The 140,411-nt window shown below is 50.9% G+C and overlaps 2 protein-coding genes across 3 annotated transcripts; both read left to right on the top strand.

Moving 5' to 3' along the window:
- The first annotated feature begins 53,390 nt into the window (after window positions 1-53,390).
- Window positions 53,391-59,288, top strand: ARSI (arylsulfatase family member I). The gene is made up of 2 exons (XM_054488260.2): window positions 53,391-54,232; window positions 57,684-59,288. Exons 1-2 carry the CDS (start codon window positions 53,922-53,924, stop codon window positions 59,080-59,082), a joined length of 1,710 nt encoding a protein of 569 aa, XP_054344235.1. The 5' UTR covers window positions 53,391-53,921; the 3' UTR covers window positions 59,083-59,288.
- Window positions 59,289-66,391: 7,103 nt separating this feature from the next.
- CAMK2A (calcium/calmodulin dependent protein kinase II alpha) lies at window positions 66,392-137,664 on the top strand. Of its 2 annotated transcripts, XM_054488261.2 has the most exons (19): window positions 66,392-66,759; window positions 83,155-83,249; window positions 91,505-91,564; window positions 98,973-99,027; window positions 99,758-99,823; window positions 99,944-100,016; window positions 103,042-103,144; window positions 104,522-104,605; window positions 104,741-104,835; window positions 105,792-105,914; window positions 106,293-106,376; window positions 109,038-109,080; window positions 111,663-111,703; window positions 117,484-117,516; window positions 118,476-118,524; window positions 125,844-125,919; window positions 128,921-129,015; window positions 133,944-134,172; window positions 134,451-137,664. In XM_054488261.2, the coding sequence occupies exons 1-19, from the start codon at window positions 66,698-66,700 to the stop codon at window positions 134,452-134,454; spliced, it is 1,470 nt and encodes a 489-aa protein (XP_054344236.1). In that variant the 5' UTR covers window positions 66,392-66,697; the 3' UTR covers window positions 134,455-137,664. The 2 variants fall into 2 exon arrangements, with proteins under 2 accessions (XP_054344236.1, XP_054344237.1); XM_054488262.2 differs by lacking the exon at window positions 117,484-117,516 and having other exon boundaries at window positions 66,397-66,759.
- The last annotated feature ends 2,747 nt before the right edge of the window (window positions 137,665-140,411 follow it).

The raw sequence follows: 140,411 nt of genomic DNA, 5'->3' as shown, positions 1-140,411 counted from the left end.
GGAATCAGGCCCTTTTCGCCTGGCTCAGCTGTGTGACCTTGGGCCAGTCTCTTGCCCTCTCTGGCCCTCAGCATTACCTTCTGTTAAATGAAGCTGTTGAACAAAGACCCTGCCAGTAGTGGAACTCTTAAGAGAACGGCCCATCTGGGAAGGGTGCCCTTCCCAGTAGCTCCCTTCATCCATTGTAACAACAGGTTTTCCCTGGGCCAAGTCATTTTGGCCAGTAGATTTCCCAAGGCTTCCTTCCCTTTCGTGAAATGACAATTTGTCTCTTTAATCTCACAGGAGCTTTTAAAGGTTTACAAGTTGTTACTGAAGTAACAAGTTAAACAATTCAGAGATATATTAAGACAAAGTCCATCATTTTCCCCTCCCTCTTAGCCGTTCCCAGCCCACTTCTCCACACTAGAGCCTCTTCCTTTCCCAATCAGAAAGGAGCCTGGTATTCAATCCCTTCACATCCTTTCTCTGCCCAGACAAACACAGACATCCTTCATAGGGTTTAGTCCCACTTCTCCTTTTCCTTTTTCATTTCTCTTTACTTCTTTTCTTTTTTCTTTTTCTTTTCTTTCTTTTTTTTTTTTTTTGAAACAGAGTCTCGCTCTGTTGCCCAGGCTGGAGTGCAGTGACATGATCTCGGTTCACTGCAACCTCTGCCTTCTGGGTTCGAACGATTCTCCTGCCTCGGCCTCCCCAGCAGCTGGGACTACAGGCATGCACCACCTTGCCCAGCTAATTTTTGTATTTTTAGTAGAGACGGGTTTCACCATGTTGGCCAAGCTGGTCTTGAACTCCCGGTCTCAGATGATCCACCCGCCTCAGCCCCCCAAAGTGCTGGGATTACAGGCGTGAGCCACTGCGCCTAGCTTCTTTGCTTCTTTTCTTACAAAAGGGAATCATACTAAACACTCAACTCTGCAACTCTCTTTTTTCACCTAATAACAATACAGCAGAGCTATTTCTCCAGGTGCTGGGATCTGCCACACTCTTTTGAGTAATAGTAACAGCGATCATTTGTTGAGTGTGTGCAGTGAGCTGGAGCTGTGCTTCCAGGCTCCAACACTAACCGATCAAAACCTCACAACATCCTATAAAGCATGTCAAATGGTTGTAGATGAGGCAACTGAGGCTCAAGACAGGCTCCAGCTGCCAGAGGGCTCATAACCAGTCCCCCGGTAGGGCCATCAACAGACAGAGATGGGAGATGATGTGACACAGGTTATTCGCCTCTAGTTTTTTGGCTAATAAAGTAGTGTTGCTCTAAACATCCTAGTAAATACATCCTTGCAGACTGGAGCTTTAATTCTGTATGATGTAATTGCAGGTGGACCAGAGGGGATGCATGTGTTTTATTTTAATAGCTAAAGCCCAATTAACTGCCAAAAGGGTTGTAGCAATTCATAGCCTCATCAGCATAATGTCTTATTTTTGTGGTTTTATTTCTCAGAGCTAGAAGGGTCCTTGGAGAGCATCTAGCCCAGCTCGCTCCTCTTGCTGATAAGGAAACAGGCCCAGTGACAGGAAGTGACTCGACAAGGACCCCAGCAGGTTAGAGGCAGAGGGAAGTACCTGTCTACCTTTCCCTGGGCCATTGCCATATCCTCTTCCCTCCGCGCTGACCCTGCCTTGTCCTCTCCTGTCCACTCTCCACACTGCACTTGGCATCACATCACTTCCCTGCTCATTAAACCTCCCCTAATAGCTTAACCACTGACCACAGGCTCAAGTCACGGCTTCTTCTTAGGCATTCAAAGCCCATCCTAGTCTGTTCCTTGCTGTGTCTCCTATCATCCAAACCAGCAGCTAAATCTTGAGTACTCTCTGTCCTCAGAACATCTCACTCCCTTCACACCATTTGGACAGAACTGCCTTTTTGCTCTTTGAAGTTTGACTGTTTCCTATTTATCTTTCAAAGCCAAGTGCAAAGGCCGCCTCTGCAATGGTGCCTTCCCCGACTGCCCAGCCTTCCATCCCTGGGCAGTCAGTCATCTGTGTTCTGCAACAAGGTAGCCCCGCCTCCACCCCTGGCTGCTTCCTCCCGGAGGTCATGTGTTGCAGAAGAACCAGCCAGGAGGGGGCAGTGCACAACTAAAGAAAGGTCTCTCAAAAGGTCAAGGTCACCAGAGTGCCTGGGGCCTGCCCAGTGTGGCCACCTGTGGATATCAGGTTCCACCCCAGTGGCGGGCCCTTTGGCGAGCTCCACCCCTCCGTGGGCCTCAGTTTGCATCTGTGTGCAACGGCAGGGTTGGACTAGCTCAGTGTTTCTGAAAGTGTGGTGATGCACAAAGTGACTTCAAGAGATAAAAAGATGGACATTTTAAAATGGAAATCATTACGTATTTATTTTAATGTGTATTAGACAAAAAATAACTAGCACATCAAACCTGTTATTTCGCAGATATTATTGCTTAGAATGGGGCTAAAGTAGGCATTCAAGTAAAAAACAGTGAGTCAATGTAAAAGAAAGTACCAATTAAATAATATACAGGTGGTAAGACAGCAGTGAATGGCTGCAATCGGGAAAACATTAGTCTGCTTTTGATGTTCTAGAATGCTGTGATTTGCAGACTCCTGCCTTTGGTAGGGGTGGAGACAGGGAGAAGGAGCTGCCCCGGGGCTGGGAGGCTGGGCCTTGGGCAGAGGGTCAGGAACTCAGCAGATGGGCCATGTGCCCCTGTCCCCCAGACCCTCCTCAACCTGTGGAGGGTACGAGGGCTGGCTCCCCCTCCCGCCTTCTTTCTCAGCTTCTCTGCGGTTACTAAGGAGTGGGAGGCTGAAAGGGGCCTCATTCTGGAAGCTCATCTGCTCCCTCATTCTCACCCAGCACCCTGCTTGGCATAAACTATTCAGGGTGTTGATGATTAACAAGGATGCAGGAAGGCACTGGGGGTGGGGAGAGAAAATAGGCGATGTGGACAGAGTTTGCACATATACCTGAATGTCCAACCTGCCACGATTGTCTAATGATTCCTAAGCTTAGCTGTGCAGTGGAATCACCCGGCTAGTCAATGGAAATACAATTCCAAGGCCTCACATCAAGCAACTCCCATTTTGGGACCCCCACATCTAGGCTTTTAAAATCTCTCTAGTAGATTCTGAGGCTTCAAGGTTTCAAAGTGCACACCTCCCTCAGTGTACCTGTCGAGATTCAGAGAGGTTGTGTCACTTACTCAAAGTCACCCAGCAAATCAAGAGCAGTTGTCCTGACTCCCAGCTCAGTTCTTCCCACTGAGTGTCCATTGTTGAGCCTAGTCCATGGTTAGCAAAGACAACTCCACTGAAAAAGTGGTGGGGTTTCTTTGAGCCTCCCTCTGGGCTTGTCAAGGACTTTCTACAGAAGAAAACAGGCTGTATGAGCTACCATCTGCTGAGAAGGCCAGAGGGGTGGTGAGGGATGGTGGTGGGAGAGGGTGGAGGGAGATGCCAATGGAGGGGGTGGCTGGGAGACGCGGCCTCCTCTCACAGTTGCCAGCCTGCACAGTCAGCCTGCTGAGGGCAGGAGCTAGTCCGCATGCACGGCACTAGCCATTGGATTTTCACATGGGATCCTTAAGGAAGAGAATTAGGGCCAATGAATGGGAAGTTAATTCCAGATGAAACTCTCAAACAGTAATCAGTGACCTGGAAGACAATTGACTTTAGGGCAACTGTCCAGCTCCCTGATTTTTAATATCTAAGATATTTGGCATGTGAAAAATGCAGGGACACATACATACAGTTCCATGTTCCCATGATCTAGATTTCTTTCTTTCTTTTTTGAGACAGAGTCTTGCTCTGTTGCCCAGGCTGGAGTATAGTGGCACGATCTTGGCTTACTGCAAACTCTGCCTCCCAGGTTCAAGCGATTCTCCTGCCTCAGCCTCCCAAGTAGCTGGGGTTACAAGCATGCGCCACCATGTCCAGCTAATTTTGTATTTTTAGTAGAGATGGGGTTTCACCATGTCAGCCAGGCCAGTCTCGAACTCCTGACCTCAGGTAATCCAAATGCCTCAGGCTCCTAAAGTGCTGCGATTAAAGGTGTAAGCCACCATGCCCAGCGTAGATTTCTTTTCTTTCCTTTTTTTTTTTTTTAGAGACAAGTGTCTTGCTCTGTCACCCAGATTGGAGTGAGATGGTGATCATAGCTCACTGCAGCTTGAAATTCCTGGGCTCAAGCGATCCTCCTGTTTCTTCCTCCAGAGTAACTGGGACTACAGGCACACACCACCATGCCCAGATAATTTTTAGAAACTTTTTGTAGAGACAGGATCTTGCTTTGTTGCCCAGGCTGGTCTCAATCTTCTGGCTTCCAGTGATCCTCCTTCTGCTTTGGCCTCCTAAAGTGCTGGGATAAGAGGTGTGAGCCGCAGCAGCTGGCCTAGATTGTGAAAAAAGACATTTCAAATACATAAGAGCATCTCAGTTCATTTCCCTTCCCTTTGCCCAGAGATAGTCACCAGCCCATTCCCAGAAGTTGGCATGAGTTGTTCCTGCACATGTTTATGTATACATACTATACATGTATTCATTCATAAAACATAGAAAGTGTTGCTTTGTAGCTTTAAACTTTTTGTAAGTGACATAATATTGTGCATAGCCTTCTGCAACTTGCTTGTTTTCATTCAACATTGTGTTTGAAATTTATCCACATTTGATGTGCAGAGCACCAGTATACATATATCCACTATTCAATCAATTTCATTGTAGGGGCATGTACTGCAGTTTATCAATCCATTCTCCTGTTGATGGGCATTTGAATGATGTCCAGTTTTCCATAATAAAAACCGCACTGCCGTGACCATCCTCATGTGTGTCTTGCATGTGCCTGGGGAAGAATGGCCGGGTGTGTGAGCATCTTGGGGCTCCCTGCCATTGCCTGACTGTATCTGAAAGGGTGAGTTTCTGTGGCTCCACATCCAGACTTGACCTGGCAATAGTCAGACTTTGGAATGTTTATCACTCTGATGGGGGCCAAATGTCTCTCGTTCTTGTTTTTAAGTTCTATTTCTCTGAAGAGTGGAGTTAAACCGTTTTCATAATTGTGCTGGTGGTTTGGATTTCCTCTTCTGTGGATCACCTCTTGTACCTCCTGTCCGTGTTTCCATGGTGCTGTTTGTGTCTTTCTTATTGATTTGCAGGAGTTCTAATCTTGTGGTCTGCGTGACTATCTTTTGTTAGTCTGTGAATTATTTTTTCACTTTATTTATGCAGTCTTGCGATGCACAAAGGCTTTAGGTTTGAATGTAATGAACTGTGTCAATGTCTTCCTCTATTGTTTGGGGTTCTACAATCCGCAGCAAGCTGAGGCCATTTCTTGGCGTGGCACCCTCCTCAGGAGGCTTTAACCTCAGGTGGAATGTTAGGAGCACGGGCTTTAGAGCAGGGCCCACTTGGGTTGAAATTCAGGCTGAGTGATTTATAGGCTGGTGAACTTGGGGATAAGTCGTTTTACCTCTGGGTTTCAGCTTCTTTACTTGTAAAATAGGGAAGAGAACTGTCTTGAGCTCTCAGGGGTGCTATGAGGCTGGAGGAAGCAGGCCAAGGCACAGTGGGAAGTCTTGAAATCCCCCAGGGAGAGGGAGGACTCACTGAGAAAAGCCTCAGAAGACGCTGCTTCCTGAGAGCCATCCAGTGTGAATGTCCTAATCTTGCCTGGCCCCAAGGGCTCAACACAGTCTCTTCAAATCTAACTTTGCGTCTGCAAGTGTTGCTAAGTCTCTGGAAGAGATGGGACATGCGAGACATGAGACACCAGTCTCCCTCCTTTTCCCTCCCACCCATGGCCCTGGGTTCTGAGCTGTTCCTGGGGCCATGCTTGGTGACTCCGGAGGCAGGAACTTATGGAAGTGGTATACGTGATGTCTCAAGAAAACCGGAAGAGGACAGAGGATGTATCCCATGGCCTCCATACACCACGGCAAATCAAAGCTGCCCAGTCACCCTGGCAGCAGGATAGGGAGGGCATCTGAGGACTCCAAGAAAATATTTGTCTGGGGAAAGAAAAGGACACACGTGCCTGGTCACTTTCACTCATATGTGACCACATGCCAGCCCACACAAGCAGGTCTCTTGAGGCCATGGCAGGGGGCTACCCCATCACCTCTGAGCAGTTCAATCCTGGGCACAGCATACACAGGAACAGGTTTGGAGGGGAGGTGGGCAGAGGCCTCTGGGGCCAGCAGCCTCTTGGACAAGGCCACAGAACCCATGGCAAATAGGTCTGGATGATGCCTCCTTCTTCGTCCCACTTACTGACCGTGAGTCACCCCACCATCACCACCTCTGAAAGGTCAGCCTGCTCACACGACCAGAGCACTGGATTCCAGTGGAGAATGTAGTTCAAAAACTGAAGCCTATTTTTGGAGAAGATGATGTACACACATGATGCAAACATGTAAAGGTATGCAAAGGGTACCAAGAGAAGTAAATCTCCTGGGCTCCCACCCTCTGTTCCCCAGCTTCTTGGTTCTCTTCCCAGGAGGACACAATATTACCAGGGCTTAGATATGAATGCGCACACACACACACACACACATACACACACACACACACACACACACACACAGGCACACAATATTGATAGTAGTACATTACATACACGAAGGTAAACCTTGCTTATTTTTTCACCCCATCTTCTCTCCCACAAATTTAGGACCTGGAATGTAACAGGCGAGAGTGAATGCAGAACGGATGCATTAGTGGATGAGGTGGTGGAAGGATGAACAATGTCCATCCAGGTGCAGGCTTCTTCTACTCTGTGTTTTGAGACTCATCCTGTCCCTGGGAGGATCCCTCTCCTTTGGCACATCGCTGCAGGTGGGTAAATTCAGGCCTTCTTGACCCTGGCACAGAGCCATAATGGGGGAACTAAGTGAACCAGGCAGCTGAACAGCTTAATTGTCATTTCCACCAGCAGATGGTTACCAGGGAAACTCAAAGAATGTTAGAACGGGGAGTGGGGGGTTTTCAGGCAATGTGGAGGCAGCCTGACAGAATCTCAGAATGGGAAGGGGGACGGTTCCGACAAGTTCTTCAAGAGTTTAATTTTTAATTTTCATTTCAGTTTTAATCTAAAATAATTAAAAATTTTAACCGGGTATGGTGGCTCATGCCTGTAATCCTAGCACTTTGGGAGGCCGAGGTGGGTGGATTGCCTGAGCTCAGGAGTTTGAGACCAGCCTGGCAACCTGGTGAAACCCTGTCTCTACTAAAATACAAAATATTAGCTGGTGTGGCAGCACGCGTCTGTAATCCCAGCTGCTCGGGAGGCTGAGGCAGGAGAATTGCTTGAACCCAGGAGGCGGAGGTTGCAGTGAGCCAAGATTGCACCACTGCACTCCAGCCTGGGAGACAGAGCAAGACTCGATCTCTAAAAAAAAAAAAAAAAAGAAAGACAAAGTTTAGGCCAGGCACAGTGGCTCACGCCTATAATTCCAGCACTTTGGGAGGCTGAGGCAGGTGGATCACCTGAGGTCAGGAGTCCAAGACCAGCCTGACCAACATGGTGAAACCTGCCTCTACTAAAAATACAAAATTAGCTGGGTGTGGCGGCAGCACCTGTAATCCCAGCTACTTGGGAGGCTGAGGCAGGAGAATCGCTCAAACCCAGGGGGTGGAGGTTGCAGTGAGCTGAGATCGCGCCACTGCACTCCAGCCTGAGCAACAAGAACGAAACTCCGTCTCAAAAAAAAAAAAATTATATTTTCAGATAATTTGAACATCTGCCTTATAACATTGTAGGGACAAGTGATTTCAATGCTGTGTTGATGTTTGCCTTTGTGATCACATTGGCACTGGGATAATCAATGACTTTACAGCCACCTGAATAAACCAAGATTTTGCTGTAAATCAAACTTAGAAGGTTCTTAAATTTGTGTCTGCAGACTCCTAAGATTTCTGGGCATATTCTTGGGCCAGTGAGAATTGTTTTGGAGGCATCTGTATATTACTCAAGTATGAGAAACCCTGGTGAGGACAAAAGGACCCCAGGCAAGAGTTGGAAGCTTGGATTCAGCTCCTGTCTCTGCCTCTTCTTATCAATTGGGTCACTTGGACTCTTCTGTCTCTTCTGCTTTAATTTCTCCACCAGTAAAATAGGATCAAAATGCCTTCTTCACAGCATATTAAGAACACAAAATGAGGTAGTGAATGTGAAAGTTCTGACTTTGTAAGCATCAAGCATTTCATCTTATAAAGGAGGGAAACGACTTGAAGAGGTGAAACGACTTTTCCGTTATCAAACCATCATCGGCAGAGCTGGGCTGGGAGCTTGGGCTTCTAACCCTCAGTTGCCCTGGGCACGTTGGCCACTAGCAGTAATGGTGTGACTAATTCTGGAAAGCGTAATAACATCTCAGGTGGGGCCTTTTGCTATTTGGGCAAACATGCTATCTTTATTTTTATTTGTTGAGGAGATTAAATTAGGGAAGCCAAACAAATAAATAAGCACATTGAATTTCCCACAGCTATACCTCTCTTTCTGGAGCAAAAACAAACTCTTTCCTCAGGCAGAAGGTCAGACAGGAGGCATGTGGGGACAAAACACCTAGGTACTTCAGTGTCAGCCTCCTGGATTTGCTGTTTTGCTGGGTTGAAGGGCCACTGAGCCAGGCGTGTGGGCTTCATGTCAGCACCCAGCTGCTCTGAGGAATGTGTTTCAAGGTTGGGGGCACCCAGGGCAGGCTGAGAGTTCCAGAAAGCAGGGACTTTGTCTGGCTACTGCTGTTTCTCCCAAGCTCAGCTCAGTGCCTTGCACATATGGGTGTGCAATCAATATTTAAAGAATAAGGCCGGATGCGGTGGCTCATGCCTGTAATCTTAACACTTTGGGAAGCCGAGGCGAGTGGATTGCCTGAGCTCAGGAGTTCGAGACAAGCCTGGGCAACATGGCGAAACCCAATCTCTACTAAAAATACAAAAAATTAGCCGGGTGTGGTGGCACACGCCCATAATCCCAGCTACTCGGGAGGCTGAGATAGGAGAATCACTTGAACCCGGGAGGTGAAGGTTGCAATGAGCCAAGATCGTGCTGTTGCACTCCAACCTGGGGGGACAGAGAGAGACTCCGTCTCAAAAAAAAAAAAAAAAAAAACAAAAAAAACAAAAACATAGGAATAATGGAAGGAAGGAATGAATGACTAGAGTCACAGTCTTTGTGTTTAAATATTTGGAGTGGTCTCAGAGAAGATGTATCTTGCAAGTCCAGGTTCAAAATCAGGAGATCAGGAAACAAGGGATCTCAGGACAAAATGGTCTTCTGGCCTGGATTTCAGGAATCAGGGAGATAAGTAGGAAGTGAGGTCCAGTGCAGAGGCTGAAGTCAGTCACAGTGGATCGCTTGACTGCTTTGCTATATCACAGTCTGTTCACTGAGCATCTTCCTCTGTGTCAGGCTCTGTGCCAGTTGCTGGGGATCCCGAGTGAAAAAGGCCCACATGCCAAGAACTCCCACCTATGGTAATGTGCCCCTAGTAGTGAAGAAGAGTTTGGACTTTGAAATCACAAAGACATGGGCTCAAACCCTAGCTCTACGATGTATGACGTTGGGCAAGTTATATTACTTCTCTACGTTTCAGTTTCCTTACCTGTAAAATGGGATTAAGAATGCTAACAGCTATCTTGGATGGTAAATAAGATACAACCCTAAGGCACAGAGTGAGCATGACCATCTGCCTGGGTCTGGATCCCACTAGAAAATAAGCCTATCTCAGGTCATGAGGTCAGGAGTTCGAGATCAGCCTGGCCAACATAGTGAAACCCCGTCTCTACTAAAAATACAAAAATTAGCCAGATGTGGTGGCACACATCTGTAGTCCCAGCTCCTCGGGAGGCTGAGGCAGGAGAATCGCTGAACCCAGGAGGTGGAGGCTGCAGTGAGCGGAGACCTCGCCATTGCACTCTGGCCTGGGCAGCAGAGCAAGACTCCTTCTCAAAAAAAAAAAAAAAATGAGCCCATCTCTTCTGTCTGCCCTGAACCCTGCAGGAGCTTCTTTGAGCTGACAGAAGGAAATGGCTTAGATGGGCATCTCCCTTGCATGGACCTGAGGTTATTTATAGTTGTTTGGTTATTGTGGTTGTTGTGGTTATCGTTGTTTCTATTAAGAAGATTGATTCTACGAATAACCTTGTGCATTTCTCTTGGTGCATGTGAGCAAGGGTTTCTCTAGGGTGGACACAATAACAATAAACAACTGGAGAGGTGAGGGCACTGAGCAATCAGAATGGATGCTGTGGAGCTGGAATGTGGTCCTGGGGGTAGTCTATGGGGTATTAACATTTTAGTTGTTGGATCATGGGGAGTTTGGATGGATACCTAAAGGAAAGGCTGGGGGCAGCTGGATCACAGGCGGTCACAGGTAAATGGGTGGGAGAGACTTGGAATAGTAGCTATTTACCAACTGGCATGGAAGAATTTCAAGATTCTATCAACCAGTGTGTTCACAATGGTAAGCACGGGTGTGTATGTGCTTGGGAGTATATGTTGCCTAGGAGGGGAACTGTGAGACTGCAGGGAAAGTGATCGATCAGCTTTACAAGATCATACTGGAATGATTTTCCAAGTCACTTATTCCCATAGACATTCCTCCCAGCAGTGTATAAGCATCTGGTTGATCCACATCCTTGCCAACACTTGGTATTGTCAGGCTCCTTAATTCCTTGCCAATCCAGTGGGTGTAAAAGGATGTCATAATTGTCTCAATTTGCATCTCTCTGAATTCTAATAAGGTTGAATATCTTTTCATATGTTTATGGGCCTAGAGCTGTTTGCTTGAAAGTCCTGGGTCCTATATATATTAAATATGTGCAGTTTTTGTTTATCAACTACACCTTAATAAATAAAGCCATTAAAACACACACACACACACACCACAAAGGCCTGTAATTTTATCCCTAATACAATGGCTAACAGTTAATAGGTGCTCAATAATATTGAATTTAAAAAAAGGAGAGCCTGGTTCCCTCACACCACAGTGAACATTCCACTAAATGCCTTGGACAGCAGCCAGGTAGAGCGGTAAGAGCACAGGACAGGGAGCGAAGATACCTGGGTTCCAGCCTCAGGATGACCACACCGTAACTCTGTGGCCTTAGGCAAGGCGCATTGTGTTTTCTGACCTTCACATTTAGAATTGGCCAAGTTGAGGAGAGGCTTAGTCTGCTCACAGGGAGGACAGTTAAGGAATCAAGTGAGATTATGAAAATCGATGTGTTTTGGGGACTGAAAAGTCCTGCACCAGTCAGGGATTAGTGTTCCCTCTCTGAAGACAATTTAAGAAGGCTCTGGAGCCCAAGGGAGCAGCAGCAGCTAGCCAACCTCCAGCAGGCAGAGAGCATCCACACCAAGGCTTAAATGCACATCTTCTTCCTTTACCCAGCCCTCACCTCCAGGCACCCATCAAGCAGAGAAGGAGCAAAACTCCATTAACTCCTGACCTAACCATGCCTTAGGCTACCCTAAGGGTCCATGGGAACCAAAACTTGTGCCAGCCTGCTCTAATGTGAAGCCAGTGGCTCCCTGGTACCTGGTCCTTTCCTGGGAGACCTGACACTGCAGGCTGTTGGACCCACAGGCAGCCACAAGCTTAGCTCCTTAGGCCGAGATGCAGTGATGTGGCCAAGCCATCAGGTCTAATATGTAGGCTCATGGCTCTGTCCTGTGTTCCTTCTGGCCCCACGTGCCTCACTTGTTCAATGGCACGACTGTTAGCTACACAGGCATTTCTGAAAGCGTGTGCTGTGTGACATTCACCACTGTGGATGATGGTTAAATGGGGGTGGAGGAGGCATGGATAGGGGAAGTTTCTGTGGTCAGGTTGAAACATTGAGTAAAATTATTTATGCAGCTAACATTTACTGATTGTGACAGATGCTGGGCTAGGCATTTTATAAGCATTGCCTCTTGACGGTTTTTTTTTTTTTTTTTTTGAGATGGAGTTTTGCTCTGTTGCCCAGGCTGGAGTTCAGTGACGCAATCTCAGCTCATTGCAACTTCTGCCTCCTGGGTTCAAGCAATTCTCCTGCTTCAGCCTCCTGAGTAGCCGGGATTACAGGAGCATGCCACCACACCCGGCCAATTTTTTTATTTTTAGTAAAGATGAGGTTTCACCATATTGGCCAGACTGATCTTGAGCTCCTGACGTCAAGTGATCCACCCTCCTCGGCCTCCCAAAGTGCTGGGATTACAGGCATGAAGCACTGCGCCCAGCCATCCCTTGACTTCTTACAATAACCTTAGGAAGCAGGAACTATGATTGGCTCCATTTTACAGGTAAGGAAACAGGCTTTGCAAGGTTAATGACTTACTCAAGCATCCCTCAACTCATAAGTGGCAGAGCCATGATTCAAACCCAGGCAACCTATTTCCAGATCTCTCGTTCTTCACCAGGTTGAATGAACAGGACTTGCTGACTGGTCAGAGTGTGGGACTTCGGGAAGGAGATGGAAGCATTCATGTATCTTTCTTTGATTCAGCTCAGTGTCAGTGTCCTGGGAGCTGGTAGAGGAAAGTAAGAGAAGAAAAAGGCCACACCTCTACGCTCCCAGAAAGAACTTCTGGTAAGGAAGTAAGTTCAGCAGAGGATGGAGGCACACCGAGGTCGATTTTGGGAGACAAGCCTTCCTAGTGTGGTCTCTTCCAAGCCATGACTTAAGGGACCATCAATCACATGAAGATCTGGGGAAATGGAGCATCGGGCAGAGAAAATGGCATGTGCAAAGGCCAGGAGCTAAGGGAGAGAATGTCAAGTCACATACTCAGCTGATTGAGGGGGTGGGGCATGGGAGGTGAGGCCAGGTGTCAGAAAAGGCCTTAACTTTTTTTTTTTTTGAGACACGGTCTCACTCTGTTGCCCAGGCAGGAATGCAGTGGCAGGATCATGGCTCGCTGCAGCCTCAAACTCCCAGGCTCAGGTGATTCTCCTACCTCAGCCTCCCAAGTAGCTGGAACTACAGGCGCACCCACCACACCCAGCTAACTTTTGTATTTTTGTAGAGATGGGGTCTTGTCATGTGGCCCAGGCTGGTCTCAAATTCCTGGGTTCAAGTGATCCACCTGCCTTGGCCTTCCAAAGTGCTGAGATTACGGGCGTGAGCCACTACACTGGCCCAAGGCCTCAACTTCGAGGCTTCTAGATTGGGGTGGTACAAAGGAGAGATGAGAAAGTTGTGAAAGTACCAAGGAACAGTGGAGCTTCTGGCTAAAACTGGGAACATGAGCAGAGGAGTGAGTGAGGGGCTGAGGAGGTGGTGAGAATGAGCTTGGCTTTGGCCCTGATTTTCAAGGGGTTTCTGCTAAGGTCTGTCCTAGTGCTGATCTTCTCAATGTCCCTGGAAGGAAGGCACATCTCACTGTGGCCCCTCCACCCCCACATATTCTGGGCAGGAAGGAGCAGGATCTGTTTTGTCAACGCAGCTTGCAATAAAGACTCTCATTCAGAGAGGCAAACAGCTGCTTGACTATTAATAGGCAGGGCGGCAGCCACAGCCTGCTGGGAGGGCCTCCGCATGCAGTTCTGGAAAGGTGAATCGGTTCCTTCTGCCTGTCTGGGTTTTGCACCCCCGTGGTGGGACAATTGGCCAGGTGCATATTCCTCAGAAGGTCAGTTACCCCCAGTCGTTTCCTGGGGCAGCTTGGGAGCTGTGTGGGCTGGCCCGGCTGGGATGCTGACTCTCCCCCAGGCAGAGGGAGAGGGGGCCCAGAGGCCCCAAGCTGACCAGAGCAGTAGGCATCTAGGGTGACTGGGGTTGGGGGTGATGTTTGGATGGGGTCTCACAGCTGCTCCTGTGGAAGATCAGGCACCCACCCTTAAGGGGATCATGAAGAGACCAGGGTTGGGTGGCTGGAAGGGAAGGGTGTCAGTCTAGAAACAAGAGGACTGATGAGAGGAGCTGGGGATAGAGAGGGTGGAGGTAGAGCCTGGGATCAGGGAGAACCATGAGGCATCCCTGATCAGGAGCCAGACCAGGCCGAGGGGAGCCTGGAGTCCAGACATGAGAGGGTGAGGCTTAGGGAAGGCCGCAGTCTCCTTCCGGCCACCGCCATCATGACGCATGACCTCATTGTGGCCTGGCCAGCCAGATCGCCCATCTGAATGGGCCTGCAGAGAGGGTGGCTGGGAGTGAGCTAACAGCAACCCGACAGGCATCCTGGGCCCCACCGAGGCCAAGTCTTGCTGTGCTAGAGGCCCCATGGCTGCAGCCCAAGCGGGCGCAGGGCTCACAGGCCCTCGTTGTTATCCGCCACTCAGGTGGCTGCTTCAGGTGGTGGCCACTTCAAAGAAGCCCCATTTAAAGCAGGGCCTTGCCTCAAGTTTCCTAAGGGCCCTGTCCAGGCTAATGAGATCATTAAGAGGCTCCTTGTTAAATGGGTTTAAATAGAGTTTGCCTGTAAGGCCTCTGGCTGAGCCCTGTGCCATGGCTGCATTTTTTTTTTTTTTTTTTTTAATATATGTGTATTTGTTCCTGTGTGTGCACTTAACCACGTGCTGGAAAGTGTAGGCTCTGGCCTCAGACGGCAGGGAATCCTGGCCCTAGCACTTTCTGATAGTGTGACCTCTGACCAGTTACCTAACTCCTCCTTGGTGCCTCAGTTTCCCATCTGTAAAAGCAGACTAATAACTGGTGTTGAATTGTACTGCAGAACCTTCAGTGGCTCCCCATTGCCCTCGGGGAGGTGTCCAAGTTGGACACTTGGAATGGTTAGACTTCTGCGGCTTGCCCTTGGCCCCCTCAACAGGTCCATGTCTCACACCTCTCTCTGTGACCACATGGAGCAGTCCTCTCGGTCCAGCCTTTTGAAAGCTGTTCATTCATCTTGGAATGCTCCTTCCCTTCACCGTCCTTGGCCTCACCCTTCTTCTCCTTCAGGTCTCAGCTGAAGTGCTTTTCCTGGGAAGCCTCTGTTGATGGGCTGCACTGGTTTTGGTGTGTCTGCCATGACGGTGCCCACCACGCTATGCTGTCATGCCCTGCCATTGTTGGTTTTCTGTGCTTGATGGTAAACTCCATGAGGGCAGGGACTATGCGCCACTCCTCACTTCATCCCTAGGCCCCAGTGCTGCTTGTGAAAACTTCAATAAGTCTCTGTGGTTTGCTTCAGTTGATTTGAAGATTAAGGCTCTGAGTCTTCTTCCATTAGCTGTTCCTTGAAGTTGCTCCCTGCTCCTTCCCACCTTCTCACTGGCCTTGACTTACAGCCTCACTGTAGCCAAGTCTGTACCAGGAATGGGGCACAAGAGGGCCCAGACCTAGACGTCTACGCCCAGCCCACCTGAAAGCACACTATCTTTTCCTTATCAACACCATCCATGATCTCCAACCTCCTGATACTCAGCGTATTGAGAATTCCAATGGAATGCAGAGCATTCCAAGTCTTTGTGATTTTCTTCCAGAGCTCCATAGCAGGTGCCTAGATTGATCCATTTGTATTACACTGGTGGGCAGGAAGGTAGGGAGGCCTAGGGGGTGATACATAGCTTTGGTGGGAGGTCTACAGGCTGTCTAGCCAGCAGGAGTTTGGTTATAGTCATTACTGAGGGGGTACAGCATTTTTCAAGTCAAAGTGTAGGGAAAGGGTAAAAATGGGAGGGTAAAAACGTGAACAGAGTGAACCCGGCATCTAACTTGTGCTACACCTGGGCTAAATACACATCTCTCCACGAAACCAGGAGCTCCTCAAGGGGTGGGACCATATACTCTTCATCTCAGTGTCCCCTTTATTACAGAATGAATCAGAAATCCTTTCAGGAAGTTGGTACTTAACGGAAGAGTTCTCTCCCCGGGGTGCTTGAAATTGATGATACTATGCTACTGCTAATAAACATAGGTATCATTTGTTGAGCTCTTACCAGGTACCAGGCACTGTGCTAAATACTTTACATTCATCATCTCAAAGACCATCAGATCCCTGAGAGCAGGAACCGAGTCTGCTTTGTCTCACCATTGCATCCCCAGGGCCTAGCACAAGCCTGACACATAGAAGATGTTAATAGATATTTATTGAATAAACAAATAATCCTGCCTGTTATTCCTATTTTACAGATAAAGAGCTGAATCTCAAACAGGCTAAGTAACTAATATTATTCAGCCAGTGGGATAAGGAAGCCAAGATTTGAACTCAGGCCTATCTGACCCCAGAGTCCATGGATTTAGCTGTGCTCTGCTGTCACTGTCATTATCTTGACCTGGGAACCAGCATCATGGCATCACCTGGGCACTTGTTCATGCAGAATCTCAGCTGCATCCCAGTCCTATTGAATCAGAATCCAAATAGTAACAGGATGCTGGGTGACTCAGATATACATTAAAGTGGGAGAAGCTCTCACTCAGGAGTCATTCCACGCCCACAGTCACTCAGGGGGTCTGTGTCCTTGGCTCAATCAAACTACATTTTGCCATTGCGTCCTTTGTCCTTTGACACGAGACTGCTGAGTGTAATTGTAATGCTGGTGGTGTTGGCCACGGCCTTTAAAATGATTACCACTTCGGGATCAAAAGCATATTTTCACCTTTTAAATCTTGTTATATGTCCATCAGGTTTCTACCACCCCAAGGAACTCACTCATGAGAACATACGCAGGGTTTTCTAGCCAGTGGCCTTACCTCTGAATGGGACCATCTCTGATGAGGTCTCATCCCCACGGGGGCCCTTGTTGATTCCTTGCCTGTCTACATCTAATCATGGAGGTTGTGGATTCTCAGCCTGGTCTCTGTTTGTTATGAAGAGATGATTTAATTCATAAACAATTCCCCAGTGATTTAAGAGGCTCTGCTTGTTTATGTTTTGAAGCTTATGAGTTTAGCCTTCCGAAACAGCATAAAAAATTGCTTCGTCTAGCAGAAGAGACAGAGAAGGTGGCTCATGGCTTATTTCACCCAAGCTTCCCCGTGCCCCCTTCTCTCTGATCAAGACCTCTCAGGTCCTGGGGGCCATCGATCCCAAAGTGTCTCTAGACTCTCCTACAAGCTTGTATGGTGCCCTTGTTCAAGAATTCAAGTTAGGGATTTGCTCCAGACTTGCCTGACTTCTGCTTACAGGTTTATCTAAATCAATAGTTCTTAACCTTGATTAAGAACTGTGATGAGTTCTGTGAGATGAACTTGAAGGCCTGTGATCACCTGGCAATTGTATGTAAGATTTGGTGCATTTTGTATGGTAGGGGTGGGGGGAGGCCAATAATTGTCTCAATTTCTCAGTGGGGTCTATGGCTTCTAAGAGAACTTTCTTGCCTTTTACTGGTCTCTCCTGCCTCTGAACTTTCAGGACCCACATCTGTTTCTCTCATCGTATTCAAGTTGCTTGGGTTATATCTTTGCTAGGCTGTAAGCTCTGTCCAAGTCAGGATGATAGCCAGTGCCATTCACACCAGAGCTTCTGCCCTTTCAAGTGTGAGGCCCTTATGCAAAGTTCATTAACCTCCTCTCTCCAACACACACAAAAGGAATTGTAATTTTGTATATTGTTTACAGATAATGCTAGATGCATAGACTACTTCCCAGACCTCTTAAAAAAATTCTAGTCCCTCTGCTCTGGGAATCTGTAGCTCACAGGTTAAGATGTTGATCATAGATAATGAGAAAGGAAACATCCTTAGATATTAACAAGTCCAACACTCCATTTTGCAGATGAGGATGCTAAAGCCTAGAGGATAGAAGTGATTTGCCCAAGATCACACAGAGAGTTCGTATCAGAGCTGGGGCTGGAAACCAAGTATTTGGATTCCTCAAATTCCATGCCTGTCCTTCACACTCTTTGTAGCCCCAGCTACACAGATACTCTCAAGTAGAAAAGTTAACTCTTGGGTACTGAGCTTAATACCTGGGTGATGAAATAATCTCTACAACAAACTCCCGTGACACAAGTTTACCCATGTAACAAACAGTTACATGTATCCCCGAAACTAAAATAAAAGTTAAAAAAAAAGAAGTGTTTGTGGAATCAATGATTGAATACTAGGCAGGGTGAAAAGCTATTAAAAAGCCTGAATATGCCCATAGATTTGAAGTTTTTGGCTGGGTGCGATGGCTCATGCCTGTAATCCCAGCACTTTGGGAAGCCAAGGCAGGCAGATCACTTGAGGTCAGGAGTTCGAGAACAGCCTGGGCAAAATGGCAAAACCCCATCTCTACTAAAAATATAAAAATTAGCCAGGTTTGGTGGTGTGTGCTTGTAATCCCAGCTACTTGGGAGGCTAAGGCACGAGAATTGCTTGAACTCGGGAGGTGAAGATTGCAGTGAGCTGAGATTGTACCACTGCCCACCAGCCTGGGCAACAGAGTAAGACTCTGTCTCAAAAAAAAAAAAAAAAAAGTGAGTTTTCTTTAGATAACTAAAATAAGTTAATAGAGCCTTGTTCTCCTCTCTGCCCCCCACCCCAAGCTCAGGCTAATGCTGCAGTTTGAGCCTAGAGGAAAAGAAAGAGGGGGCTTCTCTCCTTGGAGCTTAAAATCAAGGAGCGTTAACTTGATTGCATTTGACTTCAACTTCAGTTTTCTAATAAGAATGCTTATCATACAGTTCAAGCATATGTATATTTATTTGATCATTATTTGTTGAGCAACTTTTATGCATTGAACACTCTGCAGATGCGAGGGTTAGTAAATCACACATGGCCTCTGTCCTCTGGTTGCCTACAGTTTATGGGATAAAGGCTATACACACAGGCCATGGAGCTGATTGTCCCCATTCTCCTGATTCCAAGTTTGACAGGGTCTTCATTGAGCAGTTGACTGTAAGCATCCAGGGTCATTTCCTTTTCGTGGTGGGCACTACTGCATCTGTCATTCCCAATGCTACGACTGGAAGGAGCTTGGAGGTCATGCAGTTCAATCCCTTTATTTTGTATGGGGAAACTGAGGCCCAGAGCAGCCAATCAGAGAATCTGGGGCCGAGCCAGGACTATTACTATTACCTGGGTTTTGGAGGTTGGTTCTGAGGGCTGGATCAGGCCATGGGGAGAGAGGAGGACGTCGTAGGGCAAGGCAAGAGCAAGAGCAATAGCAAAGGCCTGGAGGTGGGACTCTGCATGGGGTGAAGGGAGCAGGGGAAAGGCAGCCCTGGTTTTTCATATATTGTTCTGGAGTCAGACAAAGAAAGGCTGTCTTCAATGTGAGGCTGATGTCACTATCACAGAGAAGTCATCAGGCCAGCTTCAGAAACTGAGCCCAGGTCAAGGACTGATGCTGCCCTCAGGCACTAAGGCGCCTGGCAGGAAGGAAAAAGAAATATTGTTATCAAATATACGGAGTACTTCTGTGTATCAAAACGTTTCTATATGTTGCCGCTGTCAACGAGAAAATTGTTGCTCATCTCACCCTTTCTCAAAGAATCATGAAGACGACCAAATAATAATTATTGCTATAATGATAATAGCAGCAGCCATTTATTTGAGTGAAAACATGTGCTGAAGATAGAGTTGTGAGCCAGCGAGCATTCTTATACCCCTATTCCTTGCAGAGATAGTCAGAGCCAGTACGTGCGCCGATTGTACAGAGAGGATGTTGCCCTGCAGAGGAAAAGGGCCTCGCCCAAGGTCACACAGTGGGCCAGCAGCAGGTGGGATTAGAACCTGGGTCCTCCTGCCCATATGTCAAGCCTGGCCTGATACCACCCTGGCTCTGCAGCCAGCCCCAGAGAGGATGAGTCCAGCCTTGAACCTCCCGGGGTATGCTGAGCTCTTCCAACAGGCTCTTCCTGTAGACCCCCACTCCCGGCTCTGGAGGCCAGCACCCCCAGAGCTGTGTCTGCTCTCTCTGCCCCATAAGCAAAAGCATCACTTGCAGGCCCAGCTGTCACCAGACCTGCACTAAAGAAAGTGTATTTCTGTCCAGCTGAGTCCTGTCAGCAGCTCCAGAACCACTGACGTCTCTAACAATCTCCAGGTGATAGGCTTGTGGGGTTTATTCTGCCTCTTCTTATCCAGGGAAGACCATGAGAGGGAAGCCCCAGGCCTGAATCTGAGGGACTGCTTTTGCAATAATGCAAAGCTCTTCCTAGCTCAGAAGAGAAGAAACCAAATGGACTCTCTGGACAATGTTCGTGTGGCCTGAGAGGCGAGAGTTTAGGTTCCTTTACCATGTAGCAGAACAAGGAGTTTTACACTAGGTAAACCTAGTGAAGGGACATGCCCCACAGTGAAACTAGGTGATGCCCAGGTACAGCACTGAACAACATGGAACCACTTACTGAGAAAGAGATGAAAAGTTCAGTTATAGTTTCAATCCTTCTCATTATACCATTTCGATTCGATGCTAACGTGTCTTTAATACCTCTCTAAACCTTGCTAATATATATATATATACACGTATGTGTATTAAAACATTTTTTTAAAGAGCAAGCCTTGGGCTTGGAGCCTTTGGCAAGCAACAATATCTAGTTAGAATTTAATAGCATTGTTTTTATTGTATTTATTTTTACTTTTAGCTCCTATTTATGGCAGGTGAGACTGGTTTTCCACTTGCAATAGTGATATAAAGTTTCCATTTTAAAGACACTTATTTAAGTTAAAAAAAGCGTCTATTTAAAGAAAAAATACTAAATGAATAATAATACAGGTGGTATGCAGACGCAGTCTATGTGCTAAAGGTGGTATGGGAACAAGTGAAATCTGGGAAATTCTGATATATACAATCATGGAATGAAAAAGTCATATACTCTGAGAATCAAAGACCATTGAATTCAGAAGCTGATGCTTCTAGGATCCCAGAACACAGCATCTTAGCACCATAAACCCTGAAACGAACAATGTAATCTATGAGATGCCGTAAAACATAGTCTCTCACAAAATATTAGCATGTGGGAGAGAAAGCCTTGAAGCCATCTGTCAGTTCAATTCCCTCATTTTGATGTGAAGAAACTGAGGCCCCAAGAGATTCAGAACAGAATGAAATAACATATGTGAAAGAGCCTTGTGAAACCTAATGTGTTCTTCAAATATTAGGATATTTGTAAAGGGTCCCCCAAAGTCACAGGGCTTTCCAGCAGAGATCTGGGACTGAAATCAGCACTCTCGATGCCTTTCCCTGCAGATAGTACTTTCTTGGGCCCCCTCAGCTATGGCGAGGCTCAGGCCTGGCCTCTGCTGGAGCTGGGAGCAAATCTGTGGGGGGATGGCCTGCTGGGCCCCCTCCAGAGATGAGAGCAGAGGAAGGGGAGGCCATGTTCAGGGGTCCTGGGCAGAGGGAATGGTGCAATGCTGTGTGGAGGGGGTTGGGGACATACTTAGTCTCCTCTATTCTCAGAGCTGTACAGTTCTCACCTGCGAAACCAGTGTGTTGCCAGATGGCCTCCAAGGGAAAATCCATTCTATGACTTCAACTCAGCTTTTTTTCTGAGGCCTCAGTTTCTCCTTTTTTCTAATAGTCAGGCACCTAAGCACTCTTTTCCTGTCCCATAGGGCCGCAAGTGGATTTCTGGAGTCTTATCTGTAAAGAGAGTAGGGCCTCATTCCATGGGAGTCTTGGAGAGTCTCAATGGGGACCATGACAGTAAGTAAGGCAAGGTCTTGAGAACTGTTGATGTGATGAAGGGAAAAGAAATCTATCACCCAGCTGGGAAAGAACCCTATCTCCCTGCTTCTACAAGCATGGACTTCATTTCTTCATGTACCTGGAATTTATGGGCCTTCCTTGGCCTGGGGGCAGCTGCCCTGGAAACTGGGGCTTTAGGGTATGGTTCTAAGTTGGGCCATGTGTTGTGGTTAGGTCAGAGATGCTGTTCTGACTTGGTATTTCTGGGTATCCAGCTTTTAGAAATGCCCAGCTAGCCACAGGCACAAAGTGTGGTCCCATCGGGGTCCAGGCCTTCATCGCACCATGAGGAGGGGGTGGGGTCGTGGAGCTGCAGGGGGGCAACAATTTCCTCCAACCTCACAGCCAAGGGGCCCTTCCTCCTGACGATCAGATTGAAGGGAATTCCTTCAGTGAAGTCTCCAGGATGTACGAGACCACAGAATTGCCCCTTTCTTGTGGATAGCACTTCTTGTCTGCCAGGCCCAAATTTTCACAGTCACCTCTGAAGTGTGTTCTCTCTCCCTGTCCCCCAAGAACTGTTTCATGTGGCTGCTGGGAGGGGAAATACCAGGGGTAGTTGCTTCTCTAGAGCTGCCTGGCTGGGACTGCAGCAGCCCCCTCTTCCTGAGGTCACCCGCAGCCCACCTTCCGGGTGCCAGGGGCCCTGGTTGTTCAGTGATGTGGATTCCTGTGCAAGCTCCATGTGGCCCCGCAGCCGTCCCTACCAACACAACTGACCCTTCCCTGCCACCATTCTCCAGACAGGCGCCTGGGGAGGAGGGAAAAAAAGGACCACTTCTCTTCACCGGCCCTCAACAGCGTCTAAGCCATTCTCTCCACATTAATCATGGAAAAGACAGCGTGCCCCAGCCTGGGAGGGAGAAAGTGCCTTTTTCATCTGTCTGGCTACATGTGTCTCAACACAAAGTTCAGTCCTGGCTAGGTTCTCACTCCTGACAGCTGTCCCACCGTCTCTGACCCATCTCACCATCTTCCACCCACACCTTCAAAGGGTAACAAGATTAAGTCAATTTCATTTTTCTGAGAAGCCGATTGATAGCCTGTCTTGTCCACTGTGCCCAGCGGAGGCCAGCTCATGGCTGCTTGGCACCCATCTGTGGGCTCCCTGCCCTCTCTGGCCGTCACCCTGGGCTGGGCCTGTTAAGTATTTCCTCATTAAAGCTCTGGCAGCTCAGTTCAGGTCTGCAAGCCAACACCAATAGTTACGACCGCCCCGGAATGTTTGGACAGATTTCTGCAGTTACGAGTTTATGAAGTTGAAAGGTTTTATAGATGGGGGACCATGTTGGTGTTAAGGGAGACCATTTCTCCAGAGACCTGAATCTGCTGTCTTAAGATCTCAGCAGCAGGAAGAGGAGAGGAGAGGGCCAGAAGGAAAACCGGGGGGGTCAACCAAGGAGCAAGAATAATAGAGCCAGGTCCCTCCAGCTGAGGGGGTCTGCTGAGTTAGAGACAGGAGTGTAGGAGGGGGCACCAAGACATACTTTCAGCTCCAAATGAGGAAATATAAACTCCACAAAGACGGAGCACCAAGTCCTGAGCACCTTTTACAATCAATGGAACACCCATTTGATCTTTGTTGTCTTCTGTTCCCAGATCTGAAAACCTCAGAGCATGATCAGGGATTCTGGGGTAGGCTTCAAAGGGGGTGGGGACCTCACTGGGTGCACAATGTTATGTCTGTGCTTTCCTGAGCAGAAGATCCCTAAATTTCATTATATTTTAAAAGGCATCTGTGACCAGAATGATTGAATTCTCCTTACCCTCTAATTGTATTGCTAGGCACATTGAGGCCCATTCAATCATTCATTCATCAAATATTTATTGACTGTCTAAGCACTGAGGACAAAATGGGGAACCAGACAGTAGGTCACTGGCATGGTGTTCAGTGTCATGGGACTGGAAAGGTGGGGGACATGCAAAGATAATGAACATGAGAACATAGAAACAGGAAATGTTAGGTGACAATGTGTGCTGTGAAGATGCTGACATGGGCTCATGGGATAAAGAGCTGTGTAGCTAGGGAAACCTCTCTGAGAGTGACATTTTGGCTCAAAATCCAAAGAGGCAGTCAGGGGAAGGTCTGGGGAAGAGAGTTCCAGGCAGAGGGAACAGCCAGTGCAAAGGCCCTGTTAGGGGAATGAGCTTGACACAAAAGCAGGGAGGTCAGTGTGGCAGGTGGGGCATGAGCAAGAATCAGGAATGGGAGCAGACAAGGCTGGCAGAATGGATTGTGGAGGACCATGGTAAGGAGTTTGGGGTTTATTCCGGAGGCAATTGGAACCATAGAGAGTTTGAAGCAGAGAGGACAGGGGTCTCAAGAGGGGCAGATATTGCTCACTGAGTATTTCCAAATTAGACTTCCTCTTCCCACTATACCACACTGCCCTGCTCCAGATCATCCTGCTTCACTCCCTCTCTGCTGTTTGTGGAAAAGGAGGAAACTCAAGAAAAGGTCTTGGTGGCTGGAATTGCTTCATTGACTGTTGCAGTCATTGAGCTGTAGACCACACTGTGTTAAAGGGCCCCACTGTAACATTAGGCTCAGAGAGGGAAAGGGACTTGCTCAAGGCCACACAGCACATGTCTGGCAGAGCAGGGACTAGGCTCAGTTTCTCTCCCAGGGCCATGGTCTTTCCGCTGGCCCACATGTTCTGGTTGATCACAACACACTCTCGTCCTGGTCATCAGCCATTGATTAGAGCCAGGCTGGGGCCCCGAAGTGGAGTAGGCAGGGGTCCAGAGCCAGAGACATGATAGGCAGAGAGGAGCCAAGTGGTCCTGCGAGGGAAGCTGGGGGAATGGCCAGGAAACCCCATAATTCTTTCCTGTCCTACAGGTAAAACTACTAAAACACAGCAGAACACCTACTTCGTTTCTACTGTAAAGAAATTCATACTTATATTAAAAAGTAGCTATACAGAAAAGTAGAAAAATTCACCCGTGGTCTCACTCTCCAAACAGCCATTGATGAATAATTTGGTATGTTGTATATTATACCTGTCTCAATAGGGACATTGTAGATTTTTTTTTTTTTTTTTTTTTTAAATTTATGAAGTATTTATTGATCGTTCTTGGGTGTTTCTCGGAGAGGGGGATATGGGAGGGTCATAGGATAATAGTGGAGAGAAGGTCAGGAGATAAACACATGAACAAAGGTCTCTGGTTTTCCTAGGCAGAGGTCCCTGCGGCCTTCTGCAGTGTTTGTGCCCCTGGGTACTTGAGATTAGGGAGTGGTGATGACTCTTAAAGGGCATGCTGCCTTCAAGCATCTGTTTAACAAAGCACATCTTGCACCGCCCTTAATCCATTTAACCCTAAGTTGACACAGCATATGTTTCAGAGAGCATGGGGCTGGGGGAAAGGCCATAGATCAACAGCACCCCAAGGCAGAAGAATTTCTCCTAGTCAGAACAAAATGGAGTCTCCTATGCCCACCCCATTCTACACAGACACAGCAACAATCTGATCTCTCCTTCCTTTCCCCACACTTCCTCCCCTTCTCTTCAACAAAACCGCCATCGTCCTCATGGCCCGCTCCCGATGGTCGCTGTCTCTTTGGAGCTGTTGGGTACACCTCCCAGACAGGGCAGCCAGGCAGAGGCGCTCCTCACGTCCCAGACAGGGCGGCCGGGCAGAGGCGCTCCTCGCTTCCCAGACGGGGCCGCCCGGGCAGAGGCGCTCCTCTCCTCCCAGACGGGGCGGCCGGGCAGAGGCTCTCCTCACATCCCAGACGATGGGCAGCCGGGTAGAGGCGCTCCTCACATCCCAGACGGGGCGGCCGGGCAGAGGCGCTCCTCACTTCCCCGACGGGGCCGCCCGGGCAGAGGCGCTCCTCGCTTCCCAGAAGGGGCCGCCCGGGCAGAGGCGCTCCTCACTTCCCAGAGGGGGCGGCCGGGCAGAGGCGCTCCTCGCTTCCCAGACGGGGCTGCCCGGGCAGAGGTGCTCCTCACTTCCCAGACGGGGCCGCCCGGGCAGAGGCGCTTGTAGATTTTTACTGAATAGATAATTTTAGGTTTTGCTTCCTCTGTTTAACTTAACTCCACCATCTAATGGAAAGCAGCGGTGAACAACGGCAAGAGCTGGACTCTCAAGCCCAGAAGCAGGGTTGCTGTCATGGGTGTGTGACCTGAGCTGCTGCACAGGCCTGCACTTAGAAGGGCCCCATGATTGGTTGAACAGTCTGCTGTCCCCGTTTTAAAATTCTCAATAATTTATGAGTAAGGAGCTCCACATTTTCATTTTGTACTGACCTTGCAAATTAGGTAGCCAGTCTCATAGAGTGGCCTGGGTGAGAACCCCAGCTCTGCCCCTGATTGCTGCATGACCTTGAGCGTGACTTTAACCTTACCATGCCTCAGTTTCCTTAGATGTCCAATGGGAATAACTGGAGTACACTTATTGCAGGATTGTGAGGAGAAGTAGATGCGATCAGCGTCTGAGGGAGCCCTTAGACACTCAGGTGTCCTTAGAACAGGTTCTGCTGCCTCTTCCTTTCCTCTCCCTGGAGTTCCCCTTGGCTGTGGAGATGAGGTGGTACCTGCCTTCCACGGCCCAGGGATGCACTCCCCCTCTGAGAAGCCTTCCCCAGGGTTTGCATCTGCAGCAACTGCCCCTGAACCACACTCTGCACTTTGGCAGAGTCTTATGGGGCCCCAGTTTCTACTTCAGGGTGAGATAACATGTGTCCATCTTTTTCTTCCTCCTCAGCTGAAGAACTGAGATTTCCCTAACCAGGCCCATTCCAAAAGATTAAGAACTGGGAGACTGAGGTAGGATTGCCAACTATTTTCTTTTGCTGAAGACACTTTTAAATAACTTTTGTCTACCGTAGTCACAAATTCCTTAAAGAAAGGACTTTTGACATCAAACAAAGCAGGAAGGGCATAAACCCTGTAAAGATGATCCTTTCAACAGAGAGAATGGAGCTTTGGGAAAATCTCCCTTTTCTTACTGCCCCTTTGCCACAGAGTTATGAACACGACCCCTGGACCAGAATTTGGGGCTGTTCTTCATCACATTCAGCTTAAGCAGACCCTTGGCATGGCTCTGGATGATTTTTTTCCTCCAGACCCCAGCAGCTGTGATATGCAAGGGGTTATTTTTTTCACCTTGAAGGAGCAACAGGGTCCATGGATTCCAAAAACTGTTATTAATCCTTAAAAACTTCCAGATTCCAGCCGAAACATGGATATGCTTTTCAATGTTTGTAGTGCCTCCCTCTCCCTCTCAGCTTTCAAGAAGCGAGGACTTCAAAGGCCATTTCCTTGCTGAAATAAACACTGGGGCTGGAGGGAGGGGAGAGAAACATAGGCTTGTTGAGTAGAAAAGAAAACTGTATTTTTCTTCTGCAAGGGATCCAGACCCATCACTGTGTAAATGGCCGCTAGACTGGAGGACAAATGTTCAGAAGGTTGAGGACAGGGGCTTGGGGCATCTGTGGGATGTGACAACCCATCCCTTTGTCCCTGTGTGTTCCAATGCTTGGGTTGAAGGTAGCCTGGACAAAGTGCTATATTAGGGACTGCCTGAGAAATGCTTCAAAGGGAAGAGCTTGACTGCAGAGCCTGCTGGGTTCACTTGCAGCTCCAGCACTTAGTAGCTGTGTGGACGATTTTTCATGCTTCAATTTCCTCATCTGTAAAGTGGGGAGGATAGTTTTTGTGAGGACTGAGCCAGTGAGCGCACAGGCAATTGCTTAGAACAGTGCCTGGCCCAGAGTAAGCCCCAGGTGAATGTCAGCTCCTGCGATTATTAATATGTATGAGAATATCCAGAGGACAGGATCCCTATCTAATTCCCTTCTCCTAGGTCTTGCTCAAGCTTGGAAAGTTCTGTGATTTGAGTCCCCTCTCAACCTATCCCACCCCCTCATTAGAGGAAACAACTGGAGTCTCTGGAAAAGGAGCAGGCCCTGGGCAAGCCCCGCACAGTGTCGTGGAGTAGATGGGCTCTGAGGCCACTGCTCTTCTGGAGAGGCATGGAATGGAGGGGATGCACAGAAGCACAGAACCCCCTGGGTTGGAGCCCCTGCTCAACTACTTACTATGGTGAATGTCACAGGCTTTCATCTGTAAAATGGGACTAATGAGAGTCCTCATGAGGATGCATGAGATGACACATGTGGCACAGGGAAGCACTTTATTATTAAGTGGAACCCACCCGAAATTGGCTACCTTGGATGTCCTGCAATGTCACCTGGGGCTCACGTGGGGAAGAAATGCGAGGCTGCACCTGAGCTCCAGGGAAAGGGAAAAGGTGAGTAAGGCAGGAAAAAAGTGGAAGGATTCAGTGAGACGATGTCCTACAGGCAAGGCTGCAGAGAAAGGAACCCAGTCTGGAAGCTGGTGCCCAGCAGAGACCAGGGAGGGTCTCCAGAGACCGACCCCACCATGCGTCAAGAGGGAGGGGAGAGGGCTGCTCCCAGGAGGGTCCAGGCAGCCGGAAGTCCACGGCAAGGGAGAGGCAGCTCAGAGGGAAAGGATCTGGCCACCTTGGTGTGCAGAGGGTGGAGGGAGGGCCCTGCCTTAGCTGGGGCAGGGAGGCCCTAGGGTGGGTAGCTAAGGAGAAAGTATTCCCACAGGAAATGATAGCAAAGGCCACAGCTGGGAGGCTGAGCCCTGTCCCTGCACTGCCATGGTCCACACCAGGAGCCAGTCCCACCAGCCCCACCAGTCTCCTCTCCAAACCCTAAGTGACCACTCAGGGCCCACATCATGTCCACCTAGAAGCCCTCTTCTGACGCCTCCCTGCCCCCTGTTCTCTGTCTCCTGGTCACATAGAGCCCTGTTCTCCTCCTCCCCTCACTGACCATAGTCCTGGTTACTATGCAGGTTAATAAGATCCAAAAGAAGGCTGGGGTATCAGGTTCACCTTCCGATCACCTGGGCTTAGCACCACACCTGGGCAGAGCTGGCCAACCATGCATATTGGTTGAACAGATAAATACAAGCTAAAAAGCCTAGCAACAGCAAGGGTGAGAAAGAAAAGGCATTTTACATGATCTTAGGCTAACTTCATACAGATAGGTAAAACCCTCCTATGTTTCTCCCTCCTTCCCCACTCCCTCTTTCCTTCTTCCCTCCTTCCCTCTCTTCCTTCCAAAATACATCATGTAGCTACTAGGTGCCCAGCTCTATGTTAGGCGCTGGGGTGCCATGTTGAATAAGTTAGAGAAGATCCCTGTCGTTATGGGGCTTATATGCTATTGGTGGGGGGGCTGGCAAAAAGACAAGGTACTAATAAATGTGCAGTATGAGATCAGGTAATGATCAGTGTTTAGGGAAAAAGAGTATCAGGGCTGTGTATATGCACGTGACTTTAGGTTGGGTGGAAAGGAGAGGCTCTGCTGAGTAGTGAAGACCTGAATGAAGAAATGCACCATGTGAACACAGAGGGGAACGGTGGTCCTGGTGGAGGGCATAGCAGATGTTAAGGCCAGGTGGCGAGGATGACCATGGCATGTTCCAAAGGTGTTGGCTGTTGGACTCCAAAAAAGCCAAACTGGAAGGGCTTTCATCCAGGCCACCCTCTTTTGTGGTGGCAGGGGAAAAAGCCCTAAAGAAGGGAAGGAATTGGCTGGGCTCTGTGGCTCATGTCTGTAATCCCAGCACTTTGAGAGGCCAAGGCGGGGGGATAACCTGAGGTTGGGAGTTCAAGACCAGCCTGACCAACATGGAGAAATCCCATCTCTACTAAAAATACAAAATTAGCCAGGCGTGGTGGCACATGCCTGTAATCCCAACTACTTAGGAGGCTGAGGCAGGAGAATTGCTTGAACCTGGGAGGCAGAGGTTGTGGTGAGCCAAGATCGCACCATTGCACTCCAGCCTGGGCAACAAGAGCAAAATTTCATCTCAAAAAAAAAAAAAAAAAAGGGAAGAAATTGCCCAAGCATGTCAGTGGTAAAGCAGGAGACAGGACCAGGCATCCTGGCCTTTGTCTGAACTGCTGCCACCGTGCCTATCCTCAGGTCAGGACCCAAAAGTGTCCTAAAGGACTACCCCAAGCTAAAATCACACAAAAAGAAAGGTGGCAGGGCCTCTTAGATCACCTAAAGCCCTCAGTGCACAGACTGCAGACCAGAAGACTAAGGACCAGAGAGAGGGGCCAGTCCCCAAGCCACACAACAAACCACTGGGGTTTCCAAATGAGCAGGGCCCATCCTCTCTGAAGCCTGGCAAGGAGCTGAGCGTGGCTGAAGCAAAGGCTGCTAGAGGGCTGCCTGAGTGAAGGCCTGGGGGCTAAGTAGAGAGGCAGTGGCCTCAATGTCCCGCTTTTCCGTATGTCAATTGTGGTATTTCTCTATGGCGATGATGCTTGCTTCAGTATAAAATCAAACTAATGAGGGCTGAGGGAACAGCATTAGAAGTGCCTAATTAATAAGGTTGTGTAGAAAAACTACCTTTGCAGGAACTCTCTGCCAAACTCACGGGTGAAGCGTACGAGTACAATTAGGGCCTAGGAGAAGTTCTTCTCATCTGTGCATGGTGTTTGGGCTGCAAAGCAATTTTCCTACCTTTACACTCCCTACCTTATTTGGGTTTCACAAGAACCTATCTGGTGAGCGTGAGGGACACTTTTCCTCATCTTACCATGAAGAAGAATGAGCTGAAGGCAGAGTCCAGGTGTCCTGGTTCCCGGGTCAGAGCTCCCCAACTCACCCCTTCTCTCCTAGTTTCTGTGAAATGGGGGAAGCCCAAAGGTCCCAGTCTCCTGACTCCTGGTGTTATGGATTGAATTGTGTTTCCCCAAAAGGTATGTTGAATGCCTAACTCCAGTTCTTGTGAATGTGAGATTACAGTCGTGAATTGCGTAATGACGCTTTGGTCAACAACAGATTGCCTATGCAACAGTGGTCCTATAAGATTACAATGAAGCTGAAAGATTCCTGTTGTCTGGTGATGTCATAGCACAATGCATTATTTACGTGTTTGTGGTGATGCTGGTATAAACAAACCTATTATGCTGCCAGTTGTGCAAGAGTATAACACATACAATCATGGGCGGTTCATAATACTCTTGATAATGACAATAAACAGCTGGTATATTTCTGGTTTATGTATTTACTATACATTATTATTATTTTATTTTTAGTTATTTATTGTTTTTTTTACTAGTGTTATCAACATCATTATTTTAGAGTGTACTCCTTCTACTTGTACATAAAAAAAATGTTAGGCTGGTGCGGTGGCTCATGCCTATAATCCCAGCACTTTGGGAGGCTGAGGCAGGTGGATCACTTGAGCCTAGGAGTTTGAGACCAACCTGGGAAACATGGCCAAATGCCATCTCTACAAAAAATACAAAAGTTAGCTGAACATGGTGGCACATGCCTGTAGTCCCAGCTACTCAGGAGGCTGAGGTGGGAGGATTGCTGGAGCCCAGGAGTTCAAGACCAGCCTGGGCAACACAGTGAGATCCTATCTCTAAAAATAATAATAATAATAAATAAAAAAATTAAAAGTAGCCAGGTGTGACGGCACACATCTGTAGTCCTAGCTATCCTGGAGGCTGAGGTGGAAGGATTAATTGAGTCCTTCCACTCAGGTGTTCAAAGCTGCAGTGAGCTATGATTGAGCCACTGCATTCCAGCCTGGGCAACAGAGTGAGACCCAGTCTCAAAAAAAAGTTAGTGTAGCCTAAGTGTCCAGTGTTTATAAAGTCTACAGTAGCATACAGCAATGCCCTAGGCCTTCACATTCACTCACCATTGACTCACTGACTCACCAGAGTAATTTCCAGTCCTGCAGGTTCCATTCACAGGAAATGCCCTATATAAGTGTAATGTTTTTTATCTTTTTCATCTATTTTTGTCTTTTTTTAGAGATAGGGTGTTGCCGTGTTGCTATGTTGCCCAGGCTGATCTTGAACTCTTAGAGTAAAGGCTGAGTCCCAGCCTCAACCTCCTGTAGCTGGACTTACAGGTGCGTGCCACTGTACCCAGCTTTTTTTTTCTTTTTTAATTATATTTACTAGTATTTTACTGTGCCTTTTCTGTTTGGATATGTTTAGTTACTCAATTACTTACCGTTGTGTTCCAATTGCTTACAGTATTCAGTACAGGAACATGCTGGACAGATTTGTAGCCTAGGAGCAATAGGCCCTCTCATATAGCCCATGTGTGTAATGGGCTATCCCATCTAGGTTTGTGTAAGTGCACTCTATGATGTTCACACATGATGAAATTGCCTAACGACATGTTTCTCAGAACATACCCCAGCAGTTAACTCACACATAACAATATTTGGAAATAGAGGCTTACAGATTAACTCAAATTAAGATGAGTCGTACTGGATTTTTGGGAAGGCTAATCCAATGTGATTGGTGTCCTTATAAGAAGTGAGGAGACACACACATGGAATTCCTTGTGAAAACACAGACACACAGGGACAATGCCATGTGACAACAGAGGCAGAGATTGGAGCGATGTGTCTACAAGCCAAGGATTGATGGCCACTACCAGGAAGGAAGAAATTACAGATATCAACAGACATGGTTCCTGCCATGGAAGAGGCAAGGACAAATTCTGCCTACAGTTGCAGAGGAGCATGGCCCTACTGACATCTTGATTTTGGACTTCTAGCTTCCAGAACTGAGAGAATACATTTCTGTTGTTTAAGCCACCCACTTTGTGGTTCTTTGTTATGGCAGCCACAGGAAGCAAATCTACCTGTATTCGGTCTTTCCACCGAAAGTGAGGGAGAGGGCCCCAGGCTTTTGATGCACTGACTTGATAAGACCAGCTCCTCCCAAGAGGCAAGGCCAAGACCCAGAGCCTTCTTGTCCCTGCATGAACCTCAATGATGCCCAAGGTAGCTCTCCCTACCCTGGACTATTCTGTTCAATGTAACCCCCATTCCTTGGTCCTCCTGTGTACCAGGCCACTGTGGAGGGAGGTGGGGATATCCAGATGATGAAGAAGATGTGACTCTGCCCAAGGAGCTTACAACCTAGGGAGTTTGAAAGCACCAGGCAATTTACCCTAAGAGTGGGCAGAGAGTGCTTCCATTTGGGGGACCTCAGAAGGCTTCAAGGAAACGGTGAAATGTGAGTTAGTCCTCAAAAGGTAGGCAGGATTTCAACAAGCAGGGTTGCTAACGATAGCTTAATGCTGATAAATATCTTACTGTGTGTGAGACATTGTTCTACGTGGTTTCCATATGTTAACACACTAAATCCTCACAACAGCTCTGTGAATAACAGAGTCACGACTATCCCATTTTACAGATTAGAAAACCAAGGCCCAGAGAGGTTAACTGAGGAGCCCAGATCACACAGCTGGCAAGTAGCAGAGTCCACATCCAAACACAGGCAGCCTATCTCTTTACCATGTCTCCAACTGGGGCAGAGATGGAGGTATATATCATTCCTGGCAGAGAGAAAAACGTAAGCAACGCTCTGACGTGGGGAGAGTCAAGGGCACTTTGGGGAAATGGGTAGTTTTCCGAGGTAGTGGACTTGGGGAAGGAGACAACAGTAAAGGTAAGAGCATTCCACAAAGAACATGAAGGCTTTGCTCCAGTCTTGGCTTGGTCAATGTCTGGCACAACACAGCAATTAAGACTGTGGGCTTTAAAGACGGGGGCTGCATCTTTAATGTGATTTTAGATGATATGCTGTATGAGTCAGAATAGCTTAGGTTACGCTGCAGTAAATAAACAACCTGAAATTCTTAATGACTTAGAACAGCAAGCTTATTTCTTGCTTGTGTTACATAATCACTGTGGCTTAGCTGGGGGCTGTCTCTCCTCTTCACTGACCTCACTCTGGGAACCAGGCTCTGGACAAGAGAGGGCTGGCTGGCCTCACACCAGGAATTAAAATGTTCTAGCCCAGAAGTAATGTGCCATTTAGAAAGGGCCAGAACTGGTCACATGGCCCCACCCAATCACAAAGGAATCAGGAGGTGTCAACCCTCCATGTGCCTGGGAGGCCGAAAGCCAGAAATGTTTGCTGAACAGCACTAATGATGACTACATAGCTAAACCATATTAAATAACAGTGAAGCACGCAGTGAAAAACTGATTCCCTTTTCAATCTCATTTTAGCTTGCAGATTATTTCAAGAGAAATCCTGACTCAGTTCAGTGCTTGTGTATCATCAATACCTTTCTAACATTTGTTAATCTTTCTTGTTCATCAGTTGAATAAAGGTTTCAGATTTAGCTCTTTGAACAGCAACAGTATCCAGCTGGAATTTACTAACATTATTTGCTTTTTTTTTTTTTTTTTTTGCTTCTATTTTTACTTTTGCCTAATATGTGTTTCCATTAATAGTAGTATTATAACAAGTTCCCTTTGAGAAAAAATTAATTTAAGGAAATCAAGCACAATGAAAACCAGAGTGAGCTCTAGAGTCAGAAGGCCGGGATTCAAATCTTGAGTCCTCTACTTAGTAGTTGCTTGATCTTGGGCTTGTCATTAAACCTCTGAAGCCTCAATTTCTCCATCTGTAAAATGGCAGTAACACGAGTACCCACACCAAAGGTTTGTTAGATGTTACTCAAGCTCTGACCATACTGCCTGACCCATAGTAAGTTCTTGATGTTAGCAATTGTTATTATCTAGCTGGGTGGCCCCGTCCCTCTCTGGCTTCAGAGGATGATCTGTGGCAGGCTGTCTTCCCTGCTTAGGATAGTCAAGGTAGATACAGGTCCTTGAATGCCAGTGTGACTGAACTTTGCAGGCAGGGAGAGGACCCCAGCAAGCCTGGGCAGCCCCCTCCCCTGCCAGGCCCGGTCCCTCCCTGCAGGTGTTGTGCTGAGCCTCTGGCTGACAGCTGTGTTTTCTCTGCTCAGCAAAGGCCTTAACCATAAACAGGAGAAATCGGGTGACCCCTAGTCCCTGGAAAGCCTCACCTCAGGGGCCTGGGTGAGAAAGGGCTCCTTCTGTCTGAGGTAGGGGTGGGCTCTGCATTCCTCAGATTCAACCATTTGGTCAGATTTCCTCCTGGAATGCAGCTGGAGGGCCCCGCCCCCCGCCAGAAATAATACAGTGCGGGGTGTCTTTGCTGTGGTTTCCCTGCCTGCTTTGGGGAGGGGCTCACTTTCAAGGTCCCTGCTGGTGCTGAGAGGGCTGATGTTCACAGCTGTCTGGATGGGACATGGATGCCCCTCAGAAAGATGGTTAAGCTCTTCTCAGCTTAGTTCTCATTCAGGTATTCGAGAGTCTTACTCTGAACTCCAGCCTACAGAGGCATGGACTTGCATTTAGCAAGAAATGAACACGTTTTAACATGGCCCACAAGGTCTGGCCACTCCCTGCCCTCATCTCACCCTGCACTGCTCTCTTCTCCCTGCAGTCCCACTGCCTCCTTGCTGTGTCTTCCACAGCAAAGCCTTCTCCTGACACTGACGCCTGCCTTGACCTCACCCTGCCTGAGACACTCCTCCTGCCTCTTCACAAGCCCAGGCTCCCCTCATGGCTCAGCCCTCCTGGCTCAGGAAATGCCACCTTTTCAGAGAGGTTGCCCCTGGCCACTCCATCTAAAGTGGCCTCTTCCCATCACTCTCCACCGTATCTGTCATTTTCTTGTTTATTGTCCATTTGTCTGTTTATTGTCTCATTTTTCCCCACTAGAATATAAGTTCCATGATGGCAGGAACCACGTCTATTGATATCTGTATTTTCTTTGCTCAACGAAGGGGTTAACCATGAACATCAGTGATATGGTTAGGCTTTATGTCCCCACCCAAGTCTCCTCTTGAATTGTAATCCCCATAATTCCTACATGTCAGGGGAGAGACCAGATGGAGGTAACTGGGTTACGGTGGGTGGGTCGTGATAGAGTTCTCATGGGATCTGATGGTTTTATAAGGGGCTCTTCCTTTTTTGCTTGGCACTTCTACCTGCTGCCTTGTAAACAAAGTGCTTTGTTTCCCCTTCATCTTCCGCCATTATTGTAAGTTTCTTGAGGCCTTCCCCAGCCATGCTGAACTGATGAGTCAATTAAACCTCTTTCCTCTATAAATTACCCAGTCTCAGGCAGTTCTTTACAGCAGTATGAAAACAGAATAATACAATTAGCAATTGGGTGACCGTCAGTCCTCAGAAAGCCCGTTCTGAGCTCTGTCCCCCAACTCCTATAGGTGCTCAATACATAAATCCTCATCACATGAACGAATGAGTGAATGAATGAAAGGAGAATGTGAGAAGAGACCCTAGATAATGTCTACTATAATATTATCTAAATAATAACTACCAATTTCCAAGAGCTTTATCAGTGTCCTACACTGTGCTAAGTGCATTACATACATGATCTCATTTAGTTTTGCAGTAGCAGGCACTGGTTTTCCCAGTTTCCCTTTTTCAGAGGCCCAGAGAGGTTAAGTGACTTGCCAAGGTCACACTGTAAAGAGGCAGACTTAGGACTCCAACCCCAAACTAGGTTTGCCTTGTGGCAAAACCCATGCTCTTAACCCACACCCCCCCAGCCACCCAGAGATGGGGGGTGACTTGTACTCAAAGGGGTAAGGGAGATTATCAGGGAAACTTCTCACTGCCTCCCACCATCCCTTCCCAGCCCAGACAGTTGCAGGTACTTTCTGCCCAGTACTACTTCACAGAGTCAGTGTCCAGCTTCCGAACAGCATGGAGGCAGCTCTGAGTCATCCGAATCCCAGTGGCCCCCACAGGTCAGCTCTCAGGCCATGACCCAAGGCCACTCATCCGCTGACTCTTTTACTCCTAGCCTGGCTGGAGGATGTGCCAGGCTCACCAAGGTACATGGGAAGGGCCCTGAGGTTGAGCTGCGCTGCTCTCAGCCACAAAGAATGCCGCTGACTCACAGCAGTGAGGCAGGCAGACAGTGACTCAGGGGTCACAGAGGCACAGCCTCTAAGGAGGAGAGGAGAGGGTCTTGTGGTAGGATGCGGACCAGGCCCCAGCTCATGGCCTGACTTGCAGTGAGGGCTCTCTCCATGCCAGCGATTATCATCTTGCTTAATGACTCAGACTGCCTTCCCCTCAGTGGGCCTTGACCTCCCTGCCTGTGCATGGAGCAGATGCAGAGGATGTCCTATGATGGGATGTCATCTGTGATTAAGGTAATCAAAGTGGGTGAGAACCAGGTGATGCAAAACTTCGAATACCAATGTGAAGAATCGAGACTGGACTTTCTGGAGGCCAAAGCCCAGACCTGACAGTTGGGAGTCCTGGGTTCAAGCCCTGCCCTTTACAAAGACTCACTGTATGACCTTGGTAAACATTACCTTGCCTCTCTGAGCCCTGATTCTTGCATCTGTCAAAAGCAAGCTTCTAATGGACAGAGTGTCCTGTCACCAACTTGTCTTTGTCTACACTCTGCCCTCTGCTGAGAACGCTCTGGCCACCATCTCAGCCTCCTGATTCTTCAAGGGTCTGTTTTCAAATGCCATTTCCTCAAAAAAGTCTTGCAGAATCTCCTGTTCAAAATTAATCTCTCACAGATATTAAAATGATGGCATAAATCTACACTTAATGACATAAAAAATGTCTGAAATATATTAAATGAGAAAAAAGCAGGAGACAGAATAAAATGCATTTTAATCTATATATAGGTCTATGAATGGAAATGCATAGGAAAAAAAGGCCTAGAAGAATATATATAAATGTTAACTATGACATTCTCTGAGTCATGGAAATTATGTTGGTCTTTATTTTTCTTAATATTTTTTGAGTGTTTCTAAAATGCATGCAACAAGCATGTTCCTTTTATAAACAAGAGACAATAGAGCTTCTTCCCAAATAAAAACATCATCTCCACTTTTCCTAAACTAAGCCCTGAGTGTTGGTTATGGCTGTGGCCCTAAATTGTTGTGTGTGCTTATATAAGATGCTTCATCTCTCTAGGCCTCATTTTTCTCACCTATAAAATGAAGAAGTCGGCTGGGCACGGTGTGGCTCACGCCTGTAATCTTGGCACTTTGGGAGGCTGAGGCTGGTGGATCATCTGAGGTCAGGAGTTCAAGAGCGGCCTGGCCAACCTGGCAAAACCTTGTCTCTACTAAAAATACAAAAATTAGCCAGGCGTGGTGGCGGGCCCCTGTAATCCCAGCTACTTGGGATGCTGAGGCAGGCAAATCACTTGAACCTGAGAGATGGAGGTTTCAGTGAGCCGAGATGGTGCCACTGCACTCCAGTCTAAAAAAAAAAAAAAAAAAAGTCATACTCTGCAGTCTCTAAATTAATGTTCTTCAGTATAACTGTCTGTAATGATAGAAAATGTCTACATCTTTGCTACCCAGTTTGGTACCACTAGCTTTTGAAAGGTGGCTATTGTTATTTAGGAATTGAATTAGCTCTCCCTCCTCTCCCTCCTCTCCCTCTCCCTCCTCTCCCTCTCCTCTCCCTCTCCCTCCTCTCCCTCTCCCTCCTCTCCCTCTCCCTCCTCTCCCTCCTCTCCCTCCTCTCCCTCTCCCTCTCTCTCTCCCCTTTCTTCGGTCTCCCTCTCCTTCTTTTTTCGGTCTCCCTCTGTTGCCGAAGCTGGACTGTGCTGCCGTGATCTCGGCTGGCTGCAACCTCCCTGCCTCGGGCTCCTGTGACTCTCCTGCCTTGGCCTGCCGGGTGCCTGGGATTGCAGGCGCGCGCCGCCACGCCTGAATGGTTTTTGTGTTTTTGGTGGAGACAGGGTTTCGCCCTGTTGACCAGGCTGGTCTCCAGCTCCTGGCCTCGAGTGATCTGCCTGCCTCGGCCTCCTGAGGTGCTGGGATTGCAGACGGAGTCTCGCTCACTCAATGCTCAATGGTGCTCAGGCTGGAGTGCAGTGGCGTGATCTCAGCTCGCTACAACCTCCACCTACCAGCCTCCTGCCTTGGCCTCTTAAACTGCTAAGATTACAGCCTCTGCCCCGCCGCCACCCCGTCTAGGAAGTGAGGAGCGTCTCTGCCTGGCCGCCCATCGTCTGGGATGTGAGGAGCCCCTCTGCCCAGCCACCCCATCTGGGAAGTGAGGAGCGCCTCTACCCGGCCGCCATCCCGTATAGGAAGTGAGGAACGTCTCTGCCCGGCCGCCCCGTCTGGGAAGTGAGGAGCGCCTCTGCCCGGCCACCCCGTCTGGGAGGTGAGGAGCGCCTCTGCCCGGCCACCCCGTCTGGGAGGTGAGGAGTGCCTCTGCCCGGCCGCCACCCCGTCTGGGAGGAAGTGAGGAGCACCTCTGCCCGGCTGCCCCGTCTGGGAGATGAGGAGCACCTCTGCCCGGCCGCCCCGTCTGGGAGGTGAGGAGCACCTCTGCCTGGCCACCCCGTCTGGGAGGAAGTGAGGAGCACCTCTGCCCGGCCGCCCCGTCTGGGAAGTGAGGAGCGCCTCTGCCCGGCCGCCCCGTCTGGGAGGTGAGGAGTGCCTCTGCCTGGCTGCCACCCCGTCTGGGAGGAAGTGAGGAGCGCCTCTGCCCGGCCGCCCATCGTCTGGGATGTGAGGAGCGCCTCTGCCCGGCTGCCCCGTCTGGGAAGCGAGGAACGCCTCTGCCCGGCCGCCCCGTCTGGGAGGTGAGGAGTGCCTCTGCCTGGCCGCCACCCCATCTGGGAGGAAGTGAGGAGCACCTCTGCCCGGCCACCCCATCTGGGAAGTGAGGAGCGCCTCTGCCCGGCCGCCCCGTCTGGGAGGTGAGGAGCGCCTCTGCCTGGCTGCCCCGTCTGGGAGATGAGGAGCACCTCTGCCCGGCCGCCCCGTCTGGGAGATGAGGAGTGCCTCTGCCTGGCCGCCACCCCGTCTGGGAGGAAGTGAGGAGCGCCTCTGCCCGGCTGCCCCATCTGGGAAGGGAGGAGCGCCTCTGCCCGGCCGCCACCCCATATGGGAAGTGAGGAGCGCCTCTGCCTGGCCACCCTGTCTGGGAGGTGAGGAGCACCTCTGCCCAGCCGCCCCGTCTGGGAGGTGAGGAGTGCCTCTGCCCGGCCGCCACCTCGTCTGGGAGGAAGTGAGGAGCACCTCTGCCCGGCTGCCCCGTCTGGGAGATGAGGAGCACCTCTGCCCGGCCGCCCCGTCTGGGAGGTGAGGAGCGCCTCTGCCCGGCCGCCACCTCATCTGGGAGGAAGTGAGGAGCGCCTCTGCCCGGCCGCCCCATCTGGGAAGTGAGGAGCGCCTCTGCCCGGCCGCCCCGTCTGGGAAGTGAGGAGCGCCTCTGCCCGGCCACCCCGTCTGGGAGGTGAGGAGTGCCTCTGCCCAGCTGCCACCCCGTCTGGGAGGAAGTGAGGAGCGCCTCTGCCTGGCTGCCCCATCTGGGAAGTGAGGAGCGCCTCTGCCCAGCCGCCACACCGTCTGGGAAGTGAGGAGCGCCTCTGCCTGGCCACCCCGTCTGGGAGGTGAGGAGCACCTCTGCCCGGCCGCCCAGTGTGGGAAGTGAGGAGCGCCTCTGCCCGGCGGCCCCGTCTGGGAAGTGAGGAGCGCCTCTGCCCGGCCGCCCTGTCTGGGAGGTGTACCCAACAGCGACCATCGGGACAGCTACCATCGGGAGCGGGCCATGAGGACGATGGCGGTTTTGTTGAAAAGAAGAGGGGGAAGTGTGGGGAAAGGAAGGAGAGATCAGATTGTTGCTGTGTCTGTGTAGAAAGAGGTGGGCATAGGAGACTCCATTTTGTTCTGACTAGAAGTTCTTCTGCCTTGGGATGCTGTTGATCTATGGCCTTTCCCCCAGCCCCGTGCTCTCTGAAACATGTGCTGTGTCAACTCAGGGTTAAATGGATTAAGGGCGGTGCAAGATGTGCTTTGTTAAACAGATGCTTGAAGGCAGCATGCTCTTTAAGAGTCATCACCACTCCCTAATCTCAAGTACCCAGGGGCACAAACACTGCAGAAGGCCGCAGGAACCTCTGCCTAGGAAAACCAGAGACCTTTGTTCATGTGTTTATCTCCTGACCTTCTCTCCACTATTATCCTGTGACCCTCCCATATCCCCCTCTCCGAGAAACACCCAAGAATGATCAATAAATACAAAAAAAAAAAAAAAAAAGGAATTGAATTAATTTAAATCTAACTAGCCACAGGCAGCTAGTGGCCACCATATTGATGGAGTAGTTCTAAATTTTCTCCTATCTCCAATGTTTGATTGTGTCACATCTTGTTTATTAAACTATAGTTTAATAAATAAATACTCTTTTCCAAAAGAGTACTCTGTCTTCTACCCTGCAAGAATGTGACTACACTCAACTGTAGCCACCTGACTCCAGTGGGAGCTGCCCTTTCTTTCGTAAGTGCCACCCTACACCCTGTTGACTGATCATCATTTCAAAAGGAAACCCTCTCCATTTTCCCTTTCCCGTAGACCCTGGCAACCACCAATCCACGTTCTGTCTCTATGAATTTACCTATTCCAGATATTTCACACAAATGGAATTGCACGATACGTGAACTTTTGCATGTGGCTTCTTTTGCTTAGCGTAATGTTTCTGAAGTTCATCTGGGTTGTAGTATATATCAGGACTTCATTTCTTTTTTATGGCTGAATAATATTCCATTGTGTGTATTTACTACAGTTTATTCATTCATCCATTGAAAGGACATTTGGGCTGTTTCCACCTTTTGGCTATTGTAAATAATGCTATGAGGAACATATATTTGAATCCCTGTTTTCAACTTTTTCGGGTATATACCTAGGAGGGGAATTGCTGGGTCATATGGCAATTCTGTGTCTAACTTTGTGAAGAACCGTCAAACTATTTTCCACAGGGGCATTTTACTTTCCCACCAGCCGTGTCTAAATTCTCTGATACATTTTAACTTGGACCTAGAGAGTGGCTCTTAGTTCCTTCCTGGTCACAGTGAGGGCTACTTGTCTGAAAGGATGACAATGACGCCCAGAGAAATGTAAAGGTGAAAGGTGGAAAGAGTTCAAGTCACCTCCGAAGCTTGATTCCATCCTGTCTCCTTCCTTGTGGTTAACATGAGTCAGGAAATTCCTCCTTCTTGCCTAAGCTGGCAAGTTGGGTTTCTGTCACCCAAAGAGTTCGGACTGATGCCCGCTCGGTGCTGGGTTCAGAGTCTTGTATTCAAGGGTGCTCTAGGTAGAACCATCTACAATGTCAGCCACCAAATGCCAGCCTGGACCCTGCAACTGAATCACTTTTTGGTTCCCTCTGTTCTTCCCCAGGTCCTGAGCCAAGAGCTTCAGACAGAACCCTAAGGAAAACTTGACCCCTGGCAGGTCACCTGAATACGATAGCAAGCCAGAGAGGCTGGTGGCAAAGGCAGGCAGGAGGTGGGTTGGTGGAGGAGAAGAGGGCTGGGGTTCCCCTGAGGACACTGTGGAGCAGGGAAGAGAGCCTGGAGGTCTGGCTGGGGGGAGGAGGAGGAGGAGGAGGAGGAGGAGGAAAAGGTGGAAAGAAAAACCCAGCGGAATTGCCAATGTTTAGATGGCCTTTCCCAGGGTAATTGAGACAGCTCGTCTGTCCATGGCCAAACATGAAGGCAACGTTTTTTCAGGTTCTGAGAGGAAATAACTCCAATTTCATTTTCTGGCTGGAGGAAAGGAGTGAAAAATGATGAAGAAGGGCAGTTTTGGAGACACAGTCCAGTCCACTCTGACCCCTTAATTCTCTAGAACCTCAAACCTGAGATCTGGGCCCATGGGAGCAGAGCCCAGCCAGTTGTTTCTCTAAATAGGACCCGAAGAGCACACTCAGGCACCAGGGAAGTCCTAGATGCAGACAACAGAAAAAAGGCCCAGACTCAGGAGCAGTGTAGTGTTGGGAGGATGAGCACTGGCCACAGGTGTCACCATAGTCTTGACAGGAAAATGGTTTTGTAATCATTTTCTAAACATAGAATGGAAAAATAATCCACTCTTCCCTCTTGCATGGTTAATGGAATTTTTCTTTTTAATTTTTGATGGTTGGAATGCATAAAACATGAGATGTAGTCACTGTGTGTAATGCTGCTGCTGGTTGGTGGGCCACAGACACGGGTTTTCTGATAAATTCTCCTTCACATGCTATTGGCTTGCTAGGGGCTGCCATAACAAAATACCACAAATTTAGCAGGAGATTTAATTTCTCAGTCCTGGAGGCTAAAAGTTGGAGATCAAGGTGTTGGCAGGGTTGATTCCTTCTAAGGCCATGAGGGAATCTGTTCCGGGCCTCTCCCCCAGCCTCTGGTGGTTTGCTGGCAATCTCTGATGCTCCCTGGCTTGGAGATGTGTCACGCTAATCTCGCCTTCATCAAAGCTTGGTGTTCTCCTTTTGCACGTCTTCCTGTGTCCATATTTCCCCTTTTTATAAGAATACCAGTCATATTGGATTAAGGGCCTACCCTAATGACCTCATTTTAACTTGATTATCTCTGTAAAAATCCTATTTCCAGATCAGGTCTACATTCTGACACATTCTGAGGTAGGTGGGGTTACAGCTTCAACATTTCTTATTTTTTTTTTTTGAGGGGTGGGGACATAATTCAACCCATAGCATGATATCCATCCAAAAAAGAAAAAGAAAACAAAAGAAGTCCAGGCATGGTGGCTCATGCCTGTAATCCCAGCACTTTGGGAGGCTGAGAGGTAGGCAGATCCCTTGAGGCCAGAAGTTTGAGACCAGCCTGGCCAACATGGTTAAACCCTGTCTCTATGAAAAATACAAAAATTAGCCAGGCATGGTGGTGTGCACCTCTAGTCCCAGCTACTCGGGAGGCTGAGGCAGGAGAATCGCTTGAACCCGGGAGGCAGAGGTTGCAGTGAGCAGAGATCATGCCATTGCACTCCAGCCTGGGAGACACAGCGAGACTTTGTCTCAAAAAAAAAAAAAAAAAAAAAAAGAAAAGTCCTAGCCAGGGCTAGGGAAAAAAAAAGAAAGAAAGAAAAAAAAAAAGGTTTTGGTGTAAGTATTTATAATGATATGTACTGTATTGTAGAATATTCCTGACAGGAAATAATTTCCATTTTGTTTAAGCATCTTTGAGCACTGAGTCTTTTGCTTAGAATTTTACAGGTCTGATAATTGGAAGAATTTTCCACAGCTTAGCTATTGGCTCCTTAGATTTCAAAATTGTCCCTCTTCTCTGACATATATACTTCTATTGCCAGGGACTGGAAGACACCTTCACACTGCCATCCAAGCTTGGGGCCTGCACCTTTGTGTCATAATATGTCAAGTGAGTCAGCTCAGCAGACAGCAAGAGCCCTGGAAGACATTTCTATACCGAGACAGCTGACTTAACTGTGCATGTATCCCCAGTTCAACTTCCTGTGAGCCGGACCCCCAAAATGCCACAGTCCTTCTAAAGCCATCTGTCCTGAGGAAAAATGACAGTGAGGAGGTCAGAGGGAAGAGTCATTGATCACAACTGATTAAAGTTAAGATAGCGGGCTCAACTTTCACAGATACATGATCATGTGAACACCGTGTTGGAGCCCCCCTCAGGGATTAGAGAGGACCCCGTGCTAGGGAGGGGTCTGGAAGCTTAAGCTGTACTAATTTCATGGTCAATCTGTCTCAGAATGGGTGCCCCTCCCCATCTTAAAAAAATCCTATGAACAGGCTGGGCGTGGTGGCTCACACCTGTAATTCCAGCACTTTGGGAGGCTGAGGCAGGTGGATTACCTGATTGTCAGGAGTTCGAGACCATCCTGACCAACATGGTGAAACCCTGTCTCTACTAAAAAAAAAAAAAAAAAAAAAAAAAAAAAAAAAAAAAAAAAAAAATTAGCCAGGCATGTTGGCAGGTGCCTGTAATCCCAGCTACTTGGGAGGCTGAGGCAGGAGAATTGCTTGAATCCGGGAGGCGGAGGTTGCGGTGAGCTGAGATTGCGCAATTACACTCCAATCTGGGTGACAGAGCAAGACTCCGACTCAAAAAAAAAAAAAAAAAAAAAATCCTACGAACATTCATGAGATATAGACTTACTCATCTACTATAAGCCAGGGTCTGTGCTAGGAACTGAGGAGGCACAGACAAACTAAGCCAGCTCAGTGCAAATCCAATTTCTAGGTATCACAACCTCCGTGGGAGACCTAGCCCTGAGAGACTGGGTTTGCCCAAGACACTAGGTTCTCCCAAGTGTGGGTCATAGGATAAAGGAAAAAACTAGGCTCAGGTTAGGCTATAAGATGGGGCTTTTCCCTTTGATAAGCATATTGAAAACTCCTGTGAGAAGAAACCTCCCTCCAGGGTAATCTTGATGCTGAAAGGCCCCTTCATAATCAGAATTCCAGACCAAAGCGAATCCACCCATAAAGCCAGGAGCATGGGAATTGACACCCTCAAATGAGACCTTGGAGCCATGCTGCTTGCAGGAAACTATCCCCTGCCTGGAGTCCTGGATCCAGGGGACTAGGGCTCAGCCTCCAGGTCCAACTGCCAGCCTTGGTCTGGAAGCTTCCTGCTGAGCAGAAACTCACTAATCCCTAAACCAGCTCTTCCTGCCAGTGACCAGCCAATCCCCACTGCCTGCCTCAGCTCCAGCCCAGCTTCATTCAGGACCGAGGCACTCTTAATCATGTGAAGGACACATATTTTGGGGTGTTCTCCTCTCTGAGCCTCAGTGTCTTCACAAGTCTAAGGGAATGACAATGGACCATCAACTCCAAGAGGGCCAGGTGGTTTGTCTTGTCCATAACTGTAGTCTTAGTCCTGGTGAGTGAAAGGTACATAACAGTTGCTCAGTAAGTGCTTGTTGAGTGAATGAATTGGATAAAGAGATCCTTGATTTCTGTGTGGATAAGACAGCATTCTCGCAGTAGTTGGTACTTATCCAGTAGCAAGTGACAGACATCAACACAAATTGGTGTAAGAAAGAAGGAATGTATTGTTCCCATAACTGAAGTCCAGGTGAGTAGTTCTAGCTTCAGGTAGGACTGGAAAGGATCCACGTATTCAAATGGTGTTATTGGGAATCTGTCTTTACCTCTCACTTTGCTTTTTTCTCTTCATTACAGTTAGCTCCAGGCAGGTCCAGGCTTCTAATCTTCTTGCTCCAAGTCTAGCAGCAAAGAGACAATGAACAATCTTGTTCTCAAAAATCAAACAAAATTCTCAGAACTGAGTCTCACTAGACAGTCTTAGGTCACTTGTGCATTCCTGAACTAATCACTTTGACCAGGGACATTTGGTGCTCTAATTGTTCAAGCCTGCTCCTGGAGTCAACCCGTCAGTGGAAAGCCATCAAAGAAAATCTAAGTTCTGTTTCCAAGAAAGGGGAGCAGCTGCAAGGCAAACAATAGGTGCCCATCACAGTATTTGACTGAAGTCTGAACATTTAGGCAACTCTTACCTTCTCTAAGCCTCAGTCTCTTCATATGTCATTGATAACAATGACAACACTAACAAAATTCCTGCCGCTTTTAACATCCTAGAGCTTTCGTGAGGTCCAAACAAGATCATGAGTTATGATAATAATTATCATTTATTGAAGGATCACTGGACATCTGGCCCTGTGCTAAGTAAACCCTTTACACATTTAGTTTTATCTTTACCACAATCCACGTTACTGATGAGAAGCAGGTTGAGAGAGGCTACAAGGCTTATATACTGGTCACACAGCTAGGAAGGGTGGAGCTGGGGTTTAAAGCAGTACCCTCAAGCATGAAGCTATATATAAACTGTAAATAATTTTACAAGTGTAAGGGATTATTAGTAACGGCCTGTACTATTAATAATAGAAAATATTTAAAACCCTGAAAGGAAATTCAAATAAATTCAAACAAATGTATGTTTAGCACCTACTATGGGCTGATCACTCACCAGGGGCTCAGAAAGAAGACACATAAATAACTGTGAAACAAGCAGACTGTGATCTAATAGAACTATAAACATGCCCCAGGGGACCATGGAGAGCAAGAGATTGACTCTGAATAGGGAAGGAAGGGAGGAGGAGGTCTGGAAAAGTCTCTTGGAAGCGGTGGGATTTGAGCTGGGCTTTAAAGATGAAAGGACTTCAACAAAGGAAGGGAAAGGGAAAATCAACTTTTAAGAGACCTGGAAGGATCTAAAGACTCAGAGCAGAGTTCCTGGATAAGGGTTCAGCACTTCTATGCAAAATAACTTTCGCACCAGCAGGAACTTCAAAAGTGATTGACTTAGCAGAGCACAGTAGTTGCCATGGGAACAGAGGCAAGCCTCATCCCTGTCATTAGTGAGCATCTCTGGCTTTGAGCAGTCTAGCCAAGGCCAGGAGGCAGTGGGGGCTGGGTTGCGTTATCCCTTAGAAAAACCCAGCAAGATTGCTGCCCCAAGAGACTGACTCTCATTTCACAGGGAGGCAGAGCTGACAGGTGACACCTGGGTCTGAGAACATAGAAAGCCAGAGGAAGCCTCTGCCTCGAGGGGCTTTGGGACATCCTGAAGCTGTTGGAGCAGGCAAGGGAGCCTCAAGGAGGGAATGGGAAGGGCAGGGGACAAGTCTGAGAGCGGCTTCCAAGACGGATCAATTCCCATTAGGTCCCGGAGGAGCGGAGGAGCGTAGCAGTGCGGGAGGCAGCTCCACCCAGGATCCCAGCGTGGCAGGGGGTGGAGGGCGTCTCCCAGAGCATGCATTCATGTCACTCCTAGGCCCACTCGGACCTCTCAGGCCTCTGGGGGCTGCCAGGGCATTCCAGTGCATTGGGAGTGTTGGCATCTAACCACTCAAGTGCAAAGGGGACCCCATTCACAGGCTTGGTGACAGGAGAGCATATGGTGGGGACTTTAATGCAGCAGGCAATAGGTTTGACACCTATATTCAAATCATGGCATTGACACTTTCTAGCTGTGTGACTTTGAGCAAGTTACTTACCCTGTCTGTGTTTCTTGGTTTCTCCATGGGAACGATGCAGATAATGATAACAATTTTACCTACCTTATAGGTAGGTAAGAATTTAGTGAGATAATGCATATAAGAGTTATGCATGGTACCTGGCACAGTAGATCTTCAATAAATGTAAGCTATTATATTATTATTATCACTTCCGAATTTCAATTTGGTATCGATTCAGGTTTTATTTTATTTATTTTATTTATTTTTTTAAATTTCAGGCAGAATCTCTTATCATTTGTGCTAAAAGCCAGTTTCTGCAAGTATAGTAGATGATGACAATGACAACAGTAATAGTAGTGATGGGACCCATTTACCTTACATGTATCCAGTGACATTATCATGAACAAGGAAGGCAGAGTTCTAGTGCCGAATGCCAGGCTAAACGCTTGAGCTTTTTATTTCAGGCAGCTAGTGGCTATTGAAATTTTGGAGGAGAATAACTTGATCAGGGGAATGTAGATTTTTGCCCTGAGGCTATACACTTGTAGAAATAGAATCTAAGTATAACAACAACAAATTTAGTAACAAAAACAATAATAGCTACCATTTTCAGAGAGCTAATTGTATACCAGGCACTGTGCTAAGAGCTTCAGAAGCCTTGTCTGTTGTAATCCTCATAACAATCTTATGAGGTTATATATTTCTCCTTCTCCTTCTCCTCCTCCTCCTCCTCCTCCTCCTCTTCTTCTTCTTCTTCCTCTCCCCCCCATTTTACAAATAAGAAAACTGGGCACAGAAAGGTTAAGTCATGCAGCTAGCAAATGGCAGAGCTGGGCTAGAACACAGGCGATCTAGTTCTAGGAGTCTCACATTTAACCAGAACATGCTTTTTCCTTCCCTGAACCTTGGAAGGCCCTCGTGGTGGGGTTGGAGGGCAGCCTGCCACCCTCACTTTTGGGAGCCCCTCTGTTTGTCTGCATCTGAGCACTGCCACTCTCTATTTGATTCTCTGGGACTTCACCTCTTTCTTTGAAAGTATGTGTGCATTTGTGTGTATGTGTGTGTGTGGGGTGTTTGTATAAGAGAGAAACTGCAGCTGACCAGTGATGACAGAAGCCTCTGGACATCAAAGTGGGCAGAGCCCTGGATGGATGGGCTGGAGGCAGGCCTGGGTCCCATTAGGCTAATTCCTCTCAAGGTTGGAAGAGGCCAGGGCGGGAACTTCTGAGAACATGGAGAACAAGTCCTTTCATACGACCTCCCTTTGAGCAGGCCTTGGGGTGGGACCGGGGTCGGGTGGGGAGTGTGCGGAGAGGTGAGGCCACAGTCAGGCTGGGCAAACAGATTGGGCAGCGGCTGTGAGCACAGAGCGCCCATTGTGTACCCAGAGCTCTGCTTTCAATAATCTTCTCGGAAGAATGTTTCATTGAACGCCAGAGAAAGGAGCCATTGAAATGCCAGGGCTGGGCCCTATGAAGGGTTAAAGACAAGGAGGCCATGGGTACCTGGGCTCTTGCCACTCCTGGCTCAAAGACCTGATATAGGGATCCTGATCACTAAGACAAGGGCACTCAGTGAGATCACCCAGAGGTCTGGAAGCGAGGGTCAGAGGGGGGATGTATGTCTGCCCCAGAAAGGCTAAAGTAGGCGCCCCAGTATCAAGGAGGAAAACCCCTTTCTTCCCAGCACCATTTTGCCCAAGTAATATCCAAGAAGATGTTAGATACCTTCTCAGATACCCCCTCAGCCTGCCTTCTGTGGAGAGCAACCCATCGGGCAGACGTGTCTCTGCGTGGACTTCCTGCGTGGACCCATACCACGGGTGCTGCAATCCATTCTCCACAATGCAGCCAGTATGGCTTCCTTAAACACCTCTGGCCTTTCCATTAATCAGTAATTAATTATAATGAACGATGCTGAAGCAGAGAGTGTGGGAGTTACGGTAAGAGCCAGTGGTCATTAAACTAGCTGACCAAGGGAACGTGTAGAGTTTTCTCTTCCAATAGAAAGACCTGCTCATTAGAGGGATATGGCCTGGTTGTCAGAGAGGGCACCAGAGTGGGATTCTCTGCTTCCACACTGAGTCCCACACATCTTTGCCAGCTAGTGAAGCTTGTGGGGCTTGAAGTGTGGATAACACCATGCTGGCCTCAGTGGGCTGCACAGAGGAGGCGGAAGGTGGATGAGAGGGGCCTGCCACTGGGGAGGGAGAGCACTCTTGTTGGGCAGCTGAGAATGACCTCCAGCAACACCATGGAACCCGCTGAAGATGTTGCTGCCTCACTGAGCCTGTGTCTGCAGAGAGGATGTTCTGCAACTGAAGCTGACCTTGCACTATGAACCGTTCATATTAACCATTTTAGATGGAAACCTTAAAAAACAGATGATGCCTTTCTGGCTTTCTTAAAAAGAGATTCTCAACTCTTAAAAAGAGATCTAAACTCTCACTTCTGTGCTGGACGGTGATTTGGCGATGTTTCTGGGTCTGTTCAGGTGAATATAGTTCTCAGCTCCTGCACCGATAAACCCCAAACTCCCAGGCTTTTGGAATTCATCAGGTTGACATTTTTGTTTATTCTTTGTTTCTCCTTAATTTTTCACTGTGGAACATATAAGCATATTTTGCTGTAAAATAGGCAAGTGTCTCACTTTCTTATGTATTCCATCTGAGCTGCTTCTAATATTCTTGGACTGGGAAAGGAAATGATTGGCCTTATAAGAATTGTGAATGAAGTAAGACTCAGTAGACTTAAGAGTGAGGAAGGCCTGAGGAGCTCTCCTCTGAGTTAAGTGATTGAACTCTGTGATATTTTGAGTGTTCAGAGGCCTTCTATGTTTTCTTTTGGTCTTTGATTTGATCCAGCCTAGACAAATTGACCCCGAGAGAGAGGACGACAGCATGCATAATTTATGCGTAAGGTCTTTGCCAAGGGCAATAAATCAGAAGGAAATAATATTGGTACTTAGATAATTTTAGTTCAAAGACGGCCAAACATACACATATACCTAGCCACTAACATGCACACACACACGCACATGCACACACACATACACACGAATAGCAATGAGAGACAAAGCCACAAAACCAACTAACCCAGTTTTTCACTTTTATATCTCCGCTCCCTAAAAAGTTGTCTGGGAACAAATAATTCAAATCGTAACATTTTCAAATGGGAAAGAGCTTTCAAAGTCCTTTCATTTTGCTCCCCTCTTTTTAGTTCAGGAATCTCTTCTTTTATCTCCTGGATAGACAGGCACTTTAACCCCCTTCTTGCATGGATCCAGTAATGGGAAGCTCAGTACTTTCTGAAGTCTGATTTCATCAATGGAAATCTGTGACAGGAAGTAACAAAACTACACCCTGCCACATCTGAAATGCATTTTGTATGCAGATATTAGGCTTTTTGTAGTGTTTTAATGTGGATGTCGTTTGGGGGTTAAGGGAGAACACATCTGTGAGAATGAGAGGACAGATCTTTCCTATGTGGGGTGGACATTCCTCTTGTCAATTGTCTTGGAAACAGCTGAGTTCTGAGACAGAAACTGAAAAGGCTAGTTTAGCTTGCTGGAGAGGGAACGTCTGTGTCTCTAAGTCTTAATTCTTGGGCCTGAACTTGAGACATGCTGGAGTTTTGAGAGTCTGTGTGGGTTGGGGTAGGGCTGATGGACATTGTCCCAGGGAAGAAGGCAGGTAAGCACCTTGTCTTGTAGAGAACACAAAGGGAAGATAAGTGAGCCAATCTTGAAAGCTATATGACCACGATTCACATTACACTTTGTGTTTATTTCCTCCTTGTCATCCTTGAGCCTTTGGAAGTGTCTGGTTTAAATGTTCCAGCCTGGCCCAGCTGTGTAATGGCATCATTGGAATTGCTGAGGGTCAGTGTTTATTTCCCTAGAATGATAGAGGGAGGATAGTGCTCTCTGAGGCCTCTGTGGGTTTTGGTGATTATGGAGACTCTTAAGAAAAAAGTAAGTATTGGGGAACAAGAGTTGGGCCCGAGGTCCACCCATTCCCCTCCACATGGTGATTCACCAGTCACTGTCATCCTTTTATTAAGCAGGTGGCCAGATTTCCTACAAAAGCAATCCCTTAAATTGGTCTGAAATCTGTCTTCCTGTAGCTTTCACCCACAGGACTTAGTCCTTCCTCTCAAAAGCACAGAGAACAATCATCATAACCGTTCACGTTCACCAAGTGCTTACTGTGTGCTGGGCACTTTACTGAGCATTGTACTAGATCTTATATATACTATTATCCCATTTTACAGATGAAGAAATTGAGGCTAAGGGAGGTCAAATAACTTGTGCAAGGCCAGACCCCAAATGAGTGGCAGGATTTGAACTCAAATAGTCTGACAGCAGAGCCCACTGTCTTGAATTCTGAAATACTATTTGTCTCAGTGACAGCCCCACAGAGGTCTGCCGCCTGTGATCTTGCCTCCCTGGGCCTTTTTTGATCCAGGTGGAACCCCCACCCCATCCCCTTGCTGCTTCTCTTTGTGCTTGGAGTAGAAGGGAGGCAGCCTTGCCCAGTTCCTCTTGCCCTGGGGCAATAGAAAGAATGCAAAACCCTAGTCCACTTGACCTCTGGTGACTCGTTCCACTTCGACCCCCCAGGACAGACAGCCTTGTGGAAGCCTCTGGAAGCACCATTTTAGCAGCCTTCCCCTCAGGAGGCTGTATTTTTCCTGTCTGTCCTCAACATGTCTTCTGCCAGAACAACAAGCTCAGTTTTCCCTTCTGATAAATCTGGTCACCCTAAATATGGGGCTTTGAGCAAATGGGAGCGGCTGGCCCCACGCAGCCCTCATTTCAAAATGCAGATTCACACGGGCTGCTATTTTGGAGGTCTGGTTTCTTTCCCCACACGCAGTGGTTTTAAGTAAGAGGGAAAGGATCATGACAGAATCTTGGCAGGGGAAAGATGCTAGGAGAGAAGATGCACCTGGGCAGTCTTTGCTTCCCACAGTCCCCAAACACTGGCCCTTCAAGAAGCTGGTTGGGGGGTGGGGGGAGCGGGAAAGAGGGTCCATGGTAACATAACACCGGGAAATACAGCTTAACCAGCCCCTCCTGCAGATCAGCAGTGTGCATGTTAAACACTTGAAGTCCTAGAAGTAAAGAAGCCTAACTGGTTTTGTTTAGCCCAGTTTTTCCATTTAAAAATGTAGCCTAGTAAAATTTTGCAAAACAATGATGCAGAGCAGAGCTTGCAAACTGGCACCAATGGTCTGATATATTCCTGGGAGAGGTTTGATTTGGCCTACAAAGTGCTTAAATTTTGCTTTCAATTAGTCACTAACATTTCACAATTGGAATAGTTCTCCTAATAGATAAAGAGGGTATTCCTCTTGAAAAATCAGAAGATTTGGAAACACTGGTCTATATTTTTGCCTGACTGTGGTCAGCTGGAAGCCAGGCTGTGGTTTTTAACTTGCTGCAGCCCCTGTGTCTCCTTAGGGCAAGACAACTATTCCTGCTCTCCTCATTTATGATGCTCATCGGGTTCCAGAGTCCCCCAAGCTTGCCTTCTCTGGTGTGGGGGTTTCCTTGGGTAGGCTGGCCTAGGTGACCATTGGGGCCCATTCATCCATTCATTCATGCAACACATACTGATTGAGCTTATACTGTGTGCTGCACCCTGTGGATACAAGATAGATAAAACAGCCCCTGCCCTCTGGATTCCAGCGCTGGCATTCTAAGATTCTAGCTGGGAATTGCAGAACGAGGAGGAGGGAGGGGTTGAGGAGAGGAGAGCTGGCAAAGCTACAACCAAGCTTCCTGACTTCCAGCCGCGGGGGCTTGCCAAAGTGCTTGCCATTCTCCATCGCTTTCTCTACCGGCTCACCGAAGGGAGCCGCCACTCCAACAGCCACGGTGAGCCTTAGAGACATAGCCACTGACTTGCTCTGTGACTTAGACGCCTTGAGGCTCATCTCCGGGCCTCAGTTTCTCCATCTGTAGAATGACCCGATTGGACTAGGAAATGATGGGCTTTCCTTCCAGGGCTGGCACTCAGAGAGGCTAAGACTCTATGATCGAGGAATGTCTGACCCGGCCGTTCCGGAGCTGTTCCATCGAATTCCAAGCAGCCCCACTCCCTCCTTTCCCCATCCCGGTCAGGGGCGGGCGCTGGAGCCAGCAGGCCGAGAGGGCCTGGGCTTCCCGCCCGGGAGGTGGAGCCGCTGCTCTGCGTCCCGCCCCTCCACCTGGGGCTCGGCCCGACCCGGCAGATGTTACAACTTTTTCGAATTCTCTCCCGCCGTGTCCCCTCGACCCGCCCAACTCATGCCTCCCTCCCTTCCCCTCTGGGGTCCTGCCCACCTCCCTGCAGGGAGCTGGGCTGTTCTAAGGACTCCGGGTGGGGCGAGAGGCCGGGAAAGCAGAGGAGAGAGAAATTAGGAGGCGGGAGAAATCCAGGGCAAGAAGGAAGAGGGGAGTCAGAGGATGGTAGAGAGAACTTTTTGGAAGCTGCCACGCCGCGTCTCAGGCTGGCCAGGCTGAGCTGGGGAAGAGGGAGCAAAGGCGGCGCAGGGCCGGCGCTTAGGCAGCGGGAAGCAGCTCGGAGCTGGCCTGACCTCCCCAGAGCGCCCCGCTGCGGCCGAGCAGATCCGGCCCGGCCGTCCGGCAGCCAGTCCCGGACCAGACACTGGGCCGTCCCCGGGAGGCGCTGAACTCCCTCGCAGCATCCGAGCCGGCGGGCCGGTGGTGCGCCCTGGGCGCGCGAGGTGGTGAGGCCCCAGGAGCCCGGCGCGCCGGGACGCGCAGGCCGGCTTGGCGATGCACACCCTCACTGGCTTCTCCCTGGTCAGCCTGCTCAGCTTCGGCTACCTGTCCTGGGACTGGGCCAAGCCGAGCCTCGTGGCCGACGGGCCCGGGGAGGCTGGCGAGCAGCCCTCGGCCGCTCCGCCCCAGCCTCCCCACATCATCTTCATCCTCACAGACGACCAAGGCTACCACGACGTGGGCTACCATGGTTCAGATATCGAGACCCCTACGCTGGACAGGCTGGCGGCCAAGGGGGTCAAGTTGGAGAATTATTACATCCAGCCCATCTGCACGCCTTCGCGGAGCCAGCTCCTCACTGGCAGGTAGGCGTGGCTCAAGGCCCCGGGGGCTGGGCATCTAAACCCCAAATCAACCCAGTTTATAGATTTCTCCTGCCAGTACCACCCCATGCTGGGATCTGGGAAATCTCCTATTGGCTGTGTAATCATTGGTAAGTCCCTTGCCCTTTCTAGGCCTCAATTACCCTTCCTTTACACTGAATGGGCTTCATCATCTTTGAGGTCTTCTTGCTTTGATGATCCAGGACACTCACATTCCACACAACATGGAGACATCCGGTCATCCCTTTGTTAGAGGAACATGGCAGCCTCTGACATTTATTGCTGCTTCTATTTATGGACCCTGAGACTCTGAGCAAGCCGTTTAATTTCTCTAAGCCTCAGTTTTCTTGTCCATAAAATGGAGCAAAGAACAGTTTTCATCTTGAAAAGGAGTGGCAAAGTTGGAATGAGTTGCGTGTAACCTGCTTGGCTGTCAATATATGGCAGCCTCTATGTCTCCTGAGGGATTCAGGCCCCCATATTGCTTGATGAATACATTGGGAGAAGACCAAGGAATTGATAGGTGGAAGAGAAAGACACATAGGATACCATGACCTGTGTAGCCTTAGGGTGGTTACTTCATTTCTCTGAGCCTCTGTTTTTTCATCTGCAAAATCCTCCCAAGTTGGCTGGGAGCCCCAAGTAGACATGCTGCTTCCTCCACAAGGAAATGTCCACAGGCGAGGCAGCAGGATTACAGGATTAAAAGAGCGGGGAAACAGGAGGTGGGGGTATGGAAGGCAAACTCTGGCCACTTAGGAGAAAATCCTTTGGCAGTGCTGAAGCTAATTCTCCTTGGATGGGGTCCAAGGCATGCTTTCTCCCAAGTTCCACCCAAGAGCCACTAGTGTGATCTCACGAACCAGAAGCCTTAGTCTCCCTGTTTCTTAGTCTCACTATTTCTTGGATGGGAGAAATTGAGGCAAGGACTCAGGGAGGGCCTAGTTTGGTGCCCGTGCCCAACTTCAGGGTCTGTGGGAGATAGGATTGAGAGGCCAGGTGTTTGGCAGGGGTCCTGGAGCTGGGCATCAAATGGTGTCCTTTCTTCCTTCGATCTGGCACCCAGCGTTTAGATCCAGGAACCAGAAGGAGAACAGAAGAAAGAAGGGGGGCGTGGGGTGTGTATGGGTTGGGGTGGTGGTGCAGGATGGTGGTGTAGTGGTGAAGACCAATGCTGACCTGCAGAAGAGGGTGGAGGAGTCTGCATTCCCAAGAGTTATACACAACTTAGCGTTTCTGTCCTAAGGGGTGACTTTTGGTTTAAGTAGCGGAATGAGCAGACAGCAGCAGGGCAGTGCTCCAGTCCCCTGATGTGTGAAGCTAACTGAACATGGCCGGCCAGTGCTTGCCCTCCACCCCCTGCAGCTGGCTCCATCTCATTGATGCTTACAGCCCTCGTTAGTGTTTGTTAACACATCCAGTTGTGTTTTGTGACACTGGAGAGAGGCAAAGTTTCTCATGTGACTCACTTGCAGGTGGGCTTTGGTGACTCTTAGCTGGCCCATCCGCTTTACAAGCCAGCACTCCACAGCACCCCACCTCTATGAAGACAGGCCCAGTTGGGACTCAGGGCCCTAGGGCACTTCTCATATCAAATCCAATAATTTATTAGCTTGATTGAGGCCTGGAGAGGCTGTTATCACCAAAAGATTTTGAGCATGACTTGAGTGGACCCGGGTTCAAAGCTTAGCTCCACTGCTTGTCAGCTGTCTGAACTTGGGTCATTGCTGCACTTTTGGGGGCCTTGGTTTTATCATCTGTAGAATGGGGGTGGTAATAGACTTCCCTGTAGGTTTTTAAAATGAGAGTTAAATGAGATAATGTATGTGTACGGCACATAGTGTTAAAAATGGTGGTAGTAGCTAATTATAGCTAACAACAATAACAGCTTTAAGATAAGGAAACCAAAACAGAGAAACTCACTCCTGTGCTCTGGTTAAAGATGTCAGGTATTCAGGGCTTGGCTTAATTTGGATGGCTGGGGGTGAGAAAAAGGTGTGGGATTTTAACATACTTGTGAAGTTCCAGGCTTCTTATTTACTCTGGGACTTTCAAGACTTGAGTAAAGGCAAGACACCATAAGCAGATCACGTGGGAGCCTTGACCGCAGAAGGGGGAAGATGGGATATGAATGGATAAATGAGGAATTCAGGATTTGCCTAACCATTTACTCCTGCCTCAGGGTGATAGCCTGGATCAAGGGGTCATATGAGCTCACAGGCAGGCACTTGGGAGCTGGTCTTAAAAAACTGGGAAACTAGACGAGTCTTAGAGATTTCCCATTTCAACCAACTCCTATACAGGAGCAAACTGAGGCCCCCATGTGGGAAGAGATACGGCAGCCCAGTTTGCTGAAAAAGAGTCCCTGCTTAGACTCTGCTTGGATTTATGTTCAGGTCCTGGCTCTGTTCCTGACCACCGAGCGACCTCGGGTAAGGCCCTTCCCCTTCCCTTAAAAAGACCTTAGGTCCTTTTTAAGATGAGGTGAGTAAACTAGAGAATGAATTGGGTCCCTTCTGGCTCTAAAACCCTCTTGAGTGTCATTCATTCATTCATTTCATAAATAATTGAGTGCTCTTTGAACATCACTTGGGTGCTAGGAATAGAAGGTTGAATAAAGGACAGTCCCATCACATGTCACTGGGCGCAAGAGCATGTGCAAACAAATATAATCCCATGGCCAAGTAAGAAAACGATGGTGTATACTAAATGCTAGGGGAACCCAGAAGCAAAAGTGACTAATTCTTTGGGAGAGTTATGAAAGACTTTATAGCATGGATAACATTTGGACTGAGCTTTGAAGAGTGAGTAAGAGTTTGCCTGGGAAAGCAGGGCTTGCTCTAGGCCCCAGTGCAAGTTAATAGCTTAGAGCTTAGGGACTCTGAAGTCTGCAGCCAGATTGCTTGGGTTATAAATCCCACTCCAACTACTAGCCGTGTGAGTCACCGGGCAACTAATTTAATTTACCAAGCCTCAGTTCCCTTATTTGGAAAATGAGAACAATAATATGTACCTCTGAATTTGTGGTGAGGATTTAGTAAGATAATTCACATAAGAGGCTTACTGTAATGCCAGGCTCACAGTGAGTGCTCGGTATTAGCTATTATTATTGTCGTTATTACCCTGGGTTCAACTTTTAACTCTCCAACTTCCTAGCTGTGTGATCTTGGGTGAGTGGCTTAGCCATTCTGAGTTTCAGTCCCCTCATCTGTAAAATGACAATATGATCTACTTCCAGTGATTTTGAGGATTCGATGAGATAATGCATTTGAGGTGCTTAGCACATTAGATAATACCTGGTGGTTACTGTTATTATTTTTGCTGGTAGTGCTGGGACCACAGCCCACCTCAGAGTGGTACTGGGGACTGGATGGCCAGAGCAATGCTCTGTAGCTTACCTGTGCCTTCTGTGCCTTCCCCTCCTCCCCACCAGGTACCAGATCCACACAGGACTCCAGCATTCCATCATCCGCCCACAGCAGCCCAACTGCCTGCCCCTGGACCAGGTGACACTGCCCCAGAAGCTGCAGGAGGCAGGTTATTCCACCCATATGGTGGGCAAGTGGCACCTGGGCTTCTATCGGAAGGAGTGTCTGCCCACCCGTCGGGGCTTCGACACCTTCCTGGGCTCGCTCACGGGCAATGTGGACTATTACACCTATGACAACTGTGATGGCCCAGGCGTGTGCGGCTTCGACCTGCACGAGGGTGAGAATGTGGCCTGGGGGCTCAGCGGCCAGTACTCCACTATGCTTTACGCCCAGCGCGCCAGCCATATCCTGGCCAGCCACAGCCCTCAGCGGCCCCTCTTCCTCTATGTGGCCTTCCAGGCAGTACACACACCCCTGCAGTCCCCTCGTGAGTACCTGTACCGCTACCGCACCATGGGCAACGTGGCCCGGAGGAAGTACGCGGCCATGGTGACCTGCATGGATGAGGCTGTGCGCAACATCACCTGGGCCCTCAAGCGCTATGGTTTCTACAACAACAGTGTTATCATCTTCTCCAGTGACAATGGTGGCCAGACTTTCTCGGGGGGCAGCAACTGGCCGCTCCGAGGACGCAAGGGCACTTATTGGGAAGGTGGCGTGCGGGGCCTAGGCTTTGTCCATAGTCCCCTGCTCAAGCGAAAGCAACGGACAAGCCGGGCACTGATGCACATCACTGACTGGTACCCGACCCTGGTGGGTCTGGCAGGTGGCACCACCTCAGCAGCCGATGGGCTAGATGGCTACAACGTGTGGCCGGCCATCAGCGAGGGCCGGGCCTCACCACGCACGGAGATCCTGCACAACATTGACCCACTCTACAACCATGCCCAGCATGGCTCCCTGGAGGGCGGCTTTGGCATCTGGAACACCGCTGTGCAGGCTGCCATCCGCGTGGGTGAGTGGAAGCTGCTGACAGGAGACCCCGGCTATGGCGATTGGATCCCACCGCAGACACTGGCCACCTTCCCGGGTAGCTGGTGGAACCTGGAACGAATGGCCAGTGTCCGCCAGGCCGTGTGGCTCTTCAACATCAGTGCTGACCCTTATGAACGGGAGGACCTGGCTGGCCAGCGGCCTGATGTGGTCCGCACCCTGCTGGCTCGCCTGGCCGAATATAACCGCACAGCCATCCCGGTACGCTACCCAGCTGAGAACCCTCGGGCTCATCCTGACTTTAATGGGGGTGCTTGGGGGCCCTGGGCCAGTGATGAGGAAGAGGAGGAAGAGGAAGGGAGGGCTCGAAGCTTCTCCCGGGGTCGTCGCAAGAAAAAATGCAAGATTTGCAAGCTTCGATCCTTTTTCCGTAAACTCAACACCAGGCTAATGTCCCAACGGATCTGATGGTGGGGAGGGAGAAAACTGTCCTTTAGAGGATCTTCCCCACTCCAGCTTGGCCCTGCTGTTTCTCAGGGAGAAGCCTGTCACGTCTCCATCTACAGGGAGTTGGAGGGTGTAGAGTCCCTTGGTTGAACAGGTTGGGGAACCTGGTTAGGAGTGGGTGGGAATAAACCAGACTGGGATGCCTGTGTCTCAGTCCTGCCTCCTCACTGACTTGCTCTGTGACCTCAGGTGACCCACACAAGCTTTTGGCCTCAGTTTCCTCATCTGTAAAATGAGCTCTAATGACTTTGTGACTCTTTGGTGTGGCCCTGGAGCCTGGGGCCACGGTGGAGTTCCTGGCCGGCCTTACCACTTGACAACTCCTTTAAGGCTTCCCCCTTAACATGGGATCCCTATGGTGGTGTCTGGGAGTTGCCTGGAGGCAACTCCAAGCCTGGCCCCCAGCTGAAGCATGGCAATCTGGCTGCTCTCTACAGACACCCCCGAGCGCTGTGGGTGGAAGCGTAGGGGTCGGGGTAGTTGACCTTCCTGGGTCTTCACATGGCCTGGGCCAGTCCTCGGGTCAGACTGGTGTCAGGCACTGTGGTGCAAAGTTCCTCTTCTGGCCCCTCCAGTACCCAGAGAAACTGGCTGGGCCATTAACTGCGGCAGCACCAAGGGTGGTAGAAAGAGCTGTGAAGAGCCCCCACACCAGTACCAGGACACGTGGGTTCTCCTGTGACCTGGGGCACAGTTCTTCCCCTCTAGGCCTTGATTTCCCTACCTCCAAGTGGGGATGCTAGCCCTGGCTCTGCCTTCTTCATGAGGCTGTGGAAGACTGGCCAAGGTTGTGGAGGAGCTTGTGAACTTGATTAAAGTGTCATAACATGGAAGTGACGGATGCAGTGCTGTCTGACTATGAGCATGTGTGGGTGTGTGCATGTGTGTCCTGGGGGCAGGTATGAGCTCACGGTCGGCCGAGTGAACAGGAGAGGAGGTGGACAGCCTGGCTAGGAGGTGGGGGAATGGGAGTCCTGCCACAGACCCACTGTGTGACCTCAGGCACATCCCTGACCCTCTCTGGGCCTCAACATCCCACTATGTTCAGTGATGTTCTAAGAGCACTTCCCATTTGGCCATTCTGGGCTAGTGTGCATGTGTGTGTGTTGGGGTGGGGGGCAGGCTGAGTGGTAGCAAGGAGGCCACGGGTGTTGCAGAGCCCGCCTGCCGCCTAGCGCGCCTCCATCCGCACACTGCGTTCTGCATATCTCCCTTCAGGTTCCAGTCGGCGCAGTGTGTGTAGGCGAAAGCCCTGCTGTGAATTTTGAAAATAGTTATTTTTGTCACTGGCAAAGGAGGCCTGTTAGGACTCATCAGCTTGTGGATGAGCAGGATGGGTGGGGTGGGGTGGGTGCGGTATGTGTGGGGGTTCAGGTATTGGTTACAGAGCTCCATCCCCACTGCAGAGGTGGCTGAGTCCAGGAGTGAGGGTCTGGCCTGACGCTGCTGGGTGGAGGTGACCATTCATGCTCTAGGCCCCTTCCTCCTGGCCCTATTCTTTTTACCCCTTATCACCTCCCCCAACTAGCATCTTTCCCTGCCTCTGTGATGTTGATGCCCAGCTGTGTGGTGGGGCAGGAGCCAGGACAGGCAGAGGCCTCTGGATTCCAGTGACCTCCAGCATTTCAGTCTGCTCAGGAGGGAGGCTCTGAAGAAGTAAGTCACCTGTTAGGGCGGTGGCCCAGGCCTGACACACCCTGGGAGATGAGCTGTCCATAGTTCGCCCACTCCTCAGGGTACTCTAGCTCTGCTGGGTGCTTGTCCCAGCTGTGTGGGCGGGGCCTTTCCAGGGTGGCATGGAGCCAAGGCTTCCCTGCCGCTCCAGGCTTGCACGAGTTGTATGGAGGCCTCTCCCGTGCCTGCTGAGTCAGCCCTGCCCGAGGCCTACCCTCCAGCTCCAGACCCCACTTCTCTCCTGGGGCGCCTGCCCTTTGGCACCACAAGTGCAGGACCATGAATGGCCCTTTCTGCTGTCCCCTAATCACCGAGGCTTACTGTCTGTGACCAACCTAAACCAAGAAGGACCAGCTGGGGAGGGGGCTGGCACCTGTTCCTGGTGCCCTGAGAAGACTTGACCCCAGGTCTAGGTCCAGTCTCAAATCCAGCCCAGAGCTTGCCTAGCTGAGTCCTACCCAACCCAGCGCCCAGCAAACAGCCCGGTGGCCCCACGCAAGCTTGAGCCTGCAACCTGGTCTAGAGGAGCTGGCAGCTGGCATAGGCCTGATATTGGTGGAGGGTCTTGGGTGCCCCAGAGCACTCAAGCACTACGATAACAGGCTTAGCCTGTGGTGACTTCTGCTCTTCCCAGCAATCAGCATGGCTCCTGCCAGCCCCCTCCCATCTCCTGTGGCCCAAGTATCCTCCAGCCGGGGCACCTGGGTCTGGCCTCTGTGCCAGGCCGCCAACTGGCACTGCCAGGCAGGTGCTAGTACCATTTGAGCACCTGTGTTGGTGGGGAGGGAAGGGAGGGCAGATCAGAGGCAGCTCTGGTCCCTCGGGCCACAGATCTGGGGGAGTGGAGCCCAGAGATGCCTGGTGAGACCCCCTGTTTCTTCCTTGGCTGCACCAGATGGCAGCTGATCTGCCAGCTGTAGGGGCCAGAGCCAGGGGGCAGCCTGTCCAAGCTGGGCCCTGCCAGTGGAGTCCTGGGCTCTGGTAACCCATTCCCCAAGGGCCAAGTGATAGCCCCACACCTGGATGGAGGGCCAGTGCTCTGGGCTCCATCTTTTTCAGGAGGAAGCGGAGGTTCCACTGGGGAGACCTCCTGCAAGCTCTTCCAGGACTCGAACTCAGGTCCTCTAACCGCAGGGAGTGCTCTGCAGCCCTCGGCCCAGTAGCCGTTGTCCTCTGTCCCATGGCTCTCTGCTTCACTCTCCCCTGCGAGAGTGCCTCCTGTGTGGGAGACCTCAGGGACAGGGCTGCTCCCTGATCCCTGACTTCCCCCACTTCTTCATGTAGGCCTAGCCTTACTTACTGCAATGAATGAACCCAATCTCCCTCCACCCAGACCCTCAGCAGGACCATTTCTCTCTTGGTCCACTTTCCACCAATTCTGCCCCCCATGCTCACTGCCCTTAGTGGGACAGGCCCTGTGGGGACCCTTTGGATGGCACGCTTTCTGTGGTGCCTGCCCAGGCCCTGCAGGCCCTGCAGGACCCTGAGGCACTTGGGCATATGTGTGTGAGCACATGTGTGGGCTGTGGAAGGTGGGATTTGAGTCAGCTGTCACAATGCCACTGGGGCTACAATCACCCATGCAGGAACCCAGCCCTGGTCGCTTTTCATCCCTTCTGTCTCTGTGGGGCACTGCCTGTGTTCACGTGCCAATCCCTATTCTGGCATGTCAGGGCTGTGTTCAGCAACCTCCGGGGCTCCCACCCCTGGCGACCAGCCCATAGCATGCAGGCCTGCTCTCGAATGCCACACGCGTGTTGCAGATGGGGGCACACGTGCTGCCTCTCGTGTCTGCTTTGGCCCTGGGGAGTGGGGAGTTTGGCAGGAACTGTCCCCCTCCTGCAATCATCGGTTCATTCTCTCAGCGCCACAGAGGCACGGCTGGCTCCTCAGTGCCCGCCACCACCGGGCGCAGCTGCTAGCCTCGCGGGCTCAGGGGAGGTGGTGAATTAGCAGTCATGCCTTCTCAGCAGAGTGGCTATTACCCTCAGGAAGGTGGGGGGGTGCCTGTCTGAGGCTGTGCCCACACTGCTGAGCTAGGCTCTGGAAGGCTCAGAGAGGTGTGTGTGTGTGTGTGCTCGTGTGTAAGACTTTCAGAGGGGACTTCTTCCTCTTCTCCCTCTTCTTCCTCTCTCTTCTGCCTCTCTAGCCATCTCTCTGCTATCTGAATCCTGCAGCCCTCAACTTGCCCATCCCCCAGGACCTCATGCACAGTGCAGGCCAGCAGGGGTGGGAGAGAAGAGTGACAGAAAGAGAGGGAGCTGGAAACCAGAAAGGAAGTAAAAAGGATGAGAAAGACGGAGAACCGAGAAGGAAGGATGCAAAGGAGGGAAGAGGAAAAATGAGGGAGAGCAGAAGGCAAGAGGAGAGAAGAAAGGAGAGTGGAAAGGAGAGATGGAAGTAGGGAAGAAAGAGGTGACAGGAGCAGGGCTGTGCTGGCCCTGCTCCCAGCAGCCACAGAGGCTGCCCCCGTGTTCCACATCACATACAGGGAGAGAGGTGGCCATCTTCCTGCTTCCATTCCTTCACACCTTCCTCTGAGGGACCTGATGCCAGGGCCTTCCCCATGTGCTCTGCTCACTTCTGAGCATGCTCCATCTCATCAGTGGGAACGGGGAGAGGAAACAGGGGTCAGGCCAGCACCCAGCCACGCAGGACTGTCCCAGTTCAGAACATTAGATTTCCATTAATACAGCCTCATAATCTCACAGCATAGTTGCTTTTTTGTTTTACTGTGAATTTTTAAAACAGCATAATCATTCCTTTGGCACCTGATGAGCTGGGGAGCCCTGTGGTTCCTCTCCTTCTAGCTCTAGTTCTTTGTTCTACAGAAATTGCTGCAAACTAGGCTTAGACAAGGTGATTTCCAAACCATGAGCTAAACTCCAGTGCAAACTAAGGGAACAGTGCCCTGAAGTTCTGGGACTCGAGATGATGGTGTGTGCTTCCATGATTCATGGAGAGGTGTGTGAGGGGAGAGGGCTTTTGAGTTTCTCAATAATAATTTCCCATTTATTGAGCATTTATAGTGTCAGCCACTGTGCTTGTCTCATTTAATCCACAGAACAGCCTGGAGGTAGGGAATATTATTGACCCAATTATGCAGATGAAGACACAGAGGCACAGAGAAGTTAGGATATTCACCCAAAATCACATAGCCTGTAAGTCGTGGAGTCACCCTAACTACTAAGCAACACTGCATCTCCTGTCCCTGTGCAATGGCAGGTGGCCTCAGTGGTCACTAAGCGCTCTTCCAGCACTTTCTTTTGTGGAAGCCATCCCCTCCTGGGGGACAGGCTAGAGGGTCTGGGGCAGGAGGGTGGCAGTGCAGCCCTCCCCCACCTCCCCACGTAGGCCTGTATCTTGGCCACCATGTTCTGTGCCCTGCCTGCTGCCCGCCGGCTGTGCAGCCCCCAGGCATAGGCCTCTCCTCTCTGCCTCTGAATTGCAACGTTGGCGGCAGAAGCGGGAAGCATATTGTGCACAGAAACAAAACTGAGTGGTTTTCCCTTTTTCCGAAGGTGGTAATGGTGCAATTAGTGGCTAAGCCATTACCCCCCTCCTCCCTTGCTCACTTCCCCTCTTCCCCTCTGCCGCCCTCCCTTTCCTCTCCTGGGAACAGTGGCTGAATGGGAGAGCTCACCCTTTATTCTCCCCCACAGCCCACTCCTAGGAAGAAGGGCAGAATGGGAGGGTTATCTGGATGTCTCCAGGGGGCCCCTGCAAGTAGGGTAGTGAGTCAGGGACTTTGTGGGGTTGGAGAATACCAACAAGCAGATAACATGTCCTGCAAGTGAGTGGACTAGCAAGGCAATGTGGAGGTTCAGAGAGGGTGGGCTAGAATCCCTGAGGGTCTGGATGCCTGGATCCTTTTATCCAACCCATGCTCACTGGGGGCAGGTGCTGGCATGAAGCCTCTGCCCATCAAGCTGTGAAATGGGCCAAGGCACCCTTTTTCCTCAGTGGAGAGGGGAAGGGATATGCAGGGTCTGAGATGCCAAGTCCAAGCTAGAGTGATGGGGTGGTCACGGGCCCGCTTTAAACCTTCATTTTCCTCCTCTAGAGCCTAGAAAGAGGCCTCCTGTTTACATAGTTCCCAAAGGCCTTCATAGCCCTCAGCCCACTCCATCTCCACAGCCTTCCCCTGCAGGGCACCTTCGTTCCCCTGTTGTGTAGAAAAGGAGCTGGAGGTTCAGAGAGGGTGAGTGACTTGCCCATGATCACTCAGCTAATAAATGTCCAAACGCCGGGCACGATGCCTCACACCCGTAATCCTAGCACTTTGGGAGGCTGAGGTGGGTGGATTGCCTGAGCTCAGGAATTTGAGACCAGCCTGGGTAACATGGTGAAACTTTGTCTGTACTAAAACACAAAAAATTAGCCAGGTGTGGTGGTGTGCGCCTGTAGTCCCAGCTACTTGGGAGGCTGAGGCAGGAGAATCGCTTGAACCCAGGAGACGGAGGTTTCGGTGAGCCAAGATTGCGCCACTGCACTCCAGCCTGGGTGACAGAGCAAGACTCTGCTCCAAAATAAATAAATAAATAAATAAATAAAATAATAAATATCCAAGAATCAGAGCTCAAACTCAGATCCTTAGTCTTAAACTCCAGTCCCTTTTATTCTTAACTCCAAGACCTTGGAGTAAGATCTTGTGGCTGTAGGTATGGCTGATGCCCTGAAGAGTTGAAGTTGTCAGGGAAAGTGCCCACAAAATTTTGCATTGAAGATTTCACGGCAGGTCTCTGGCCAGTGGCCTAGCCTGGGTAAGCCATGCCATGCTCACCTCCCCACAGCCACAGCCCCCTCTCGCCCTTTTTTTTTTTTTTTTTTTTTTTTTTTTTTTACCTTGACTGGAAGCACAAGCAGAAACTGGGACATGAGTATCAGGAGACCAGATTTCCATGGTCCCCTTGGGGGCATAGGGTTGGGGAGAGGTTGCAGAGGAGGGCTCTGGAGGGGAGCAGCTGTCACAGCTGTGAGAGGTGGGGATGAGCAGGCAGTCAGGGCTGTTCCCTCCAGAATCCTGGGGTGTCCTCTGCACTTCTGCGCCAAGCTAGAGTGCTAGTGTGATGGACAAGGTGGTAAGAGAGCTGAAAGAGCACGAGCATAACAAGAAAGACAGAGGCAGAAGCAAAAAAAAAAAAAAAAAAAAAAAAAATACGGAGGGCAACAGAGAGACAGTTACAGAGACTACAGTGATCCACAGAGGGAGAGCCATCCCTGTGAATTAGCCATCGTTTCCCTGTAAACCTTAGAACCCAGCTGTTGCCAGGGCAACGGGGCAATACCTGTCTCTCTAGAGATGAAGTTGCCAGGGTAACAGCATCCTGTCATTCTTTCCTGGGGACCATCCGGAATGCGGCACCCACTGGCTGTTACCATGGCAACTGCCTTTTTGCCCCACTTAATCCCATCCCGTCTGCTACAAGGGCCCCACAGTTGGAGTGGGGGAGGTGGGAAGAGAAAAGATCACTTGTGGACAAAGTTTGTTCTATTCCACCTCCTCCAGCCCCTCCTTGGGTCCATCACCCCAGGGGTGCTGGGTCCATCCCACCCCCAGGCCCACACAGGCTTGCAGTATTGTGTGCGGTATGGTCAGGGTGTCCGAGAGCAGGTTTCGCAGTGGAAGGCAGGCAGGTGTTGGGGAGGCAGTTACCGGGGCAACGGGAACAGGGCGTTTCGGAGGTGGTTGCCATGGGGACCTGGATGCTGACGAAGGCTCGCTAGGCTGTGAGCAGCCACAGTGCCATGCTCAGAAGCCCCGGGCTCATCAGTCAAACCGGTTCTCTGTTTGCATTCGGCAGCACGGGCAGGCAAGTGGTCCCTAGCTTCGGGAGCAGAGCAGCAGCGCCTCAGTCCTGGTCCCCCAGTCCCAAGCCTCACCTGCCTGCCCAGCGCCAGGATGGCCACCATCACCTGCACCCGCTTCACGGAAGAGTACCAGCTCTTCGAGGAATTGGGCAAGTGAGTTGTGCCTCAGGGAGTCCTGGAGGGCATGGGGGGCGGGGAGGTCAGGGTCTCTAGCAGGGTGTGTGTGCCTGCAGTGCTTGGGGAGCATTCCTGTGTACGCAGATGAAGGCAGGCTGCATGGGTTTGGGGGCACCTGCCTGTGTACAGAGCATCCAGAGTCGGGCGTGGGCATGTTTATGGGTGCACAGATGTGCCAAGCTAGCCAGGCGAGTGTGTATGTAGGGATGAAGGGTTGACAGTGTATGCCAGTGCACACACATACACACACAATGCACACAAGTACACACAACCTGGGTACACACAGATTCTTAGAGACTTAGGGTTAAAAAGGGATTTTCCTAGTCAGCTGGGTCCAAAGCTGGAATTCCTTCTCAGTTTTGCTTGAGGTGGCCATCTGCCCTCCACTTAGATACCTCCAGTGACAGAGAATTCACCAGCTCCCGGTAGTTCTTCCTGACTTTAGACATCTACAGCGACTGTACAGAGTGGCCAACTTCTCCCTCCCCACCTCCCCCTTCTCAGCTCCTGCCAGGAGTGAGGGCATCAGTACAGTAGGGGTTAATATCTGAGCATGACAGGCTTCCCGGGTGTTGGGAGGTGGGGAGGGGCAATCAGGCAAGCTGTAGCGGGGAGCACCGCTGTTTCAGGGGCTAGGGTATGAAGGGTGCAGTGGCTCTGGACAAGCAAAGTTGCCCAGCCCAGAGCTCATTTTCTGCCCTGATGACTGCTGTGTAGAGAAGGATGGGAAGATGAGGAAAGAGGGGAGGCCCTTGAGGGTGGCCCAGTCGGGTGTGGAGTGTCAGGGAGGGATTCCTGGATGTCCCCAGCTGGGTTTCTGGAGGATCCTGGGATGGGTCAAGGGTTAGGTGCATTTTGGAGGCAGAGTTTGCCTTATGGGCAAAGGAGCACCGATGCCCTGGTTGGTTTCTGCTGTGGTAGCAGGAGCATGGGGGGAGGGGCCCTGGAGGCAGGTGTGTGTTGGTGTGAGTTCTGAATGTGTGTGTACTAGTGTGCATTTTGAGGAGGAGTGATATGTGTGGCTGTAAAAGGGCTTTTGAGGGAAATTGCTTGTGACACTGGGGTATGCTGGTGTGCCCTGCAAGGGTGTGCAAGCATTCATGCGTGTGCACCAGGAAGAGGTGCTTCGTGTGTAAGGCCTGAAAATGCAAGTGTGCCTGGCAAGGGTGCATGTGTGTGAGTATTACAAGAGTGCTGTTGGCTGGGTTGAATGAGAACAAGGGTGTAAACATGACTCATTAAATGTGCACATGTATGGCAGTTTAGAGCTGTGTGCACATAGGAAGGCACATGTGTGTGAGGTCTAGGGGTGTGTGAGGATGCTCATATGAGATGCGGACACAATGGTGTTCCTGTGAGGTCTTGATATGCACATCTACGTGAAGACTGGGGTCATGCACACAGGATGATGTACGCGTGTGTGCACACGCATGTGTTGCATGTGTGAGGCCTGGGCTCACAGGCTTATGTGGGAGTATGAGTGTTATAGGTATGTGTGAGCTCATGCTGGTGTCTGCATATGTGTGGGAGGTGGCCCTGTGGCTGTACACAGGAAGGCTGCTTGCACACACACACACATACACACACACACACAGGCTATCCTACAGGCATGCACCACCTCCCTTGAGCACATATACCCCCATGTGTACGTGTGTTCACTCTTATCTGCAGACTTTCAGCTTTTCTGAATGTGCTTTTTTTGCGGGTAGGGGCAGAAGCAAAATGTTTGGGGCTGCTCTGGAGGACCGAGGCTGTCTACAAACTTGTGCAGGGACCCCTCTCCAGGTGTTTTCCAGTGCTCGCCTAGAACCCAAGAATTCCCTGATTAGCCACGAAGCTGCCTTTCAGGGAGTGACCAAGACTGGGTTCTGGCAGGACTGCGTCATCAGTACAGTGAGATGGAGTTGAGATGTGACTCGAGCGCTCAAAGTGAAAATAAAAGTGATGTTTTGCCCCAAGAGGAGATGGATATCATTAAGACTGGGTTTTGTGGGGGCGACTTGGCAGAGAGACCCTTCGTGAGCCTTCACAGAGAATTTCAGGGGCAAAAGAGCCCTGGTGTGGCCATGGCAGGAAAACCAAGGGTAGCAGGCATAGCTAGGCCTTGTTTAATCAATTTCAGACTTCTTCCTTCCAGAACCATCAGACTGCTCTTAACCTTTTTTAGGTCACATATTCCTTCAGGAATCTGATGAAAGTCTAAATCTACATTCCCCAGAAAAACGCACAAACCTACGAAATGTTGCATGCAATGTCAGGAGCTTGCAGGACATCGGGAAGACTGTGTATGAGCCTAAGTTTGCAGAAGCTTGTGTCGGAGACAAGGGGATAAAGTGGACTGATTCTGCACCCCTGATGTCTGTGTTAAAAAAGGCCAGACCACATCACTGAGGAGCCTGGGGCTCCTGCTCTGCACAGCAGCTTCAGTCTGAGCATCCAGTGGTGCAGGGAGGGGCAATGCCCTGCATGGCCATTAGGGACACAGGCTCTGTCCCTCATCACCCATAGCTCTGTGACACGAAGCAGGCTATGCTACCTCTTTACCCCCACCTGTAGTCTGGAGATAAAAAGAGCTGTGAGCATTCAATGAGATAGTGCATGTAGAGATGCAGCCTCGAGCCTGGCACACGGCAGGCCCCCAGTGCCGATTGCTACCCAGGTGACGGTTGTTGTTCTCAAAGGCTGGGCAAGGCTGAAAGTGAGGAATGGGATCGGCTTGTACCTTTTGTCTGGAGTTGGCCCATCTGGGGCTGGGAGGAGGTTGACCAAACCGTGGTCCCCCCTGGCTGGCCTCTTCTGTGGGAGGAAGCTATGAGGGTACCTGCAGGGCCCATCCTTCAATTGACGATCCACGGTCCCTGCCAGCTGGGACACTGCAGTCACCACCCAAAAGCTGAGCCCCCGTTCCAGAACCCACTTCAGATCACTAGCAGGGTGACTGGAAAAGGCAGCCAGGTTGGCCCTAAAAGGGCACATGGGAGCCTTTGGGTCTCCTTCAAGGCGTTGGGCTGCCCAGCAGGAGAGGAGGGCAAATCCCTCTGGAGGGCTTCTGGCATCCTGCCCAGTGAGGTCTGGCTCAGGACTGCAGGCCTTTGAGGAGCCCCGGGCAGGGCTGGCTATGGATGTGAGAGTAGCTTCTCTTCTCCAGCCCTGGTGGGCAGCCCTCTGGGAACCTGTGACTGGGGCCAGGGCCCCGGGCAGGGCTACTGGAGCCTCTTGATGCTACTCGACTGCAGGTTCCACTGAAGCATATGAATTCAGATGAGTCAAGAACTTGATTCCGGTCTCCTAGAAGGTTGGGGTGGGGCTGTCTCTTGGGATCCAGAGATGAGCTCATCCCTCTTCCTTTGACCCAATCCTCTTCTCTCCTGAGGATGAGAGAAATAAAAGCCCATACCCTAGCGGCACCGAAGCTTGCAGGAGACATGCTGCACCAGCTCCAGGGTTCAGTGTGGACTGAAGTGGCCAGGCCAGAGCTCCCAGCATATCCAGCCTTCTCCAAAGACCTCTCTGAGAAAGGGAAGAATGCTGGTTATTGGGCAAAGGGGTTGCCACGGATGCACCAGAGGGCCCAGGGAAGGGGTCACGTTCAAGGAAGTGGAAAACGAGCCTTTTCCAGCCATTGGCATTCTCTGGGCTTCTGATCCTACCCCCAGGAGAGGTTAGAAAGGCAGAAAGTTGCCCTGCAGCCTGTGTCATCACTGGGCTGTATAGGAAGAGTCTCCGAAGGAGATTTTACTTGAGAGAGGGAGAGAGAGGGAGGAAGAGAGACTAGAGAGAGAGAGCTCAGCCCACTCTTTTCTCTCTAGAAACAGAGATCTGAAATTGACTCAAGGCAGAGCTGGGGTTGCAGAAGGGGTTGCCAAAGCTGCAGTTGGCCAGCGTGGTTGACAGGGAGGAGAGGGCAGCTTCCTCAACCTAAGCTCCTTCTCACCTGGGTTGATCCACGGGTGGCAGTGTGGCCCAGAGGCAACTCCCTGTACTGAGGTCCTGGGGCCTGGGTGCTCAAGTCCTCTCATGGAACCCAAGATCTAACATCTGTAGAATGTGCTTAGCAATCCTGCCTTTCCCAGGCAGAGCTGTTGGGTGGAAAATGTCACGTTGGAAAGAGGACACTGGGCATCCATGTACCCAAAGACTGGGGGCCGTGCTTTTCTTCCACCTCTTATACCCTCTCCTATCCACAGCACTTTGGGGCCGGTGAGGCTTTTCATCCATTAGCTCATCTCTGAAGGAGGTGGGCAGGGCTTACTCATCCATCTTACAGATGAGGAGACCGCAGCTTGAGGAGGTGGAGAGACTGGCTCAGGGGATTATGTCCAGGTCTCCAGCACCCAGCATGTGGGGGGAAGACTGCTGAGAGGGATCATGACTGGTGCCGTATGTGGGGAACATCCTCCCTCTTGCTCACTAACAAGGGAAGAGGAGCAGTGGCCATGTGGCCAGGGGAACTCAGATGTTGCTGATTTTCCAATCATGATTCTGCCTCTAATTTACTGGGCCATCTTGGGTGAATCACTTGCCCTTTGTGTGCCTCAGCTTTACCATCTCTAAAATGGGGATCATAATACCTCTGGAGATGCCTGCAATGCCACATTAGAGATGCCACCCTCTGTAGCCTCCCTCTGTGGAGGGCACACATGGGAAATTGCAGACCTCCAGAACATCGGAATTGTAAAGACCATGGAGATGCTCTGCTCATTGTGTAGATGGTCCTTGCCTTGGTCTCTGGGAGCCAACACTCAGAGAGAAGTGGTTTGTCCAAGGCCACAGGAGAGACACGGCCCCGGCTAGGGGACTAGATGACGTGCAGGGACCAGAGGCCAAAGGACAGGAAATTGAGGGGCAAGACCTCAAGGAAAGGGTGGCAGGAACAGGGAAGGGACGAGCTTTCCTCCCTCTCCTCCAAGCCATCAGAGCGGCAGGCACGCACATGTTCTGGTGCACGCTGCAGCCCTCCGCCCCCGCGCAGCCGCCCCCACACAGGCTGAGACACACTGACACTCTGCTGAGCTTCCCTCCCTCCCTCCCTTCCTCCCCACCTCCCTCCACAAGCACACAGTGACACTGCTGCCAGCATGCCCTGCATTCGGGGCCATGGCCCTTTCTGTGGGGTGAGGGCAGAGCCTCGGAGTGCAACACTCGCATCCTGTTGCTGATGCATGCGTGCTCACACACACATATGTGTCTTCACACAGCTCATGGGAGCACACACATGCACATGGACACACACACACACACTGGCTATGACAGGGCATAGAGCACAAGTCCATTTCCCAGTGCAGGGATAGCAAGATGGTGCTAGCAGGGCTTGTCTTTCTCTGTGCTCTTCTCTCCATCTCCTCTCTGGTCTCACTCTGCCTCTGTCTCTGTCCCTCTTTGCTGCAGTCCCCTTCTGCATGTGAACCACCTGTGGCATTCTCTTGGAGCTTCTCTGTGGCACTGTAGGAAGCCTCCTACCCCAGGCAACCTGCTGAGTGCAGGTGCAGCCCAACCTGCTGAGACCCAGCCCAGGTCCTCTAGGTCCTCGTGTGGCATGGCTGTCTACCACGGTGTCAGGTGGGACTCTAAGGCCAATGAGACTTTCTGTGCTGGAGAAGGCTGAGGGCCTTGGTGTCTTAGGGTCATATAAGAAGAGGAACACTTCTGGAATCCTTGCGTCCTTTCAACAGGTATTTCCTGGGCATTTACTCTGTTCCCAGGCCTAGGTTGAGCCCAGCATGCACCACATGCAAGACTTAAGTAGTCTCTGCCCTCACGGGGCTCACAATCCAGCGCAAAGCCAACATTAATTAAATCACTTCAGAAATCATTATTTAAATGCAACTGGATAAGGGCTTTGGCCACATGCATGGAATTGTGAGCTGCAAAGAGACCTCAATTAGTTGGGGTGAGGGAGGTATCAGGGAAAGTTCCCTGAGGCGGTGACATTAGGGAGCTGGAGGCTGAATAAGAGTTACCCAGAGGTTAGCTGGGCACAGTGGTGCACGCCTGTAGTTCCAGCTACTCGGGAGGCTGAGGTGGGAGGATTGCTTGAGCCCCGGAGTCTGAGGAAGCAATGAGCTATGATATGATCATGCCACTGCACTCCAGCCTGGGTGACAGAGCAAGACCTTGTCTCTATTTTTAAAAAAGAGAGAAAGTAAGAGAGAGGAGGAAAAGTTAACCAGAGGGAAGAGGGTAGAAGAGTGTTCCTGAGAGTGGGAACAACTCAGACAAAAGCTCTGAGGTATGTATTTCAGTGGAGCATGTCAGCCCTAGGGGGATCTGGGGTCCCACTCTTCTCTGGCCTGTTCAGCCTGACCCCAATTTCCAGATGCTGGGTCCTAGCAGGACTATTAAAAACCTGTAGATTGTCTGGAAGAGGGGGCCAGGCAGGGTGGTGAAGATCTGGAAGCTGAATCGAGTGAGAGAACACCAAGGAATTGGGGGGCTTTAGCAGACAGAAGAGACCCCTTGGGGACTATGTCTCCCCCTTCCCTAACCCCTCGTGTCTGCAGAGTTGTCCTGGGGCCTGAGAGGCCCTAGAGGCAGAGCTGCCGACTATGTAGAGTAAGGGAGGTAGCTTTCAGCTCCATAGAAGGAAGACATTCCAATGGTCAGAACTGCTCCTGCATCCCACAGCTGGCTGCGGCCTCAGGAGCTAGTGCTCTGGCAGCAGAGATGTGCAAATTCCCACTCTCATCCATGGCTTTACCTTCCTTGCAGGCCTCCTGCCCTAGGTCCCTACCCTCATCTGGGGAGATGCTTTACTGAAAGTGAAGTGGGAGATGGTTTAGAGCCATGGTACCCTCAGTTCGATTCAGTATATTGGAGGGAAGAGGGCTCTGTTGTCTTACAGATGGTGAGCTAAGGCCCAGAGAGGGCAAGGGCCTTGCCCATGGTTACACAAGCCTGTGACACATGAGAACTGGACACTCCAGTGTCTGTCCACTCCAGTGCTTGGCTGTCCTACCCCTGGAGGCCTCTCTCTCTCTGACCCGTGGACCTCTGAAAGCCTTTGTGGTGTATACTCTGGACAGGGCCAGGCCATCGAAGACAGAGGAGAAAGTCACCCCTTGGCATGTCCCTTGCCTTGTTGGGCTCCGGCCCTGCCTTTAAGCACTGTAAAGAGAAAATAGGATATTTTTCTGTTTTTTCTTTTTGTGACCCATTCAAAAAAACCCTTGCGCAGCCAAAACAAGGAATATGTTGGAACTTCTGTTGGTTCAGTGTTCCCTGCAGCAAACAGATTCTTCCGGTTCCCAGCCCTTCTGTGTCCCCCACGAGACTTCTGCTGGATTGGTGTTTGGGGGCGGGGGGGCAGTGCGGGACAGCTCGAGCACACTGCGTCCCTGCAGCATCTTTTAGAGTCTGGGAGTGGGTGGCTGCAGCCTCAGGCAGTCGAGAGGATGGGAGAGGTGTGGTTTCAGTAACAGGTCCTAGAATTTTCTGGCTGTATAATGCTTTGTTCTGTGGAGTTCTGCTTACAGAGCTGGGAAGAAGTGGGGAGAGTCAAGCAAAGGGGATAGTGAGCATCCAGCCCCATCTCCTCTGATCTATTTGCCATTTGAGAAGCTGCATAGCTGTGTTTTGTTTGTTTATTATTAACAAAAGGTACTAATGCCTAAATGGGAAAGAAAGAGAAGGCTTAAAAATTACTTATCAACAGTTGATTTCACAGATGGGTAAGCTGAGGCCTAAAAGCTTCTCATTGTTTCTGAATGACACTGACCCCAGCTTTTTAACTGTTTTGGGAATTAGGAGCCCTCAGAGAATCTCAAGTAAGCTGTGGGTACTCTCCCCCTTCCAAAATGCACACTCACTGCAACACGCAGAATGCTGTTATTGTCCACAGGTCCTCCTACTCCAAGCCCAACTATGGACCTCAAGGTCGGACCCCCTCTAATCTGAGAGTACTGGATATTGGAAAAAGCAATGACTATGAATCAGCAGTCCTGGGTTCAAAGTCTTGGCCCCAGTTTCTTCAGCTTTGGAATAGGAGGGGGTGGACTTCAAAAGTAAGACATTATGGGCTACACAAGGTTCTGATGCAGCCACATGTGGCCCAAACTCTAGCCCAGTGCGTGGTGCTGCCTCTGTGGCCAACCCCAGCTCTTTTCCTTCCCCCAGGCATTCTAACCTGTCTATTCTGGGTTCCACATCCTGGGTGATCAGATGAGCCAGCTTGGGCTATGTGTTACTGACCACCAAGGGGTTTTGGATGCAGATTCTCTTACAGATAACAGATCTATCTGCATTTGACCAGGAACTTTCTGAAATCACCCCCAGCTCATCTCAGAGAAGTGAAATGCTTCTTAAGTATCTTAACCAAGAGTGGGGAAATTTTGGGGAAGAGACTGGGCTTTGATTATGAGGTACCTGCCATGTAGCACCTAGGCAAGATAATGAGTAGCCAGAAATACGGGGCTAGAGTTCCTAAGACAGGAGGGAGCTCTGGATGTGGATTTCAGTTTTGGGTGATGGTCAATGGCTTTAACTATTTGCGGAGTCATGGACTGCTTTGCAGAGCTGATGACTACGCATCCTTTGCCCAGAACAATGCACAGACACAGAATCATTTTAATACAGTTTTAAGTGGGTTCACAAATGCCCAGAGCCTCCCCAGAGATCACAGCTAATGGCCCCTGGTAGAGGGGATGGGCGGGAGTGGTAAGAGGGTGGGTGGAAAGAGGCCGGGAGCAGCAATACTGAGGGAAGGTGGGGCAGCGAAGGCACTGGCAGTGATGGAGGAGGCCGGGAGAGCACGGCGACCCAGAAACAAAAGGAAGGGCGAGCTCAAAGCTGTGTTCAGTGGGGCCAAATGCTACCTGGGGTGGGGCAGGCAAGGTGCATTAGGCTCCAGCGGGGACTGCAAGGGGTAGTGGTGAGGGTGGCAGGAGGCATGGGTGGGCGAACCTGGCGCAGGCATTTCTTCTATGGAGCCCTGGGGGCGGCAGCCAGATTGTGGTGGGTTCATGGAGTGTGGGAGGTGGGAAGAGGAGGCGGCGGATGTCGGACATTTGTTCTGGAAGTTTGGCAGCAAAGAAGAAGGGAGGAAGGAAACAGCCCAGGCTGCTGGGTCGAGAGAAAGGTTCTTGGTTGTTTTGTTTTATTTGAGGAGGGAGTTTTATTTTTCTGGAAGGAAGGAGACCTGAGCGTGTTTGAGGAAACAGTCAATGAAGAGCAGACACTAAAGACTACCGTAAGGGGCCCAGACAATCAGACCCCCACAGAGCCCAGAGTGGAGGGAAGTGTTGGGTGAGTGCTATCCCCAGAAGGCCACGATCGATAGAAAGTGTTCCTGTTTGCTGAGACTCACAGATGTAATGTGGCTCTGAGTGGCTTGGGGTGAAGGTGAAGGGGCTTCCTTTAGAGAAAGTGGCAGCAACCAGTCTTGGGTAGCAGAGACCCCTCACAAATAGCCCCAGAAGGGAGCGGGGCTGGTCACATCTTTCAAATGAGGAAACTGAGGCCCAGAAGAGTAAGCAAGCTGGTAGCCAAGCTGAGTGAGGGCTCAGGACTTCTGAGTCCCCATCTAGTGCTGCTGGAGCTGCACTTGGCTGCCATGTCAACTCTTCCTGCTGTTTCAGGCCAGAGAGGGCAGTGGGCCCCTGTGGGCTGGCAGCCAGCTACGCCCAGGCCACCTTGCCTGCCAGGCAGCTAGAAAACAATTTCCCAGCGTGAATCTTGCTTTTCACAGCCCATTAGCACGTTCCCACATTCTCAGCCATGCGCCGGACCCACTGTCACTGTGCCCTCTCCGTCTGTCTGCCGGAGTGCTGGAGGGGGGCCTCCCTGCCTGCCCACACTCCTGCTCGTCCACCCTCAGGGGCAGGCTACTGAGCCCTGGTGAGCAGCCCATTCTCCACCTCGCTGTAGCTCTCACACCCCTCCACCTTGGCTTGCTTCTTCCCCGAGCTTGGCAAACAATGTCCATTTTGTTTCTGATGATGCCAGCTGTCCTCTCTTCGTGGATAATGATGCCTACACAAGGCATTGTTCCTTGAGCATTTACTATACCCCAGGGACTCTGCCAAACTCATTGCCTACCTTATTATCTCTTTGAATCCTTGAAACAACTGCATAGGGTTGGTACTATTATTATCCATACTTTGCAGTGGGGAGGAAACAGGCTTACTGAGGTGAAGTAGCTTGCTAGGAAGTAGCTGACCCACGATGTGAACTCTGCTTGGTCTGATTCAGGAGTGCCTGCTCTTCTCTATGTAAAACCGCGCTCTCCAATGTGGCAGTCATTAGCCACATATAGTTATTTAGATTAAATAGAATAAGAAATTTGGTGCTCAGTTCCACTGGTCCCATTTCAAGTGCTCTGTAGCATCTGTGGCTAGTGGCTGTCGCAGTGGACAGCTCAGAGTGTGTGCATCAACACAGGAAGTTCTGTTGAATGGCACTGGTATGAAACGCTAGAGCTGAAAAGCCACGGCGTTCCTGATTCTCATCCTTACCCCAGCCTCCACATTGCAGATGAAGAGACTGCGGCCCTCACTGGGGCTGGTTCTTGCCCAAGTCCTCCCAGCAGGGCTGAGGGCTGAGACTTGGTTCCTCCAGTGTCTGCCTGTCTGTCTCTCCCCCACACACCCCTCCCTGCCTACACTCTGTGACCCTCTGGCTCACATGGATGCACGCTTCATACCTAGGGTGATATACATGTGCTTTGTCACACCTACAACCTCACAGCATCACACTCTTAGGGGCTAGACCAGGTTGCCAATACACGCCTATGGCCAGACACCCGCCCCTTGCACCCAGGAACACTTCCCTCACCCCTCCTCCTTTGCACCCAGGGGCATTCCCCTACACCCCTCGAGGAATTCAGGAACACTTTCACAGGCACTTCCAGGACTGCCCATGGCCATCCGCCACAGCCCTCACACCCAGGCCTCATCCCTTCCTCTTGGGACTCTTGGCCATCGCCTCCCACCCTTGCCCTCCCCACCTTGGCCTCCTTGCCTCTCCTGCCCTGTCCTGTTCCCAAGCTCTGGCCCACCCACCCGTCTGCTGGCTGCCTGCTCAGCTCAGGGCCACAAGAGGAGTGGGCTGGCTCTTCTGTTTGCCAAGGTTTCTGGGCTATGGCCACTTGTTCATGCAGGACAAGAATACAGAAACATGTTTTTTTTTTGTTTTTTTTTTTAAACAGAAGATGAAAAAGGGAGGAGGTTAGGGCTGCCGACTCACTGCCTTCACTCTCATTTTGGCTATGACTTTCCTCTGATCTCCACCGCCACGGCAGGCAGGGATGGAGCCTGGGGCCGCCTAGGTAGCAGCCCAGCCCCTTTCCTCTCCTCGTTCGGACCCCCTTCTTCCCCAGCTATGTCCCATGTGCTTAGTACTGTGCCAAGTGTTTTGCACTAGTTACCTCATTTAATCTCCCCAACAAACCCAGGAGGCAGAGGCTATTATTGCCCTCTAACAGGAAGACGCAGAAAGGTAATGTGTCAAGTTCAGCGTCACAGAGTTGGGGGTGAGCTAGGATTGGACTACAGGTCTTTGTGACCCCAGAGCCTCTGCTCTTGAGGACCGCATTCTTCTGTTGTTGGTTGAGTCAGAAGAAAAAGTGCAAGTGACCTGGATTCTCTTCACAGCCTCAATTAAGAATATGCCTGCTCACTTGAGGCCTCAGTTTCTTGATCTATTAAATGGGAGATCGGAATTCCAACTTCACAGGATTGCTGTGAGGATCAAAAGGGTGCTTAATGGCGAACGTACATTTGAAGGGAAGAAGACTTCTGCGCTTGTGAGGGGCTGGTACCCTCTGGATCAGAAGCTCTAAACTTGTTTTGAGAAACTCCTCCCTCTGAGCATCTGATAAAAGCTATGCACCCTTACCTCCCTCCAAAAAATGCACTTGCTTACATTTGGATGTACAGGGTGTCCTTCAAAGGGTCCAGGGTCCCCACATTACCCCACCTACGGCATGGACTTTCAGTGAGGAGCCTCTAATTTACACAAAAGCTTGGTGCTGTTCTGAAGAGGAACTTCAGCAAGTATGGCTTCTCTTGTTTTATAGACGTAGCTCTTATGGCCTTGGCTCACTGAGCCAGAGCCCAGGCTCATGGGGCCTGTCAGGCCTCCCTGCGCAGAGCCCCCCTCGCTGGCCCCCATCTGTGCTGATTTCCAAGGGAGACAGGATACACAGCAGGACTTCCCTGGAAGGCGTTGGGCAGTGCTGGGCTGCCTGGGAAAGAATCACCCACAGACAGAGTTAAAATGAAATTACAAATTCCCTGGACCTACACCCAGAGGCACTGATTTAGGAGGTCTGGGTGGGACCTTGGAATCTGCTTATTTTTTCTTTTGAGACAGAGTCTTGCTCTGTCACCCAGGCTGGAGTGCAGTGATGCTAGCTCAGCTCACTGCAACCTCCAACTCCGGCACTTAAGTGATCCTCATACGTCAGCCTCCTGAGTAGCTGGGACCACAGACGTGTACCACCATGCTCAGCAGTAGAGACGGGGTTTCGCCATGTTGCCCAGGCTGGTCTCAAACTCCTGGGCTCAAGAGATCCTCCCACCTTGGCCTCCCAAAGTGCTGGGATTGCAGGTGTGAGCCATCATGCCCGGCCAGTATCTGTTTTTTCAAAGATCCTCCAGGGGATTCTGAGGCAGCCAGTTTGATAATCACTGATCTAAGGTCTTTACCTAGAATGGAGTTTTGCCTCTCTAATGGAGAAATTATATTCATCCCTCCCTCCGCCTGTCCAACCATTCCTTCCTCTATCCCTCCATCCACCCACACATATTAGTTGAGCTGTAGCTCTGGACCAAGCTTTGTCAGGTGCTGGTGAACAGGATGAGACCCAGCTCCTGCACCCTGGAGCTCACAACCTTCCCCGCTTTCTGCCCTTCTCTTCCTAGAGTTCTCAGAACCTTGCCCAGATGTGGCTACTTTAAGCTTTTTTCTCATAGGGCTTTTAAGAATCATGGCCCCCAGCTAGAGGGGGACCTAAAGGTCTTTGGGGTCCATCTCCATGCCTGGGTAGGGTGGGCACCTTTGAGAGACCAATTGTCCCCCACCTTCCTTAGATGACTTCCTATTCCTAACACCCCATCTGAAAATCTCCTCTCCTGTCTCACTTCAGTTTCTCTCACTCTTGCTGAAATCTACCTCCTTCTCCTGTAAGTAACACTCATGGAGGCTCTATCGGCACTAGACACTGGATATTTAAGCACTGGGGGCAGAGAGGAGAAAGTGAAAGTCCTGTCCCTCCCACCTGACTCACTGTCAGGGTGGGAGAAATAAGCAGGTGGAGGAGCCACCACCAATCTGAGTTAGATGGGGATGTAGGGTTGTGATATGATGTAATAAGAAATCTAGAAATATATAGTTGGTCATTGTCCCTGGTTCTTGGCACAGAGCTCCCCAAACCCTTTTACTTTTCTAAGTGATGGGGGTACTAACAGCATCTTTTGTTCTAATATTTGGTCTTAGAACCCAGTTCCTGACTCAAAGCTCCCAACTGCCTTGGAATTTCCTGGGTGATGAGAGCATCTTTTGTTCTAAAGAGGCAGCTTTGGGTGGGTGCCTGTATGGGAGCTGGTCACAGAAAGACCAAACCGTGGCCAGAAGCTTGGAACTTTCTGCCCCTCCCCCCATTCTCAGGGAGGGGAGGGGGGCTGGGGATTGAGTTAATAATCAATCATGCCTAGTGATGAGGCCTCCATAAAGGTCTCTTAAGTACGGAGCTTGGAGACCTTCCGGTTTGGTGAACACATCCACATACCCCGAAGGTGACACACCCCAACTCCATGGGGACAGAAGTTCCTGTGTTCAAGATCCGTCCAGACCTTGCTCTGTGCCCCTCTTCATCAAGCTGTTCATCTGTACCCTTTATCATAACCTTTATTGTAAACACACACACACGCACAAGTGGTAAGTGTTAAGTAAGCGTTTTCCTAGTTTTGTGAGTCATCATAGAAAATTATAAAAGAAGAGTGTTGTGGGATCCCCCAGTCACTAGCTGGGTGGACAGAATTGTGGGTAACCTGAGGACCCACTATTTGTGATTGGTATCTGAAGCAAGGGGACAGTCTTGTAGGACTTAGCCCTTAACCTGTGGGGTCTGCACTAACTCTAGGTAGTTAGTTTCATAACTGAATTATAGGATACCCAACTGGTGTCCAAAGAATCAGTTGGTGTGAAAAAAAACCCCTTCATAGCTGGTGGCCAGAAGCGTGGGAATGAAGGAAGAAAAGTGAATTTTTTCTAAGCAGGGGTGCTCTGGAAGCACGGAAGAGGGGCCGCATAGCAGGGGAGAGTCTCAGGGAGGGGACTGGGGTCTTGCTGCTTTCTTCCTGGTAGCATATGGACAGGCTGCACGCCCCAAGGAGGAACCATAGCTGTGTGAGGCCCTCTGTGTGCCCATGAATTCTGGCCCTTTCTAGCTTTCCTACAAGGTTATATTTCTTGGTCTCTAGTCCATATCCTGGCTCCTTCCTCCTCATCCTTCTTCACAGTTTCCCAGCCGCTCATTTCCTGCTGCCCAGACATGAAGCCAGTGATACCATGCACAGGGCTGTGTGCAGAGCAGGCATCTGTGCTAGCCTGCAGGCTTCTTCGGTGCCTGCCAGCATCCTCCCCTGCCTTGTCAGCCTCATCTTTTTGTGGGCTCGGAGCTGCCCATAAGCTCGGGATGGGGCATCCGAGTTTGGAGGATGTGATGGGTGCAGCCATGTCAAAAACCTGGGCATGGCCCAGCATGCCAGGAAGTGGAAGCCTTACTTGGTGTGGAAGTCACACACCCAAGAATGCTAACATCTGAGTTCTAGACACAGCTCTGCCTGTTATGAACCATTTGACCTTGAGCAATCTACACTGAACTACACTGGAGCTCAAAGTCTTGAGGAATCATAATCTGCATTTTAACAAGGTGCCTGGGTGATTTCCATGGACATTTAGATTTGGGAAGCCTGCCCAGGAGACTTTCTTCTTGCTATTAGCATGGGGTTAGGGTGCTACAGTGGTGACTACGGTCAGTATTGGGCCCTTTAGGAGTCTCCTCTGTAGATGAAGGGGTTGGAGCGCATGGCCTTTGTGGCAAAGAGTGCAAAATGGCATCTAGACTCCAGATCTAGCCCTTAGACAAGTTTTGTTTGGCCTAATACCATCCTCAAGTTCTTTTGGAATAGGTGCCAATATTTAAAAATTGGGAAATTTCTCATCAATATCTAGATTTGTAGCTTTTACTGAAAAATCAAATGAGGTAGGAAATGGGCCACATTCTACGTGGTGACGATGTTTTCCCCTGTGAGCTGGAAAACTCACAGACCTTGCCCCAAGTTCTCTTATAATTACTAATAGTTTGAGGATAAAATCCCAAGAGCCTCTTAACACATGAAAAGATGCTCAGCTTCACTCTTAATGTGACAATTACAAATTAAATTACAGCAAATTGCCATTTTCCACCTGTCTCTTCAGCAGATATAAAAAAGTTTGATAATACACTGTATTGACAAGGGCAAAGGAAACAGGCACCCTTGCATTCTAGTGGGAAAGTGAGTTGGTACAATCTTTAATATGGACAATCTCTCATTATCCATTGAAATCAGCAAACAACACCTACCCCTTGACCAGATAACATAAGTTCTGGAAATGTGTCCCACACAGACACATGCATACATAGGAGATATAATTCTAATGCACACATACACGGCTAGTCATTGTAGCATTGTTTGTAATGGCTATAGATTGAAACTAATCTGAGTGCTCATCATTAGGGGGCTGGCTGAATAAAGGATTGGACAGCCATACAATTACATACTAAGTAACAAGGAACTCTTATGTTATGATATGGAAGGAGGATCTATAAAAATATATTATTCACTGAAAAAAGGAAGGTGGAGAACAGTATACAAAGTCCAGTACCATTAGTGTGTGGGACACCATCTGTGGAAAGAGACTCAAGGACGTGGTAACAGTGGTAATCTCTGGGAAGGGGACCTCAGAGGCTGCAGCACAGGGGCGGGAGGGAGTCATTTTACCACCTATACCTTTATATCTTTTGAACTTTGAACCATGTCCATGTTTACCTACTCAAAGAATAAAAAACTAAAAACTTTCAGAGACCTGGATTCTGCAGTTCTAACACTACATGATTCTAATGTTTTACAGCATGGTGAGCCCAACTTTGATGATGTTGCCAGGCTTCTGTCACCTGAGGCCAAGTTTCTAATCTTCTGCTTCTGGATCCATCTTCTGGGTCTCTCTGGCCTCGCTCTGTCCCTGAGTTGGGTCACAGAAGCCCCTGTGAGCTTGAGCAGCTCTGATGAAGGGCTTCCTTCTAGCATGGGGCGGTGACGTGAACTCCAACATCTCCTAGAGACACAGCCCTCGGGCATTCCCTCACCCTCTCCACCTTCTCTGTCCTCCTAGGGGAGCCTTCTCGGTGGTTCGAAGGTGTGTGAAGGTGCTGGCCGGCCAGGAGTATGCTGCCAAGATCATCAACACAAAGAAGCTGTCAGCCAGAGGTAGGTGCCTGATCTCTACCCTCCAGGGCTCTCCTCTCTCCCCTTACCTGTACTGCTGGGTTTCGACCAGGACCCAGGGCTAAGCCCCTGGGTGATACTTATGGCAGGGGTGGGGGCTGCTCTTCCTGGGGACCCTCCAGGGCTCTCCTCTCTCCCCTTACCTGCACTGCTGGGTTTAGACCAGGACCCAGGGCTAAGCCCCTGGGTGATACTTATGGCAGGGGTGGGGGCTGCTCTTCCTGGGGACCCTCCAGGGCTCTCCTCTCTCCCCTTACCTGTACTGCTGGGTTTAGACCAGGACCCAGGGCTAAGCCCCTGGGTGATACTTATGGCAGGGGTGGGGGCTGCTCTTCCTGGGGTGTCATGAGAATAGACCTTCCCTTTTTCCTTCTTTTCCTTTTTTTCAAGGCTGGAGAGCACAGACTCACCCAGACAGGCCAAGCTCTGTGCCTCACGGGTGAGGGCTGAGACATCAGATGGGCCCTCCTTTCCCTACTCTCTTGCCACTTGCCATCACTTCTCCCCTCCAGATCTCTACCCTTGCCATTCCCTCCGCCTGAACGCCATCTCCTGGCTCCTTTCATGAATGGCTGTTTCTCAGCCTTCAGGTCTCAGCTCAAGGTCACATCCTTTGAGAGGTTTTCCTGACCCCTCAATCTGACGAGGCCTCCTCCATTTTCTGTCTCTCTCTCTCTCTCTTTTTTTTTTTTTGAGATAGAGTTTCACTCTTGTCGCCCAGGCTGGAGTGCAATGGTGCGATCTCGTCTCACTGCCACCTCCGCCTCCCTGGTTCAAGCGATTCTCCTGCCTCAGCCTCCCGAGTAGCTGGGCTTACAAGCGCCCACCACCAGGCCCAGCTAATTTTTTCTCTTTGTATTTTTAGTAGCGATGGGGTTTCACCATGTTGGCCAGGCTGGTCTCGAACTCTTGACCTCAGATGATCTGTCTGCCTTGGCCTCCCAAAATGCTGGGACTACACGCGTGAGCCATCACGCCCAACCTATTTTCTCTCTCTTATTACTATTCATTTCCTTTATGGCTTTCCCTGGCCTAGACTCATGCTGTTTACTGATTAGGCCCCTTGTTTAATACCCACCTCCCTTTTTGGGCTGTAAACTTCAAGAGTATGGGCTATTCTGCACCCAGCGCCTAGGATAGCACCTGGCACTCAGAGAGGGGCCAGTGAACTCCAAGTGAGCTTGGCTTCAGCCACGCCACTCTTGGGTCCTCCAGAGAGTTGGTCTGGGGTGTGATCTGGGTTTTGGAAAAGATGCCCAGATAACTCTAATTTGCAGATGAGTTTGAGAACTACTGCCCTAAGACCTTAGAAGTGGTCCTGGGCCAGCGACATCAGCATCCCTAGCAGCTTGTTAGAAAGGCAAAGCCTAGAGCCCCACTCCAGACTTGAAGAATGTGAATATGCATTTTAACAAGATACCAGGGTGATTGTGGATGTTAAAATCCGGGAAGCCTGCCCAGGAGTCATGCTTCTTGCCATTACTGTGTGTTTGAGACAGTGATGGTGGTAACCATGGTCAGTGTGTTGGAAAGGGTTATCTTCAGAGAGGCCCATCCCCACCCTGAATGAAATGGTGTATAAGCTTTCCTTGGGACCGCCTGGTGGTGGAGGGAATTCTGTTGGGTGAGGTGGGTGCAGGTATGGGCTGTACAATCCATGGTTTGTGCAGTGCGGGAGATGTTGTATGAGGGGCTGGCAGAGTGTCCAGGTGTTTGACAGGCGCAGCTGTGTGGGGCCAGGGCCCAGCAGGTGCAGGTTCGTGGCGGTCCTCACAGTGGCTGGTACAGGAGGTTCATGCTGCTCCCCGCAGGCCTCCCAGCAGGCCTCATGTTGGACTGTGTGTTGCTGCCTTTCTTCTCTGGCTCAGTGTTGCTGGGAGCTCAGCACTTTCTTCCAGTTACCGACCTCCCCCCCCATGTCTTGCAGGTCAAAGAGGATCAGCAGAGGAGGTGGCTGGGGTTAGGGTGGGGGTCTCTGAAGGACCAGGAGCCCCACAAGGTATACAGTCAGTATGAGAAGTCCAAGCTTGTGGAAGGCTGGGAGCTAGAGACAGGGCGGGCAGGAATGCTGGCAGAGGTGTTGCCTCATGGCCAGATGCCTGGATTGGCCTTGTCATTGCTGTGTGACTAGCAGCAGTCTGGTGCCCTCTCTGTGCATTGGGTGTTGAGTAACCAAGGGAGATGTCCCAATCCCTGAGATACAGCAGGGACAGGGGGTGATGGGTTAAGGTTGCCCCAATGGAAGAGAGGGTCAGGCACCAAGGTCGTACCTGGATGCTGGGGATCTCGGGTTAGTTCACCACACTCTCGGGGCACATCCACACACACACTTGCACGTTGACCAAAAGAGACAGATGTGTATGGGGGAGTGGAAGGGCCATGGCTCCTGTTTTGGAAGGTGACTAAGCACTCCTGGGACAGTGCAGACCCTGGGCTATGCCAGACAGTCACTGCCCAAACCGCCTCTCTTTGGCAACTTGTTGAGTCCTTGACCTCTTGGAAGGAAGGTGGCCCAGCCTAGGTGAGTGTGGAGGGCGGGGGTGGGGAGGTTATCAGGGAATCTTCTGGAAAAGTCTGCCAACTGGTAGCCGCTTTTCTTCCCAGCGGGAGAGGAGGAGCAAAAGCTTCTTTTAGCAGGATTCTTTGTTTGCCACTCGTGGTGCCTTGGGGGCGGGAAGGGGGGGTTAATGCTGAATATTTGGCAACACACTCTAAGCATCTCCTGCTGGTGCTCCTGGGTGACTTCTGGCAGCACCCAGCAGGGGCTGTGCCCACCCTCCCGGGAGCTGTGTCTTTCTTTTGCCCACCCTGCCCAGCCTCTTCTAGCAAGCGGTTCCCAAACCCACGATATATTTGTGTATGTATTTTTAATCTAGTCTTTTAAAAAAATGTTCATAGTATAAACAATTCAAAGAAACCATGAAGAAATGAAGTGGAAAGTGAAAATTTTGCCTGTTCCAATCCCTGCCAAATACCTTCGGGAGCTTTTTAAAAAACGCAGCTGCCTGAGTTCCACCCATGAGGGTTGGATTCAGTAGGTGGGGCCCAAGCCCCTGCATTAAAAAAATACTATCATCAGTAACAGTAGCTATTAACACCAACCTAACACAATAATACAGGCTCAGTGCTAAGCCCCATCAGGTGCTGTATAGCCTCCTGGCTCGTCCTCCCCACGGCACACGCAGAGGTAGAATTCTAAGGGCACACTGGGCACATGCATGAGGCTGGTGAAGCCGGAGGCGACTGGCCTGGGCACTGTGACCTCCACAGGCCCCACTCTCCAGCTCGAGCATGAGGAAGTCACTTCCTCGGCTCCCCAGTGACCAGTCTCGAGGCACCAGGTGGGGAGCATGACGAGCTCATCCAGCCTGCACTAGAGTGTCATTCAGTTCCCTGCAAGGAGGCCTCTGAGGGGATGGCAAGACGTGCTTCCCATCTCTCCTGTTCTCCTCCCCACCCCTTGCCTGGCACTCTTGCTCCCAAGATCAGGCTGTCCTATGCAGGGAGCAGGTACTTCCTGTTCCCAGACTTCAGGTCTCTTTTCTCTCCTGACTTGTGTGCCTCCTGCTGGAATCTCGGGCCGCCTGCCTGCTGGATTACACTAATTATTAGAATGGGGCTGGGTTTGGTGGCTCACGTCTGTAATCCCAGCACTTTGGGAGGCCAAGGTGGGAGGATTACTTGAGGCCAGGAGTTCAAGACTAGCCTGGGCGACATGGTGAGAGCCCCATCCCTATTAAAAATACAAAAAAATTAGCCGGGCGTAGTGGCGGGTGCCTGTAGTCCCAGCTACTCAAGAGGGAGACTGAGGAGGGAGAATCACCTGAGCCCAGGGGAGTCCACTCCCTTCTGGAGGCAGAGTCCTGCCCATTTGTGTGATGGTGGGGCAGGACAGGGCAGGCTTGGAAGGACCTGCGCTGCTGAGACTCTCTGGCCTCAGGCACCTCACCCCAGGATGTCCATCCACCTCTACCTGCTGAGCTCTGCTGAGCCTTGCCATGCTCTTAGTCCCCACACCCTGGAGGTGACCCAACCATCTGGGGAGGAAGCAAAAAGGTTCCCAAGATATCATCATGGGCATTGGGGAAAGCTCCCCCAGGTCCTCAGGCAGGAGGCTGAAGACTTCTAGCTTCCCTCAGATCTCTCATCACCATGGGACTCTGCTGAGCCAATGGATCTATTCATCAATTAATTAATTATTAGAATGGGGCTGGGTTTGGTGGCTCACGTCTTTAATCCCAGCACTTTGGGAGGCCGAGGTGGGAGGATCACTTGAGGCCAGGAGTTCAAGACTAGCCTGAGCAACATGGTGAGACCCCTCCATCTCTATTAAAAATATAAAAAATTAGCCGGGCATGGTGGCGGGCACCTGTAGTCCCAGCTACTCAAGAGGGAGGCAGAGGAGGCAGAATCACCTGAGCCCAGGAATTAGAGGCTGCAGTGAGCCATGATCCTGCCACTGTGCTCCAACCTGGACAATGAGAGTGAGACCCTGTCTCAAAAAAAATTATTAGAATGGGAAGCAATATAGTGTAGTAGCTATGTACATGGATTGAAATCTCAGCTGCGCCACTTGTTTGCTATGGGATCTTGGACAAGCTGCTTAGCAGCTCTATGCCATGCCCTGGGAACGTGGCAGTGACCAACAGAAAAGGTCTTACTCTCATTGTGCCCGTTTTCTAGGGAGTGAGACTGAAAAGAACATTAAACACATATGTCAGCTGGGTAGCTTCAGGTAGTGAAAAGTGTTAACCAAGAAAATAAGACAGGGTATGGGGACGTGACGTGGCAGGAGAGACATGCTTAGAAAAGGCAGCCAGGGAATCTCTCTAAGGAGGTGACATTGTGCCAGGGCCTGCCTGATGAGAAGACCCAGGGAAGAGCTTTCCAGGCAGAAGGCACAGCAGGTACAGAGGCCCTGAGGTGGGAAGGAGCTTGGAGTGTCAGGGCAGAGAGGAGGCCAGTGTGGCTAGAGCTTCCTGGCCGGAAGGTGAGGCCGGACCCAGCGAGGAGTTTGGATTGTGCTCTAAGTATATTGGGAAGCTGTTGGAGAGTTGGAAGCCAAGGAGGGACAGGATTTAATTGATGTTTTAAAAAGAGCTCCTTGGCGGGGCTGGGCGCGGTAATCCCAGCACTTTGGGAGGATGAGGCGGGCGGATCACAAGGTCAGGAGTTCGAGACCAGCCTGGCCAGGCCAGCATGGTAAAACCCTGTCTCTACTAAAAATACAAAATATTAGCCTGGCATGGTGGCATGTGCCTGTAGTCCCAGCTACTCGGGAGGCTGAGGCAGGAGAATTGCTTGAACCTGGCAGGCAGAGGTTGCAGTGAGCCAAGATCGAGCCACTGCACTCCAGTCTGGCCGACAGAGTGAGAATCTGTCTCAAAAAAAAAAAAAAAAAGCTCCTTGGCTGAGGAGAGGAGTGGGGGGAAGGTGCAGGGGTAGAGGCCTCAGAGCTCTGAGTTTTCAGAGTGATTTTGGTGAGTGATTTTGATAAAGGGACTCTTCCTTCGTCAACGGGCCTCAGTTTCTCCATCTATATAACAGAGCACGGCCTCGAAGGTCAAAAGAAACATGGTCCCTACATGTCTTAAGTTTCTCTGTATATTAGAAAATGAAAACACTGCAAACAGACTTACCAGAAATATTGTATAATGTATATGTTTACACTCAGTAGGATGAACGCTTTCAACAGTGACAATGCAGGTTAATTGTACCATGCAAAAGATGGTGATAAGATTTATACAATTAGTTCCTAGCATTTCCAGCAATAAGGTCTGGTAACCAGATACAAGTTTACGGTTGCACGGCCAGCGTTTTCTTCTTTCAATCCTGTCAATATTCTCTGCTCCTGGGTAAACTCACAGGGAGAAAACAGCAACATTCTGGATTTGGGGCTTCCGCTTCCTGAATGTATAGCCTAAGCCAGAAGCCTCCTTCCCACTCTGACAGGCCTGACCTTGACCTGCCTGAGTTCTGGTTCTGCTGGAGGTGGGATGGGGGGGGTAGGGCATGGGACGTGGAGCATGGAGAGGGCCCCGCCTGGTCAGCTCTGGATGGGCATCCCCTCCTCTGCCCAGGAGTCAGCCTCCCCTACCCTGGAGGATATGAAAGGAGCCCACGGAGGGAGGGGGAATCAAGGGATGCCCCCTAACTTGGCCCCACTCCTCATCCCTAGCTTGCAGCCGGTTTTTAGCTGGGGAGTTCAGCCATGGAAATTGAATTGGACTTCATTGCTTTGCTGGTGGAAAAGCCACCTTTCAGTATTGATTCTGGCTTCTGCAGCCCTTGGAGGACAGCCAGTGATTGCTCTAGTGAAGGCGGCAGGGGAAAGGGGAGCTGGATTCCTGGGAACAAGGGCTGGAACTTTCTCCATTCTCACCACCCCCCCACCCGCATACCTGCCTACTCTGAGAGGGCCATTCAGGGCCAGGGTTCTAGTGTTGGCTCAGTGTCTGAGTGTTGGCATGAGTTTCCTTCTGTGGGTCTTAATTTTTCTATTCGGGAATTGGGGGCAAGTGGAGATAGTGGTTATGAGCTGGGGCACAGAGAACAGTATAGCCCAGGATTGAAAGCCCAGCTCTGGAGTCTAACTGTCTGGGTACGAATCATGGCTCCACTGCTCACTGCAGGATTGACTTTAGGCAGGTACTTAACCTCTCTGAAGCTCTGTCTCCTCTTCTGGAAAGCCAGAAAAATGATAGTAACCCCCTCAAAGTATTGTAGTGAGGGCTTGAAAGGCATATAAAGCCCTCTGCACAGTGCTTGGCACAGAGTTTTTAAAAAGAGATCTCTTTTTATGGTTTTGTTTGTTAAATTAAGGCATTAACTACCAAATTGTGAAAAAAGCACCAAAAAGGAAAATGGGAAATGCATTTTCAGTTCCAGCTCTGCCACCACGGAGGCTTCAGCTTGTTCAGGCTGCAGTTTCCTTATCTATAAAATGGGGAGAGTGGTGGTCCCAGCCCAGGATTGTTTGGGGGCATGGAGTAGGATCATGTGTCCCACTGTTCCCAGCAGCTGGAGAATCAGAAGCCACAGTGGCAGATCCCGAACAAGGCCTCTCTCCCGGATGTGTGGGGAGCCCCAGGAGACTTGCACAGCAGTCCAGAAGGCAGGTGGGAGAGCTCTGGGTGGGCCCCTGCAGATTCTTTGGGGCTCTCTGTGTCCCTGGTCCCAGAGTCTCCTGAAAGGGAGGTGGCTTCTGGGAATCAACAGCCCTCTGGAAGAATAGCCACTCCCTTAGAAAGGCACATTCATTCAATCATTTATTCTTTCATTTGGTTATTTCTTTTTTCTTTTCTTTTTTTTTTTTTTTGAGATGAAGTCTCACTCTGTCGCTTAGGCTGGAGTGCAGTGGCGTGATCTCAGCTCACTCCAACCTCCACCTTCAAGCAATTCTCCTGCCTCAGACTTCTGAGCAGCTGAGATTACAGGCACCTGCCACCACACCCGGCTAATTTTTGTATTTTTAGTAGAGATGGGGTTTCACCATGTTGTCCAGGCTGGTCTCGAACTCCTGAGCTCAAGTGATCCACCTGCCTCGGCCTCTCAATGTGTTGGGATTATGGGCATAAGCCACCATGCCCAGCTTCATTCAGTTATTTCTTGAGCACCTAGTAGGTGCCAGGTGTTTGGGTAGATGTCAGGGGTACAAAGGAGACCAGGTCCCTGCCCTCAAGGAACTAGATATCCATGAGACCGAGTGGGTCATGCTGTTCGGGGGTTCTGAAAGCACAGAGGATGGGCCCCTGCCTGCTGCCAGGGGCCTGAGACTAAGGATTGGTAGGAGTGAGTGATAGCCAGTGAACGGCAGATGGGAGGTAGAGGAAGTGTTTCAAGCTGAGAGAACTGCATGTGCAATTCTCTCCCGAAGTGAGAGGGCCCAGCGGGGTCTGCTTGTAGAGGTGAAGTTGGCCATTTAGTCTGGCGAGAGTATAGGGCCTGAGGAACAGGCCTGGAGGAGTCTTGGAGAAGCCTCATATTTAAGAGCCGTGGAAACGGAGGCCAGAGAGGGCGAGGGATGTGCTTGAGTCACTGCAACCCCGGCCTCTTCCTCTTTCCACTGCACCCTGTGGTCTTCCTGGAGAATTCAGAGGCCCTGGCCAGAAGGTGAGCTTTCCCAGCCTCCAGGGGCTGCCCTGGGAGGTGGAGATAATACGAGGCTTTGAGAAGGGGGAGATGGAGAGTGGCGGTTTCTCCCTCACCGGGGACTCACCTGAGCCTCTGTGTTTCAGACCATCAGAAGCTGGAGCGTGAAGCCCGCATCTGCCGCCTGCTGAAGCACCCCAACATCGGTGAGCCTTGTGCGATGACAGGGGCACAGGGGGGCCAGGCCCTGCTCCCCTGCCCACCCTGGAACGTGGGTGTTTGCGGGTTGGGTGGAGAGCAGCTGCTCTCTTCTCTGGGGATGGAGGCAGCAGAGATGGGAAAGGGGGCGTCTTTAATGGTTTCCACAATCCTCAGAGCCAGCTTGTTTCGGGGGAAGGTGAAGAAAGGCCCTTCCTCCCATCCCACACTGCCGGCAGCCTCCTTCGGAAAAGCTGTTTCAGGAAAACTTCTAAAGCTCTGGGAGAGATGAAAATAGGCCAGGGGGATACGCTTGGCCTTGACCGCTGTGGCCCATTCCCCAAACCCACAACCATGCTGATTCAGCCTGGCACTGTGGCCCTGCCCTCCTCCCTCGACCTGGCACCTGCCTGCCTACAGCGTCAAGCTCCAACTCAGGCGGTGGCCTGCAGGCCGGGCACAGGCTGCATGGAGAGGCTGGGCCATGGCGGGCTGGGACAGAGCCAGGGCAGCAGAACCCGTGGGAATGGGCTCTGAAACAACACCTCACTGCCTGGCCCCCTTCTTCAGCCCTTGTGCAACTGGGGGGGGCTGATCCCTGCCTATCAGGGTGCTGAGTCATGAGGGCAGGAAGTGTGGCTTTGAGGGTTAATTCTGTCAGGGAATTGCTGTGGGACCTTGGGCAGGAGCACTGCCCTCTCTGAATCACTTCCCCCCATCCTCTGAGGGAAGATCTGTCTGGACCAGCATCTTGGGCACCTTGTGAAAAGGTAGACTCGGATTCACTGGGCCTGGGATGGGGCCAGGATTTTGCAGTTCTAACATGCTCTGAGGAGATGCCAAGCCTGCTGACTCACAGACCGCACTGAGGAGCAGGGCCTAGGTGATCGCTAAGGACTCTTCCAACTCTGACAGCCACCACGCCTTCTCACAAGGCAGGGAAGCCTCTCTCCGTGCCCAGGGCCCCAAGGGTTAACTCTCCTGCCAGAGAGAAGCAACTCCATCTGCTATTTATACCCAGAAGGCACCTCCCCTTCCCTGCACAAACAGCAGCCAGAGGCTCCGGGACCAGCATCAGAGAGACATCCCTGGGTTGGCAGGGAGCAGCCCTGGTTGAACCCTGGTCCCTGACCTACTAATGTCCTCACCGTGTGGCCTTCAGCAGCCCCTGCCCATTCCGGGCCCCCAACCCCCCAGCTGTGTGATGGAGAGGGTTGAGAGTGATCTCTGACTGTAAGATCTTATGGTCCTTACAGAGGCTACCAGCTCCAGTGGAAGGAGGGGAGTGTGTGTAAGTGTGTGAGAGTGTGTGGAGTGTGTGAGTGAATATGTGTGTGAATGTGTGAGTGCGAATGTGTGCATGTGAGTGTATGTGTATGCATGTATGTGTGTGTGTATGTGACAGTGTTGGAGTGTGTGTGAATGCGTGTGAGTGCGTGTGTATGTGAGTGTTGGATTGTGTGAATGCCGTGTATGTGAGTGTGTGTGAATGTATGTGTGTGACTGTGTGTGTCTGTGTAAGTGTATGAGTGTGTGTGTGAATGTGTGTATGTGTGTGTGTGTGTATGTGAGAGTGTGTGGAGTGTGTGAATGCACGTGTGTGTGTGAATGTGTGTATGAATGTGTGTGAGTCTGTGTAAGTGTGTGTGTGTGAATGTGTGTGTGAGTGCATGTATGTGAGTGTGTGTGAATGTGTGAATGTGTGTGTGTGTTGCTGCACAACTGCAGCTATCTCAGGTCAACACTGCCTCCTCATGTTCGCACCTCCCTCTCCCTCTCATGCCCAGCTATAAAATGGGGAGCAGTAGGTTATGGCTTTGGAGCTGACAGACTACAGCTCAAATCCTGAGTTTGCTGCTTCATTGCTGTGTGACCCTGGACATGTTGCTCCACCACTTTGAAGCTCAGTTTTATCTGGAAAATGGAAATGATACCTATCTCATAGGATTGTGATGATTAAATAGACCACAGCACAATGACAGTCATTATCATTAAGCTGCCCCCCTTTCCCCAATCAACACCTTCCCTCAGAACAACCTTGCCTGAAGACATCCTCTCTCCTAAAACTCCATATGATTGTCATTCCTCGGGGCCATCAGGATTTTTAGTCATCACTGGAGGCACTATATTATATATAACATGGTGGTTAGGAGAATGGGGTTTGCAGTCGGACACCCGGTTTCAATCTCAGCTCTGCTGTTAACAAAGTGTTTGAGCTTGGGCAGACTGTGAACCTCTTAGCCTCAGTATCCTCCTCTATGAAGTGGGGATAATCACAGCACCCACCTTCTAGGACTGTTGGGAGGGTAAAATGAGATAGCGCCAGTAAAGCACTTGGCACAAAGCCTAGTGTGTGGTAAAAGCTCAGAAATGGTAGCTATCATCATCATCATGATTATTGAGTCATTTACTCCTTCCTTCATTCACCTGATGTGAGGTGCATCGTAGACCCACCCCATGCCAAGGTCTCTGCTAGGCACTGAGAATGTGCAGGAGAAGTGAGGATGGGGGATGGGAGTGGAGGTGGTGGCGATGCGCAGGCAGGACTGGAAAGCAGAGCTAAGCATCCAGCACAGGAAGACACCAGAGGAGCTTTGAGCTGCTGTCAGGGCTGGAAGGGTCCTTGGAGGGTGCACTTTCCTGATCCTCCAAGCATCTTCCTTCAAAATTGTAATCTTCCCAAAGACGTGCAAAGAGGTACAGATGTGGGCTCAAAACCCGAAAGGTGAGCTTGTGCCTAAAGAAACTGGACTGAGTCCTGTTCAGCCTGCTTGGCCAATCTAGACAAGGTTACTACTGGTTGCTGCTTCTGTGTGGCCACTGCCCTGGTCCCCAGGGGACCAGGTCAGTGAGGTCCCAGGTCAGCCCATTCCCCAGGGGACCAGGTCAGTGAGGCTCAGCACAGGTCAGTCCAACTGTGTTGCGCACAAAGCATTTACCTCCCAGATCCTTCTTGGGAGAGGTCGGTAACCTGCTGTCTGTACCATCACCACCTGCAGATGAGGGAGACGCCAGAAGGCCACCCCAAGGCACAGGGGACTTGGACTGTGTTAGGGACAACCTGAAAGTTTAGTAGATGATTTGTGCTGGGGAAGGGAAGTATGGTAGGTCAGTGATGAAGATGACAATATCTCCATTTATCGAAGTCTTCCTAGTGCCAGGTGCTGTGCTAACTGGTTTACAGGAATCATCACATTAATGACCATAGCAGTCCAATGGTATTAGCATTACTGTTTGGAAGGGAGGCTCAGAGAGCTTAAGTCATTTGCCCATAGCTATATAGCTTCTAAGAAGTGGATCTGGGAGACGAACTCAGCAAGTCTGACGCCAGAGCCCTTGTTCTCAGTCCTTCTATTTAGCTTCCCAAGTGGATATCACAAATGTGGTGTCAGGGGGACATGCAAATAAGGGAACAAGTACTGTCCTTCAACCTCCAAGAAAAAAATGCACTGTTGGAAAATCACAGGCATGCCAGAAGTGCATGAATCAAGCTACATAAATAAAAAGCTAGGTTACAGATTTGTTTGTTCTATGACAATATTTTAAACAGTCAAAAGTGACAGAATGACTCAGTGGGCACAGACACGTCAGTCACTCCACCAGGAGACAGGACCATGGTGATAGCCTATGGCCCTTGAATCTTGGGCTCCGGCTGAGTCGTTCTTCAGGCAGCATCCTCTGATGGAAGGGGAGGCTTTGTGTGTGAAAACAGCCCTGAAACAAGAAATCCTGTCTCCTGGGCTCTGAGGTGTGATTCGACCTCAGGGACTGAAGCCAACTCTAGTACCATCGCGCGTGTGGTGCATTGCAAAAGTAGGGGCTGAATTCCAACCCATGTGCCCCTTGCCCAGCTGCTCAGAGGGGTAGCCTCTTACCATCAGCACAAAGTCACCATCTGAGTGAGAGTCAGCTCTGGAGAAAACCTCCCTCAATTCTGTCCATTTCCCTGAGACCTGAGGACATTCTCTAAAGGGGCTGAGGCCCCGGGTCAGAGGGTAGATCTGGGACCGCAGTCTTCTTGGGGCTCCTTCCAAAGCCTGTTGCCATGGTTCTAAAAGCCTTTTCTGAGATGATTCTAGCTGCAGCTTGGCTTCTCAGAGCTTCTTACACTCAGGAAAGGGAAGTTAGAGACCATGGCCCACCAGAAAGAATAGGAGAGGGTTCACTCCCCAGAGACTACGTGGAGGAAGGCAGGGAGAGGGAAGAGTCTTTTGCAAAACTTTACCTTGATACACTAACAATACAAGTTTATTGCAGATAAATGAGAAGACAAATACTTTTTAAAGTATCTCCTATAACCTCACATCTGGAATTAACATTTAATGATATGTGGTACCATATGATATATGATGTATGTGCCTTCTCAAGGACTGTATACTTACATATGTCATCTCAGGTCAGGTTCCCTGGAAGCAGAGCCTGAGTCAGGGATTCAGGTGCTGTTAGCATCCCACACTCCAGCACGTGGGGTTTGGATGCACCAACTTACCAAAGGGCTTCTGGGCAGGGCCCGGGTATAGAATTGCCAGATTCTACACACCAAAAATACAGTTAAATACCCATTTACACTTTTTTTTTTTTGAGACAGAGTCTCACCCCGTCACCCAGGCTGGAGTGCAGTGGCGCGATCTCGACTCACTGCAAGCTCTGCCTCCCGGGTTCATGCCATTCTCCTGACTCAGCCTCCCGAGTAGCTGGGACTACAGGTGTCCACCACCATGCCTGGCTAATTTTATTTTGTATTTTTAGTAGAGATGGAGTTTCACTGTGTTAGCCAGGATGGTCTCGATCTCCTGACCTCGTGTTCCACCCGCCTCGGCCTCCCAAAGTGCTGGGATTATAGTCGTGAGCCACTGCGCCTGGCCAATACACATTTACACTTTAAAAATTAAGCCTGCATTTACTTTGAAATGTACTAAAAATTAAATAAACCAATGGACAGAGGAATGGATAGAAACATAATAATGCAAGTATAGGAAAACATTAATGATAGAACCTAGGTAGTGGATATCTGGGTGTTCACTTAACTGTATGTTTGAATTTTTTTATTTTTTATTTTTTTATTTTTTGAGATGGTGCCTTGCTCTGTCGCCCAGGCTGGAGTGCAGTGGCGTGATCTCGGCTTACTGCAACCTCCGTCTCCCGGGTTCAAGCGATTCTCCTGCCTCAGCCTCCTGAGTAGCTGGGACTCCAGGCGTCTGCCACCACACCCAGCTAATTTTTGTATTTTTAATAGAGACAGTGTTTTGCCATGTTGGCCAGGCTGGTCTCAAACTCCTGACCTCAGGTGATCTGCCCACCTCGGCCTCCCAAAGTGCTGGGATTACAGGCATGAGCCACTGTGCCCGGCCTGAATTTTTTGTAAAAAAATGTTGAAAGGAATTAAAGCAGAATTACATGTGCCTTTAAGATTTTGCTTTAGAATATATTTAAAACATCTTTTAGTTATTATTTATAAATATATGTCATCATTAAAGAATGTTTTAAAATTTCATTTTATTATTATTATGATTATTTTGAGACATTCTCACGCTATTAGCCAGGCTGGAATGCAGTGGGGCAATCTTGGCTCACTGCAACCTCCGCCTCCTGGGCTCAAACAACCCTCCCACCTTAGCTTCCCAAATAGCTGGGATGACAAGTGCCTGTGCCACCATGCCCAACTAATTTTTGTATTGTTTGTAGAGATGGGGTTTCATCATGTTGCCCAGGTTGGTCTTGAACTGCTGAGCTCAAGTGATCCACCCGCCTCAGCCTCCCATAGTGCTGGGATTACAGGGTGAGCCACTGCACCTGGCCTAAATTTTTATTTTATTTTATTTTATCTTATTTTATTTTAGTTTTTATTTTTTTGAGATGGAGTCTTGCTTTGTTGCTCAGGCTGTAGTGCAGTGGCACGATCTCAGCTCACTGCAAACTCCACCTCCTGGGCTCAAGAAATTATCCTGCCTCAGCCTCTGGAGTAGCTGGGATTATAAGCGTGCGCCACCACGCCCAGCTAATTTTTGTATTTTTAGTAGAGATGCGGTTTTGCCATGTTGGCCAGGCTGGTCTCAAACTCTTGACCTCAGGAGATCCACCTGCTTCGGACTCCCAAAGTGCTGGGATTACAAGCGTGAGCCACCGCTCCCAGCCTAAATTTTCATTTTAATCTGTGCCCCTTCCCTCTCCATCTCTGGTGCCCATCCACCTCTCCCTACTGGGACCAGCTCTGGGGTATCTGATGCCTGCCTCTCTCCAAATTTTATGTGCAAATATGAGAGCCATAAACAATTCAGGGGACTCAATATTGAGTCAGAAATATATGCACATGGCAAACATTCAGATGGCACTAGGATTCATAGTGAAAAGTGAGTCTCCTCTCATGACCCAACTCCCCCAATTCCCCTCCCCAGAGGCACCCCCAGTGCCTGCTTCTCTGTATTCTTCCAGAGAGACTTATGCCATATATAAACTTAAATACATCCTTTAAAAAAGTACTACGCATACTGTTTTGCACTTGGCTTTTTCACCAAGCAACATAATTTGGAGATGACTCTGAACCAGTAGATACATAACTGCCGCATTATTTTAGCAGCTGTGCCATTTTCCATTGTGCGGATGAATCGTCATTCACTGAGCCAGCACGCCCCTGCATGGACATTTTTAGGCTGTGGTGCGGGGAAGGATGTGAGCCCTGTCCTGTGAGAACTTGCTCTTGACTGGCAGGATGTGGCCCCAGAGTCAGCCCCAGGACTCAGGCCCTTCCTTCTAATAGCTCAGGGGTGCATGCTGGGAGCCCTGGGCTCCTGGGAGCTTTGCCTCTGTTCTGGGTAAATGGGGTGTGAAGAGATGACAGCTCCTCAGCATGCCAGAACATAGGGACCCTGTCACTCCTGCCTCTGGCCTCCATGCTCCATTATCTCCTCAGACTTGGGAGCAGAGCAGGATATTAGCTCAGGCAGCACTGAGTGAGCACCAACTGCATGCCTCCTGGAACTCTCATAACAAGCCTGCAAGTCCAGGAGTTTCATTCTCATTGTCCAGGCAAGGAAAGAGAGGCTCAGAAAGGCCTAGCAACTTGCCAGAAGTCACACGGTTAGTAAGTGGCAGAGATTGGAGCCACAGGCTTTCCAAGACTTGGGCCTGCCCAGCAACCAAACAGGGTTTCGGAGAGGGGAGGGCGCTAAACTCTGACCTAAACAGGCATCTTTCGTGTTGAAGCCCAGCCCTCTTTCAGTAATGCCTGAGGTCTATTCGGACTCAATGCGGTGAGTCCTTGTTCACCGGTGCTTGTCAAAGCACCTGGCACCTGGTGTGTACTCAGTGACTGTCTGGGAGGGGGGGGTGTTGGATATACATGGGAGGGGAGAGAGGGAGGGCGGGCCTGTGCAGCAGTGTGTCCCGCTGTAACCAACTGCCTTGCCCTGCCCACAGTCCGACTACATGACAGCATCTCAGAGGAGGGACACCACTACCTGATCTTCGACCTGTGAGTTTGGCCCCGCCCTGGGATGCGCCGATGGTGTTGGGGCTGCCTAACCAGTGATGGCCTCACTGGACCTCTTGGGCTGAATTCCCTCTTGTGGTCCAGAGTTCCCCCAATGTGGTGGGCCTGCCACCCAAGCAGTGCAAGCTGACTTTCCTAAAACACCAACAAACACTTTTAGCTTTCATCCTATATTTATTTTTGCTGCTCTTCTATTTGTGGCCAGTGATGCTGGTTTTCCATTTTCAGTGGCAATATAAAGTTTCCTTCTGGAATATGTTTAATTTTTTTTTGAAGAGTGTTGATTCAAAGAGAAGCAATAATGACACGATAGGCCACAGTAGTTCCTGGTATGGCAATGAGAATCAGTGATGGGGCCAGTCTCATCGATAAAAAATAGCCCTTGAGATATTGATCATGGGGGAGGCCATAGGCCTCCTAATGAGCTTAGTGATGTGCTCTGAGTGTCCCTAACCTCCGGACTCCAGCCTGGGTTAGGTGGGGAAGAAGGGCCGGGGATGGAGGAGGAGAGGGAACTGGAGTTAATGGAAGGGTGCTCTGGAAGACAGGAAGGGCATTGCAGCAGGGGACACCCCCGTGACCCTGGGGCCCCTCCTTTTGTGGCTGAGATCCTGAGGTCCCTGGGCCCCATCCTTAGCTTCCTGGAGACTCCTCCAGATGAGGCAGCACCTGTCGCCTCTATCGGAGGGTGATTCCATGCCTGTCTCCCCAGGGTCACTGGTGGGGAACTGTTTGAAGATATCGTGGCCCGGGAGTATTACAGTGAGGCGGATGCCAGGTGAGTGTCAGGTGCTGCCTGGCAATGGCACCTGGGGACAGGGCACTCTTGCCTGCTGTCAGCTTCCCAGGGGAGGCCTGTGCTCACACCACCATGACCCCTTCCTCTCTCTCTCCCTAGTCACTGTATCCAGCAGATCCTGGAGGCTGTGCTGCACTGCCACCAGATGGGGGTGGTGCACCGGGACCTGAAGGTGAGCAACCCACAGTGGGTGTGGCTCACCCTGGGAGCCCCTCTCTCCTCTGCATGTCCCTACTCCTGCAGAGTCAGACATTATCAGAATCCCTTTAATTTCTCTGTGTTAGGCTGGAAGGTGGGGTGGATGAGACTCTTTTCCCCACTGTTCAGATGAGGAAACTGAGCTCAAGAAGGTAGAGCATCTGTGTTTGGGCCCCTGCTCTTCCAACTCTCAGCCCACGTGCTTTGTGCCCGGACGGGTGAGCGGCAGTTATACTGTCATGACTGGCTATGGTGGGTGGGGAAGAAGGCAGACTGGGTCCAAATCTCAACCAGGCCACTTTCTAGCCATGCAGCCTTTAGTAGCATGACCTTCCTGAGCCTCAGATTCTTTACAATGGGGGTTGCCATAGCAACCTCTTCAAAGGGTTGGTGAGGATGTGAAATGAGATAGCACAGGGCCTGGTATACAGATGCATTCTTAGTCTTGTTCCTGCATCTCTGGCAGGCCAGGGGAGAAGAAAAACCAGACTCTAGGCCCGTGCAGTTCTCCTTCCTTTTACCTGAAGGAGATTGCAGAGTCTAGGACTGGCACCAGCTGCACAGCCTTGCTCCTTCAGCAGTGACTTCATGGATCTCCGCTGCTGATCCTCATGGTATCAGTGGCTGGTAGTTCATCTTGTCTCCATTTTGCAGAGCAGGAAACTAAGGCCTAAGAGTTCAAGCAATTTGCCCAAGAACATGCAGTTCAATTGTCCTTAGCTAGGGCGGGGGAACTCTGGCCTTCTAACCCCAGATCCTGTGACCTTGGGAGTCTGGTGCCAAAAGGTCACTCTATCCAGCTCCTGCTTCCTCAGCAGCCCCTTCTAGGGTGACCCTGCCAGATGTCCATCAAAACTCTGCTTTTTGTTCTTCAGTGATGGCAAACTCACTTCCCAAGGGGTAGCCCCTCGCGCCACTGGGGAACGCTCTTCCCTGCTGGAGGGGCTTTGCCCTGAACCTCAGTTCTGCCATTTGGAACCACACAGAGACCAAACCTCCAGCTTGGAAGAGCCCTAGAGGGACTCCAGCAGCTTTGTTGTAGCTGCTAAGTCCCCTGCAGGGTGTACTCACCCCTGCCACAGTCCTCCCAGAATGTGATTTCCAGGCCAGCCTCATCCTGGGCACCCTCCCTGGGCATGCTTCCACTGGTCTGGGTCCCTCTTTGGGGCACAATGCTCTGAAGAGAGCCCCTGCCCCTCTCTGACTGTCCTGGGCAGGCCATGGCTTCTCTCCTGAGCCCTAGACAAGGTCCCTGTGGCTCAGTCTAGATGAGATGAGTGTGCACTCCAAGAGGGTCTCCAGCCAGACTGCAGGGCAGCTCTCCCAGAGGGCCTGTTCCCATTATAGCTGCAGCCCCTGCACTGGAGGAGGAAGGAGGAGAGGCAGCCCAAATTTAGGCCACTCTGGAAACAATAATTAGTGACACATTCATCAAATCAGGGCAGGACGGCTACCGAGACCCAGGACATGTTAGGAACATTGTCCCCAGGGGACAAAGGAGGACTTTGAGCCAGGCGGAGGGAGTTGTATTTGCTTGGGTCCAGCCTAGCTTTAGACAGTGAAAGGTCAGAGGTGGGACCCTTCAGAAGTCCCACTGGGAAGGGGATCAGAGGAGGACTCAAAACCAACAGTCTTCAGAGACTCTGAGCCCCTCCCCAAGCAGAAAATAGAAGTACTAACATTTACCAAGCACTTACTGTAGGCCACAGCGAAGTGCTTACACAGATTATCTCAGTTAATCCATGCACCGCCCCATAAGGTAAGCATTTTTCTCAGAGGAAACTAAAGCTCAGAGAAGTGAAATAATTTGCCCACATGTCATGGCATAGAGGTGGGCAGCACTGGGATCAGAAACTGGGACTATCTAAGTGAGCCCACAGTCTTAGCGCCCCTCCATCCTGAGTCTCAGGGTGAAGGGACCAGCAGGAAGTGGAGGAATTCTGGAGGCTGAGCCGGTGCAAAGCAGCAGCCTCAATGCCCGGAGGCCAGGTGTGGGACCTTCCCAAATCAGCTGCTGGCCCCATGTATAAGCCTCATCATCTTTCAGCCTAGAGCAGTTAAGATAGAGTCAGACTTTGCCTCGATTCTGGCTCTATCCCTTACCAGCTGTGTGATCTTGGCCAAGTCACTTAACCTCTCTGAGCTTCAGTTTTCTCATCTTTATATACATGACAAATACTTATTAAGTGCCTGCTATGTGGCCCCCCCAACCTAGGTGCTGGTGATACAGTGGTGAACAGGACAGATAAGGAACTCACATTCCCCAGGGCTGACAGATGATAAACAAGCACATAGACAGATGGGAGAAAACACTGCAAATTGTGATGAGATCTATGAAGGTAACAACAGGAGCAAAGACACAGGATGCCTGAGGGCTTCCCCTCTAGATAGAGTAACCTTGGATGGCCTCCTCCATGGGATGACATGAGACTGAGGGCTGGACAAAGTAAAGGGGCCAGCCTTGTGAAGCTTAGGGGAGAAAAAATTAGAGGAGGAAAACAGAAAGTGCAAAGGCCCTGAGGTGGAAACAAGATGGACTGTTTCAAGGGGCGTAAGAAGGCCACCGTGGAAGACGTAGGTAATAATACCTACCCGAAAGGGTCGTTGATACATGAGATGATGCACGCAGAACACTTAACCCGGCAGCTGACATATAGTAGAGGCACAATCAGTGCTGCTGCTGCTGCTTTATTGTGGTGGTGAATGTACTACCCCACTCTCACCTCAGCCCAGCCCCAGACCTTGCAGTGGGGAGGGAGGAGTGGCTGATGGAGAAAGGGCCTTTCTGTTGTAGCGTATGGAGTTCTTGCCATAGTATAGTCCCCTCTCTGGGCACTGAGACTCAGGAGCCTGAGGCGGGGCTGGAGATGAAAGCAGGGGCCCCGGAGGGCCGGGCTGTTCTTCCTGTGAGCCCAGGCCCCCAGAGGTGAGGCTCTGAATCTGCTGACTGTCTCTTGGCGCTTTCCTCCCCTTCCTCCCTCTTCTCTGGTCCTGACAAGCCTGAGAATCTGTTGCTGGCCTCCAAGCTCAAGGGTGCCGCAGTGAAGCTGGCAGACTTTGGCCTGGCCATAGAGGTGGAGGGGGAGCAGCAGGCATGGTTTGGTAAGTGGGGTGGGCTGGCAGAAGTGTTGGGGGTCAGCACCCATTTGCGTTGACACATAAGCCTCTGGGAGCCCCCTGCCTGAGTGGGTATGGCTGGAGATGCTGTTGGGCCAGCCGGGGCTGGTAGAGCAGAGGCCCTGTCCCACCCAGCCTCTGAGCCAGTGGGCAGCACCTATCTGTGTCCCCAGGGTTCAGGCATGGGACCCTACGGGCTTCCACAGGGCTCCCTGGGGCCCCCTCTCTCCTTTCCTGTCACTCCCCTCCGCCATCTCTCCTCCCCAAAGGGCTCCCTGTGGTTGAAGGCCTTAGGGAAGTTTCCACAGAGCTGCCCTAATAGTCTAGGTGCTTGAGATTATTATCCCGATTTTATAGATGAGGAGAAAACTGGCAGAAAACTTGCAGAAGGTCAAGAAAGTTTAAAAGGGATAGACCAGGACTTAACTCAGATAATCCAGCCTGCTTTGTGATTTTGGTATAACTGGGTCTCTTTCAGCTACCTGGGAGTACTTTTTAGTGGGCAATACTGAGCCATGGTTAAGAACCAGAGTTCTGGGTTCAAATCCCGACTCTGCTACTTATGAGGTGTGTGACTTTGGCTAAGTCACTTCACCTCTCTGTGCCTTCATTCCTCATCTGTAAAATGGGAATAATAATTGTGTGTTCCTCAGGAGTGGTGTCAGGAGTAAATGTGTCCAGGCATATGAAGTGCTCAGCCCAATGCTTAGCATATACACTCAGTAACTTGTAAGTATTCTTAAAATTGCTTGTTAGAATACCTCAGGTGTCCATTATTTGAATTGACCCTCTCAACAACCCTGGGAGGCACTTAAGATAGGAATCCCTAATCCTTCATTTGACAGATAGGCAACAAGGATTAGAAGATAAAGAGACTTACCCAAGGGGCAAAGTCAGTTAGGACAGGCCTCCCGACATCCCGTGACCAACTCCAACAAGGGGGTGCAGAGTGGGCTTAGCTCTCAGCCTGGGGCTGACATGGCAGGTGCATTTCATCTTGAAGCCACCAGCAATGGATCGCTAGTGGCTCCTGGAAGAGTGGTGCTGAGAAGCTTATGATCCTGAGTCAGGACCCAGTAGGAAGGAGCTCTGTGACTGATTACCACTGGCTCTGAAGTGGGAAGTGGTGACAGGTGTGCTAGGTAGTTGTCGATCTGATCTAGAGGCTTTGCTGGCTCATCAGGCTCATGTCTTGGGCCAACTGGGGTTGCACAATACAAGCCCAAGTGCACCTGAGGGGCAGGGGCTGTTTTCCTCAGCTCCAGAGCAATCCTCATCCCCTCTACCAGCAGGATCTTGCTCCAGGTTACTTACGAGACAACCTCTGTGTATGTGTCTGCCTGTCTGTGTGTCTGGGAGCAGGGTTTGCAGGGACTCCTGGATACCTCTCCCCAGAAGTGCTGCGGAAGGACCCGTACGGAAAGCCTGTGGACCTGTGGGCTTGTGGTGAGCTCATCCTAAGGCCCTTTTGTGTCCCTGGCTGGACCCCAGCCTCTGGGGCCCCCCCTCCTTTCCCATCACTCCCCTCCCCCAATGTCTCCTCCCCACAGGGGGTTGAAGGTTCTCTGGTCCTCTCTCCAGGGGTCATCCTGTACATCCTGCTGGTTGGGTACCCCCCGTTCTGGGATGAGGACCAGCACCGCCTGTACCAGCAGATCAAAGCCGGCGCCTATGATGTGAGTGTCGCTCCTCTCTTCAGCCCCCATCATCCTCTGGTGCCCTTCCAATGAAAGCCAGCGCCAAGCCACTCTCTGGTTCTGGCACAGGGGTGAACCCCAGGGGAGCAAGAAGACTGACCAGGACCAGGTGGTTACCATGCTGTGCCTAATGAATGGAGATTTATCCTGTGGGGCCCCAGAAGGCAAGAAGCAGCACCAAAATGGAGTGAGGAATAGGGGAGAGGCGCGTCCCAAGCCAGGGTTTCTCTCTTTTTCTCTCATACATACAAATAATAATAATAGCTAACAATTCTATAGCACTCTTCTGAATGTTTTACACATATTATTACATTTAATCCTCACACCAATCTATGACATAGGTGCTGTTATTATTCCCATTTTACATATAGAGAAGCTGAGATACAGAGAGGTCAAGTAACTGCCCAGATCACACAGCTAAGAAATGGTAGAGGTGGGATTTGAACCAGGCAGTCTGGCTCTACCATCCATGCTTCTAACTACCAAGCTATGTTGCTTTTATGCAGATAGCTATTAAGCTCTGTGCTGTATGTTTTATATTGTATTTAATTCTCACAACATCTCTAGAGATAGCTCAAGGGGTCATGTGACTTACCCAGGTTACACAGCCCAGGAGGCAGAGCCAGGACTTGAACCCAGGCCTTTTGATTCTGAAGTCTGGGCTAAAGCCACTGGCCGGCTGCTCTCCAAATAAGGCACAGTCTCAGAATGATGGTTGGAGGGAGGCCTCCTTTCCCTCCGCCGTGTTCTGATTTGTATAGGGCCAGGGGGCCCTGCCCCTCCCCTGCAGTGAGGAGCCCCAACTCCTCCTGGTGTGGACGTCCGAGTGGATGGGCAGTAGGACCCCTGCCTGCTCCCCTGCCAGTCAGGGGCTGGGGGATCGCAGGGGTGGCCTGGGGCAGGCTGGGCAAACCTGGCCTCTCTGCCCCTTCCAGTTCCCATCGCCGGAATGGGACACCGTCACCCCGGAAGCCAAGGATCTGATCAATAAGATGCTGACCATTAACCCATCCAAACGCATCACAGCTGCCGAAGCCCTTAAGCACCCCTGGATCTCGGTGAGCCTCCCTCAGCAGGACCTCTCCCAGGAGCCCCTCCAGACCTCATGATCCAGGCCCCCACAGAGTCCTGGCCCTTTCCCTGGCCCGTGGGGCCGAGAGGGCTTAATCCAAGAGGCTGCCCCTGCTGTGGTTCTCAGGGGTAATGTGGAAACGAGGAGTGAGTGTTCTGGGTTGGCATACAACTGACGGTGCTACTGGCATTGAATGTCTGGTGCCAGGATGCTAAACACCCTGAAACATCCCCTAGAGCAATGAGTCGTTCTCCCCAAGATGTCAACCACACCTCCATTAAGAGGCCCTGCTGAAGGGTACCCTTGGGTGGGCCTGTCTTCCAGCGTGGCTTCCACTCACAGCCCTCTCCCCTACTTCCTCCAGCACCGCTCCACCGTGGCGTCCTGCATGCACAGACAGGAGACTGTGGACTGCCTGAAGAAGTTCAACGCCAGGAGGAAACTGAAGGTAACAGGTCCTCGCCCTCCACAGTCCTGGCCATGGGACTAGCTCTGCCTGGGTCTCCACAGAGGCCAGGGGACTTGCTCACTAGTTCTTTCCTTCATTGATTCAATAAGCATTTATTGAACACCTACTGCATACTGGACGGCAGGCTGGGCTTGGGGAGTGAGCGGTGAATGACTGAGCCCTTGCTCTAGTGGAGAGGACAGACAAGTTCCTGGGGCGTTACGGGGCAGTGGTGAGTGCCACGCCTGGGAAAGCCTCAAGATGGTGGGAGAATGCAGCAGGACAATGGTATTCTGGGTCTGGAGCCAGGGGCGTTTAAGCTGAGACCTTGGAGGATAAGCAGGTATTAGCGAAGTCAGCGTCAGAATGGGAAAGTGTGGCCGGGCGCAGTGACTCACGCCTGTAATCCCAACACTTTGGGAGGCTGAGGTGGGCAGCTCACCTGAGGTCAGGAGTTCAAGACCAGCCTGGCCAATGTGGTGAAACCCCGCCTCTACTAAAAATACAAAAATTAGCCAGGCGTGGTGGCACATACCTGTAATCCCAGCTACTCAGGAGGCTGAGGCAGGAAAATTGCTTGAACCTGGGAGGTGGAGGTTACAGTGAGCGAGATCGTGCCATTGCACTCCAGCCTGAGTAACAGAGAGAGACTCTGTCTCAAAAAAACCCCCAAAAAAACAAAAAAATGCATTCTAGCACAAGATCAAATTATGGAATATAAAAGTGGCTCCTTCCCATGTGCAGTCCTTGTCCCCCTCCAGCAGTCCTCTGCACACCCAAACTGTTTCTGATCGGCTTTTAGCTTTTTGTTGTTGTTTTTTCCTTCTAACACTTGTATTTGGAAGCTCTTCTGTGATTTTGAGAAGTATACTCTTGAGTGTTTAGTAGTTTTTTTTCCAAAAAAAAAAAAAAAAAAAGAATGGGAACGTGTTCCAGACAGAGGAAACAGCCTGTGCAGAAGTTTGGAAGTGCGCCTGACCCCTTAGGGGCACCACAAGTGGTTGAGAGTGGCTGGGGAGAGCTTTTGGGGGTGAGACGTGACTGAACATGAGACCCTGGTCAGGGAGGGGCCCCAGCTGCCGAGTACTATGGAGGAATGGCTGAGGCACTCAGACGGTGATCATGGCCCCGAGGAAGCTCAGTGGGACCCAGGTGGGCCCAGAGCTTCACACTCTTGCAGGTTCTGTATTCTCTCAGGGTGGTGACAGCTCCTGGCCTGGCCTTTGCCAGGCATTGAGGGGCCCCTGGCCAGTGGAACAGAGGAGCTGTCAGCAAGCTGGGGATGATGAGGGAAGAGGCGGAGGCCCCAGCTCTTGTGGAACCTCCTTATCTGCTGCTCCCAGGCCTGGAGCAGAGGCTTAGGATGGGGACACAGACCAAGGGGTGGTGGCCAGCACGATGCCAGGAGAACTGAGTCCCATCCCCATCCTGCAGTGGAAGCTGTGTCACAGAGGAAGTCTCAAAATATCAGAATCAGGGATTCTTAACATCATAAGCAGTGGGATTCAGACAGTGTCAAGTTAGGTCTGAATCAGATGGCTCTGGAACCAAAGGGGCCATTAGCCTCCAGCCTGCTTGTTGATGGAAGAGGCTTTCTCTACATTGAGAATCCTCCTGGGATTCAAAGGAATATAAATCATGCTGCTATAAAGACACACACACACGTATGTTTATTGTGGCACTACTCACAATAGCAAAGACTTGGAACCAACCCAAATGTCCAACAATGATAGACTGGATTAAGAAAATGTGGCACATATACACCATGGAATACTATGCAGCCATAAAAAATGATGAGTTCATGTCCTTTGTAGGGACATGGATGAAGCTGGAAACCATCATTCTCAGCAAACTATCGCAAGGACAAAGAAACAAACACCACATGTTCTCACTCATGGGTGGGAATTGAACAATGAGAACACTTGGACACAGGAAGGGGAACATCACACACCGGGGCCTGTTGTGGGGTGGGCAGAGAGGGGAGGGATAGCATTAGGAGATATATCTAATGTAAATGATGAGTTAATGGGTGCAGCACACCAACATGGCACATGTATATATATGTAACAAACCTGCACGTTGTGTACATGTACCCTAGAACTTAAAGTATAATAAATATATATATACACATATATATGTATATATATATAAAAAATCAAAAACTTGGAAATAAAAATAAAGAGAGAAAATCCTCCTGGGATTCTCTGAGCCCAGGGGCCATGGAGGGATGAACTAGTCCTGGAGCAAGATGCTCTCAGCATGGGGCAGAGGGCTAAGAGGTGGAGGTCGGGGGACACGAGGTCTGCTGTTGTTGCCCAAGCAAGAAAAGTCCATCATCTTCAGGAGCCTCTGCTGGTAGGTGTCCCTCAAGTTCATCGGCTTGGGCCAGGCCAAGGGGCCCATTAATATCTGCCCCTAGGATGGCCTTGTCCCGGGAGCTGTACTGGCTAAAGCCTAGCTCACCCTGACTTCTCCAGGAGGCGAGGGATGGGCTCTGGGCTGGGGTTGGGGTTGGGACAAATGGAGGGGCAGGGCAGAGGCTTTGGCTTCCTCTCTGAATGTAGCACCTGCCTCTCCTTCCCCGTGGCCCTCCCGTCTCTCCGTCCCTCCTGTGTCCCCTCACTCCGGCCTCCTCTCCCACTGCCCTCTTATCTCTTGCAGGGAGCCATTCTCACCACGATGCTGGCCACCAGGAACTTCTCCGGTAGGTGGCAGGACCTCAGGGTCCCCAGCAAGCCCTGCACCAGTTCGTTGGGGGCACCGCCCTGTCAGATATTTGGGTGCCCCCAGGCCACTGGGCCTGGGGAGAGGGAGTTGTAGAGGACTCTGTGACTTAGCTCACCTGCCACGGCCTGTACCCAGAAGTGAAGAGAGGTCAAAAGTTAGCAAGCCCAGGGCCCACCAGGACCGGTTACAGATTTAGTCTGGCTCCCCACTCCTACAGCAGTGCTGGGGTTCTCAGGCTGGGCCGCCTGGAGGGGAAGGCTTCTGATTGCAGGGGATTGAGTTCTAGGCGGGGTGGAGCCAGGTCCAGGGAGTAACAATATTGCCCACCATGATTGGAGCCCTGTGCTAAGCAGTCCCGTGCTTCCACTCAGGTGGCCTTTATGACACTGCAGCAGAGGGGATGATGGGGGTGCTGCCATCCCTATTTCTGGGATGAGGAAGCAGAAGCTCAGGAAGGTGAGCTCTGACTTGTCCCAGGTCGCATGGCTAGAGAGGCAGAGCCTGCATTCAGCACAGGTTTGACCAACCCCAGAGCAAGTGCCCTTAACTGGGCTGGGTCACCAGGGAGTCCAGGGCAGGAGCATCCCAGGCCCTTGGCCAAACTGGGCTGGTTAAGGCAGGGAGTGCCCAATCACCTGAGGAATGTGGCTTTGCAGAGAGAAGGGGAAGGGATTATTCTCAGGGTTAGCAAGAAGCTCCTCTTGGCACATCAGAGAGGGCTGGGGCCAGTGCCCGCCAGAGGCTTCCTTCTGGGGAGCGCGGGCCACTGGCAGGCAGCAGAGGAGATATAGATAGCAGATAGAGCAAAGCTCACCCGAGGGGCCCTCTGACTGGGGCTGGGGCCAGCCGAGAAAGCTGCTGCAGATCTGTGGCCAGCACCACAGCAAGACGGCAGCTCTGAGAAGGGGGCAGCCGGCTGCATTGCGTGGGTCCACCTGCCCATGTAACCAGTTGGGAGGAGTGAGACCCAGAGGTGAGCAGATACTAGAATTTCTGACTGGGCTGTTCCCACCTCGTTAAACTGCCTTCCCACCCTCTCCCTGGACAAGGATCCTGCCATTCCATAAACTGAAAGATGAGCTACCCAGACAGTCAGAGTCTTTTTTTAACAACTGAAGCACCCTAGAGAACTCTAGTCCTGAGCTCACAAAATGGCTGCCTGTGAGCTGGATTGAATCTCTTGATATGCTTTGTGGAGGTAGGGGTGTTTTAAACATTTTTTCGAATGAGTTTCTAACACTTAAAAATTAGGAAATTTCATAGAAAACCCCAGATTGCTGTCGTCTCTTGAAAATTAGACGCTGTGGCCTCACGGGACCCACGATCCTGTGACAGTAGGCTGGAGCTGAGAGGGGCATCCACCTTGAGGCTCGAGGAGAAAGCACTCCCCCTGCCCCACTGCACATCCTAGTCCAACCCTCCAAAGCCTGTGGTGAATGGACAGCCATTCCTGTCAGCTTCGGGATCCAGAGGTGGCCCCTGCCTTGGTTCGCAAGTAGGGAACTTAGAATGAGAGCCTCGAAGGGGTCATAGGTGGAAACGTGGGGGTGACTGGGAAGGTGACCTGCCATGAGCCCCATGCCTCAGAGCCCCTGGGGCATCAGTGGCTCATATGACCCTCCTCCCAACTCCCTCTCTCAAGGCCACCAGGAGAAGTCTTATCATGGCTACCATTTCCTGAGCATGTGCGGCATATGGGTCAAGTGCTTTGCTGAGTACTTCACAGATACCTTGTTTCGTTTAAGGTATTTGCTTAAGTCTGAAGCAGCCGGATGCCTGTGGGCAGGGCTGGACATTCAGGCCATTTCCTGGCTGATGCCCACTTCCAGGGCTCTGGCCAGGAGATGAGGAGGGAGGTAAGGGGAAATGACAGCAGGGGAGGCCCCCAAAGAGCTGTTGCTCTGCTTGTTCCTGCCACATGGGTCATAGCCAGTGCCAACGTGGGGCTCTGGAGTCTGAGGTTGGGGAGGCCTGTATGGCCTGAGGAGAGAGGCAGGGGATGGGTGCTTTGGCAGGGTGGGCCTCAGTGGGGGCATCTGCTTCTTGTCACCGGCAAGATGCAGCCTGCAGCTGTCCGGAGCGAGTAGGCAGTAGGCAGGGCTGACACATGACCTCCGCAGCAGCATGGGGCTAAAATTAGAGACGGCCAGGGTGGGGAGGGCGTGTCCAGCCTGGGGCCAGGCAGCCAGGCCTCGGGTTGGCCACCGCCAGCACGGTGGTGACGGGGATTCAGAGGGAATCCCCGGGCTGAAACAGCAGCCCACGGTCCTGGGACATGTTGGACACCTCCCTCAACCCATGAAGCCAGAGGGTTACGCTTGAGATTGCTGAGAAGGCGGGGAACCCAGGCCCCCCCACCGCCGCCCCGGGCGACTGGCAGTCCCTGGGCCTCCAAGGAGGGAGGAGGAGAAGGAGGAGGAGGCCTCCCCCAGGATCGCTGGGCCGGCTCTGCTCCCTGCGGTCTGCCCTCCGGCTGCGTGTGGATGCTGCTCTTCCTCGCCCTGTGGGCCCTGGTGCCCTGCCTGGTGTTGTTAACCCTCTACTTTTTCTCCTCCACAGGAGGGAAGAGTGGGGGAAACAAGAAGAGTGATGGTGTGAAGGTAAGCCCCTCCAGGAGCCTGGCAGGGCTTGGCTCTGGCAGCGTTTCTGCCAACAGAGACCGGCTTTCAGGCCTGGAGCAAGACCCGGGCCTTGCTGATGGTGTCCTGGGCAGACGTGGGCCACATTTGTGGCCAGGCTGTCTCCAGACCCATGACCTAGGCTTTGGTGCCCACCGTCGCGCCGTGACTGTTGGGGGCAGATGGGAGAGGGGGGACTGGAGGAGGGTGGAAGTGACAGGTGTGCTGGGGCTGGGGCAGGCGCAAGGAAAGGGGCAGGTCAGAAGGAGATTTCTGTGGTTCTCCGGGGCTGGGGAGCTGGTGTGCAAGAGAGGGTGCAAGGAGAGGACAGAAATGGTCATGAGGGGTGACCTCCATCCTGCCTATGTGTGGGCTGGATCGGGCCCCTGCCCCGCTGTACGTTCCACCCAGAAAGCTCGTGGAGGATGGACAGCCATTCCTCTAGGCTTTGGGTTCCAAGGTGCCCCCTCCCGCCAAGGCTTGCTGGTGCTGGTTCAGTTCCAAAATCCCCTCCCGGCTCCAAGGGCCTGCCCTGTCCCACCCCTAGAGTCCGAGTTACCCTGCGGTCCCTCCACATCCTGCGGTCCTCCTTCCCATCTCTTCTCTCTTCTCCCTCTGCTCTCTGGGGCCTGGTCCCCTGCTCTCTGCAGTTCCCTCCTCCTCTGCCACTCGATCTTATCCTCTCTTGAGACCCTGCCTTTTTCTGGGCTCAGAGCGCTGCCTGGCTAGGGCCCCAGGGCTGGGGTGTGCCCAGGACATTGGAAGGTGGGGGATGCTGTATGAATACAGCCAGGTGTGCTGGTGGCTTGATGGTTTTGTCTAAGAAGGCATTTATGGTCTCTGGCCGCTGGTTTTGGTCTGTCAAGGTTGCATGGGAGGGAGTCTGGGCTGGATGTCCAAGGCCAGGATTGGGTCTCCCCTCTGCCCTTAGCCTTCTCCTCCCAGCTTGAATTTTCCCCTAAGTACAATGAGTGGGGTGTGGATTTGATGATCATTTCCAAGATTGCAGCTTTAGAAACAAACAAAAAAGGCAATAAAATCCTATCTAATCATTCTCCCTTCTCATCTTGGGTGCTAGAGAAATACATAATTATTTGGTTATTAGTCCAAGACAGTGGTTTTTAAATTGAACTCTTTAGATCCCAAAGGTACTGACTGGGGAGGCACCTCTGGCAGCGGATGGGGTGCTGTGGGATATGGAAGGGGGATGCCAGGTTAAATGGTTCTGGGCTTCTCATACCCACTTCAACCAGAACATGACCATGGTGAAGAGAGCCCTTGGGCTTGCCTGCAGCTAGACCTTGGCTGGGTATTTATATTCCCTGAGCCTGTGCGTCTTCATTCATGCAATGAGGTTAAAAGAGATCTCCACCTCCTAAGGCTATTGGTGAGGATTAACTAATATAATGCGCATTGAGAGCTTAGCATGGTGCTGGTATGCAATACACACTCATGAGATGCTAGGCACTATTATCTTTCCTCTATTTTATATATTAGACTTTTGGGTAAGATTTCTCTGGAAAACAAAGTTTTCTCAAGAATATTTGAAAACCACAGATCTAAAGCCAACTTAATTTATAAAGTTAACAGGCACTCATTCCAAATCCTGTAATGGAATCTGGCATTGAATTTTGGCTTGCCTGCTGTTTTGGGTTAACCTTGAGCCAACCCCCCATCCCTCTATGTGTATAGGGGTAACAGAGGGATGTGCAATGTGGGAGCTGCCAGCTTTGGAGTAGCTGGGGACCTCTCTGACCCCTGTGTGGAGACGCTGAGCTAGTGGTGCTGGGCGCCCTGGGGAAAGCAGACTCCCTGGCTCCGATTTGGGGAATGTGGGGATAGAGACCAGAGACACCGGTGGGTTGTGGCCCAGGTAACTAGAGGAGAAGGAGGTAGAGAGAGAAGCTGCCCTGGTCTGCTTGGCTCTTGGATGTGGCCCTGGTAGAGTCTGGGCAAAGGGTCAGGAGAGGCCTCCATCAGGCTGGTTCTTGGGAAGAAATGCTAATTAGCTCTTCTAGGGCAAGGCCAGGAGGCAGAAGCTGCCAGATGGCAAGGACAGCTCACAGCATGGTGGGGCTCTGCTGGCCACTGCAGGCTTTCCAGTGGGCACAGCTGAACAAAGCGTCACTGCTTCCTGTGACGCAGGACAGACTTCTCAGGGTGGCCTGGGTGAGGAAGAAGAGGAGCTCAAAGGCCACTCCTGGCCCAACCATCTCTTTGTAGCTCAGCCTCCTTCACTCCCTTGGATGGAGGAGAGAAGAAGTTCTGTTAGAAGATGACAATAACCTGGGGGCCTGGCCCAGGATTTGGGGAGCCTGGCCTGCCATGTCTTGCTCCCGGAAGGAGTGTGGGGAGAACGGCGGAGCTGGGGGTCCAGGTGCATTTTCAGTAAGACTGAAACTGGATTGCAAGTCAAGAAGCCATGGGTTCGAGTCTGGGCCCTACTGTTCTCCCCCTGGGTGACCCAGGCCAGTGATTCTGTTGCCTGTTCCAGGGGAGCACAGCAGTTCTTTGCAGGGGGCTGGTGAGAGGGTCACACCAGAAGGGCCTGGTGGAGCCACATCACAGGCTCCTTTAACTGTCTCACCTTCAGCCCAGTGGGGAGGCACACGTTCCTCCTACCGCTGGGCAGCTGGAGACAAACCCCATTTCATCTGGGGCTTAACTGAAGAGGCAGTGATTGGCTCCAGCACTGCAGGAATGGCAGAGATGTGACGCTATATTGTACTTTATGGGCCTTGAAGGGCTTTTCAAGGCTAATTTTGACCATACTGTTTCTATCATCCTTGCTAACCTTAGAACCATGCTTCCACATGTGGTTCTAAGAGATGCGGTTTCTACTTTTGGTGAAAGAGGGAGATTTCTACTTTCAGTGAAAGTCCCTTTAAATCAAACTAAAGTGCTGATCAATACGAGATTATTAGCATCATCGTTTGTGATTCAGGGAAGTTAAGTCTTTCTATCACCAAGAAGCAACATCTGCCTCCCGGCCACCCCAGGCCTGGACTTCTAGGAGGAGGGCCGACTGCTCACTCCCCTCAGCCCCACTCACTGCCCCTGTTGGTGTCCCATTGTGCATCGTGACCTCTCTCCCCATGTCCCATCCTGTCACTGTGCGTCCGAATCTGATGCAGTCTCTGCTCTGTGTTTCCTCCTCGTGTCCCGCCTGGAACCTCCTGGCCCCTGTGCGGCTCCTCAGGTTTCTGCTGACAGCTGAGCTGTGTGGGGCCTGGCCCCTTCCCCATTCTGTGCCTGGCCTGACTCCAGCCAGGGAGGGAGGACAACCAGGGGAGAGGGGAGGGGAGGGGAGGAAAGAGGGGAAGAAGGAAGAGAGAGAGGAGGAGGAGAGGAGAGGGAAGAGGAAGAGAAGAGAGGAAGAAAAGAGAGGGGAGGGGAGGGGAGGAAAGAGGGGAAGAAGGAAGAGAGAGAGGAGGAGGAGAGGAGAGGGAAGAGGAAAGGAGAAGAGAAGAGAGGAAGAAAAGAGAGGGGAGGGGAGGGGAGGAAAGAGGGGAAGAAGGAAGAGAGAGAGGAGGAGGAGAGGAGAGGGAAGAGGAAGAGAAGAGAGGAAGAAAAGAGAGGGGAGGGGAGGGGAGGAAAGAGGGGAAGAAGGAAGAGAGAGAGGAGGAGGAGAGGAGAGGGAAGAGGAAGAGAAGAGAGGAAGAAAAGAGAGGGGAGGGGAGTGGAGGAAAGAGGGGAAGAAGGAAGAGAGAGAGGAGGAGAGGAGAGGGAAGAGGAAAGGAGAAGAGAAGAGAGGAAGAAAAGAGGGGAGGGGAGGGGAGGAGAGGAGAGAAAAGAGGAAAAGAAGGAAGAGAGGAAGGAGGAGGAGTTGAGGAGAGAGAAGAGGAAGGGAGAGGAGAAGAGAGGAAGAAAAGAGGAAGGAGGAGGGGGAGGAGAGGAGAAGAGAGGAGAGGAAGAGGAGAAGAAGGAAGAGAGGAAGGAGGCAGAGGAGAGGAGAGGGAAGAGGAGGGGGAAGAAGAGTGGAAGAAAAGAGGAAGGAGGAGAGGAGAGGAAGGAAGAGAAGAAGGAGGAGAGGGGAGGGCCAGGGAATGGAGTAAAAGAGAGAGGAGGGGAGGGGAAGAAAAGAGAGGAAGAAAAGAGGAAGGAGGAGAGAGGGAAGGAGAGAGGGGAAGAGAGGAAGAAAAGAGGAAGGAGGAGAGGAAGGAGACGAGGGAGGAGAGGGGAAGGGAGTCGGGGAGATGAGGGGCTGACTGCAGGCTGCTGACTGTGGAAGCCACACCATCCAGCCCAGCTGGGGAAAATGCAGGGTCTGTGAGCGTTTATGCCCCTGTGAGCACACGGGCATTGGAAGTGCCCAGTGAGCCACCCTGTTCCCTTTGTGGAGGCCCCGGATGGAAGGCACAGGGCCTTGAGTTCAAAGGCCACTCCTGACCCAACCATCTCTTTGTAGCTCAGCCTCCTTCACTCCCTTGGATGGAGGAGGGAAGAAGTCCTATCGGAAGATGAGAATAACCTGGTGGCCTGGCCCAGGATTTTGGGGAGCTCACTGGATCTTGGAGTCAGAAACCCAGAATTAGACCTGAGACCCTCAAGGCATATCCAGTGCCTCCCATGGCAAAGGCCTGCCCTGTGGGCTCCTCAAGTCCCTTCTTTGCAGCAGGGAGAGGGGCCTCCTGGCCTCTCTGGTGTAAGGGCATCTAGAATAGGATGAGCCTTTGGAGAGGGTCTGACTGTGGGTGCCTGGAGACCTGGACAGAGGAAAGAGCCTGAATGCAGGGCCTGGGTTCTAGCCTCAGCTCTGCTAGTGGCTTGCCGCGAGGCCTTGGGCAGGCCACTGCACCTCTCTGGGCCTCAGTTTCTCATCTGTGCAATGCAAGGGTCAGTCTTCACCTACCACCTTCTGTGAATGGGAGTCTTTAAGACTCCTGCCTTGGAGAGCTAAGGGAAGGAGAAGGTAATTTACATTTGTTCCCCTCTCCTTGTCTTGGTACCGTAGCCAATACAGGGGATGCTACAAATCCCCAAAATGCTAGTGTAGGCTGAATGGCAGGACCAAAAGACTCAAGTTCTAGACTCAGCTCCACTTCTGGCTGAGCCTCAGTTTCTCCATCAGCATAAAGGGGTGGAATAGGCCAGCCGCCAGGAAGTTGTGAATGCAAGCTGGATTGCAAAGGCTACTTAGAGGACTGGCTCCCATGCTTGGCCCTGCTTTGGCATCACCTGCAGATATTGTTTAAAATGGAGATGCTCAGGCCGCACCCCAGACCTAGTTATCAAACTTCTCAGAGGGGACCTGATTCTGTTTATTGTAACAAGTTTCCCAAGTGACTGTGACAGTCAATTGGGAATGAAGTCCTCCTAGCCGAGATGCATGGGGAGCCTAGGAGAAGACATTGGGCCTCACCTCCAGGCCTGAGCACCCTTTGTCCTTCAAGAGCATTGGATTCTGGAGGCCTCCAGTGACTGGCATCCAGAGCCAGGATTGGCTTTTGCCATCAGAGTTAGGCAGGGTGGGTAGCCCTGGTCCCAGGGAGGCTTGGCCATGAGCTTGGCTGTTAGATCGCTAGACCCAGGCAGTGTGCATGAGGACTCAGAGCTTCAGGCCGAGGACTGGCCCCACCAGGTCAACTGTTGCTGGTGGCCTTGACTCCTTGACTCCTTGTCCCAATGCCAAGCCGACAAAGGACTACAGAGGATGACCCCGAGGCCCATCCTCCTCCCAAACCTCCCCTGTCGTTCCTCTGCTCCCTGCCGTTTTCACGCTGTGTCTTTTCCTGTCCCATCTCTTCTCCTTGTTTTTCCAGAAAAGAAAGTCCAGTTCCAGCGTTCAGTTAATGGTGAGTGTCTGCCGTCTCCTAACGCCGGTAAATGCTGGGCCTCGAACTCTTGCTCCTGCCTCCCTCCTGCAGGCTGCACTGGGAACCTGGGGCGGGGAGAGGGTGCTCAGGGCATGCTTGGTACGTGTGCCTTGTGTGACAATATGTGTGTTGTGTGTGTGTGTTGTTTGCGTGTTTTTGTTGACACCTCCAACTCCACGGCCCAGACCAGCAGGCTGACAGCAGACCTGAGATCCTCCTCGGGTATGAAGGTGGATCTGAACCCAGTCCTATGTCCAGACCTTGGCTTCTCGCTTCTCCCTGCCCCTCTGCTCTAGAATTCATCTCAGGCTTGGTTTGTGCCAATCGCGGCAAGGGTGGGGCTTGGTTTGGCCAAAGTAGTAGGTGCCACGGAGGCCCCTCTTGAGCTGGTGTAAGGCTACCAGGCCCGCCTGTGGCAGGGGAGCCACAAGCCCTGCCTCTGTCTAGGGTCCAGTGGTGGCATGGTGGCCCACCTCCCTCTTCTGGTTCCATCGCTGTCTCACTCAGTCATGTGGTTTTTCTCCCCTCTGAAGAACCCACTCTGTCTCACACCGGGCCTCCCTCTCTCTCTCTCTCTTCCTCCCCTGCCCGTGTATGTTCCTCCCCACTCTGCGGCCGCCATGGTATCTCTCTGCTCCTCCACACCCCTTCTTCACCCCCTTGAGCAGAAAGGACCCAGGACCCCCCTCAGCCCTTCCAGAAAGGCCAGGGTTCTCCTTGCAGCCATCCCTTTCCCCCACCTGGCCCCTGGCCACCTGCTCAGCTGGGCCCTCCCGGTCTTGAGGCTGGAGAATCTGACAGGGTTTTCAGGACAGCATCTGGAAGGCAGAGCCCGTGAGGCTCACAGAAACCAGCCGCGTCACCAGGCAGCCAGGGCCTGGCCATGCCTCGTCCCGCTCCCAGGCAGGCCTCACCACCTCCTGTATTCTCTTTGGCAGGAATCCTCAGAGAGCACCAACACCACCATCGAGGATGAAGACACCAAAGGTAGGGAGGGGCCTTCAGTGTCGGGACCCCTTAGACTTCTGGAACCAGCTCTGGGCAGACCCCTTTTTCCTGACAGCTCCCACGTGCCAACCTCGTTTCTTGCTTGTCTACAGAGAGCTTCGCTCTGGTGCCTTATAAACTGGGCACATTGGGAGGCATCATTCCCATGGGGGGTACTAGAACTACTGCTGGTGCGTAGATAGGTTTTCTTATTTTATTTATTTTTATTTTATTTTTTTGAGATGGTGTCTTGCTCTGTCACCCAGGCTGGAGTGCAGTGGCACCATCTCGGCTCACTGCAACCTCTGCCTCCCTGGTTCAAGCGATCCTCCTGCCTCAGCCTCCCAAGTAGCTGGGATGACAGACACCTGCCACCACACCCAGCTAATTTTTTGTATTTTTAGTAGAGACGGGGTTTCACCATGGGGTTTCACCAGGCCGGTCTCAAACTGCTGACCCCAGGTGATCCTCCCGCCTTGGCCTCCCAAAGTGCTGGGATTACAGGCATGAGCCACTGCACCTGGCCAGTTTTCTTATGTTAGAGGATATATATTATAAGTGTATTAGAGAAAAATTTAACATATTCAAGTCATAAGTGTTTGGTAATGGTATACATGTTCCTTTTGAAATAAGTGTTTTTGAGTTTTTTTAAACAAGTAAATTGATTTTAAAAACAGTAATAACTGTAAAGGAAGGGAGAGCAAAAATCCAGAAAGCTCCAGTGGCTGGAGTATGGGAAACACTGCATAAGACCCACCAAAGATGCCGGCGCCACTGGAGCTAGTGGCCAGCAGTCCTCAAAAGCTCTCAGGTGGGGGAAGCAAAGCATCAGGTAACTGATTGGATTGTGAGTAAGGGTAAAACAAAAATAGTAATAAGGGCCGCCATTTATGGAATGCTTGCTGTGTGCTAGCCCCGGTCTCAGCACCTTATCTGGACTGACTTCCTGGAGTGTCACTATAGCCCATGAAGTAGGTGCTGCTGTGAACCTCATTCTGTAGCTGAGGAAACAGAGGACAGAGAGGCCGAGTACGTTGGCCTGTACTCTGTCGTCCCGTGGCTCACAAGGATGTGGCTAGGGTTTGAACTCAGGCAGTCGGATTCTAGAGCTTGGCTGGTAACCGCCACTCTGAAGGCCTTGGTGGTGGAAAGTGCCCTTGGAGCTTGGAGGAAGGGGCAGGGATTGCTGACTTCTGCCCTGGGGACACCAAATCCTCCAAGAGTTAGCAGCCAGCCCTCCTCCTTCCCCCAGACAGGGAGCTCAGTGGTTCACACACTCAGGTGTGTAGCAGAGATGCCTGTGGTGGTGGTAGTAGGGAGGTCTCTGAAATATAAAAAAAGGCCGTTGACCTGGAGGGAACTCAGCAGTACCAGTTTAGATATTTTGCCTGGAGGGAACTCAGCAGTACCAGTTTAGATATTTTGCCTTAGAATACAGAGATGGGAAAAAGAGCATTGTATTACGTAGGAAACATTTTTGTAAAATTGTGATTCAGGCTTTAAGGCAGTTTTGACACACCACATACCAAGGTTGCCTCCTGACGCTGCCAGGATGCCTGGAAGATGAGCCCCGCCCCGTGTGTGTCCCTTCCTGGTCATTCCCACCCTGGGCGGTGGTGGGTACTCTGTCACCACAACCTGGCCCTAGAGCAAATCCATCTTCTGTGACGGCACCAGGGACAACTTATAAAAATACATTATCTTGAACTACTCAGGAAGCTGAGGCAGGAGGATCGCTTGAGGCCAGGAGTTTAAGGCTGCAGTGACCTATGATGGTGTCTGTGAATAGCCACTATGCTCCAGCCTGGGCAACATAGCAAGACCCTGTCTCTTAAAAAAAATGAATGAATGAATGAATGAATGAGAAAATACACTATCTTGACGAATTCCCTGGTACGGTCAAGTCAGCATTCTAGTTTCACAAAAGTCCAGTGTTCTAACCACATTCCCAGCCCTGCGCCTGTGAATTATGACCCCAGGGGTATGTGGCAGGCCAAGAAATGGTGCTTCTAAGCTGTTCCCCTTATTTGAGGCTAGCTGCCCAATGATAAGAGTTGGGCCCTGGGATGTTGAGGAGACTGGACAGATAGAGCCACATAATCCTGGCCTCAGAACAGGCAGGGACCGTGGAGGTAATCTGGCTCTGCCTTCTCCACTGGAGTCCATTTGCTGAATGACCTCAGACAACTTGCTCAACCTCTCTGAGCTTCAATTTCCTTCACAGTAAAGAGGTAATGAAAATGGTACCAACCTCAGAGGATTGCTGTGCAGATGAAATGAGAAGATGCATATGAAGTGCACATATAGTGTTTGGCCCAGAGAAACTATTTAATAAATCTCAATTTCTTTTTTCAAACTGGAGTTCGTGGTTGAATGATAGGAAGCCAGGTGACATTTTCTTGGAGCACCAATTTTACTCAAAGATTATTTTAAGACAAATTTATATGTTAAATAGAGAAATATTTGGAATACAATACAAAATTTGTATGCACTATTAATGTAAATTAGGAGCCATCAAAGACGTTTTTCTCTTGGGGTAATGGCTTTGGGCTGTATCCCTGAGGTCTCACATTTGCAGTCATTATCCTCTGCTTTAGAGCGATCAGGATGGGGCAGTTTGCAAAGTCTTGAATTTTGGCTCACTTTCCAGATTTCCCTCCTTTCCAGAGGGAAATCTGAGGCCTAGGGAGGAGAAAGGGCACATATGGCTTATTAATGGTAGGACTGGGACCCTGTTTCCTGCCTCAGTTTCCCCACATGTAAAAAACCCCAGAAGCCAAGTCTGATGGAAGAAACGGTCAGCCAGGAGCTTCTCCCCGTGTTTGGCAAGAAAGAGGAGTCCTTGTGCCTCCCCCAGCCTCTCCCAGCCTCAGAGAAAATTTCCAGGGAACCGTTTTCTGGTGTTAATTTGTTAAGTCTTCTTGCTAAGTGAGAATAACAGCTGGTGGGGTGGACTCTGACCTGACATTAAAGTTAATTAGAAATGTCATCCTCCAGGGAACATAGTCCCCTGAGGAGAGAAAGAGACATTAATATTTCAAAGCCCCTCTGGCTCACTGCACAGCCCTCTTGCCCTCCGAGCTGCCTGGGGCTCTGCTTCCTTCCCACTCCCCCATCCCTCCTGACTCGCTCCATGAAAAATTAATTTCCTCTCCAACTAAAGAGCTACCTCTGCCTCGGGCAGAGACATTCTGGGAAATATCAGTCAGGAATGCTGATCCTGTCTCAGTCTTAGCATGCTGTATGATCTTGAGAGAGTGTCTTAACCTCTCTGGGGTCTGGGCTTTCCCATCTGTAGGGGAGAATTCCCGGATTGTCTGGGTGAACAGCTGGCAGATGAGAAAGGCCAGTGGTTGCTACTAAGCAGCTGCTGAATGAACACAGCAGTGGGGCTGCTGAGGGCATGGTAGAGGCCCAGAATCAGAGTGGACTTTCCAGATGTAAGAAGCACCAGGCCCCCAGATCTTCTGTCCCACAGACAAAGCTAGGGAGATTCCTGCCCACTAGGCTTTATCGTTGGTAACTTGGTGTCCCGAGTAGCTGGAGACACAGCCAAGTCAGGCACTGTCTCAGGCTACATTAATAGAAGTATAATATCCAGAATTGGGGAGGGGATAGAGAGTGCTACCCCAGACCTGATATTCTGCATTATTCAGGCCACACCTGATATTGTGTGTGCGTACTCAGAGAGGTATCTAGACAGCTCCAGGACTCTCAAGGATTAAATGGCCAGCTTGAGTCAGAACCACAACCTGGAGGCCTTCGGCTCTGAGAAGAGAAGACTAGGCATAGAGGCTGGGGAAGCAGGTGTCACTTCAGGGCCCCAGAAGGCAGAAAGAAGACAAGAACTGTATCTAGGGGGTTTTGGAAGGACAGATTTCAACTTGAAAGGAGAAGGAAGTGAAAATAGCCAGAGCCGTCCAACAGTGCAGCCAGCTTCCGGGCAGGCCACAAGCCCCGGGTTCCAACCAAAGCCACACTCCCTCATACCAGGCTGCTGGGAAATATCCCTGCCCTGACTAGAGACTCCAGGATGTCCTCAGGAGGAAGTTCCAATTCAGAGATTCCCAAATGATAATAACCACACTCTCATTTCCCAAGAGCCAGGCACTGTGCTAACTTCTTTACGTAATGCAGCATCCTTTACATAAGTGCTTTGATCTAAAGGACTCGGAGCAGCAACTGGCTCTCTGTGAGGACCATGTACATGTTAGCTATTTCTATTGACATATTCTTAACTCAATCCTTAGAACAGCTCTACAAGGTAAGTACTATTAGTATCTTCATTATACATATAGGGAAACTGAGGCACTGGAAGTTCCCTTGCCCAAGGGAACAGCTCTTAAGTAAGTGGCAGAGCCAGAATCCAAAGCCAGGGACTCTGGCTCCAGAAACCATGCCCTCAGCCACTGTGCTAGACTCTCTGAGATGGCAGGGAGAAGCAGACCTCAGGAAACAGGCATCGAGCACAGGCTCCTGGAACGGTGAGCCAGAAGGGTCTTAAAGTCCATGCAGAGAAGGCAAGGAGAGTGACTCAGGTCTCACATCAGGAGCACGTGGGTTTGCTCTGGTTGTCACCCCTGATTCTATGTGGGAGTGGCAAGAAAGAGGTAGCTCTGGACCGGGCGCAGTGGCTCACGCCTATAATCCCAGCACTTTGAGGCCAAGGCGGGCAGATCACCTGAGATCAGGAGCTCGTGACCAGCCTGGCCAACACGGTGAAACCTCATCTCCACTACAAATACAAAAATTAGCTGGGCGTGGTGGTGCATGCCTGTAATCCCAGCTACTCAGGAGGCTGAGGCAGGAGAATCGCTTGAACCCACGAGGGGGAGGTTGCAGTGAGCTGTGATCACACTACTGCACTCCTGCCTGGGCAATGCAGAGAGACCCCATCTCAAAAACAAACAAACAAATGAACAAAAACACAAACAAACAAAAGAGGTGACTGGCTGGGCTAGGCTTCTTCCCATACTCAATCTCCAGCTTCTGGGAAGGAGGGCACAGGTGATCAGGAAGCCAGGTTCTGGGTGTCCTAGGGACAGTGGCTACCAGGCACCTTGGGCAAGTCCAAGGGGCAGGACGAAGATAGCACTCCAGACTGTGGTTTGGTCCCATTCACTCATTCATTCACTCAACATGTATGTATTGAGTGCTGCCTCTGCCCCAGCCCCAGGAAAGTCCCCAGAGAGAGAGGTGCAGCAACACCTGTGTGACCCGGTGGCACTCATGGTCTAAAAATGGACTCATTCCCAGCCCAGGTGATTCTGACTGGAGCCAGGAGAGAGAAGGGAATTAGCTGTTCACAGTGGTGGCTGACATTGAATGATCACTGCTACATCTACCATGTGCCAAGGGCAGTGCTGGGTGTGGTGTGGGGGAATGTGACGGGCTTTAGAGCTGCAAACTCCGATTAGGGTCCCAGCTCCACTGGAGCTAATTATTTAGCTTCTTTCACCTTCAGTTTGCTCATCTGTGACGTGGAAGTAGAGTTGTGCTGTGAGGCTTTGGAACTTCGTAGACTAAGCACATAGCACAAGGCCTGGTACACTTATTCATTCATTCAGTGATAAAGGCCTATGGAGCCAAGGCTGTTCCAGGCTCCAGGATGCAGTGAGCAAGGGATGTCACAGCCCAGCCCCCATGAGCTCATCTATCAGTTGGGGCGTAGATAAAGCATTCGGGCAAAACAATTGCGTGAGGTTAGTGTTAGGACAGGCAGTGAGCTGGGGCCTCAGGGGCCTATGGAAAAGGCCCTGGGCGAGGAGCCAGGCTCTCCACTTGGTATGTGCCATGTCCTTGGGCAAATCACAACCCCCTCACTGGGCCTCAGTTTCCCTAAAGTTTGATAAGGAGACTCTGGCCTCCAAGGGTTCTTCTAGACTGGATGTTCTATGATTCTGTGTCCTCTGGGCCTGAGGTGAGCTCCTGTGTGGGGTGGCGTGGTGTGGGCAACTGGTGAGGACAGGGCTGGTCAGGGCCTCTGCTAGGCTTGGGCTCCCTCCCAGGCTTCCAGACTGAGAAATGCTGAGGCGAGACCTGAGCTTGCAATCCTGGCAATGTGTTCATCTATTCGCCTGAGACAGCTACAGTGGGCCAACGAACTGGCCAGGTTTAAAGCCAAGCTTAAGCCTGTGGAAGGAGGGAAAGGGGCCTGCCTCTGGGAGATGGAGCAAGGCTTCTGTTAGGCTCTGCCAGGAGCCGGGACACCTGGCTTCAAATTCCTCCATCACTGAGGCTCAGTCACCTCATATGTGAAGTGGGAGGAAGCTGACCTTGCCTACCTCCCAGGGTGTTAGTGAAGAGCAGAGAGGCAACCCCTGGCAGGGGCCTAGGGAGGCAGGACATGGTCGCACTTATGAGGTGCACCCACTATGTGCCAGGCTTTGGCCAATGCTTCGTGTACATCACATCACCCCACCCTCATAACAACTCTCGGAGAACGCTATCATCTCCATTTCACAGACCTTCAAACCACCTTGTGGCCCGCAGTTGCACAGCTTGAGGACCTGGACAGTCATTTAAATGAACATCTGTCTAAGCTGAAGCCTGGATTCTGCCCACTATGTATTTGGCTCTGAATGAATGAGAGGTGGTGGTGTCCTCATTTTACAGATGGGAAAACTGAGGCTCAGAACATCACAAATCTAATAGGACGGCCATCTAACTCCACCAGAAAGACCAGCTGTTTGTGGTGTTTCAGTGGCAGACAGGGGAGGGCCAGGTCTCAGCAAATGGGATTCATTATGCCTAGAAAGTTCTGGATAGCTCAGTGCCTAATTCCTATCGGCACCCAAATAGAGCAAGAAGCTCATCTAGGCTCAAGGGATGCGTATACCCTAAGATTTTTCTTAGTGGTCCTGGTTTTGGCCATAAGAAAGCCCTTGGATCATGGCTATCAGTGACAGTGTCACAGTTGATCCTGTTTTGATTTACATGGCAAAGCAAAGGTGGTAGGAATAAGTATTTGGGAGCCAAGACCTGGATTTACATCAGGCGTAGAGTCAGAATATCCACCATGTGTTAGAGGCAAAGACCGCCAACAGAGACACTGGCTCTGGCCTTTGTAGTTGAGGAAATTTCACACCTTTTTTTTTTTTTTTTGCCTTTCTGGGCCTCAGTTTCTTCTGTGGAATGGGGGTGATGATGCCTAGCCACCAGCAGCAATGCGAGGATAAATGAGATCATCTGCATGAGGTCTTCAGGTCCCAGCACAGAGTCTGGCACATGATAAGGACTCAAGAAATGGTAGTTGGTGCTTCATTACCATCACTATTATTATTATTATTATTATTTCTGTGTCCCCTTCTGCCTTACAGTGCGGAAACAGGAAATTATAAAAGTGACAGAGCAGCTGATTGAAGCCATAAGCAATGGAGATTTTGAGTCCTACACGTGAGTCAGCTGGGCTCATTCTGCATGTCCTGCCTGGATTGTTGTTCAGGGGGTACTGATGGCTAACTTTGGGGGTCCTTGTCTCTGATCCTCATCCACTCACTTTGCATGTGCTGTGAATCGGGCTGAACTCATATTTCTATTTTGCATCTGGACTTGATGCTTCTATTGAGCTTTCTGTTCGCGACACTGCTCTATATGTCAGTCCTCCTCCTCCTCCTATACTTCCTCCTCCTCACATCTTGTTCCCTGGGAGGAACTCCAACAAAACTCCCTTGCTTCCCCAAGGAAAGAGGGGGTGGACAGCATCACAGCATGGGCCTCCTCAGGAGATGAGCTGGGAAGGTGGGAATGGAGGCATGTTCCCTTCATTCCTGCCCAATAGGCCTGGGTGCTCACCCTAGACTCCCTTGGACTTCTGACCTCAGATGGGCAGGAGCAGGCAGGATCCACAGGGCACATCCCTTCAGTGAGCAGGCATGAGCAGAAGTAATTCTAAGCAGAATCTGAACTCCTCTGAGATATAAGGCAGCTTGCACAAAAATAACATAAAATGAGACATCCCATACACACCTGGACTTGCCTTTGGAGGGGCAGCTGTGTGTGCAGGGGCTGAGCCAGAGCACCCTGTGCTGCTCACTCACACCTTTCCTGGCCTGGCCCAGAAACAAACTTTACTTGGGCCCTCAGCTGGCCCCTGGGAGAGCAAATATTTTGGGCTCAGTCCTCAATATTTTGGCCAGTGCTGACAAGGTCTGGGCCTGGAGACCAGACATAAGCTTTTTGGAGGACAAAGACTGCCAACCAAGGCAGAGTTATTTTTGGGTTATTGTTGGGTTAAAGTGAGTTGGGCATAACCTGCCTGGGGTTTGCTCCTTGGGCAGCCTGTTCCTGATTTCCAATGTGCCCAGAGCTGAAGTTTGCCTCTCAAAGGCTTGGCAGACCAGGTGCATTCTTTTTTTTTTTCCTTTTTTTTTTTGAGATGGAGTCTTACTCTGTCACCCAGACTATAGTGCAGTGGCGCGATCTCGGCTCACTGAAACCTCCGTCTCCTGGGTTCAAGCGATTCTCCTGCCTCAGCCTCCTGAGTAGCTGGGATTACAGGTTCATGCCACCACGCCAGCTAATTTTTGTATTTTTAGTAGAGACAGGGTTTCACCATGTTGGTCAGGCTGGTCTTGAACTCCTGACCTCATGATCCACCCACCTCAGTCTCCCAAAGTGCTGGGATTACAGGCGTGAGCCACTGAGCCCGCCCGGCCTGCCAGGTGCATTCTAACTGTGGGAGAGTTTTCAGCAGCAGCAGGTGGCAAAGCCCCCTAGAAGGCCACTGGCTCTCTCTGGAAGAACAAGGGGCTTAGAAGATGCATGTGTGGAACTGAGGGTGATGTGTACATATGTGTATGCATGCACTTGTACACATGTGTGCACATTTGAGACTGTGCACAAGGAGGGTGCGCAGGTGCGTGTGCATGTATATACCTGAGTGTTGCATAAAAGCATGGAAATAGGCTGTTAAGCTGGTCTTGCAGCCAGTTCTAGAAAGAATGGACCTGGAATGTATCATGCCAGTGGCTCTGGAAGGACATAGCCAGGGAGTGAAGGAAAGAGAGGTGGCCCCTGTGGTCCCCAAGCTCCTCAGTGGCACTTCTGGGGGTCCTGGGGAACCCCTCCCACCTATGTGATGTCATCTCCTCTGACATCTGCAGCCTGCTCTAGGTTCTGACCCATTGTCATGACCTCTGGGGTCCAGGATGCCCTGTGTAACCTTGAACATGTTCCTTCATCTCTCTGAGCCTCAGTTTCCCCATATGTACAATGGAGTTGGGGCAGATGGCCTCCAAGTCCCTTCACTCTAGGAGGCAGGAACACCCAGGTGCCTCCAGGGTTAGGGCTTCTTCAGTGGGGGTGCTCAGTCTCCCACATGTCCAGACCCCCACTCTTGGGGGATTCTGGAGCTGGAAGGGTCCTGGGCATCCCGTTTGGTCTGAGCACAGTCCCCCAGCCCCTGGCTTAAGCCATATGGAGAATTTGGGGTCATGAGTAGAGAAGCAAGTTGTCTGGGGTCACCCAAACAGACAGACAGAGCAGGGACAGTGCACCCTGCGAATGCTTTCTCCAGCTCAGACGGTGCTGGGCCTGACATCTTCTCCTGGGTGTCTCCAATTCTACCCTGGGTTGGGAGCTTTGCTTGTCCTGGGACATTTCCTGCCCCTGGCTTCATTGCTATTGTCACAGGTGTCCATGTTATACCACAAAAGATCCCACAGACCTGGAGATGGGAAAGACAGCTTGTTCCCTTCCCCTGCCTGGCTGTCAGGATCTCCCAGAAGACTAAGACCTGGAAGGGAACAACAGCTGAAAATACACAGCCTCCATCATGCCCTGTGCTTCTCCTCCCAGATATTACCTCATCTAATGCTGTTTTTCTCATCTTACAGAAGAGGAAACTGAGGCTCACAGCCAAGGCTGCTGTTAACAATAGGCACCTTTGTTCAAATTAGCAAAACTCACCCCTTCCAGGTATATACCTGGCTTGATGAGCAGAAGTCACTTTTATGTGAAGGAAAAGGCAGTGTCCCCCATCCCGACCCCACAGGAAGGCAAATTAGAAAAAGACCCCTCTGGATCCACCGCCCTGAACCAGGGAGTACAATTTGGAGAGTAGAGAGCAAGCTGAAATGCCTCCCCACCAGCACCTTTAGTGCACTGCACAGCCCTGCACACCATTCATGGTGCTCTTGCTTAAAGGGGTTAAGCCACTTGCTTGGGGTCTCATGGCCGTTGGCAGAGCCAGGGCCTGAACCCAGGCTTCCCGGATCTAGATGGCACGAACCAGTCAGTGATATCCCATACTTTATAGCTTGCAAGCCCCTTCCCATCTACTAACTTCAATGATACTATGAGGTAGGTGCAATCATTCCTATTTCACAGGCTCACCCTCCAAGGGTCCAATGAGAAGCCGCCCCAGTCCCTCTTCCCTCTGGCTTCTTTCCCCCAGGAAGATGTGCGACCCTGGCATGACAGCCTTCGAACCTGAGGCCCTGGGGAACCTGGTTGAGGGCCTGGACTTCCATCGATTCTATTTTGAAAACCGTGAGCAATTCCTTCTCTCTGTGGTGCCTGTTGTCTGCTCTCGTTCCATGTCCTGCTGGATGGCACAGCAGGGTGACGGGCAGGGCCCCAGGGGTGGCTCAGGAGCCAGCGAAGAGGAAGCTCCCGTGTGGACTGGGGTTGGTACCTTCTTGGTTCCCTCTCCTAACCCTGGCCCATCGACTACCAGCTGCCCCTCCTGTGGTTGAAGATGGGGCAGGCGAGGTCCCAGAGACCAGGGACACACAGGACAAGCCCTCCCAGGCCTCTCCTGCCCATGACCCTGGGAGGAGCCTGGGGAGGGCCTTGATTCCCATATTATAGATAAGGGAGGCTTCCCACTGGCACACACACCCGAGTTACAGTCATCTTGATGCCTGGGGCCATCCCAGCTGCCCAGCTGGTCACAAGCTGGCTGGTGAGTTGTTATGCAAGTGCCCTCTGTGGGTGGGCAGTTTGGGAAAGAGGAGGACAGAGCTCACGCTGCTGTACCCCTGCCTGTTTGTCTGGGTCTCTGTCCTGCATGTCTGTCCTTCCCGGGCCTCTCCTTTGCAGGAGAGACCTTGGCAGCTTTGCACCCAGGAGCTTCAGGGGGTTGAGGCTGGGCCTGACCCAGGGTGCTTTCTGCCTGTGTCTGTGTCTCCCTATGCCGGGGGTCAGATAGGGATGAACCAAAACGCACACAGGTTAGAATCATGCAGCTTAGGACAGGGAGGAAGGACCTAAGAAGTGGTATATCCAGGGTCCCCCCAAATCAAGGGTGTGTACCACTGAGGCTACACAGTGATTTCAGGTGTATGTGGGCACCACTTAAAACAGCATGAGTTTACACAGTGAGAGAGCTCTTTCCTTCTTAATTCTCTTTCAGTACTCTGGCTCCATCAGGGGGAAAGGCTCTGCTGGGTGCTAGCCGGTTTTCAACACCTCTCTGCCACTTTGTAATTTCCCTCTTTATCAAAGAGAAAGCAAATCTCAGGCTCAGATCTCTTTCAGGCAGGAACATGGTGCAAGGATTATGTAACTTTCTTTCATTTTCACAGGCCTTATTATTAGAACTTTATTCATGATACTGATGGTTCATTAATGATTATGTCAATAAGTTTTCTTTTAAAATAAATCTATAGCCGGGCGCGGTGGCTCATGCATGTAATCCCAGCACTTTGGGAGGCTGAGGCGGGCAGATCACTTGAGGTCAGGAGTTTGAGACCAGCCTGGCCAATGTGGTGAAACCCCATCTCTACTAAAAATACAAAAATTAGCTGGCCATGGTGGTGGGTGCCTGTAATCCCAGCTGCTTGGGAGGCTGAGGCTGCAATGAGCCAAGATCGCACCACTGCAATCCAGCCTGGGCGACAGAACAAGATTCAATCTCCACAAAAAAACACAAAAAACAGAAAACCTATAGAAATTAGTAAAGTGAATCAATTCAGGAAAATCCCTTTTTTTTTTGGACTGAGTCTCACTCTTGCCCAGGCTGGAGTGCAGTGGCACGATCTTGGCTCACTGCAACCTCCGCCTCCCGGGTTCAAGCAATTCTCCTGCCTCAGCCTCCTGAGTAGCTGGGATTACAGGCATGTGCCACCACACCCGGCTAATTTTTATATTTTTAGTAGAGATGGGTCCAGACCTCAGGTGATCTGCCTGCCTCGGCCTCCCAAAGTGCTGGGATTACAGGTGTGAGCCACCAAGCCCACCCCAGGAAATACTTTAATGAAATACGTACAGTGGCACTTGTGAATGGCAAAAATAACAAAGAAGGTACTTCAGTGACTGAAGTAGGATCTAGTCCAGCTCTTCATCATGCAGAGGGGAAACTGAGACTCAGAGAGAAGTGACTTGTCTAAAGGAACCCAGGAAACTGGTGGCAGAACCTAGACCTGACTCACCCCAGTGCCCTTTCCCTTCCCTGTAGCACCTGCTGTATCTGCACATTAGCAAACCCCACTGGGACTGACACTCCTACCTTGGCTTGCACCCTCTCTGACTGAACTTTATAGAGTACAAAGGCCAAGGACACCCTCCAAAAAGCTGTGAAGAAGAAAACAATATCTTCCTTTATAAATCAAATGAATTCTCCAAGGCTAACAAGGAAGATTGAATTCTCGGCCGGGTGTGGTGGCTCACGCCTGTAATCCCAGCACTTTGGGAGGTTGAGGTGGGAGGATCACATGAGGTCAGGAGTTCAAGACCATTCTGGCCAACATGGTGAAACCCCATCTCTACTAAAAATACAAAAATTAGCCAGGTATGGTGGTGCACACCTATAATCTCAGCTACTTGGGAGGCTGAGGTACGAGAATCACTTGAACCTGGGAGGCACAAGTTTCAGTAAGCTGAGATCATGCCACTGCACTCCAGCCTGGGCAACAGAGCAAGACTCCATCTAAAATAATAATAATAAAAATAACTGAATTCTCATGCAAGGAGAGGTAGCTGGACCCCATACGTCCCTATCACCCTGGAGCTCCCTCACTGATCACGGTAGCCACCATCCTACAGTCTGTCCTCTGGGGGCACTGGTCCCCCAGTGTGAACTTACAATCCCCACAAAGCAGGGACCAGGCTAAGGCCCAACTGTAAAGGCTCAGGGATGGCAAAATTGAGATAATCACAGAGAGGAAGCCATGCAGCCCTCGGCCTGCCTCTATGCAGCGGGCCCCATCTTAGTGCTGGCCCCCAGACTCCAGGCTTAAACATCTGCTCACCTCCAGGGCAGAACCCACAAGGGCAGACCCAGAGTAACTGGTCACTCCCGGCCAAGTTCCACTCTCCAGCGCCCTATTTTTTCCTGTTGAGGACTTGGTTCTCTCCCACCATATGCACAAGGGTAGATATTGGAAGCCGCCTATCTTTTCAAAAGACACCACGTCAGGTGGCGTTTCTTTACAAATGCCTCCTAGGACTCCAGCCCTTGCTGACTGCAGCAAGGCCCAGTGCCCCCAGCAATGCTAAGCTCTGTTTGTCCCTTCTGGGATTGTTATAGATTGTTCTAACCCAGTCTCACTTGGAAACTGACTTTTTTTTTTTTTTAATTTTATCTGTCCATTATCTCTCTCTGTCTCTCTCTCTCACTTTCTCTCTCTCTGTCTCTCTCTCTCTCTCTCTCCCTACCTACCAGGTTATGAGACTGGCTATTTTTTGTATTTTTTGTAGAGACAGGGTTTCACCTTTTTGCCCAGGCTGGTCTCAAACTCCTGGGCTCACGCAATCCACCTGCCTCAGTCTCCTAAACTGTTGGAATTACAGGAGTGAGCCACTGCTTCCGGCCGAAACTGGCTTCTTTTAGATTCCACTACATTTTTTTCAGGAATTAGCCCAGCTTGGGACGAGTCAGATTGCTTCTCTGGACCTGAGTTTGCATATCTGTGGAATGGATATGTTGGTCTTGTATGCCTCCAGCCCTGAATGCTGTCAGGGACGCTTATGGAGCCCTCCTCAGACTCTATAGTTGGGCTGCTGGGTGACCTCTGACCTCTGAAATCACTCCCAAGTCTATGACGCTGAAACCCTACATTCTGTATGTCTGAGAGCCTAAATTCGAAGTCTGTTATCCTATGGTGCCTAAGACTTGGTAATTTTAAGTCCTTATTCAAAGCCTGGGTGTAGCGTGCTTCTGATATTAGGGGATGGGTGTTATTGGATATTTTCTGCAATCCTGAAAAAAAAAGACATTTTACATTTTTCAGGAAATAAGTGGCTCACAAACCTGGCTTGGCACCAGGATCAAGCAGTAGGGAAGGAGAAGGGAGATTTTTAATATTAGAGATTCTTGAACTGGGCTCTGTAAGGGTGGGGCTGGGGAAGCTGTGTTTTAAGTCAGTGCCTCACATGATTCAGACCTATATTCGGGCTACACAAAGGGAAGGGCTCCTCTCAAGCCCGAGATACAGATCTCCACTGTCTAACCCCTCCCTGGGTCATTGTCTTTCTATGCTTTCATTTTCTATCTTGAGGAAAACATCGAGTTTCTAGAATTAATATAATAATAGTCCTGGTGATGCCTCATGTTTCATCTGGTGGAAGCTGGTGTCAGGAACTTTGTCAGCCCTATCATGATTCCAAGAACTATGCATTTCTCCCTAACTCTGGAAAGCGCCATGACCTCACCCCATGACCACCAATACTATCCTTATCATTTCAAGGTTCTAAGATTCTACAATTCTCACATTCCTCCACGTTTCCACAACTCATATTCCTCCACGTTTCCATAATTCTGTATATCTTCAGTAGAAGTGGCTAACAGGTCCACGGGCCGTGTCTGAACTGTAGATATGTTTCGCTTGGCTTGCATGTGTTTTAAATTTGAATTAGATGCCAATACTAAAAAATGAAGAGTTTTCATATAAAAATTCAGATTTCCAGATTCTCTTGAAAAACCAGGCACGTCAACACTGGTCTCACTCACATGGCAACCACCAGGGAAGCTGTGTGCAGGATGCCCTCTTTAGGTGGGACAAGACATTCTATTCGCCAGAGTCCCCATCACTCCCTATCGCCTCCCTGACCCAGAGGCAAAGAGTCAGTTGTCATTTAGCATCTTATACCCAGCTCAGCCCCCGCTGTTTATGTGCCTGCCTGGTACCTGGGAAGATCCGGATTTCACACTGTGCTCACAGCTCTTCTGGTTCTATGATCCTCTAGGCTTATTCCATGTGGCTAACAGTCATGATTCAAACATTCCATTTTCCCATGTTTGATGAATTCTGCATGTCTGAACTCCACTGTATCTAAACTAGGATGTGATGTCCCCATCATCTAGAAGTTCTACCTTGATCCCAGGTAGCTGGGTTCTGCCACAGAGGCCCCTTCCCTACAAATGAGGCAGGCAGGGTGCCTCCATTGAGAGGGCTGCTGGGAGTGGAGAAAGTGAAGAAAGTGAGACAGGAGGCCCCCGGTTGCATCTCCTCTGCCCCTCCCATCCCCGCCTCCAGTGTGGTCCCGGAACAGCAAGCCCGTGCACACCACCATCCTGAATCCCCACATCCACCTGATGGGCGACGAGTCAGCCTGCATCGCCTACATCCGCATCACGCAGTACCTGGACGCTGGCGGCATCCCACGCACCGCCCAGTCGGAGGAGACCCGCGTCTGGCACCGCCGGGACGGCAAATGGCAGATCGTCCACTTCCACAGATCTGGGGCGCCCTCCGTCCTGCCCCAGTAAGAATCCCTCCTTCCTGCCTCCCAGGGTAATGTAAAGGATGGGAGTGTTGCCCTGGAGGGGTTTACGTCGGGGAAGCTGCTCCCTTCAGCTCTGAAAGGCAGCAGAGTGGGATGGGAAGACCCCAAGAAGGAGGGCCACGCCTGCAGGTCTGGGGGAAGAGCTGGGCAGGAGCCACCGGGGACCGCTTGGACTCCATCTAAAGCGGCAGGGTGGGTGGGTTGCCCAAGCAGGAAGCACCATGCCCTGAGAAGCACCCCGTGGGTGTGTCTTACAGCTGAGGGACCAGGCCGGGGTCGCTGCGTTGCTGTGCCGCAGAGATCCACTCTGTCCGTGGAATGGAGCTGCTGGTTCTCCCAGGTGGATTTTGCTGGAATTCTCCCATCTCATCACCCCACCACCGTCACTTCTGTACCTGCATCAAGAAAACCTGCTTGTTCACAAAAGTCAACGCAACTTCAGAGCGAACGGCCACATGTCCCCACCTCTCACCCCCACCCTCTCCCCTGCCAGGCTGGGGCTTCCTCAGGCATGGGTGTCCACGGCCCTGGCCCCCTCTCCCCAGCCTCAGCTGCTGTCCGCCTTGCCTGTCTTGGGCTGTAGGCTAGAATGCCCGGGCTGTGTGCCCACCAGGGGCTGGGGAGAAGGAGGGGTGGCATGGTGAGGAAGGCAGCATCCGTCCATCCCTCTCCCAGACCTCTCCTCTTCCAGTGTCCCCGGGGAAGGGCAGATGACACTCCCTTCCCCCTAAGCCAACCGCACTGAAGGAGTGGGGAGAAGAGCATACGCCACGAGCCTCCTGCCTCAAAGTGCTCCCCTAAGTCTTCTTCCTCCTGTGCTGACCTCAGGGTGGTCTGACCCTTCCCTCGGTGTGGGGGATGTGGCCCTCTCAGGTGCCCCTACTTGCTTTCTGCTTCCTTCTGGTGAAGTCCACCTCCAACATTAACCTGCCCACCCTGCCCCAGCGTCATCCCTGGAGAATTCCAGCTTCGTCACATCTCAGAGAGGGAATCTAATTGTTTTTGGGGGGCAAAAGAAAGCAACGTTTAGGTATCACTTCTACTTGGACCGCATGCCTTTTTATAGCCAAATTTCTGTGTATTTCGTAAATGGATTTCGCGTTAATGGATATTTATGTAATAACTAGACTTCTCAGATTATTGTGAGAAGGGTCAGGTTGGAAGGGGTGTAGGAAGAGGGGTGAGGGGTAGTTTTTTTCTGTTCTAGTTTTTTTTTTTTTTGTCATCTCTGAGGTGGACCTTGTCACCTGTGGTTATTGGGGCCAAGGCGGACTCAGCTCCGGAGAGAGGGGCCTCTCTGCCATTTCGGTCCCAAGGTGAGCTGACACAGGCATTCCTTTTGGGACTGTGGAAGCATCAGATGCCAGCACTGACTCAGGAACAGCAAGTCAGAGCAGAGAGGAGGAGGGAGGCTGTCAGGATGGAAATATCTGGACTTTTCTTTGCTTCCCTCGCAAACTGGGGTCTTCTCTACTGAACTTCCCAGGATTTCATCTCACCATATCTGTGTGCCACCCCCAGCACCCCCCACCCACCTCAGGGGGGCCCGTGAGCGTGTGTCTTCATTGCCTCTCTCCCCTTGGCGTCTGATGACCACAGCAAAGCACTGGGAATTTCTACTCTTCATGCCTCATCCTGCAGCCTCGGGTTCGCATTCTCTCTTTCTTTTCCTCTTTCCTTCTTTCCCTGGGATTGACTCTGAGTGGAATACCTTGGCACATCCACTAGGATCTACTGTCTGCACTGTTTTCTTTGCATGACTTTATACGCAGTAAGTATGTTGAAAACAAACAAAAAGAAGAAAACACTCAACAAAACCAATCTACATGTTTTGGACTAAAAAAAAAATAGAGGTTGTATTCTCAGTGTCCGACTCGGAATTATGTTGCTGCCTCTCTGTGCTTTTGGCCTCTGTGTGGCCGTGTTTTGCCAGCATGAGATACTGTCCCCTCTGGAGGATTTTAGGGGAGGAAGAGCCATGTCCCCAGGGATTGAAGGAGGCTCCGGTACCTTCGACCCTCCTGGGTGTTGGTTGGAGCAGAACTGGTGAGGATGTTTGATCCGAGATTTTCTGAGCTCTCCCCGATCACCAGCTGTCTGCTGGGTTCTTTTCTCAAGTCCTGCTGCCCAGGCCCAGGTGAGACAGGCAGCGCCAGGTCTGCAGGCCAGGAGAGATGCTGCCCAGGCCTCCTGGTTTCCAAGCTGGTCCATCACTGGCCTCTGACCTTGGCAGAGACCTTGCTGCCCAGGCCCAGGGGCAGGCTCTTGGCCTGCCCCAGGCCCAGAGGGCTTCCCAGTAAGGCCCAGTGATCCCATTGTCCCAGAGGCAAAAACCACCTGTCCCCCTTGTGAGCTGCCAGTTCCCTACAGCCATCCCCAGTCAAGGGTGAGGGTGTGGCCTTCACCAGGGGCTGCTGTAATTACCGAGCAAGGTCTGAGCTTTTCTTCAGCCTCAGTTTCCTCATTGGTTAAAAGGGTTCTTTGTTCCCATCCAGCCGATGAAGGAGCAAACGTCTGGCTATGTGAAGCCTAATTTACCTGCAGGAAGTGGCAGGGATAGTCACTGGCTGGACTCTTGTTTACTTCTAGACCTGGTCAGGCTCCATCCCCTCCCCCATCTGCCCCTGATTCCCCTCTTCGGTGCCTGTCAACTGCTTTTCAGCAGTGGACTGCAGGGGAGAGAGCAGTGATTTGGGGTGAGTAGGCTTCAATTCCCAGCTCTGACCAGACTTGCTGTGTGACCTTGGGCAAGTTCCTTTCCCTCTCTGGAACTTGGTTTCCCTGCCAGAGGAAACTGAGCTGGAGGAGCCTGAGGTCCTGCCTTTCATTGGCTGACACACCTCCTGTCCACTGTGTCACTCTCCGAGTGCCAGAGAAGTGGAGGCAGATTGCTACCCCAGGCTGAGATGGCCCCCACTGTGAAGGCCACGCCTGTGGGTGGGCAGCCACCTGGTGCCACCACAGGGCACCAGGGATGATCCTGATGTGGCAGGCAGGGGAGACTCGCAGAAAAATCTGCCCAGAGCCTACCCTCACCAGACAAACTCTGTGCTCCTCCAAAACATCCTTTAGATGCAATAATAATAATAATAATTAATAAATAAATAAAAATCCAAACCCAAGTCCAAACCTTGGCTCCAGCATGCAAACACGTTTACAGGAAAGTGTTCTCCTGGGTTTGTGCCCACCATGGTGCGAATCCTGACCCAAGGCCTCCTGTCTCCCTTCAAAGGGAGACCCTTTTGGGGGATGAGTTTGCCAGACTCCCCGTGCTGGTTTCTTTGTTACTATTTGTTTGGGGTTTTGTTTTAGTTCTTTTTTCTTTTCTTTTCTTTTTTAAAAATATGTGGCTGTGAACTTGAATGAACACTGCTCAAACTTTCTGCTATTGGGGGGGTGGGATGGGAAGAAGGGGCGTTTGTTTTATTCTTGGTGTTTTCAGTGCAATAAATAGCTACAAACTTCTGTGCACTCTGTGTGTCCCTGTCTTGGTCAAGCCCCTGAGCTGGGAGGTTTTTGTTAGTTTCCAGTTCTAGATCTGCCCCATGGCAAAATAAAAGTCCTGGTCTTCATTCTGATTGGACCAACTGTGGTCACATGCTCAAGGCTGAACCAGTCACTGTGGGATTATGCCTGGACCACATGCCCCACCTGTAGAGCCAGGGATGGGGTCAGTTTTCTCCCAGGCACATGGGGTACCCTCAACAAGAGCAAAGGGGTGGCTATGGGTTGCCTGAGCAGCCAAGAGCTAAAATCTCTCTTGGGCCCTGGGGCAAGGTTCTTCTCCTCTGGGCCTCAGTTTCCCTGTACAATGTGGAGGTTATTCCGCAAGTCCCCCACCCAGTCTCTTCCCTCAGCCCAGCCTCACAGACGAGTGCCCAGGACTCATCATGCCAGAGAGTGCTTTAAAGAATGGGGAAGGGGAGGAAGGGTCTCTTTACCCATAAATGTATGTCTGGACCTAGTGCCTGGGACACTTTGGTCCTTGGAGCCCGAGCTGCTGGCTTCTGGCAGGGCAGAGCCAAAGTGGTGATGCAGAGGCTTTGGCTACCTTCAGGCCACGGTAGAGTGGCCAACCTTCCCGGCTACCTATGTGAGATTTTCAATGCTCAAACCAGGACAGCATCAGGCCAACCAGACAAGCTGGTCACCCATCCATTGCCCAGAGGCCTGGATGCCACAGGGCCAAGGAAAGGTGCCCATCGGAGCCCACAGTTCCCTCTAGACCATACTCCGGGTGCCTGGCACTCCAGAATCCCTGCACCAGCTGCTTTCCAGGTCTATCCTCACTGCTGGTGTGTGGAATGGCCAGGGGCAGTGTCTGTAGGGAGTGTGCCCCTTGCACACAGGGGAGGACCTTCACAGTAAGGGCACAGGCCAAGGCTGAGAAATGCAAGAGAGGCTTGGGGGCTTCCATTTACCACCTTTGCGGATGATGTTTTAAATTTGAATTAGATGCCAATAATAAAAAATGAAGAGTTTTTTATTATTGCGGACATCACCGGTGTCCGCAAGGGTTAGTGGCAGGCGTCCTCCCAGCCCTGCCTTCACTTGCCCCAGTGGCTCCTGCCTGGGCCCTGCAGAAAGCCTTGAGGGCTTGGGTGGCCATTGTGTCCCTTCACCAGCAGGTGGCAGCACAGGAGCAGGTTTCAGGCGGTCCTGGGACCCAGCACGTCTACCATGCCCTGTGAGATACCCTTTAACTCTCAAAAAGTACCGACTCCACTTAAAACACTATTATTACCTCACAGGAGAATGATGCTCTACAGTTCACAAAGTGCTTTCACAACACCTCTTGTCCTAGTTACAATAGTCCTATTTTGAAGATGAAAATAATGAGACTCAAAGGCAAAGAGACTTCTTGCAAGACTCTGACCGGTGCTCACCCCAGCCTTCTAACTCAGAGCACAGTGCTCTGTTCCCTCCAGGGGCCTCCCCTGCCCTGGTCTGTGCTGCCCTGTCCCTGGTCTCTGGACAGCCAGCGAGGAGTGACTGGGATTCTTAGGATCTCCTCCCCTTTCGACACTCTGTCCCCTTCCAGCTACTGCCTTCTCTCTCGGTTGTCTACACCCACAGTCTCCATACTCCAAAGGGCACTGCAGAGGGCCGTTTCCCCTGCATTTTCCCACCGAGTGCACTGCGACACCTTCTCACCCTTCAGGACGTGGCTTCAGCATCTTCTCTGGGAAGTTCCCCCGCCCTCCCATCCTCCCCCATACCCTGGGCTAAGTCCCTCCGTGGGCTTCCACAATCTGCTCCACCTTCCTCACCACAGATCTCTGGTTTGAAGTCACCTAAGCAAGTTTCTGCAGAACTGTGTGCTCCTTGAAGGCAGGACAGCATCTTGTCCGTGCTCCGGATGCACGCAGCAGATACCGTCATTCTTGCATAGAGAAGACCCCTGGCAGATGTGCCCCTGGAATGAAGGAGGAGTGGAGGCTGTGTGGGCATGAGTATTCCACTCACCCAGAAATAACAACGGTCAACAGTGGGAACTGACTGAGTGCCAGGCACGCCCCACCTCTTTTATAGGTGCTCTCTCAATCCTTAGCATACCCCTCCACTGAGGGCACTACTATTCTCTTTATTCCATTAATAAGAAGACTGTGTGCCCAGAGGGAAGGAACCAGCCCAAGATGGCCCAGGGCACGAGGGAGGGAAGTGAGATTGAGGATCTCAGCCGCTGTGAACACCTGCTTCCCACACCTGCTTCCCTGGGGCATGCCGTGGCTGGGCTGGGCTCCAAGGAGGGCTCAGTGATGAGCTAGACCTGTCTCATGACTCCTGTCCCCCAGGAATCTCTGATGCCATTCCAGACAGCGAGAGACATGCAGAGAGCAAGAACTCAAGGAAGGCTGGGATGGGGGCTGGATCTGGAGGTGCAAAGTGTGCAGGAGCCCAGAGGAAGGAGAAGGAGAGATGGTGACTGGGCTGGATAAAGCTTCGTGGGGTACTTGATGGGATGGAGGCAGGGAGAGTGTGGAGGCCAGAGCAAAGGCTGGGAGCCCAGAACTGTGGCGGCAGGGTGAGCAGAACAGGCTTGGGAGGAGGCCGTGGGGGCCAGAGGTGTCTAAGGGCTGAGTGAGCCTCGAATCTGCCATGATGTGGTGCCTTCTCCGGGCATGGGTAGGCCCCAGCAGTGGAAATGGCCTTCCCCAGGCCTGGGTCATGCTAAATCTTTCAGGAAACATCCCCTGGCAGGTGCCGGGGGGTGTGCA

The sequence above is a fragment of the Pongo pygmaeus genome, chromosome 4 (genome assembly GCF_028885625.2).
Source record: "Pongo pygmaeus isolate AG05252 chromosome 4, NHGRI_mPonPyg2-v2.0_pri, whole genome shotgun sequence".
Classification (NCBI taxonomy): domain Eukaryota; kingdom Metazoa; phylum Chordata; class Mammalia; order Primates; family Hominidae; genus Pongo; species Pongo pygmaeus.
Note: the sequence above shows the minus strand (reverse complement) of the source record. Positions and strands in the feature narration are given on the sequence as shown.

Bases quoted from the DNA above. Each gene is read 5' to 3' on its own strand.
- ARSI (XM_054488260.2), top strand. From the start codon at position 53,922: ATGCACACCCTCACTGGCTTCTCCCTGGTCAGCCTGCTCAGCTTCGGC. The intron at 54,233-57,683 runs GTAGGCGTGGCT...CCTCCCCACCAG, and splicing joins AGCCAGCTCCTCACTGGCAG to GTACCAGATCCACACAGGAC.
- CAMK2A (XM_054488261.2), top strand. From the start codon at position 66,698: ATGGCCACCATCACCTGCACCCGCTTCACGGAAGAGTACCAGCTCTTC. The intron at 111,704-117,483 runs GTAAGCCCCTCC...TTGTTTTTCCAG, and splicing joins AGAAGAGTGATGGTGTGAAG to AAAAGAAAGTCCAGTTCCAG. The intron at 129,016-133,943 runs GTGAGCAATTCC...CCCCGCCTCCAG, and splicing joins TCGATTCTATTTTGAAAACC to TGTGGTCCCGGAACAGCAAG.